This window comes from Rhinolophus hipposideros (genome assembly GCF_964194185.1).
Source record: "Rhinolophus hipposideros genome assembly, chromosome: 11".
Taxonomy (NCBI): domain Eukaryota; kingdom Metazoa; phylum Chordata; class Mammalia; order Chiroptera; family Rhinolophidae; genus Rhinolophus; species Rhinolophus hipposideros.
This window is the reverse complement of record NC_138057.1, coordinates 81,357,237-81,497,587: the sequence shown is the minus strand read 5'-3', so window position 1 is coordinate 81,497,587 and position 140,351 is coordinate 81,357,237. Positions and strand designations below refer to the sequence as shown.

At 61.7% G+C, this 140,351-nt stretch overlaps 1 protein-coding gene across 2 annotated transcripts; it reads right to left on the bottom strand.

The window, feature by feature from the left end:
• Positions 1-30,254: 30,254 nt before the first annotated feature.
• RXRA (retinoid X receptor alpha) lies at positions 30,255-126,617 on the bottom strand. 2 transcript variants are annotated; one of them, XM_081066870.1, is made up of 10 exons: positions 126,516-126,617; positions 57,499-57,764; positions 51,804-51,954; positions 51,217-51,396; positions 42,366-42,535; positions 39,674-39,803; positions 38,784-38,916; positions 36,376-36,467; positions 35,772-35,877; positions 30,255-34,154 (listed from the first exon to the last, which is right to left on the bottom strand). In XM_081066870.1, exons 1-10 carry the CDS (start codon positions 126,541-126,543, stop codon positions 34,007-34,009), a joined length of 1,404 nt encoding a protein of 467 aa, XP_080922996.1. In that variant the 5' UTR covers positions 126,544-126,617; the 3' UTR covers positions 30,255-34,006. The 2 variants fall into 2 exon arrangements, with proteins under 2 accessions (XP_080922996.1, XP_080922997.1); XM_081066871.1 differs by lacking the exons at positions 57,499-57,764; positions 126,516-126,617 and adding an exon at positions 52,367-52,475.
• Between the last annotated feature and the right edge of the window lie 13,734 nt (positions 126,618-140,351).

The following is a 140,351-nucleotide window of genomic DNA, read 5'->3' as shown; positions in this document are numbered from 1 at the left end:
GGACTTTTGAAAGCTCCACTAGCAAGAGACATTACCACCCACCTAGGGAGCCAGAACTTTTAAACGTGTTCACCCCAGAAAGGACAACCTGGGCTAGAGAGAGGTGGGTCACTCAGGGCCCCGGTAGGAGGCAGATGGTGAAACCCCAGGGTCCAAATGAGACTTCAAGGAAGGAGCGGCTGCAGAGGGAAGCCTTTGCAGCCCCAGATCTGCCAGAGCAAAAGGCAGAAAATGTCACCACCAGACCTGAGAGTTTAGAGTTACAGAAGAGGGCCCTCCTGACACGAGCTGTAACCCTACAAGGCAGCCAGGCAGGGGACAGGAGAAACAACTGCCACCTCTCTCTCTCCCTCCCTTTGATCTGCTGCTGGCCCTCCCCCCCCATCTGCCAAACCCAATGGGTGGTCCCTAGAGTCAGCTTACCAGCCATGAGGCAGGACAGGGAAGGGAGGAGGATGGATCTGGGGGCCAAAAGGAGAATAGGCAGGTCTGAGGGCAAGTGCCTCATTGTGGAGCACAAGTTTGAATGACCCGCAACTTTCCTCTCCTCCTAGAACCCATGCCCTCAGGTCAGCCCCTCGCCTGAGTGTGGGGGGAGGGGGCCCGTGAGTTGCTTTTCACGTCTCTTCCATGGTCAGGTCACATAAGACTGTAGTGTCACTTTCCTAAGCCTCTCTGGCCAGATTTGCTGAAGCAAGTGGCCGTGTTGGGGAGGCCCACGTGACAACCAGTCGAGGTGGCCTATGGAGCTGACCAGCTGGGCACTGAGAGTGGCCTGAGCCACACAGGCCCTTGGTCACAACCACAGGAGCTGAGTTCTGCCAACAACCGCATGAGCTTGAAAGTGGCTCCTGCCCCAGTCGGGCCTCCAGATGAGACCCCAGACTTAGCCAGCACCTTGGTGGCAGCTCCTGAGGACCTGAGCATACGACCCAGCTAGGCCGTGCCCAGACTCCTGACCCACAGGAACTGTGAGACTGTAAATGTATGTCGTTCTAAGTCACTAAGAGGGTGGGAACATTGCCGGCTACCTCCAGCTAAGTAGCCCGTCATGTGCTACCTGGAAGTGGGGGCTGTCATCACAAACACCTTGAACTGTGGGAGCAGCTTTGGAACTGGGCAGTGGACAGAGGCTGGAAGGATTTGGGGGAGCTTGGTGGAGACAGCTAAATTGCTTCGAATAGACTGTTAGTGAAAATCTGAACTTTAGGCTCACTTCCTTTGCGGACTTAGAAGGAAATGAAATGTTCCTGGAGGAAGGGGGGCTGGTTATGGAGGAGCAGGAATTTCAGAGAAAGTGTCACTTGCTGTTATGCGGGAAGCAGCACTTGTAAGTGATGACCTTGGTGATTTCACTGAAGGGATTGCCAGGCAAAGTGTGGGGAGCCCTATTGGGTTTCCTCTTGCTGCTTAGAACATACAGAAGGAAAGAGATAAATTGGGTGAATAACTAGTAAACAAAAGGCACCAGAACTTCATGATTTTTGAAAATTCTAAGCCTCTCTCAATGGCAAATTGGGCTAAAATTCAGAAATGGCTTCTGAGCATAGTCATGAAAGCATGTCTAGAGAAAAACACCGAGTGTGATTGCACAATCCTTGGCTGAAATTCAGAAAAATCTGAATGACCACGTTGCAGCGTACCAGTACTGTTTCAACATTAGAGAGCACGGTGGCTCCCGTGACCCGCTGAGAGGCGAGGGCACAGACTCATGCCCCTTTCCTAAGCCATCTGAGATGTGGCTCAGGAGGGATGACACTGTCCTTTTCTTGGCCTGAGTTCCCAGATTCTCACCAGAAACTTCCCAAGCTCCGTTCTCTGTCAGCTACCATTGGAGGGGGCGTCGTTCTATTTGCTCAGTTAAAGCCACCCACCATCACACGCGACATTATCATGCTAAGCGTTTGGGTGCCTGGACCCTGTCTTAGGCTGCTCAGCTGCCACAGCGAAATGCCACCGACTAGGTGGCTTAAACAACAGAAGTTTATTTCCCACAATTCTGGAGGCTGGATGCCAAGATCATGATTCCAACCAATTTGGTTTCTGGTGAGAGCTCTCTTCCTGCCTTGTAGCTGGATGGCCACCTTTTCCCTGTGTCCTCACATGGCAGGAAGGGAGGGATGGAGGGAGAGTGGAAGGAAAGGAGAACGAGAGGGAAGGATGGAGGGAGGGAGGGAGAGAGAGAACTCTCATCTTTCCTCACAAAGACACTAATTCTATAGGAATAAGGTCATATTCTTATGACTTCATAAAGGTCCTATCTCCAAATATAGTCACATTGGGGGCTGAGGGGGGCTGCACAAACCTTCAGTCTATAACAGACCCCCATAGCCATCTGCAAAGGACATACCTGTCCCTCCACCATGGACAAGGGCACCTACCTTGGACTTCTCTGCTTCCTTTGACAATAAACAGTGTTGTCAAAATGCGTTCCATCGAACACCAGTGTGCACGCAAAAGTAACAAGTGTTTTGAGAAGAAAGGATTCCACAGCAAAATAGGTTTGGGATGATGGGGTTAAACCGAGGGAGACGGGCCTCTCTGAGGAGTTACCCGGCGTGACATTTGGCCTGGAGAGGGGCACCAGCATCCAGCCACGGGTCATTCTCTTTGGATGGATGGCTAAGTGACCTCTGGCCAAGGTACCACGTGGCCACTTGCCCTGCTGAGTCCAGCCACTGAATACGGACACACTGTCCCCAAGGTGAGTCACAGCATTGTGAGGAGACCCACCTATGCCAGCAGACAGATGAGCCCCAAGGCAGCAGTGACCTGGGTCACCACCAGCGTCTTCCACCAACTCGCAGACACTTCCTGCAGCCAGTTCCTGCCTCAGTCACAGTTTATTGCTGCTGTATAAATTGCCTGAAAGGTCACTCCTCCTGCCAACCCACAAGCAAACTAAAACAAGAAGCTTTTCCTCCCTTTGAATGTCTGAAAGGGCGTCCAAGGACTGTTAGCTATACCCACTCCCTGCTGACACCCCTCACTCCAGGCAGCCAGGCTAGTGAGCAGAGCCCAAGGAAGGACCCTTAATCTCCCCGGTGTCAGACAGGACCCCTCCTGGGGTCACCATGCTCATTCAATCTCCTCTCACCAGCTTCTTCCGCAAGCCCCTGCCCCTGGGGACTTAGCAGAGAATCGGAGCCCTGTCAGGAGGGGGACGACCCCACAGAAAGCACATGAGGACGACCACGCCATTCAATTCACTCATTCAGCACTGTCCTGGGAAATAATCAGAACCCGGCGCATAGCTGGTGCTCAAATCAGATGCCCAGAAATGTCTATGGTGGCAGCCTCGGATACCACCCCCGCCCGCACGGAGCTGCCAGCGCCCCAGGAAGAGGGGCAATGAAGAACAAGTGAGCCCAGGACGCCGTGAGCCTGGCCTACCTCCACTTCCGTCGCCGCCAGCCAGCTGGGTCTCTGTGCACTCACCTGGGTTTCAGCAGCTGTGAGGTGGGGGAGCACACCTTTCAGAGCGCCGCAGACCCTCAGCCGCCCAGGTCTCTGTACAGCCTGCGCTGGGCGCAGACCCTCCATCGGGAGCCCTGCAGCCTGGCTGGCTGCGGGGAGCCATCAGCACTCCGCCTCCGCCGTCATCTCCTTCAGGTGCTGGCGTCTTGCGGGCCGGCAAGGCCTTACAGCAACACCTGCAGCCACTTTCTCCCCCTGCTCTGCGGTGTGGCTTCCTCGTACACACCTGACCACCAACGCCAGCTCCCATCTGCTTCCAGGACACTCAGCCTGAGACAGTGGTTCCAGGTGGTCTGAGAAGGCAGGCCGTAGGTCGACTCCATGCCTGCTGAACAGTGAGGGGCCCTCAGTGACAACGCAATTGTTGCAACTTTACCCAGAAGAACTGGGAGGGGTGCAGCAGGAAGAGACAAAGGAGCAGCTGTGGGGACCGAGGACGGGATGGTTCCTGCGAAGCCCACTGATGAGTGAGCTAGAGAAAGACAAGGAACACGTGAGGGGCAGGAGCAGGCAGTGGGAACAGGTGTGAAAGCCCAGAGGCCTGCAGGGAGGTGGGGATGGAGAGCGCCCAGGACCACGCTGTGGTCCTAGATGGTCAGAGTGGCTGCGCACCACAGGCAGCCAGACGTCCCACAGGCAGGCCTGCTGGGCCCAGGCTGGGGGCCTGGCTGGGAGGAACCGGACCTGCCACACCTGGATGGGCTACCTGGAGACTCTCACTACCAGCTCCTCTGAGCCTTCTGAGCCAATAGACGGCGTCGACCCAGCCCTGAGACCTCACCTGCGAGAAGCGGCATGTGCAGGACGTGGGGCTACACCCAGAGTTAAGTCACATCACTGCCTGGTTGCCAAGTGGGGACAGTACTCACGGAGCAGAGAAGGAGGCAGCAAGTGCCAGGAGAGACAGGGGTGCATGTGGGCTCGAGTATGAGGGGGCAGGAGCAAGTGGCCATGTCCCCGCGTCACCTAGGAAAGAGGTGCTCTGCAGAGCTGCAGGGTTTGTACTGGCTGGTGGGACAAAGCCACGGGACCCTCTGCAGTGAGAAGACACTCCCACAGGCTGGGTCCCTGGTAGAGACTGAGGGCCTGGCCACAGACGGGGCACTCTGCAGGGTCGCGTGCCCTGGGACAATCCTGAGAGCATCATCCTGGGAGCCCCCTCCCTTGGCCGTCTGCCTGGAGTTCCCACACGACCAGCTGACCAGCTAGAGGAAGAGAAAAGCCCAGCTGGGTGCCCAGTGGGCAGACTCGGTGTTGCGCGGGGTCTCTGCTCCCGCTCCCCACATAAGAACGCAGGACAAGGTGAGGCCAAAAAGGAACACCCACGGAGCCATAAGTAGGGGAGTCAGACCTCTATATTCTCACCGGTGGCATCTGCCTCTCTGCAATCCGCTCTTGCTAGCCCCCATTTTCTGCTAGTGTAGCCACGGCAGTTATATTAGTGGCCAATAGCTCACTGGTTACAGATGACGGCCAACTAGCCACAGCTGATGGCCATCTGATCACAGCTGATGGTCGTTTACTACCTGAGCCAGCACCTTTCTATGTGAGGCCAAGAGCCTGGAAACTGCTCTCTGGGGCTGTCCCCACACTTGGTTTGTGGGTGCAAAGTGAAGAAGGATTCACCTCAGGGGCAGTAGGAAACCCTGTCCCCCCCCCCAGCCTGTCCTACCCACCCCCTGGCCCTCCACCACTGAGCCCGAGGGGTCAGACCTCAGTGGCCCACACAGCTCCTTTCCTGACCTTTTAGGAAAGCAACAAAAGCTCAGGGATTCCGCGGGAGACCTGGCTTGAATTTTCCCCAGATACTGAATAAAAAGAAGTATTTCCATTTCCCTTGAAAGGACTTTCAAAAACTGCACTAGAGGCACTTTTAATCCATGTCACAACTGCTGTAAAACCTAATTGCAGCAAATTTTGTCCACCTGGTTTCTATATTTCCTAAACAAAACTTCACAAAAGACCTAAAATTCCTCCCCATTCCAAAGTGTGCTCTGGAGCACATTTACAAGGGTGGGTGAGTCAAACGGGGGGCGGAGGCTGGAGAGAGAAGAGGAGAGCGGGAGGGAGGGGGTGGGTGGAGGGAGATGGAGGGGAGGGGGAGAGCACCCACATGTCTGATTTAAGAGTCTCTAAGCTGATTGCATCAGAGCCACCCTGCTCCTGACTCCTGGCTTCAGGGATCAGCCGAGTTTTGCCAAGAGCGGTGGGTACTTTGGGTCTTCAAGGGCCAGGCGCTGAAGTTCGCTGGGCCACCCTCCCCACGCTCGGGCTCCCACAGGCTGAGTCAGTTGTGGTGGAAGGGGACCGGTCGTCCTGGCCACAGCTCACCCTAGATCTGCTGATGGCAGGGCTGCTGGGCACGGCCTGTCCCAGGGTTGACACCCGAGAAGTGGGGCTGGAGGCGGTGGAATGTGCATGCTGCTCCTCTACCTGGCAGAGCGCTGGCCCCACCGGTTCCTGCGGCCTGGTGCCAGATCCTTCCCACCAGGGCCAGGCCATCAAGCTCTGGGCATCCTGGAGACACCACCATCTCTGGGTGGGCAGGAGAACGGCAGCTGTGGCAGCAACGTGTCCCATGACAGAGCATTTGCTAAGCGCCCATCTCATAGGCAGGAAAACTGAGGCTCAGGCACAGACAGTCACTTGCTCAGGGCTGCACAGCTGAGACGTGGCCAAGCGAGGACCCACACCCTCACCTGCCTACCACCAAAGCCTGTGCCTTCACCCACACATCTTGTCTACACCCATCTCGCTGCCCCAGCAGCTCTCGGTCACACATATGGGTAAACTGAGGCCTGGAGGGGAAGCAACCAGGCAGCGCTGGTGCAGGTGAGTCCGGGCAGAATCGGGCACGGCTTGTGTGGTGGGGAGAAGGAAAAAGGAAGGCTCCCAGCTCAGCCTCAGCCCCAAAGGAAGGGGGCATGCAGGAGCACCTCCCATCCCAGGGCCCGCCTCCCCTCGCACAGACCCCACCTCCCTGGGAAGCCGCCCAGAAAAGGGGGACGAAAAGTTCATTTCCTCAGCCAGCCTGGAGCAGGGCAGGAGTGTGGGCAGCACCCGCGTGGCAGTTGCCAGGAACCCGCATTGCTGCAGCCTCACCCCCAGCGGGGTCCCAAAGGGGGGATTCTTCTGGGACGTGCGGCTCCAGCCTCACTGCTGGCCCCCCCCCATCCTTCCCTCTGTGCCCTTCTCAAACGCAGCCCCTCTTTTGCTCCCTCTCCCATCCCACAGGGTGGGCCCCGCACATCTTTCCCACATCCCCCCCACCCACACCCTGGGCCAGGCCCTCCCTCGGGGCCAAATTCCGCAGCTCCATATGCTATGCCTGCCCTGGCACCCACTGGCACACAGCTGAGAACGAAACATACATCTCTGCTTTGGGGTTCAGTGAGGAGAGTAAGTAAACAAGCAGAGGAGAGCCTCCCCAGCCGAGGAAGGAAGACCCAGGGAGGAGACGTGAGAGCAGGTTAGGGTGGGTCCTCCTGAACGGACCAGAGGAGGCCCCGCCCAGAAGTGGACACCAGACCCTGGGGAAGGGCTCCAGGCAGAGGGCGGGGGCGAGTGCCAAGGCCCCAGGGCGGGAGTGTGCTCCTGGCTGTGACAGAGGCTAGGAGAGGCCAGGAGGCCACGGGAGGGCACAAGGAGGGTGAGGTCACCCTGACGGGTCACTGCCTTTCGCCCTCCTCTTGTCCTGATGGGGGCAGACACCTGCCGCCTGGGAGGAAATCCGTGAGCCCTGCCACTGCACATGCCATCTGCTCCCAAACACGCACTGCGGGCCAGCTGTGCCTGCTTCTGTGGGGTCAGGCGCTCAGGCCAGGCACCTGTGTGGGCCTCCCTCCATCTATTGCTGTTCTCACACCGCAAACGTGAGCTGCTCCGGGATCCCACGATGATGGGGCACCCAGAGATGGCCCCGGGCAGCTACAAAGGCCTCCTTGCAGGGCCACACATTGGGGCAGCTCTGGCAGGGGAAGCCTGAAAAGCAGGTGTTTGGAGGGGCGGGTGGGGGTCAGGTGCTGCGGGGGGTCGGCAGGGCTCGCCTCATCCCGAGGGCAGTGACAGGAGCATTAATGGGGCACTCAGGGCCGCTGTCTACCACCCCCCACCCCACCCCGACCACAAAGCACCAGCCACCCAGGTATCCTGGTGCATTGCCCAAAGGACGTACAGAAGTCACACAGCTGCATGGGTGGGGGCTGGGTTCAGCCCCCAGGTACTGAATGCCTGTGAGCTCACAACAACCCAAAGCTTGGGGCACAGCCACCCAATGGGGAGTCCCCCACCCCAGTCACACAGCTCCCAGGCGGTCCGCTGGGCTCAGCCATGTCCCTGGCTGCAAAGCTGGGTGTCAGCTCCACTCTGTGCTCCAGGTGGAGAATGAGCCGTGTCAGCTCCTGATTTTTCCAAGATGAAAGCAAGTCAGCAGAGTCCGAGGATCACAAAGATTGCCCCGCAAAGAGCCTGGCCCCAGTACCCCTCGGCCTCACCGGAACAGAGACAGAGACTCACCATGGGTGTGAGGGCCGGCTTCCGAGCTGGGCAGTTGCCCTCACTCCCGCAGAGACGTCGGCCTCTCTGATGTCCACGGGCACGTCACCAGGCCTGCTGGCCTCCAGGCTGGCTGGCCAGGACTCTTCCCTCCCACAGCAGGTCCAGGTGAAGGCGCCTGGAGTCCCACCTGGGCAGCTCCAAGATGCAGGGGGAGCCTGCTCTGCTCCAGAGCCCTCTGAGGGTCGGGTGTGAAGACGCCCAGAGAAAACGTTGCTCAGTCCCAGACTTAACCAGCATGAACTGGGCATGGTAGTAGAGGAGATGGAATCCGAATTGTCCTTGAGTCAACACCACAGCAGCTCCATGTGTTTGTGGGGATGAGCAGGAGGGGAAGGAAGTCAGACCCCAAACATACGGAGTACGGCTGGACCCTGTCGACAGGGCTGAGCTCGGCCTGGGCTGTGGGACCACGCTCCCTCCTCCTGGGCTCCCCCTGAACCTCGGCCCGGTTCCTTCCTGCCTGGGGCAGTGTTCACTCATCCCCTCACCCCCCACCACGAGAGAAAGGTGACACTTGGGTCTCAGGCCTCGGTTCACTCCCCTGTGCCCGGCCATGAGCCTCCAGATGGCTCCTCCAAACCTGAGGCCCAGGCGCTACCTGCGACAGGATTCCCCCAGCCCAGCTCCGGCCTCTCCACACCCTGAGCTGCCCAGGACCAGGCCCCTGCTTAGGTGGACTCCTCTGCCCTCTAGTGTCAGCACCTTCAGGACCACCCTGGGGGTCAGCCAGGCAGCAGGAGGCCCCGGCTTGAGAGAGAGAGAGAGAAAGGGCCTTGTGATGCCACGCAGGGGTTCTGAGCAGCCACGAAGGACAGAGGAGGAAGGCTAGGACCCCAGAGGGGTCTCAGCCCCAGTCCACAGACCCGAGCTCCAGAGGCTGGAGCTTGGGTCGTGCTCTGTAGTTTTCCTCTTGAAATTCTCACTAATTCTTGAAAAAGGAGCCCTACGTTTCCATTTTGCACTAGGCCCCACATATTCTGCAGCCCGTCCAGCTTTCACACTGCAAGGCTAAAATCAGCCATGCCCTACCCGGCCTTGGCTGCCCATCTGTGAAGTGGGTTTATGCCCAGTTCCCAGGGTGGTCTGGGAAGATGCAGGACACAGAGAACAGGGTTGGGGGAAAGGGACTGGGGAAAGGGGAGGAGAAAGGGAGAGAGGCAGGGCAAGGGCAAGCTAGGTCTGCAATCTCTTTTCAGTGGACGTCCCCTCATCCCTTCCCCCTGGTGCCCCACCCTCACCCAAGGAGTGGGAGGCCTCGGCCTGAATCCTGTGGAAAAGAAGTGGCTCCACATTTTCCGAGATGTTTTAAACATTGTTTTGGCAACGCAGCGCCTCCTCCACAGCCAGTCATCTTGACATAGAACAAGTCTGGCCCGGGCCCCGCCCCCTCCTCTCTGGCCAGCTTGGGCTCCCAGCTGCAGCCTGCTCCCACTTTCCCAGCCTTGCCCCTCCCAGCTGCCCAACACACCAGGCAGAAAGGCCAGCCTGCCCCATTCAGATGGCCTCCTTTTAGGGCCAAAGCACACCTCCTGATGAGTTGGTTTCTCCTAAATAACACTGTTGCTTCAGTGTGGCTGGTTTCGTACCCCATGCAGATTTCCTGAGCCAGGAAGTCCGTAAGCAAGCCTCTGTCCCTGTAAAGGGACAGAAACTGAGGTCCAGAGCGGGAGGGGCTTGCCTGGACCTCAGAGCATGTGGCCAGGCTGGGGCAGGTGGGCTGTGGGTGCTGGCCTGGGGAGCATAGCACAGGCGTCAGCCCCAAGGGCTCTCCAAGAGTCACCTGCCCGTCTGTGAATGAGAACGATAGGATGAGCCAAACACAAAGGACCTCACGGTACCTGAACTAGCTGGCCCAGAGCCTGACACGTAGAGGGCAACAAAATCCAGCAAGAGAAGACCAAGGGCCATAGGCCACCCCAGGGCTCAACTCCGCTTCTTGCCCCCCATCTCAGCTCCCCTGCAGGGCCCTGGGCCATCATCTTGACTCAGGGGGGCCAGCACCAGGTGACCTCACCTACCAGCTCCAGACCTGGAATGGGTACGTGAGCCGAGGCTAGCAGGCCCATTGGGACTGAAGCTAGAGACGTAAGTCAGGGGTGGGCCAGCCAAGTGAGCGGAACAGAACCAAGTGACAGGGGAAGCAGTGGCAGGACACGGGTCTGTAAGATGGCCCATCAGGGGCCCAGACACTGATGCCCTCCCCACACGCTGGCCCTAGGGGGTATTAGGTCCCCACACGTGCAAGATAGAGCTAGGAAGCCCATGATGGATGGGGCCCATGTGCCCTCCTGCTGCGGTATCCCCTGCCTCTCCCCGAGGCGTGCAGAGCGTCACGAGCCCTTCCCAAGTTCCGTACAAGGACTCAGATTTCCTGCAGTGGGATGTCTGGGGGCCACGGCCGCCAGCCTGGAACTAACAGGCCACCGCGGCCCCAAACTGGCTGGGCCAAAGCCTAGGAGAGAGTCCAGCACTGGCGTTGGACTGGAGAGTCCAGCACTCTATAGGCCACAACTGTGAAAATGGGTCTCACTTATCTTCCCCTGGCCCACTGGCCAGTCCAGAGCTGCTTCCCCTCCCCTCCCCCAACTCCACCATCACGAGGCCTGAAACGCGTCTGAGCTATGGACCCAGCGTCCCCTCAGACGTCCACTGGATATCTACACTGGCCACGCCTGGGGACACAGAGGGAGGCAGGCCCACTGGAAGCCCCGAGGAGGCCGTGGCCCAGGGGTAGAAGCAGACTCCTGCACTGCAACTCCAAGGGGTGGGCCTGGGGAATGGGAGGGGGACAAGGGAGTGCAAGGCAAAATCGCTGGGAGGGCTGAGGGCTTCCCTGGCAGGCTGGAGTCAGGGGAGGGGACACCAGCTTGACCCATGCTTAAAAGCAGCCTTCAGGCTGGGACCCTGCCTTTACCTGCATGTTTTTGGCAGAGGGGTGAACAATCAGAATGGTAACCTCGCCATGGGGTAGAGGACCGCAGGGCAGCCAGGACCCTGCAGGACACGTGGAGGTGGCCGTGGGGATGGGAAGGAACGGGCAGGACAGAGGCAGTCTCCCCAGACCCCCTTCCACAGGGAGCCTGGAGCTCAGGGCGCCTGCACCTTCCACAGTGGAGATCAGGTACCACGTTGGCCCCAAGTGTGAACCTTCTGATCTCCTTTTAAAACATTTTTAATAAAAAGAAGCATTGAGTAACGGGGAAGAAGGTTGTTGCTATGGCAACGCTTGGGACAGACTCCAGACCAGTGTCCTGCACAAATATGGAACCTTCTGGAACATGGGGCAGGGCTGGGGGAACACGCCCAGGTCCTGATGCCAGATGGCCCAGGACAACCAGTGGCCGCCCTGTCACAGCCACCAGCATCTCCCCATTTCACCTACTATTTAAACCTCCTGCCAGGCTGGGCGTTTTATTGACGAGGCGTTTTGTTGGCTGGCATTTTATTACTGAGTTGTTTTAGGGTTTATGTTTTTTCCCTTGCTCCAGCAAAATTGATGCCCTCGCTCTTCAGGCTGTCATCTGTCTTCAGGCAGAAAAATGCATCAAGGGAGCTCTGTTAAGTGTCTGGTTTGTCTCCATGTGAGGAGGCAGCAGGAGTTGGGCCGTAATAAAAAGGCAGAAAATGCAGGGGAAACCCAGGAGTTTGTGGTGAGCTATGTGGCTCATAAACCACGCGGCCTTGGGAGTGCAGAGCTGGCTGCGGAGTTCCAGGCATGGCAAAGCCCCTGTCTCTTGCCCCCCAGCCCTGCTCCATTTCAAAGGTGCCACCCTCACTCTCTCCCTCCTCCATATCCAGGCGCTGACGTCCTTCCAGCCAAGCCACGCATGGTGCCCCGGCAACACGGCAACAAGCCCGTCTGTGTTCCTGGTTTTGCCCTCCCTGGACATAACCACTGATCACGGCCTGCCACTGGGGAGTGGGTGCCCCTTCTCTGCCTCGGTCCCCTCCCTTGTTCTTCTCCAGCTCCTTCTACAGCCCCACAGCCTTGCATGGCCCTCCAAAGGCAGAAGCCGAGAGCACAGACATGGCACGCAGCCTGGCTCTAAGCCCAGCTGCCATTGTAACAACCCCACTGCACGGGCTTGGCTCCTGGCCAGGTACTGCACAGAAACCTTCATGCAGCTTCCCAGTGGCCAGAGAAAGGGGTCTCATTTATTATCCCCATTTCACAGATGAGGAAACTGAGGCTGGGGAGCTCACTGACATGCCCAAGGCCACGCAGCCAGGGCTGGAACACACACCCCTCTTGCTGGACACCACCACACTGCAACACCACCCCCAAAACCACAAACCACGCAGGCCCTCTGGGGAGGGCTCAGTTGGCAAGTAGCCCCAGCTGAAGACAAGCTAGGAGGCCTGGGCCCCAGTTCAGTTCCAACACTGCTGAACCCATCCTGCACATCGTTCTCTGGGGTTGCCTGGGAAGGAGACAGGTGAGGGAGGAAATGGACCACAGGACAGTGGCCACAAAAGCCATCCTGGAGAAGGGCCACTGGTGGGACCCAGCTGAGACAGGGCTTGGTGACGGTGCCTTCTGGAAAGAGTGGCAGAGAACCTGACCAAACTCACCATCACAACTTCAGGTCAATAAGTCATGTCTCTTCCGACATGAGTCTTCAGGTGACCTAAACGCCCGACAAGGTTCTAGGTAATGTAAGGTGTAAAAGGTGCCTGCTACCTGACCCAGCAACTGCGCTTGTAAAAATCCAGCCTCTATAGGGCTCCCAGCCTCTCTATCTACCAGGCACTGGGCCGGAGGCTTACATCTACCACCCCCTTACATACTTCCAGTCACCCAGTGAGACCAGTGCTGTTATGGTCCCATTTCACAGAAGGGAAACTGAGGCTCAGAGTGATGGGCAACTTGCTCAATGTTGTGCAGGTTGTGGGTGGCATAGCTGGGAGTCACACCAGGCCTGCCTACCTACAAAGCCTGGCAGCCTCTCTGGGCCCACACACCTGGCCCCCGCTCTCTCCTCAATCAGCACAACCAGCACTTATGGGGGGCCCTCCATGAATTGGGCCTTGTGCCTGGTATTGCCCTGGCTCTCCAGAGAGATGAGACTTCTGTTCACAAGAATGTAGAAGACATGAAGGTCAGACTGTCATCCACATGCTGAGCCCAGCAGAATCCACAGGAGGAAGAAGCGCAGGCAAGCAGGGCTGGGTCAGGAGGGCTTCCTGAAGGAGGGCACGGGGTAAGAAATGGTCACAGAGCTCCCCTGTGGAAGCCCCAGGGCCATGTTGCCAAGACCACTTGGCGATAATGCACTCTGGGTCTTTCCTAGCCTGTACCCACGCCCAAGCAGCAGGCTGCCCATCCAGGCTGGCGCGCTGCTCCCACAATGCTACAGAGAGGAGAAAGGAGGCGAGGACCCAAGCTGAGTCGCCGACCACTGCTCTTCCAAGTAACACTGAGCCACGGCCCCATGGCTCCAGCTCCTCTGTCAGCGCACGTTCTTGGGCCCTTGGGGTGCCTGCATTTCAGCCAGCTTAGTCCCCTGGGTGGATGGCGCTTTCAAGGGGCTCCAGGGTTTCCGCCTAATCCTGTCATAGCCAGGGTCCCCAGTGGAGAACGGGCCCGGGAGTGCCACACAATGCAGTCAGTGCCGCCCCACCAGGGTCTGGAGGCGGCCCTCAAAGTGGCCGCTCCTGAATTCAACAGTATCAGCAAACACCCAAAGGACCTGCCACTTTCGTGCCCCTTTCCTGCGGTATCCAGGGGGCGACCCCTCCCCTTGGCCCCCTTGAAGAGTTAATGGAGGACTCGGGTTTGTCCCCTTACAGCCAGATCCTTGACACTGGTTGTCCCATCACACCCCAAAGTGAGATGCAGACAATAGGAAACCACGGGCTCGGAGGACAGGCACTTGCTGGGGGCTGACCCAGCCCAGAACCCAACTGTCTGACCCCGGCCTGGGCGCCTGCCCCCCCCCCCCCAGGCCGTGGAAAGCCAGGCGAAGACAACCAGCCAGGGACAGCCGTGACCAAGGCCCCGCAGGCAGGGGGAGGGGCCCAAGAGCTCCCTGCTAAGCGGGAGCCAGCGGCTACTTTCCACGGAAAAAATCTCTTCAGACCCCCCAGAGGCCGGGAGGCCCCAGCCCATGACTCAAGGCTCTGCCGCCGCCACTGAATCGCTTCCCAGACAGACAGCCTCTGTCCCCCGCCCGTCCCATCGTCGGGGCCAGTCACAGGAAGGGCCCACTCCAGGCTGAGCCCCACTGCCAGACACCCCTAGCAGGCCCCTGGGCCCTGTGCCCTGCGCCCGGGCAGTGGAGGCCCAATGGGCCCAGGTCACATGTCCTAAGGGACTCAACTCCCACCTGCGAAGTGGGAAGGACAGCTGGGGGTGGCTTCTGGTTGGGCCCTAAGGAGCCACAGGAGGTTTGCTCCAAGCAGGCTCAGCCCGGATGTGCTCCCGAGCTCCTGAGGGCGAGGCCTTGCTTTCAGGCCTGACACCAATCAGCGGCTGGTCGATGTGACTCTGCGTCCCTTCAGGCAGATGCCCGCTCGTCCTGCTTTGTCACGGGGTGGGGGTGGGGGTCGGTCTCTGCTAAGTTTTATTTCAAGAAATATTTCTGGATGAAACATGGAGGTGACACTAGGCTGGGTCACTTGTGCAGACCCCTGGCTGTGACGTCCTCGGAGATGGCGGGCTGTGCCCCAATGGCTTTACAAGTGGCAGGCAAAGCACTTCCTGCCGTGGTGGCCCCTGGCTGGGGCAGGAGGGGTCTGAGGAGGGTCCACACACGAGGCCATGGTGACCTTGGCCCAGAAGCCTGGCCTCCGTCCACATAGAGAGTCCCTGGAATCTTGGGGACAGGAAGTGACCTCCTTTTCTGTGTAGCGAGGACCACATCAGCTCCTGTTATGTTCCTAGACCCCTGGCTCAGGGACACACCCTCTGGAGATCCAGGCGGGAGGTGCCAGGACAAGCAGGCTCTTGACCCAGGAACCAGAACCTTCCCAGGGCAGGACGGACAGAGGTAGACTGCCCTCCTCCCTCCCGCGGTGGCCAGGAACTGGGGACACCAGGAGGGACACAGCCAGCCCCATGCTGCAGGGCAGACTGGAAAGTGCTGGAGCTGTGCCACACTGAACGTGGGGAGTCCCGCAGGCTGAGCCACCCCAGCATGCCCCGGGGCCCCGCCCAGACCTGGGAGTCCCCCTCCATGACAAAGGCATGGAGGGGAGGGCAGAACAGGCTCAGAGGAGCCAGGGTGGTTCCCTGGAGCCATGTGCTCACAGCCGTGGGGTAGATAGGAGCTACACTTGCGGGAGGAGCCTGTGGAGCCCTCTCCTGCCTCCCCCGGAGGGGCAGCCCCACCCCCTGGGTCAGGCCTGGCGTGTGAGACCAGACGACCCAGTAAGTCCAAAGCAAGGGACCCCGTTCTGCTCACTTCTGCCTGCCTCCTTCCGGGAAAGACCCCATGCTTCGTCAGCTGGCGTGGTCCAAGGGCCAGGGGCCGGCCTGGGACCTATTTCGTGTTGTGTATGTCACAAAACCATCGCGAGCTTCATATTTTCCCACTGACGTCACCCAGCATGCTTTGAATCTGAAGTGACTGCGAAACCCTCAGAGGCATAATTGCAGTTGTCTTTGCAAAGTGAAATCAGATGGTTTTTCCAAACCTCCCCCCAACCCCTGCCTCCTCCCCTGCTCCCTCTCTTTTTTTTATTATGTTCCTTGGACCACATCCAGATGTGTCCTAAAACAACAACCCTCCAAAAATTTACAAAAAGAGAGCGAGAGCACACAGCTTCCTGCCTGTTGGGGTGGAAGTGGCGACGTGGCAGGGCGGGGGTGGCCAGCCACGTCTGCAGGCCGGGGAAGGCGTCAGGCTCCAGCCAGATACAAGAACACTGCCACCCGCATGCCCCAGCTCTGGACACAGGGAGGACATGGCCACGAGGCCACAGCCTCTCCCCCTGGCTGCCGGAGCCCCAGCTGGAGCTGTGGGCCAAGCGGAGGCCGTGGCTGGGGAAGGGCAGGGCAAAGCACCGAGACCTAGCCTTGGGCTCAGACTGACCTGGGTGCGACTCCCAGCTCTGCTGCTCACACACATGCGGCCGACCATGGGGAAGCCACGTCTCCACACGGAGCCCCCGCTTCCACAGCAATATAAGTGGTGTTGGGAGCTTTAATTAACGCGGCTTCTGTGCACTGCTGGCGCCTGGGAGTGCCTCACCTAGACCCACTCCCCGGGAAGCAGGTGTGGCAGCGGACAGGAGGGCAGGAGAAGGGGCATCGGAGCCTTGAAGGAGACGCAGGTTTCCCCCGACAGACAGGGGAGACACTTGGAGCAACGGCCTGGATGCCGACCAGACCCCCAGCCGGGCCCGAGGCAGCTGTGGTGGGGCCGGCACATGAGGGCCCCTGAGAGGCGGCAAGGTGGGGCCAGGCCTCCTGGACTCTCCTGGGCACCTCCCAAGCCTTGGGGAGAACAACATGCAGGTGTCGCCTGAGCCAGAGGTAGAAGAAAGATTCAGATGCTGCTTTTGGAAGTCCCGCACAGCCCCCCTCTCAGCCCCCAGCACCCCACCTTCTCAGACGACACATCCTGTCTGCCTCCCTAGCGGCACATGCCCCCGCCAGAGAGGCTCCCCAACCTGGAACTGTTTGCTGGTCCCTGGGGACTCTGGGTTGCCAGGTGAATGCCTGGTGGGCAGGTCTAGGAAGGTGGACAGGTGGAGAGAGGCGTCAAAGACCCAGGGAGGCCTCAGTAAAATGTCAACAGGGTGTGAAAACATACTGCAGGGGCCTCCTGGAAACAGGACTGCTGGCTGTGTACTGTGGCAGAAACGGAACTGACAGTTTGCCCCCGTTCCTGACTTCAGGACCCATCAACAGGGACATAGACACTGCAGTTCCAGGGTCCCCACAACCACCCTCAGGTTCGAGTCTTGGCTGGAAGGCCTCACGGGACACGGCCAAGGCCTTACACTCACAGTTACAGTTTATTACAGCGAAAGATACAGATTCACGTCAGCACATGGAATGGGCACATGGGGCAGGCTCCAGGAGAGGCCAGGCTCCAGCTTCTGGCTTTCCCCTCCCAGGGCAGTGGTGTGGCGGCACTTAATTCTCCTAGAACGATGTGTGACAACATGCGTGGGGCGTTGCCAACTCCAGAAGCCCACCCGAGCTTTGGTGCCCAGGTTCTCCCTGGGTGTTGGTGACATAGACAGGCTGACCACCCACGAGGCTGGCCTTAGTCTCCAGCCTCTCCAGAGGTGGGGCTGATACCGTGTGGCCCCGGGTCTCCCCCCAAATGCATCCTTAGCGGAGACTCTGGCTTGGCCCCAGGCCCCAGGTAACAAAGACACTGTATCAGGCCGGACGTCCCAGGGGCTCAGAGGTTCCCTCCCAGGTCTGCTGAATTAACCCTTCACTCCCACTGGGCACCCAGTTGGGAGGCTGCAGGCCCGAATGCGCCCAGGTGGAGGAGGGAGGGGAAGAAAAGTGTGAGGCAAGGATGTCACTGACATTCCCTCTGTCTTAGGCGATGGGATGGCAGCCGGGTAGCCGTCCGGGACCAGCCTGTCGTGGAGCCCAGATCCAAACCCCCTTCTCATGCTTCAGCGCCCTCTCCTTCTGCCGACTGCTCTGCCTCTTTCATATCAGTGAGCTGGGCCGCACCCGGGTGACCGTGACACGGGACCCGGGTTGGCTGTTATGGCGCCGCTCCCTCCTGGTCACTGCAGGGTTTCTTTCTTTAACACCAGGTGGATTGGGGACTTCGACACAAGAGCCCTTCACGGTAGACCCTACTGGACCCCCATCAAACCCTCCCAGGATCCCCGAGAAGGACAAGACCCACCGTCAGTCGTAGAACACGCAGTAAAGGTCTGTACAGGGCGGAAGGCCTGAGGCTCAGATTCCAGACAACAGAGGAGGCAGATTTGGGGGGGAGACCTTCTTGCTGCCCACCCCCACCACCCAGAACCACAGAACAATCCCCCGAAGGGAAAGCTGGCACTCCCAGAGTGCGGCAAGGATTCTCCTGGCTCAGAGCTGTCCCAGCCCTCGGTCACCCCCACAATGATGTGGGTTTAATCTTTTGATTCTTTGTTGAAACATTTTGGAAGATTCATGCCTAAAGGTTTTTAAGAATGTGGTGGATTTCCAGGCCGGTCCCTGGGGAGAGACATCAGTACAGAGACATCTGAGCCTGCAAAGCAGCCTCGCCTGTGGTCACACAGCAGCAGGAGAGATTTCAGTTAGACCTAAGGAAGACCACACAAGTGGAAACCAGCAACCATGCCTGGGTACAGACAAGTTTCAGGACTCCCACCTGCATCTCCTCCCTGTAAGACATATGCAAAGGTTCTGAAAGGTTCACAGACATGCACAATGGCCTCATAAAACAGCAGTAGGACCAGGCAATTCCGTCCAATGGCCTGGACAACACAATTCAAGATTTATGCCCCACCTGTCAGGAGCTGAATCCCTATACCTCAGTGCTTGTAACTAGGACATGAGGAAAACATCGGCCCTGGCCCAGGGCCAGGAACAAGAGGATTTAAACCAGTGGTGCCTCAGGAGCCCCTGGGGGGAGGTCACTGACGGACTTTAATTTCTTTAGACCATCCTTGATCCATGAGCCCTATCTGGGGTACCAGGAATGAAATTAGAAAATCTTCTTTTGCCTTTTCTGTACCCAAAGAACTTCTATTCATCCTTCAGTGCCCAGTTCAAATGCCACCTCCTCTGGGAAGCTTTCCCGCCCAGCCCCTTCCCCCACTGGCTGCTCCTTCCTCTGTGCTCCCACAGCACCTTGAATGTGACCTGGCTCTGAAAGCCCCTCCCTTTCCTGCTCCGTGTTTCCTTCTCCTGGCACAGATCAGCCTGCAGCCCCATGAGAATTTTCTAGACTTTCACTGTCCAATGCACCAGCCACTGGCCACATGTGGCTTTTAAGAGCTTGAAATGTGGCTTGCACAATTGGACAGTTCTGTATGAAATACATACCCAATCTCCAAGACTTAGTACCCAAAACATGAATGCACAATAGTCCATTAATAATTTTATATTGCTTGCATGTTGGAATAATAATAGTTTGATATATTGGGTTTAATAAACTATATTATTAAAATTCACGTGGTTGTCAATGTGGCTACTAGAAAAAATTTAATCACGTATATGGCCCACATGACATTTGTATGGGACTGCCTCTGTGCTATCTCTGCTCTCTCCAGAGCCAGTACAGGGCCTGGACCACGGGGGTTTCCAGGCAGCATTTGCTGAATGAATGAGTGAGAGTGAATGAATGAATGAATGAATGAATGGGTGTTCAGGGCCCAACGCCATCACCTTTGCCCCGAGCCTTTAACTCAACCCCTGGTGACTGTCCTGTCAAAACCCAGACTACGTGTGACAATTACTGCACCACAGCTCCCTCCTCTGGGGTCTACACCCAATCCACATGTCATGTGCTCAGCCCACTGAATGCCTGGCCCTGGGTTGGGGTCTCAGGGACCCCGAGGAGAAGACAGGGAGCTCCGGCCAATGAGGAGCTACAGGGTTTGTAAGCACACTCCTGACCAAGTGGGCAGGTACACGGACACAGCGGGTGGGGGGCTGGCCTTCCCAGGGTGGGGGTCCACACGGCTGAGGAGGAGGGAAGAAGGGGGAGCAGGAGGCAGTGGCAAGGAGACAGAGAGAGCGGACCCTGCTGAGCAGGAAGAAATGTCCACGAAGTGTTGGTAGGAGGCAGAGTCATTGAAGGGGGTTGAGAGGAGGCAGCTGGAACCATCAGATGTCCGGAGGCGCTAAGCAGGGAGGACCTCCCCACCCTTACTTACCCGGCCCTGCCGCCCCACCTCACTGCCCGCCTCCCTGTCTCCCCTTCTCACACCCGCTGTGCCGGCTCCTGGCATGTCCCTAACTGTCCTGTCTGAGCCGGGAAGGTTCCCTGGAGGAACCTGGGGACAGGCGGGGGGTCACGTTAGGCAGGGTCCAAAGTAGTCAAAATTCATAATGTCTTCACCCCTATCAAGGTCAGGTGGCAGAGGGCACCCCGTCGGACCTCGCCAGGGGCAACCGGGGCCAATGACCCAGACACCCACTCCCCTGCCCCTGCTCCCGTGTTCCGCGTCCCCGTCTCCCCTCGGCATCAGGAGCACCCTCTCTGCCCACCCTTCCAACCCCGGTGTGATGGTCAGCTGGGAGGGGCCGCGAGGGCTCTGGGCAACGAGGCCCATCACGGGGCTTCTTGCCTTCGCCCTGGCTCTGAAAGCCCCTCCCTTTTCTGCGCCGAGTGTCAGAGCAGGATGTGGGGAAGACACGCATCGGAGGACAAGGAGGACCCCCGAGCCCAGGTGAAATCAGAGATGCTGGACTGAGGCCCCTGGCTACTTCCACCGTCCGCTCGGCCTCCTGGGCAGCGGCTGGACCCAGACTCGGCACAGAGCGGAGGGGCGGCCCCTGCCCATCACTCCAGCGGCGGCGGTGAGCGGCCGCGGGGCGAGGGAGGGCTGGGGCGGTTACCAGGGAGACGGCAGGGCTTAGCCAATCACCGGGGGCCGCCGGGCAAGGCGGGGATGCGCTCAGCGGGGCGATGCTGCCCTCTGGTGTCCAAAGGCGGTGCGACAGGCCGGTGCCCGGCGGCCGTCCTGCCGGTATTTTCTGTCCAGAGCCCGGTGGAGGCGGCCGGTGAGGCCTTCCCCTCATTTTAGGTGCATTAAAAATACCCAGGTAGGCCTGGGCTTCTCTGGAGAAGAAGACTTAATGCCCTCAGGTGTGGCGAGTTTGACAACCATCCCGTCCTCCAAGGAGGTTACTTCTTGTTGGAGGCTCTCATCGGCTGCCCCACAGTCAAGGAAAGGCGTTTGCAGGAAATAGAGTCACGAAATGCCTCTTTCCTTAAACCTGACTTAATTCAATGTTATAATCTACAGTTCCGTGCACAAATATAGGCTTTATTGAACTTGTTCGATGCACTGGTTATTTTGGCGTTATAAACCCCGAAGTTGCAAAACTGAGGACATCTCAGCTTGAAATAGTTAGAGAGCGCCACCCACTGTCGACCTAGAGAATTGCAACCCAGCCTGTCTAACCCTTCAAACCGAAGACGGGCAGCCCCTGCCTGAGTGGGGGCTGGAGGGCAGGCACGGGTGTCCAGGGACTGGCGGGACTTCTAAAGCCCTAAAAAGTTTGGATGTGGCCGATAGAAAGAAACCGTCACAGTCAGAGGGATGACCAAGTGGAGTTGGCCGGCTCGGGACCTTTCAGCCGGCTGCCCTGGCACACCCTCCTATTTAACTGACACTTTGAAGCTTGCAGAGAGAGCACAGTTATGGTTCTATCGGGCTGGCAAGTGCACAGGCCCCACTCTCCTAAGCTGTGCAAAGCCTACCGGGCAGGGCAGCTGTCTGCTGTGCCCAGACAAGGCCCCAGAGTCCTCTCAACACCACAGCCCCTGCCACCCAGTGCAACGGGCAGACAGCTGGCACTTGAGAGGAACAGCTGGGAACAGCCCCTCGGTCCACGCTCTACCTGTTTCTAACTCACTAGTTATTGTTTTGTACATGGTTTGTACATAGCTATTGTTTTGTACTAGTTACTGTTTTGTACATGGGTTTCTGCTCATTACAGAGTCACTTAGTTGTTGTACCCAAAGTTCACTGCATTGCTACCTGCAACTTCCTGGACCCTTTTCTAGCCCCCTCGGCCCTAGCAACCTCAGGGCCCTCCAGAAACGCTCATATCGTGGCCCACACCGGGGCAGTCTCCACGTTGCTCACCCCGCGACCCTGCAGCCCAGGTGAGCCCACCTGCCACTCCACCTCCAGCCCTGTGACATTCTGCTCCACAACTGGATAGACCTGCGAGCACTGGGGAGTGAGTCTCCATCCCAGAAGTCAGGTTTGGCTGGAGTCTCAATTGTCATGAATTCCACACACACCACATCACTGTCCCCGGCTAGACCTCGCTTCTCCCCAGGCACCCAGAGAAAGGACCTTCACAGAAAAGGCCACTGAAGCTACAAAGCCAGGTCCCTGGAAGTTCTCTCATCCTTTGTGAAGCAGAGCTGGCGCTTGCGGAAGCAGGAGGTGGGGGGAGGAAGGGGCAGTGGCTTGTGAGCTCAGCTCAGCTCAGCACCTTGAGGAAGAAGCTAGGATCAGCCCATTTCACAGATGCGGAAAGTGAGGCTCACTTGGCAATCAGATAGGGGAACTGATACAAGACTCGAGCGGTCTTGTATCCACCCAAGGGGCTGGAAAAGGCCTACAACCAGGATCTGGGGCTGCCACCACCAGCAGGGTCCTGAGTCCCCCTGTCTCCCAGCTGCCACCTGAGACACTGTGACAGAAGCTCTGCAGAACCCATGTTGTCACAGTCCACACGGGAACTCTAATCTCCCCTCCCAGGACTGCCCGAGTCTAACCCCTGACAAATGAGAAAACTTCAGAAAACCCTGCGTCTCGACTGAGAAACTGTCCTCCTTCAGGCCCTCTGTCCCTGGAGCTCTCCAAACCAGGTCTTGTGACCTAGAACTTGCGGCGTGTTTTATGGGAGCGCTGGAGTCCCATCCACAGAGGGGTAACATATGGGGTGGCTCCTGGCCCCCTCGCAATCCCTGCTTTGATCACAAACACAAGCACTAGGCCTGGAAGCCAGGTGGGCACTGACTGTGACAGGGGGCCCAGCAGCCCCACCCATCTCCAAAGTGCCCAGGCTGCTCCTGTGTGGCTGCTCTTGGGGGCCTTTCGGACTGAAATACAAAAGCTGAACTATGGAACGCAAACTTGCTGTAATACTGAGGCTCGGCTCCTGACAGGTGAACGCAGGAGACGCTGAGGCCGAAAAGGAACACCCACGGAGCCATGGATAGGGGGTTCATACCACTGTATTCTCGCTGGCACCCGGTCGAGACACAGGAAGCAGGAGCCACACCATCTGCACCATCCATGCTTGCTAACGTAGCCACGGCAGATACAAAACAATAGTGGCTGATGGACAACTAGTTCCAGCTGATGGACAACTGCTTCCAGCTGATGGCCATCTAATAACCCAGCCAGACCTTTTCCACGTGAGGCCGAGAGCCTGAAAACTGCTCTCCTGGCCCTTTCCCAACACTTACCAAAGCGGTTCTGTGATTAGGGTCATACCCATCCCCAAACAGCTTTAACTCCTGGGGAAACTGAGGCTTCTGATGCTAACCTTAGAGGGAGGGGGGCAGAGGGGCAGAGGGAGGTAGAGAGCGAGGAGAGCCAGTCAGCCTGGGGGGTCACCTCTTCAGGCCCCCTCCCGTGACCAGACCCCCACCCCCCACTGTCCCACGTCCCATCGTCGCTCTCTCTCTCCCCCTGAATATGGGTATTAATAAAGGTTGGATGTGGAATCTCTTGGGAAAAGTTAAGTCTTTAGTCACAACAACTGCAGTATCTCATGTGGTCTTCAGTAAATAGTTGGTTTCTATAAGTAAGCACTTAGGCAACAGTTTGTGACATTTTTCATGTAAACATGCTGCTTTAATTTTCTAAATAAACCTTTCTGGAGATAGTTTCAGATTTACCAGAGTTGGAAAGCTAGCAGGGTCCTCCTGGACCCCACCCCATTTCCCCAGGGCTAACGACCCCATTAGTGTAGTGCTTTTGTTGTATGTTATGAGACATGTCCATACTTCATTCGGATTTTCATTGCTTTTTACCTAATGCCCTTTTTCCTGTCCCAGGACCCCATCCGGGACCCCACATGACAGTCATCATGTCTCCTTGGGCTCCTCTGGGCTGAGACAGTTTCTCAGACATTCCATATTTTTGCCAGTCCTGAGGCCTGGCCAGGTGTAGAATGTCCCTCCGTTGGGATTTGTCTGGTGTGTTCCTCATGGTCTGACGGGGGTGGGTTGGGGGACGCCCTTCTCAGCACACCATGTCAAGGGCATACGCTATCACCGTCACTCGGCTCTGCTGGCGTTGACCTTGATTGCTGGCTAAGGCGTGTTGGCAGGTTTCTGTCTTCCCTGTGAAGTTCCTCTTACCTGGCCCTTCGGATACCGTCCTGCTCACAAGGTAACCGCCGAGCCCTGGGCCTGAGCGGCGTGCGGCGTCAGGCTCCCCCTCCTGAGGGCGCAGTGTCTACGCACAACCTTTGGAATTCCTCAGCGCGGGGTACTGGTCTCTTCTCCATTTGTTTATCTGTTCAGTGAGTTATTTATATGAATATGGACTCGCAAACATTTATGTTGTTCTTTGAGTTATAATGCAGTACGCCTTGATTTATTTTGTTCCAGCTCCGATTGTTCCAGCTTCGGGTTGATTGCATCCTGTGTCCCTTTGAAGTCCCCATTGTCAGGCTTCTGTTGTTCTTTACTTTCCCTTTCTAGTGCTGCAAGGAGCTCCCGGCTCACCGTGCGCCTTTCCTGCCCCAACCCGGGAATCAGCCGTTTCCCCAAGGAGCCCTGCCCCACTGACTGGAGATGGCGTTAGAGACCATGTCTGTGTGCTGGTGTGCCCGTCGCTCCTGGGGCGTCATCGCTTCTAGACCCTCTCAGCCAGGACACTGTGCCCATGCCCTAAGCTGTGCACACGTACCGACAGACACTTCTATTGCCAGCCACCGTATGAAGTTGAGCATGAGTTCACACTGATGCCCCTATCTCTGACCCGTCACACGGATCATCCTAGCTTCCATCCACTGATTTGTCACTCCCCTCCAACGGTGACACGCCTGGCTGCCACTGTACTTCGTTGTTCAGTTCCAGGGGGTGGCAGCACCCCAGCTGTGAACCCCCCCAGTCCCAGGGAAACAGCTTTACAGGCTACAGTGCAGTCTTACCCTCATTTTTACAAACCTGAAGCTACTGCGTCAGCACCTCTTTCCTCCACCCCTTCGGTGAGGTTGTCTCAGACATTTGTGATACAGGCAGATTGTTTGGTCACAGTCCTCACTCCAGCCAAGGATTCTCCCAGCATCCTAAGGAATCTTTTCAATTTGCCGACAGCAAGGCGCACTTCTGTGCTGTCACGTTCTGTGGGCTCTGACAAGTGCATAGTGACACATATCCATCATGACAGTATCCGACAGCTTTCATTGCCCTTCAAAACTCCTGTTTTCCTCCTGCTGCACCTTCCTGCTCTGGGACCCCAGGCAACCACGAGTCTGCTCCATCTCTACAATTCTGCCTTTTCCAGAAAGTCCTAGCAATGGAAGTGTGTAGCCTTTTTTCTTTCTTAGGCTTCTTTCACTTAAGCAGTATGGCTTCACGATTCATCCAGGTCTTTTCATGGCTTGACAGCTCGTTTCTTTTTATTTCCAAGAATATCCCACTGTTCGGATGGACTGCTGTCTGTTTATCCATTCACCCACCAAAAGGCATCTTGGCTGCGCCAAGGCATCTTGGTTTTGACAATTATGAATAAAGCTGCTGTAAATATCTGCATGCAGGTTGAGGGTGGACATATGTTTTTACATCAGTTGCATAAACACCTGGGAACACAGTTGCAGGACAATGTCTAGCCTTATTTTAAAAATAAAACAAAACAAAAACAAAAAACGGCAGAATGGCTCTCCAAGGTGTCCGGAGACCCAGCCCTCTGTGAGGTAGCCTCGCCCCTTCCCAAGCTCTCAGTAGCCTTGGGGGTCTAAAGAGCCCCTGCCTGTCCCTTACCCCACCACAGGTGTCTCCAATGGGCTGCTCCAGCTGGCACCTGGGGCCCCACATGTCCCTCTCGGCGGCTTGGACTCTGAGCAGGCGGCCAGGCGGGCTCACACCTACCCCTTAGACTGCTGTGAGGTGTTTGCCCTTCTCCTCATGCCCCCAAAGGTTGTGAGCCCCTCAGAGGTAGTCATTGGGTCCAGCTCTTTTCCGGACTGCTGCCTAGAATCTGGGTCCTGCTGCTTTAGCTGACCCCAAGCAGTCATCACCTCTCCCAGCCTCGGACTCTCACCTGAGCAATGGGCTGGTCACCTTTGGTGAGGTTACTACTCTCCACTCTGAGCCTTCACAGCTCACGCTCACTACAGTTCTCACCTGTCCGTTGATAGGAAACTGAAGCAGGAGAGGTAAGTGTTTTGCCCACCAGGGGTTGGCCCCTGGCCCTGGCTTTCCGACCTCCTGCATGGCCCGGGCCAGGCATTGGCAGCTGCTGGTGTGGACTGGCAGGAGAATGGAGGCCCCAGAGACCTGCTGCCAGTCCCAGCCCCAGGGCAAGGCAGTCAGGGCGGGCACCACCCAATGCAGCCATTCCAGCCTCTCCGGGCTATGGCCTGGACTCTCCAGAAAGCTCCCAACTGCCCTCTGCCTTGTTCACACTGAAACCAATGGTGGCCCCACAGGCAGAAGCAGATTTTCTCAGCCCCACTGTGTGCCGGGCACCATGCTTCAGGGGCTCCACAGCCAGCTCTGTGGGTTCGGCCAGGGCCACCAGGGGTCAAGACAGGCCTGAAGCTCAGAGTCAGGGACAGCTGTGCCCAGGCCACACTGCGGAGAGTGGGGGGAGGAGGAGTGTGGGGTGGAGATATAGGTGCTCGTGGATATTTGCCCTGCCGTGTCCTCCTCTCCCACTTTCCTGTTCTAGTAGGGTAGCCAGGCCCTCCTCAAGGCAGGGCCTGCGCATGAAAAATTTGTCCAGTGAAGGAAGGAAGGAAGGAAGGAAGGAAGGAAGGAAGGAAGGAAGGAAGGAAGGAAGGAAGGAAGGGAAGGAAGGAGTCCCCTCTCCACACAATTCCCAAACACCCTCACTCACATGCAGCTCTGACCTGCCCATGGAGTTTCACCTCCACAATGGTGCCCATCCTTCCTGGTCCCGCTTCCTGACGCCACACTCCGGGTCCCAGGCCTGGAACCCAGGCCTCAGGTGGACCCCCGGCCGAATCTCCACGGCGCTGGCCCCCACCCCTTGCCCAGATCCCTCTGATGGGCCTCTTTCCACCCAAATAAAGCAGAAGTGGTGACTTCAGAGCTTTTTCTGGGTAATCTCGGCCTTTGCACACCTTCGTCACAACAGCCCCGGGACATGGGACTCCAGTGCTCATTGTGGGGACGGGAGACTGGGGCCTAGAGAGGGCAGGGCCCGCTCACCTCCTGCCCCCGGGCTGAGTGCACAGCAGGACCGCACAGCCGCTCCAGGCACCTTCATGAAGCACGGGTGCCTGCTGCAGCCCAGGCCTAATTTAATTGGCTGGGGGCAATCTGGACGTCAGGGTCCCGTAAACCTCTGGCGATTCTAATGTGCAGGAAGTCGGGACCCCTGCAGGGACTGTCCCCCTGTAAAGGGACAGGAAGGCACGGGAAGGGACCGGAGGGATCGGGTGGGCTTTGCTTCAGTCTGGCCCGCAGGGGGCAGTGCCGCCTCACACCTGGGGCTCGCGGCCCTGCAGCTTGTCTGAGGGTCTGAGGGACCCAGTGCAACTCGATAGCCCGGGGTTTCTGGGGGGGGCGGGCGGAGAAGGGGGAGAGCGGGTGTCCGTCATCACCCAGGGGGTGGGGGCTGGTCTGGTCCTGCCTCTGGGCCCCATCTCCTCCCAGGGGGTCTGCACAGGGCCCCTGCCAGCCACCGCGGGGTTCTCTCTGAGCACCGAGGTAGGAGACTGTGCAGCAGGAGGGAAGTGGAAACAAGATTACACGGCCAGTCCACGCTGACTCTGAGTCCCAGAGGTCAGCAGCCCGATGCTCCCCAGGTACAGAAGGGATGGGAACGGCCGCTCCCCTCGAAGTCCGCGCTGGGCCACCAGGGGTATGGCTGGGACCCTGCCACGCAGGCAGGGCACTAGGGAAGCGGCCTCTCCCGTCCTGGCCGGGATCGGTCCTGACCACCGCTGGGAAGGTCCTAAGCTTGGGGACAATGGGACCATTTGGGCATCAGGGGGCTGCGAACTGAAATGCTCACGTGGGACCCCCTTCCCTGACTCCCTCCATGCTCCAGCCCCTTCCTGCCTGAGGTCCCCACGACTTCCTCAACCACCTCCACTGGGTTCCTGTTCCTCTGGGTGCTGCCACCCTTGGGCCCAGCCATGGCACATGCTTTTCTGTCCTTTGCGTCCTCTGTCCTTTGCGTCCCAGGGCCTCTCTCCAGGATGCCCCCCATTTCCCTTCCTTCCATCACTGCCAGCCCGACGGCAGGGCCAGCCCTTTCCTGGCACCGGGCTCCCTGCAGTCTGAACAGAGGCTGGTATACAGAGGCGCTCAGCAACTTCTCCAAAGCCCCCTGCCCCACCCTCGCCTCTCAGGTTACAAGTCCCAAGCCCTGCTGGCTGGCTCGACTGTCACCACCTGATCTCCTTGGTGATAAACTTATCAAGCCCAGTATCTCTGGTCCAGGGGGAGCGTCCTGGGCAGGTGTCGCCATGGCAACTGGAGGCAGCAGGGAGGCCCAAGGCCAGGTTGCCATGCAAGGCCCAGGGGCAGCCTAGAGTGTTTGCTCGATTGGTGGGGACTCAGCAGCACGGTCCCTGGGGGGTTGCCAGGGGCCCCTTAACCAAGGATGTTAGAGCCCTGCCTCGGCCTCACTCACCACCTCTCTGGCTCCTTTGCTCCCCCTCCCCCAGGTAAGCACACCGCCCCAGATGTACTTCCTGGAGCCTGTGCCCTGGAGAATGTTTGGAGGACCCTGGTCTCCGGTACAAATGGCCCCCACAGAGGTCATCTTGGTCACTGCCCTGCTCTGGCTGGGGCCACCCCTAACCATCCCTCCGATAGCTCAGGACTCACCCAGGGCCCTTCCAAGTGGCTCATTGGGAAGATACGGGTCTGCCCTCCCAGAGCCAAGGCTGGGACCTCCAAGAACCCTCCTGTTTCGGTCCTCCTGAGACCTCGCAGCCACTTCTTGTCCTGCAGCTGTCAGAGTCTGCTCTCAGCAAAGAACTCTCACCCCAGAGGACCCTCTGTGCCCAGGAATCCACCTGAGGTCTCCCCACTGGGCTCCCATTCATTCTCTGAGGAACAGTGCATTCAGCAGAGGGTTTGGGAATGTGGGAGGCAGGACCAAGCTCTCAACCGGCAGGCAAGCCCCCCAATTCTCCATGCCCACGGCTGATACATGTTTCCCAGAGGCCAGCAGGGGCTGTACTGTGGGGAGAGGCCGGCGATGCCACAGGAGCTCCCGCGGCCCCGTGGCTCCTGCGCCCACCCCAGTCCAGGAGGTCAGGCCGGGCTCTGGTGGGCGAGGCAGGGCCCTGAACCAGGAAGGGCGCACCCTGAAGGGCCTGGGTATCAGCCGAGGGTCTCAAACAAAGGCGGATGTTTCCCATACTTCCCGAGTCCCGCACCCACCATTCAGCCATGGCTGGAGATCCACAGCGGCTAAGAGGTTGTGTGCAGCCACCCCCCAAACACACCTGGGAAGGGGGCGAATGTGGCTGAGGGTGTCCCGACTCCGCCTCGGGAGGCCGCTCAGGCCTGCCTTCTACTTCCCAAGCTCCTCTGCCCCTACTGCTCCCCGAACCATCCAGTCCTCCTCCCTGGGGCTGACCAGTGCCCCACGCAGCGTGGGTGTTGTGAGTGCACGTGGGTGTGTCATGCACGGGAATGTGGATGTGTATGGCTGCTGTGTGTGTGTGTATTTGTGTGCGATTGTGTGGGAGGTGAGGGTGTGTGCCCATGTACGTGAGACTGTATGCACACATGTTGAGTGTGTGTGTGTGAGAGAGCATGTTTGGGTGGGGGGACATCAGCGGAGCCCCCCCTTTGATGCGGTTGTAAGGTTCACCCCCTCCCGCCCGGGAGCGGCCCTCACCCTCTGCCTGGCTCTCAGCTCCAGGGTGCCCACCGGACACAGGTGCAGGAAGGTTCGGGCCCAGCCCCTGGACCGCGCGGAGACAAAGGCACTTATCACAGGACAGAGCAGATGGATGTCATTCCCTTGGTTATTAGCGGGGCAGTTCAATGACGTCCTTCACTTGGGGCTGTGTCAGCCTCCTGCCAGCTCCAGCCATTGTGGACGCAGGGCAGGGCTGCCGGCCACATGAGGGCTCTACCAGTGCCCACAGATGTTGAGGGGTCCTCAGGAGACCACTGGACCAGCCCCAGACCCCAGAGAGAGGCTCTCGGCAGAGCTGTGTGGCAGAGCAGTGGCTGAGGGCGGCCCTGTCTGGGGTCCCCTGCACTAGACTGACCACCACTGCCAATTGGGTGACAGCTGAGGCACCTTGTGTGGACCCAGCCCAGGTCAGGTTGAGGGCAGCAGGCTGTCTCTGGGGCCCCAGAAGCTCCAAGAAGCCCCCTTGTGCGGCTGAGCTCCAGACCCAAACAGGAAACACCACCAGAACAGACAAGAACTGAAGGATGATGTATTTTTAAACGCTCATATTTTGTTTCTCCTCTCACGTTTTCCTTTGCTTTCCCACAATTTGAATACCATTGTCCGTCAACCCCGGCACCTGTGGCCCATGGTGTAGAGAACAATCGCGGAGGGAAGTGATTTCACAGTCGCAGGGGCCGCTGGCAGCGGGTGAACAGAGCGAGGCCGTTGAAATTACTCGAAAGGGGAAGAAAACCCTTGAAAGTTTCAGGCCCCCGGGGAACATCTCTGTGCAGCAGGGTCACAACGCCTGTGTGCCGTGTCACCAGGACCCCGCTCTCTGCTGTCTCACGTCCCCACGTGTCACTGAGAACGCTTTCACCTCAACCTCTAGAAGCAGAAACAGAACCAGCCCCCACCCTCTCGCGGTATCATCCAAGCATACATGAGGGATAAAATTACATTTGTACAAAAATAGATTTTTTTTTTTTTTTTACCTTTCCCAATGCTTTAGACATTTTCTCTTATCTTTACTCTCTCTATTTGTCATCCTCTGAAGTGTTAGCTACGCGTCCCGGCTAAGGCATGGCTAAGGATTGGGAACTGCGAAAGCTGTTTGCTCCAAAGCATCTTAAAATAGATGCATTTCCTCGCGTTGAGATATTCATTCGAACCCGGATTTCACCAAAGGAAGGGTCCTTATGTACTTGCTTACATGAAGCAAATTGATAGGAAAACAGAAAAAAATAGTCTTGATTAAAAATAAACACAAAACGCTGGGAACTGCTGTTCGTGTGCTGTCCACAGCGTGTAGCTCTGTGCAGTTTCCGTTCAGCACGTACATTTCACACCCACACACCTGCGTGGCCGGGACCACGCCATGTGCCCGAATTCCATGATGGGGACAACATCAGCTGATTACCCACCGGCTGCATGTTCCGGCCAGGCGCTCCAAGGGCCCCACAGAGAAGGGAGCCCCAGCCTGGCCTCCAGCCCGCCAGCCCGAATCCACTGGGAACGCTGAGACTTGGAAAACCCAGAGTGAGGGGTCGTCGTCCCTGGAGACTGCATGCTTCCAGGTGACGAGCGGCTGCCAAGGGGCCATCTCGCTGACTGTCGCAGGCCGGCCAGCGTCCACGGGTGGGGGTGCAAGCCAGAGCCCGGCTTTGCCAACACTTTCCAAACACAGCCTGTGGTCATCTTCGCTCCTCAGCCACGGGAGCCCCGGGTAGATATCAGAGTGCGGAGGTGACACGGCTGAGGAAACTGCTGGGGGCACCAGCAGACCTGGGGCCCAGGAGGTGTCGGGCGGGCTGAGGCAGGGACGGGCACGGGCGGCTAACAAGCTGATGTTAGTGCTATCTTTAGAAAATTAAAGATTGTCCCACCAAAATAATAATAATAATTACAACAAAATCACCTTAATTGAACCAGATTGGTAATACTACTAAAGATCTGGTTAAATAAAAACTCTATCTTTCTACTGAGTAATGTGCCATTTCCCCACATATCACTTTTCCAAACAAACAGCACTGCAAGTATGATAATGACGACAGCAGACTGATGAGAAGGGGAAGGGCGGCTGGCTCCCAGGAGCTAAGACGCTGCGGTGCAGGGGGCGCTGAGCAGGCCAGAGGGGCCGGACTCCTGGCTTCGGGAGGTGGTGGCCTGGAGGCCTCAGTGTTTAAAGCCTGCCAGCCAGGGCCGTGATGGTGACATTCTCAAGAAGCCAAGCCCCCAACAACGGGCCCCCATCCTGGGTTTTCTCCACTGGAGCCACCCACATTCCCAAGGGGCCCAGGGGCCCAGGAGGGGCTGGGCTACACGATGGGCCGTGTGTGGCTGCAGAAGGCACCAGGATTTTGGGGTGTGGGGCAGTTTAACATTCCCACTACTGGGAGGACCCCGAAAGGGTGTACCTTGAGAGTGCCTGCATCACTGCCTGTCACAACCATGACCCCAAAGGCTGCCGAAACTTTCGGGGAGAGTCTGGGCGGAGGGACAGCTGGGCAGGCCCTGGCACGCCGCAGCCCGTGCACAAAGTGTCCATGTGGCGGGGCGGCCAGCCAAAGAGGGTATGTGTGCAGCCTTCTAGCCTCCACTCAGGTACCGCACGCTCAGCTCAGGCAGGGGACTCTGGGAGGCAGAGCATGGACACCGTCTTCCCCCTGAGGCCTGCAGGCCTGCCTCTCCCTGCCCAGCCCCAGGGGCGTCTGAGGAAACCCCTGCCCAGGGTACCCCTGCACCATCTGGGGAAACAGACTTTGGGGAAGGCAGTGCCCCCCCACACACACACCCCGCCCAGCATGCCCTCGGGCTGAGCAGACAGAACCCCTCCCCACATCCCGCAACACCCCATCATCCCTATTCAGGCCCCCATTACTGATAAATGCTGGTGGGTTCCTGGGGTGTGAGGCGTGAAAATGGAAAGTACTCAGACCAAAAGGAGGGCTTACAATGCAAAAAGGCCAGTCCATCCTGAGACACCCCATACCCCCTAGGTTGGATCAAAATGCTACAGAAGTGGGTGCTAGGCTGAACGGGGTGCCCCCAACCAGAGCAGGTGTTAGACGGAGCTCCATTCTCAGACAACAGCCTGGCTGGCTATTTCCAAGAGGGGCAAGCTCCAGGCCCTCAATGGCTTCTCATCCCACGAGTCTTCTAGACAGAACAGAGAGCCAGGGAAGGGGGTCTTTCTATGGAGATCCAGGCTGTAGCGCCACCTGCCCCTCCCCGCCGGCCTTCTGTGCCCACAAGTCCCTCTGGCTCTCGACGCCTCCTGCCTCCCTCCACATGTGCCCAGAGACTGAGACTCTCTGGGAAAGCAGCCCTCCTCCCCTCCCATCCCTGTGGATCTCCCCGGGGGCCACCACTACCCAGGAGAGGTCAGCAGAGCCCACCTGGCATGGCCAGCACTTCCGGGAAGGCCGAGACCAGGAGGTGAGCCCTCTGGGAAGCAGGGCTAGCCTCAGCCCTCCTCCTAGACTGAAAGAGAAGATATGGGGCTGAGAAAATGCCAGGCACTGCAGTCCAGTGACCCTGGGTTGGACGAGACCCCATGGGGAACGAAGCTGAAAGGAAGACGGTGCACAGAGAAAACTGAGGTGCGGGGGGTAACCCCAGCCCCTGCAGCCTTGAGGCCGCCCCAAAACCCTGCACAGAGGTCAGCTCCTGTTCTGACTGGCTCGGGGGCAAAATCGCAGGTCATCTTTGGAAAAAGGGTCTGTTCACCCTTCTCTGTGAGGGAAGGGAAGCCAGCCGGCCCCCGAGCCGCTTGTCTTCCTAGGGAGCAGATGGGTTTTTTCACAACGAAACACCAGCCCCCCACCAGTCCCCTCCTCCTGACCATGGGTGGAGCCGGGCTGGCCGGGCACTGGCACTAACAAGAGGCAAAGGGGGTCACTCCCAACAGGAGATCCGCACGGGAGATTGGAAAAACAGCGACAACAGTGACCCACACAAAGCCGCCCTTCCTGCCTGCCATAGCTCCAGGAACCGGGGCCTGAGACCCCGCGAGCCGCCCTGAGCTCCCCTAGGAGAGCCTGATGGGCCTGGCTGGGGTCACACCAGTCCTTGCCACTTCAGCTGCTGCCCTGGGAAAGCCACTGCCCGGCAGGGTCCAAAAACAAGTAGTATGAAAATAACGAGGGTGGCAACATATCTCTTAGGCTTAGCAGTGACAGGCTGAGCCCCAAAGTCCAAACAGGCCAGGCAGAGAAGGGGCAGGGACGGGGCTGGCTGAGGAGAGCATCCGGCGGCCAGGCGGGGCGGCCAGGCTGCGGGCCTAAGTCATTTGGTGTGGAGCTTCCAGCATCTCCATGAGGAAGGTGTCGATGGGCGTGTCCCCAATGAGCTTGAAGAAAAAGAGGTGCTCCAGGCACTTGAGGCCGATGGACCGCAGAGCTGGGAGACGCAGCAGCAGCTTGGCAAACCTGCGGGAGAGCGGGCATGAGTGGGCCGTGCCACCCTTCTCCCCAGCGCCTGGCTACCTCCTGGGGATGCGACCGATTCTCACGTCCGATCTCCTCAAACCTGCTGACACCTGCCCAGCTGAGCCTTGGAGGGAAAAAGGTCCCCTCAGGCAGCAGAAGCAGAGCAGGGCAGCGCCTGACGGCAGGAGAACACAGGGTGGGCACGAGGACCCCAAAAGAAGACCCACAGGGTGAAGACCTGGGACGAAGGGCCAGTGGGCAGACAGCGCCAGGCTGGGGCAGGCTGAATAGGGCTTTGTGGGAAAGTTAAAATAGATGGGCCTTCTCCAAGGGCAAAAGGGAACCACGGCAGGATTTTATGCAGGGGAGAGAGCTGCAGAGGAGCAGGCCCCTTCTCAAAGCATCGGCACCCCCATGCCCTGTGCCAGCTGCACCCCTTCCCCAGAAATAGGTCTACTGGAGCTGGGCCCTGAGCACAGGACACCCCTTCAGGCCCTGCCCACCCTTTGGGGAGTTTCTTCGGAGGACCCCGGGTGGGGGAGGAGAGGGGAAAATGATTGGTGGGCTCTTGGAGGAGAAACGTGCCATGTGGGGACTCGGCCAGATGTCCCTCCAGAAATGTCTGCATCTGCCCCAAGCCCCCCTCTACCACATGCTGCCCGGGTCTCTCTACAGAGACCCTCGGGGGGGCTGCAGGGCTGTGGGACCTCATTAATTATTAACAATGTCTGTATTTCAGGAGCAAAAGCCCTGTGGTTGGCTGCCGCATGACCCGTATTTTCTAGGCAAAAACGCAGCCTCGCGCCTGGAGTGGAGCCAGAGAGCGAGCTGTTTTCTGCTGAGCTAGCGAGATGGCTGAGGCGGGGAGCCAGGAAAAACAAGCAGGCCTGCTTCTCTGTCCCGTCCTCTGTCCTCCATCCGGGAAGTTTCACTTTAAACCAAACCAGATGAGGGCTGAGCAGCGATCCGACAGTTAACCATGTGTGTGCCAGCTGGTGGGCAGGGAGAGGGGCTCCTGCTCTCCTTGCCACCCCCCCGCCCTCCACCCAGGAGATGCCCTTCTGGAGGGAGAGGGTAGAATCAAGACAACAGCCTTGGAAAGCCATGAAGCCACTGACAACTCCCTTTGTCCTGGACACCTACTGTGCTCCCAGCACTGTGGACCCAGAGATGAAATGATCCCAGCCCTTCTGGGGCCCAGTCAGGTGGGCAGGAGAGGCAAGCTGGACACTGGGACCACGGCCATCTGTCCACTCTGCAGACTTTTCACAAAGCACCTACTACGTGCTGGCATCTGTCCTTGCCAGGGCTGAGCACCCCAAGGCCCTGCCTCTAGTGAGTCCCTTGGGAGTGGGTGAAAGCACAGCCTTCCTTATATCATCTACAAAGCACCTACTGTGTGATGGCGCTGGGCCACGTGTTTGGTGGGGCTAAGGAAAGTGCGTGACAGCGTGTGTGCCCTGGGGCCCTGAGAGCACCCCATCCTCGCTCAGGACATGCCAGGTGCTCCAGGAGGGGCGCCACTTGAGCTACTTTCACACGAAAGTAGCTAAAGGGCTAGAGGCAGTCTGCCCGGGGCAGGGGCCTGGACGCGAGGCCTCGGGGGCCAGCACTCACCTTCCTGGCTGCTCGGGGTACTTGTGTTTGCAGTAGGCCTCCAGGGACGCATACACCTTCTCCCGCAGCGCCTCCACCTCGGCCGGGTTCGAGAGCCCCTTGGAGTCTGTGAAGAAGGGGCAGCTGGTCAGAGCCCGTCACCCAGGAAGCTGCCTGGGGACCTGGGCACTCAGGTTAGCTCCCCACAGCCCCTGGCTAGGCCGAGGCCGCAGCTCCTAGAAGGTCCCCTCCTATGCAGCACCCAAGATGGGGCACAGGCTGGTCCCATGGTACCCAGGGCAGGTCTGCCCCTCATTAACACCGCCTGGATTGTCCAGGCTCCAGACCCTTGGCACTGGAAGCTCATGGGGAGTCCGGTGCAAAGTGTTGCTGTGCTTTGGACAGCAGAGCCCAAAAGCCCCACAGAGGCCTCACCAGACCACTAAGGTCAAGCATGGCTCACGGAGCCCCGAGGCGTGCAGGGCCCACTGTGGGACCCTCAAAGGGCCAGGAGAAGGCGGCACAGCCATTCCCCACTGTAAACAGGAGACACCTCCAGGCGGCCGTGCGCCCTGAGCGGGGCGGGAGGACGAGCCCTGTGCAGACCACTGGGCGCAGGCCGTACCGGGGTTGAAGAGGACGATGGCACGCAGGCAGCCCAGCTCTGTCTTATCCATGTGCATGTCCCTCATCTTGGACACCAGCTCCGTCAGCACCCTGCAGAGGAAGCAGGCGAGTCACAAGGCCCACAGCAAATTGCACCCCTCGCCAGGGCCCCCCAGAAATACCCACAGGTCTCAGGGAGCCCAGTGTGACGCCACACGGTCCCTGAGAGGGCAAGGCCAAACAGGGGCTGCCAAGACAGGTCCAACATCTGCCACACACCAGGGTGGGCTCTCTCCTCTGCCTGGAGAGGGTCTGTATGTGGAATTTTATTCTGGGACCCTGCAGACTACGGAGGGGCCTCGTGACAGCCAAGCCAAGGTGAGCCAGGGGCCTGGAATCGGGGCCAAGTCCCTGCCCCTGGACACTCAGCAGCAGACCAACGGGACAGCCTGAGGCACAGCCCTCGGGTTCCAGTCCCAACCACTCCCCTCAGTCCACGGGAGAGCCGTTCCCCAGGACGTGGCCTTCCCAGGTCCTGCCCGGCCACCAGAGGGGGCTATGTTCTACTTCTTGTCACCAGCCATTTACTTCCAAGAGGGAAAGCAACCCATGGGTCCTTGTCAGAGCAGACAGCCCTCCCTGGAGCCCCCTGCGCGTGGCAGCCTCCTGGACCCCCTGGACTATTTACAGCAACCCACGTGGCCTGAGATCCCCAAACCCATTTGCCCACCCACCAGCCCAAAATTTGACAAAGTGGCAAGTGATAGGGAGGTCGGGCCCCAGGTTAGCAAAGGAAGGCGGCCCAGGTGAGGCCTGGACAGTCCCCTTGAGGAGCCCAGGCTTCTCCCTGTGAGCCAAGGGGAGCCCCCGAGGTTCTGCAAGCTGGGGAGGGACGTACTTGCAGCCTGAGAAAAGATTCACGTGGCCGAGAGGACGGGGTGGGAGGGGACGGGCTCAGACGTCACTCGACCTCTGGGCCATCTGCTCGTGGGCAGAGGGCGGACTGCAGAGAGGTGGGGCAGAGAACCGTTCACGTGAAGGGCAAGGAAAAACTGGGCCTCTCCACAGCTGTTCTGGGACCCAGGGGACAGAACCCGCGGCCTCCAGAACTGTCACCTCTCTAGGTGCTGGACCACAGAGCTGTCAGCTGGGGGCATGGCTGGGGCTGCAATGTTGAAGCAGATGCCAGAGGGGCGCACGTTCTAAAGCAGGGATGTCCACACTACGGCTCGCAATCCATTGTTAATTGGCCCGCAGCAAATTCCAAAAATATGTTTAGTGTACTTAAATAAACCAGGTGAGGCAATACGTACTTCACCTCGAGAGAGTAGCCCGGCTGTGTGTGTATTCCACTGCATATGACCCTTGGTGAAAAACGCTGAAAACAGTTTGGTCACCCCTGCTCTAAAGGCTGCATCTGTGGGTGACAAATGCTGCACCTACCGCCCCCTTTGGTGGCACCATGGTACATCAGCCTGTGAAAGGCCCTGAGCAGTCTTGCAGCACAGACATGCACTGTTTAAGCCAGGCTGCCTGCGGTCCGTGGCCACAAAGCCCTTTTGCACTTGGCACATACCAGGGAGCTCAGGGGCCTGCTCCTGCGTCCTAGCTGAACCAGCCCACAGCACGTTTCCTGCAATTATTCCTCCCTGCCTGTGGGTAAGTGGGGGACTGTCCATCTCCAGGGCTCCCACACTCAGGGGCTTGCCGTGGACCCTTCCCCATGGCCTGCCCCTTCTCATTCACAACTCTTGTGCTGTAGCCCCCCACCCAAGGGACCTGTGACACCCCTCTCAGCCTGCCCACTCCAGCTGGCTGAAGCGATAGCCGGGTCCCAGGAGGCCCAGGCCTGCCGCGGGCCCTCTGGGCTTGGAGGAGCCAGCAGAGACAAGGACGGACAGCTGCTGTCCAGCTCGCCTGGGGACGTGCAAGTGGGCTGGGTTCCTGGAGCAACCTGAATGGAGACAGGCCACCAGCCTTGGGCGTGGGCCTGCTGTGCGACCAGTGCTGCCCTCGGCGGAGGGGGGTGCAGAGATCGGGAAGGTGCTGCGAGTGGCACAGCCAGGCACAGGTGGCCACCCCAGGCACACGTGGGCTGTGACGCTCCCCAGCCACAGCCCCTGAGAGTCTACAACGCAGCGAAGCGCATTCCTTTTACAAGGTCAAAAAGGACACGGTATAACCGGATCCACGACATAAGCCAATGGTGCTTTTTAAAGAGTGCAGCCTTCCTTCCCCTAGGCAGGAGTTTAAGAAAAGACGTGGAGGGAAATAAACTCAAATGTTAGTGGCTGCCGAGTATCCCTGGATGCTGGACTTCGAAGGGTTCGTCTTTGTCCTTTGGCTTTTCTCTACTTCCCGCATTTATAACCTTCACAAACAGGCAAACACTAAGCCCGACATGAATGTGGCTGAGGGCCACCCCACCTGTCAAAGATGGCGCCCACACCTGCGCTGTGGGCGCTGTTCCGGTGGACGTGGAGCCCGGTGGCGAGAAGGATCCCATCCTTCACGGCTATGGACCGGTGTGAGAAGGAGGCGATGAGCAGCTCGTTCCAGCCTGGTGGGGGGACACACGGTCACTCGGCGGTCCCTAGCCAGAGTTCCCACAGTACGTTCCATGGCACGCCATCCCCACGAAATGCTCCACAGGAAAGAGGTTCTCAGCACCTCTTTCTGCCACAGAGCACGCAACATAGCGAAGGCCCTGAGAAGTCCCGCACAGAACAGCTCTGGCTGTTTAACCCAGGCATTCCCACACTCGTGGGCCCAGGGAACGCTCCTTCTGCAAGTGCAGGAGGCTTGTGCCACTGCGCGCACAGGTGCGCTCCCACAATTCTCCGGGACGTCCACGGACAGCCAGTGTGGTCCTGAGAGCAAACTCAAGAGACCAACGTGTGCAACGTGGAACAGCACAAAATAGCAAATCACTCCACTGAAACAAGTTGTGTTAGAGCCGCAGACCAACTCGACACTCTCGTTCTCGGAGCACAGACAAACCAGGGGAGGCATCAAAGGGTTAGGAAAAGGGCTAGAGTGTTTTACTGACTCCTTTAAGTGGGATAACATGAAGCCATCTTCAATAAGAGCAGTCATTTTCATAGCCACCACTCCCGAGCACGTGGAAGGTTCTGGCTTCGTGGCTGACAGTAGCTCATGGATCATCCCATCTAATCCTGACTACACGCCTACACAGCAAGAATGAGCCCCCTTGGACCAGCGGGGACACAGGCCCAGGGAGCGGCAGGGCCCTGGCACACAGTGAGTCAGTGTGACTCTTCGATGACCCACCAGTCCCGCCAGCCCCGGCCACTCACCTGCCCTCAGCAGGATGACCTGGTCGTCCAGGGGCAGCTCAGAGAAATGCGGGATCCGCTTGGCCCACTCTACGAGGGTGAAGAGCTGCTTGTCCGCCGCTTGGCAAATGTTGGTGACAGGGTCATTGGGCTAGGTGAGGGAGGGGGCACCACAATGAGTACCACGTGGACAGCCCAGACCAGGCCCTGCTCTGCCCAGGGGGAGCTGAATAACAGCCCCCAAAGACTCCCACGTCCGAATCCCCAGAACCTGTGACTAGGTGACCTCACGCGGCCAAAGGGACTTGGCAGAGCTGACCGAGTTAGCGACCTTGAGACGGGAGACGACCCTGGATGGAGCGGTGGGCCCCGTGGCATCACAAGGTCCCTACTAGGGGGAGCAGGAGGTCAGAGTCAGAGAGAAGGCGTGAGGACGGAGCAGAGGTCGGAGGAGAGAAGACACTGCAGCCTCGAAGCTGGAGGAAGGGGCCACGAGCCAAAGGGCGTGGAGGCCTCCAGCCCTGGGAAAGGCCCGGAAGGGGTGCTCCCCCGGGAGGAAGCAGCCCTGCTGACACCCAGACTTTACCCCGTGGGGCTGATGTCCAGAAGAGTGAGGTACTACATCTGGGTTGTTTTAAGCACTCAGTTCGTGGGCATGACAGCAGCCACAGGAAGGTCATCCACCCCGTGACCCATTTAGTCCCACCGCAGGGGGCTGGTGCCCTGTGCCACAGACAAGGAAGCCGGCACGTGGGCTGGGTGCTGGGACGGTAGTGTACTCCGGCGGGCACGGTGGCCCAGCCACTGGGCGGTCCTGGCTGCTCCTGTGCTGTCTTCCTACCAGAGGCAAAGGTGGGACACAGACAGAATGGCAACAGAGGCCCTTCCGGAAACTTCTAGCCAGAAGGGGACTGTCCAGTGACCGGTGCTCCTCATGGAAGAAAGGCCTTGGAAAGCGTCCCTGACAGAAACTCTCTGCCCATAAGCAACGCGCAGTCTAAACACTCCAGGCTGCACGAAGGGCCGGCTGAGGGCTCTCCCAGGTGGACACACAGCTCACATGTCTGCTGTGCCTCTGGGACGGGTGAAGACAGGACATGGGGGCTGCAGCTGCGGGTGACTGGTGTGCCCTGCACAGGAGGTAAGGGCTGGAGGGGGCTCCCCTGTGCGGAGGAGCTGGGAGGGGCTCCGGCCCTCCCTGCTCCATCACGCTGTGTGGCCTCTAGTAAACACTCAACTGCTCTGAGCTTTGATTCTCACTCAAACAAATGGGCCTCATCCGACAGCAAATGTTCAATGAGCTCCCACCCTGTGCCTGAGCAGGAAGGACAGTTGCTGTCCTTGGAGATGATAGTAGGACTGCCCTCCTCCGGCAGAGGCTCAAGGCTCCCCCGGGCTAGAGAGGTACCAGCTGCCATGCGTGATGCTGCGTGAGTTGCCCCTCCTGGGCCATCGCAGGGAAGGGGCCTAAGGAGCCGTCCAGAGGCGGACCCACGCCAACCCACAGGAAGCTGCATGCAGCATTAGGTCAGACGCCAGACGGCAGTGCTCTTTGTGGAACCACGGGGCCACCCGGTGGAGGCCCCCACCCCACCGGCCACCTGCCTTTGCAGCCTCAACTACCTCGCCTGCTCTGAAACCAAGGAGAGCAAATGCCACGCTTGCTATTTCTAAATAATGTCCTTACTTGACAAAATTAGACGCTGGCAACCCTTGGCCGATCTCCTGATTTTTCTTCTGGAGTTTCTGCTCAATCATGAAACCCTCCCATCTGGCGCCCTTCCCCTCGCCGGGACAGAGGAGGTGAGCCCAGCACCTCCAGGGCCCAAGGTTTCGTGACTGGGAGTCCTATCAGAGCACAGGAAGCAGGGCTGGCCTGGCACCCAGCCATCGGGGCCTCAGCCTGCGGCAGTCTTGTGGGCATATCAGAGGGGACCCCACACTCTTAAACTTGGGGTGAGGGTCATCTCAAGCAGCCACCCTCAGGTCAGGGCCGTTGTCCTTGCCAGAGCTGGGCAGCGAGGAGCAGCGAGGACGCCAGCCCAGCCTCACGGCGAGGAGGGGGCCTTCAGTCACCACACACACTGACATGAGATCACCACATGCTAAGGGCCGTGAGGGGAGATCAGGGCTCTGAGCCCACCTACCGGGCCAGGCCCACTTGGGCAGGGGCACAGCAGGCCCTAGGGGAAAGGGGCTCCCTGAGCAAGTGACACCTTAGCCAAGACTGAAGCCTGCAGAGGAAGCAGCAGGAGGAGCATGTGCCAGGCCCTGGGGTTGGGGTGTGGACACGCAGGGTCCACTGTGAGCCGGGCGAGAATGGAGGGAGAGGTGCCAGGGTGACCTCAGAGGCAGCCTGGACAGGCTGTACGGGGCCGGCCACAGGGCTCTGGTCCCAGCCCAGAAACCACGTGGGAGACACACGTCAAGTCCAGACACGATGCTACTGGCAAGCCCGGGGCAGATACAGGACCCCTGACACCCAGCTGGACCAGGGGCCAGAGACAACACGCAGCATGACAATAAGGACAAAGTCCTGGCTTTGAGTCAAGGAATCACAACGTCCCCCACCCACGGACGGGGCACGACTGCACACCCACCTCCTCAGCAGGGCTCCCAACAGCTGGGGTCTCCCACGGGGGGCGCTCACCAGGGCCAACAGTCCCCAGAATAACAGTTCTCAGGGGAGGCCACGTGGGCGGGGTGCACTCACCGAGTTGGGGTTCAGCCCCATGTTCGCCTCCACGTACGTCTCGGTCTTGGGCTCGACAGCCAGCTCGGCCTCCAGAATCTTCTCCACCGGCATGTCCTCGTTGGCGCTGCTCGTGGACTCCACCTCGTTCTCGTTCCGGTCCTTGCCCCGCTGCCTCTCCTCCTGCACGGCTGCCATGTGGGGAGGTGGCGGGTCAGCCCGCAGCTCCCCCGGCAGCCCCTCCTCTGACAGGGGCCAAGCGCTGCCCACAACACCAGTGTCCCTGCCAGGGCCAGCCGATGGTGACCTCGCCTCTGTCCCAAGCCTGACCTCTCAGTGGCTGTGCGTTCTGAGAATACAGAGCATGCCTGCCTCTCATTAATTTATTCAACTAATGTTCACACCAGGTCCCACCTAGGCTAGGCATAGGCCAGGGAAGATGGGGCCCGGCTCTAGTGAAGCTGATGGTTCAGCACGGATCCCAAGATGGAGAGGGAAGGGCTTTGATGGGCTATGGACTCAGGCAAAGCCAGGAAGGCTTCCCAGAAGAAGGGGCAATGACACTAAAGGAGCAGGAAAAACAGGAATAACAGTGCAAACAAAGGAGGTGGCATGTGCGAAGGCCCAGAGCCAGAGCACAGATGCTCGACCTGGGGGCGGCGGGGGGGGGGGGGGGGCACAGCAGGATGGAGGACTAAGCAAATGGGTGAATCGGGGTGGCCGGGATTCTGGGAGCCCAGGAAGAGAAGCTGATGAGAGGAAGCAGACATGGATGGGTTCACTTCAACTCTGTCCCCAAGGAGACCCATGTGGGAGGAGGGCCAAGGAGGCCAGGGCACCCCATGCTGGGTGTTCACAGACCTCAGACTTCCCAAAAGGGGCTGGGACCTCCTGAGGTCGCCCAGCAGGTCTAATCAACAGTGAACCAGAGGCAGGTCAGGAAGCCCACCTGGAGCACCCGAGGGGGGTCCCACGTCCGCACCCCTCCTCGCTGATGGGGGCACCAAGGACCCTGGACGCAGGAGGAGTGGGGGAGTCGGCAGAGGGGAGAAGCCATGGCTGCGGCCTGGTGTGGGGCTGGAGGGGCTGCCTGCACGGCACCAGTAGAGCCTGAACTAACTGTGTCAGGGCTGCGTCTCCTGGGTCGTGCTCTGCTGGGCCAGAGAAGCTGTCCCGATGCCCCCCACCAAGTATCCAGGGCACCACGGCCTCCTCAGGGCCGGGTCCTCAGCCCCCACACCCCAGACAAGGCCCCGCAGGGTCCCTGGGGACTCCACAAGAGTGGGCATTCGGGCGAGGCAACTTGCAGAGCGCTGCATGGAAACTTCTGTGCACAGGCCCATTCCACTGGGGGGAGGGGCCTAGAAACAGCCCCCAGCCCCCCGCTAGAGCTGCAGACCCCTGGGAGGAGCAGGACAGTCCACAAGGCTCCTAGTAGGACATGGAGATCTTCCTGAGCTGGGAGAGCCCCCCAGGCCAGACCTGGGTCCCCCCACAGCACCCCAGAGGCATGGCGGCTCGCTCTCTGCAGGAAATACCAGGGCTGTTAAGAACTGGGAGCTGCTGGCCCTCACGACATGGAAGAGACCCTGACTTCCAGCCTTGCCCTCCAGGACAGACCTCACTGGGCCACACTGCAACGGGGTGAGGGGGAGGGAAAAGCCCCTGGCCCACCCTGCTCGGCCCAGGCCATGTGGCAGCCACCCCGGTCATCCCCCTGGTGACCATGCTGCCCCCTGGGTGCATGTGAGAGGCCCTGGTAAGTGGCCTGCTCCTTGGGGACCCCAGGGACGGACATGCAGGAAGCCAAATCTGCAGCCCCCACTCCCACTCTCACCCAGGAGCACGCTCAGCTCGGCTGACACCGACAGCTACAGGCGCTGGCACACGACCCGGCCTCCCGCCAGCCCTGGCGGTGGGTGCTCAGCGAGGGGGCTCAGGCCTCCCGAGGATGCCCACCAGGCCAGCCAGAGGCTCCCTCCCTCCACCCAGACCCAAGCCCACCTGGCTCTCCTTCTATTTCGGACTCACCCCAGGTTTCCCACCCCACAGCAGCTCCGAGCCGCAGCCCGGCAGCGTTCTCCTCACACCCCCTCCTCATTCCTGGTCCCATGCACAGCACAGTGGCTTCCAGAGGGCGAGAAGGTGCCGGCCCTCAGGGGGCTCCCAAGCACTACTGCTCCCTGGGCCTCAGACGGGCTCATCCTCCCCCAGGACATCTCTGTGGGGCAGACACAGTCCCTCATTCTTTCAGACACTGGCTGTCATGGGATCACCACTGCGCCTCCAGACCCACGCCTTGCCCTGGCTCCAAGGGCCTGAGCTTGGGGCAGCCTCATCAGGCCCCTTCCCCCTTGGTTTCTGGAAGGGTTTGGCCAATGCAAGGAACCAGCTGGAGAGAGGAGGGTGGGAGGAGGCAGGGGGTGCCATGGCTCTGGTGCCCACCCTGCCCCACCACGGTTCTCCACAGCCACGTCCTCCTGAAGGGCGCTGACCCCAGTGAACAGCCCTCCCCCAGGCTCTCCACGCCCACGTCCCCTCACTCCTCCAGGCCTGGGGTCGAGGGCTCCCTGCTGGTGCTGGGGGCTCCCCACATCAGCGTCACTCCCATCACACCACCCACAGTGCTGTTACAGTCCCCACAACACCTCTCCACCACCCCGAGCCGAGTACTTCTTGCCGGGCCCCCACCGACGGCCATTCAGAGATGCCAGGCCCATCTGTGCCCGTCTGGTACCTCAGGGCTCTCTGAGGACAGGCCCTGCACCCTCCCTGTGGGGACACATGGCTAGTTAGAGCTGCCCCCATACCAGGGGCTGCGCTCTCCAACACCCAACGGACTGATTCGAGCGAGGAACTTTCCATCCACATGGTGAGACTCAAGGTCGGGCTGCACCACACCAGCTGGGCCAGGGAGCCAGGCAGGAGGACTCGAGTCCAAGTTTTTGCAAGTCTGGCAATTCTGGAAAATCTGACAGCAGGTGGGGGCTAGGTAGGGAGCACAGGCTGGCAGCAGAGGGCAAGGCGCCACCAGGGTTGTGGGTGCCAGCTGGGCTGCAGGACTCCCCAGTCAGGCTTCCCAACGCCTCCATCTGGGGGTGCTGGGTCACCCTCTGTCACAGTGGACAGGGTCACAGGCCAGCAGAACCCACCAGCAGGAAGCAGCTACACAGACGGGCCAACACCAGGGTGACAGGGACCCAGAGCCCAGGTGGGGCCGTGTCCCCGAGACCTTAGGATGGGGTCTCCAGGGTCAGTCCCCTGGGCAGAGCCAGGACACTGCTGAGACGCACGTGGTTTAGCTCCACCACCTCATTTTACCAGGGAGGGAAACTGAGGCCCAGACAGCCCAAGGCGCATGGCTGAGCTCTCAGGACCGTGGGCAGCTTAGTGGCAAGCTCTGAGTCAGACAGCCCCAGGTGCCCAGACCCTGCTCTGCCTCCGACAGCGGTGCGGCCCCCGGCCAGTCCCCAGCCACCGTGCTCCAGCTGCCTCAGCCCTAGAACGGGAGTGACAGCACCGGCCTTAGGCTGGGTCCACGAAGAGGTGCCCTACAGATGCTCGCAGCTTTGTCACCGCGCCTCCCGCTCCCATGCTCCCCAGTGTGGCCCGGTTATGGGCATTTCCTCCCTCTCCACAGACAGTCCCTGGGCGCAGGGAGCCTGAGCTCACCGAGGGTGGCCCTGGGGGTGGCAGCAGCACCCGGGTGGGCAGGAGAGGGTTCCTCACACCTGCCTCCTCTGGGGCGGCCAAGAATTAATTAGCGGAGGCTTTGCAAAAGCACTTTGAAGCCGCCAAGGGCCCGGCAGCTCTGAGCAGTGTCATTATAAATATTATGGTTTTATTTATAGACGGCGGAGGGGGCAGGAGAGAACCGGGATTTATGCTCTGCCAGCTCCATCACCTTCTAGATGAAGTTATGTTTGACTTACATTCTGCTGGCGCCGGGAAGCCTCAGACAGGAGGCGTCTGGGAAGACAGGCCCTCGTTACCATCCAGCCCTGAGTGTGCCGGGCACAGGAAGCTGGGGATCCCCACGAAGCCCGGCCCTCCCCCCACCAGCAGCCAAACACATGCCCTGGAAGGGGATTCAACTCCCAACACAACCAGGGTCCCCACGATCACAAGACCCACTGACGCAAGGAGGAGCAGCAGCTCTTCAGCCAGAGTACGCCAATCCTGATGCTGCCACCCCAGGGCCACCCCTCTAGGCTCCCAGGGCCCAGCAGGAAGCGGGGAGGTGGGATGAGGTGCCCACAGTTGGTGGGAGCCCTGGCCCTGCTGACTCTTCTGCTTGGGGCACTGCTGTGGCTGGGACCTTCCTCTGTCCCTTATATGGCCCAAGGGGGAAGGCAAGACTGAATTTCACCAAAAGCCTCTGGCCCAACCACCTCTTCTAGAGGCCAGGGCAACTGAGACCAGGAGAAGAGGCGCCCTGACAAAGGCCACACAGCAAGTTACGGTCCCCCTAGCTCAGAGGATGTGCCCTTCCTCCCCTTAAGGCATGCAATCTAAGGCAAGGCGAATGGTCACATGACGCCCACGGCCGCGTGCACAGAGGCCGTCTGTGGTCACTGCTGTCCAACCCCTCCAACAGCCAGGCACAGCGGCGCCACCACCTGCCACAATCCTCCCAACAAGCCCGGGGTGGGGGAACCTCCACTGACCCCACTGTGCACATGAGGAAACAGGCCCGAGGGGCAGTCACTTGCCAGAGGGGACAGGGCGAAATCAGCCAGGGCTCCTTCTCACAGTAGAAATGTGTGGAGCCACACGTGCGTGTGTGTGTACGCGCGCACACACACACACACACACACCAGACACTGCCGTTTCCGTACCCCAGTCCTTCAGAGTCAGGAGACGGGCACAGGAAGCAAAGGAGGCAGGAAGGAAACGGGGAGAGGCCTTCCTGGAGGAGGAAGCAGAGAGGTGGGGGCAGCAGGATGGCCCCCTCCAGCCTGGGCCAGTGTCGCCCGCGGTGGGGGCCAGGTCTCCCCATCAGGCTGGGAACCCCAAAGCACAGGGCCTGCCTCCCCCATCAGACCAGAAGCACCTGCACGCCCCAAGCCCTGCCACCACACGCTCCGGCAGACAGGCCCGGGCAGCCCGGTGCAGGGCTGGCCTGAGCGGCATTTCCCACCTGGGCCTCTGCCCCCCCGCCGCCTCCCCCCGGAATGCTGCGGAACGAGTCCCTGGTGGCTGCTCGTGTGCGCAGGCCCCACCACTGCCCTACAGCAGATGCTATCTGCCTGCAGCACCCCTCACTGGTCCAAGGGGGTGGGGTCCCGTCAGCCCTGAGCCGCCCCTCCCACCACTGCCTGGGTGCCAGCCTCGGTTTCCTCACCTGTAACAGGTGTGATCGCAGCCTCTTCACTGCCAGTCAGCATAGCTGCCCACCCAGGGCTGGCACTGAGGGCTCGGGCTGGCCCTGGGCGCCTACGGCTCACAGCCTATGCTCCTGGCCAAGAGTGTCCTGAGCTGCCACACTGACCCTACTCATGTGGCCTGTGCCACCCCTGCCAGGGCGTGGGTCCTCCTTGTAGTGGTCTGCCCAGGACAGCAAAGGAGAGGAGCTCTCTCAGGACCACTTCCAGGGGAGAGGGGGCAGTGCCCAGCAGCCAGTTGTAGGCTGCACGGCAGGTGTGAGGGCAGGGGTACATGCCCGCCAACCCCTCTGTGCCACTCATCCTGGGAGACCATGGAGGTTCCTGGAGGGACGGCACTGAGGCCACACGGGGCCCCCGCAGGCACCAGGAAACACGACAGGGTGCCACCTCACTGGGGAGTCACATGCCCAGGACAGAGCCCACTTGGTGCAAGGCCCTGCCCCTCCTTGAGACCCACCCTCAGGCTCTCAGGGTCACACAGAGCCACCTCCACGGCCCGCGAGGCCGTTTCATGTTGCGTTTGGGGCACGTTCATGACATGAATCCAGCAGGAAGTAAAGGAGAGGTGGTCCTGGTGGAACAGGCATTTATCTAATGGCCAGGAATTCAGGCCTCAGGGCCCATCTACCTCCGGAATGTGCCTGAAGCACCCGACTGTCCCATTAAAACTGAGTGTGGCGACAAGAGGTATGCAGCCCCCACCTCATGCACTGGCCCTGAGACGCCCCTAGTGCCCCATCTCTCTATGTATGTGGTGTGGGGACAGCATCACAGCAGCATGGGAGCGTGACACAATGTATGGAGACCGGGCGAGTCCCCAGTCAGGTTCTGTACACAGCAGGCGCCCCTAAGAGCCTCTAGGGACAGGCCCCAGTCATCGGTGGGTGTCAGGAGAGGGCCCGACAGGGGACTCCAGGTCTCCCCAGCCCTGACTCTGAAGCTCCACTGGGATGAGATGGGGCAGTGCCCACTGTCCCCTGAGCCTTGAGGGGACAGGAAGCTGGAATCTGATGACATGAGGCTCACAGGTGGACAGACTGAGGGGGCCGTAGGAAGGGGTCAGTGTCCACTGGACAGTCCCAGGAACCTGCGGAAGGTCATTCTCTGGGGCCTGAGTGTTCCCTGAGTGTTCCCCCTCTGCTGACATTCTCGGCCTGTGCACATGCTGTTCCCTCCGGCTGGGCACGCGGTATACCCAACAGCTTCCCATTCTTCAGGTGTCAGCCTGGCCATCTCCTGCCCACCAAAGCTTGCCTGATGCTCAAGATTGGGGCAGGTGCCTCCTCTGGGTGCCCACGGCACCCTGCACCCTCCCTAAGTCGGCACTGGTCACACCGGAGGTGGGGGTGCTGCCTGGCCGTGATGTCACTTTCCACGGATGGGTGCGCACAGCTCACTGCTGTCTGCCCAGCGCCCAGTGTGGTGTCCAGCGCCAGGAGTGGTGAGCCCAGTGAGTCAGCAATCTTGGGCACTAATCCAAGGTTGCCCGGTGCTGCAGTCCTCCAGGGAGCCGTGAGCCTGGAGCTGCATGCCAGGGTCCCCACTCTCCTGCCGGCACACTGGCACCCAGACCTTTGGCCAGGCTCCATACCCATCCACTGCCTACCACACACTTGCCCCCGACCCAAGTTTCCATCCTTCAGAAACAATACTGCACTCACCACCTCCAGCAAGCCTTCCCTGACTACCCAGCACCCAGGGGCAGTAGAGCCGGGCACATGCTTCCTCGGCTCTCTCGCTAGCCTGCAGGAATGAGGTCTGCACTGGGAGCCTGAGGCCCAGGTTCCAGCCCCGGGTGTGACCTTGGACACGCCTGGACCTGCACTAGGAAGGGTGGGCCAAGCACTGTATGACCCCCTCTGGGGGCCCACGGCCCCGCTGCCCCTCGCTGGGAGTGGTGCCAGCTGCAGGAAATGGGGCTGCCAAGAGCCCCCACCCACATCACCTTGCTCTGCTCACCCGTGTGACCGCAGGAAGGATATCCTGCAGGACCCCGTGGCCCTACAGAGGTTTCAGTTTCTGAACAAGAACAATCAGGGCTGAGGAGGCGCAAAAAAAAAAAAAAAAGAAAAGAAAAGAAAAGAAACGGGATGGGATGAAAGCTGCAGCCTCCACAAGAGGACAGTCCTTAGTGATGAGTCACCAGCAGGGGACCGAGTGAGGAGCCGGTAGGAAGGAGATGGACACCCAGCAGCCACGTGTGGGCCACAGGAGCAGCCGTGGTGGAGTGACCTTCTTTCTACCCGACCCCACCCCACCCCTGACAAATGCTGTCAGGAAAATGGGCTCACGCATCCAAGGCCCAGAGGCCAGCAGCTTGAGCCCCACGGCTCCCAGGGTCTGGCCGTTGCAGAGCACGTCCAGCAGCTTTGCAGCAGGAACAGAGCACAGTTCGTCCCCAGCACCCAGTAGACTCAGGAGTTCCCTGCCCCCCCACGTCTCATCAGCACGTCCTCACCACGGCCTCCTGGACACGGCCCCAGGGCTCCCAGCACGCCGGCCTCAGCTCCTTCCTGCCCCGACCTGCCACCTCCAGCATCAGCCCCCACTGTGCTTCTCTACCTGGCTCCCAGAGTCACTCCCTGGGCACAGCACTCCACAGCTGTGAAGGGGGTTTGAGCAAGGCCTGTCCCCAGCGGGACCGACGCTGTCTCTTCTGTGCCCCTGGAGCCCGGCATATAGCAGGCGCTCAGTGGGGTCTGCTGAGTGAGATCACTGCCCACAGGGACGCACCGCCCCGAGCAGAGCAGCCGACTCTGGAGGGAGGGGTGCCCGTCACCAGAGGTCTGCAAGGGAGCCGGCGCTGCTGGAAAGCGCCAAGCTGCCCGGTGCTGCAGTCCTCCAGGGAGTCCTCCCTGTGTCAGGGAGCACCGAGGAGGCCCGCCCGCCCGCGGCCCACCTTCCCGCCCCGCGCCCGCCCCGCGCCCGCCCCGCGCCCGCCCGCGCCCGCCCGCGGCCCACCTTCCCGCTTCACGCCCGCCCGCGCCCGCCCCGCGCCCGCCCCGCGCCCGCCCGCGGCCCACCTTCCCGCCCCGCGCCCGCCCCGCGCCCGCCCGCGGCCCACCTTCCCGCTTCACGCCCGCCCCGCGCCCGCCCGCGCCCGCCCGCGGCCCACCTTCCCGCTTCACGCCCGCCCCGCGCCCGCCCGCGCCCGCCCGCGGCCCACCTTCCCGCCCCGCGCCCGCCCCGCGCCCGCCCCGCGCCCGCCCGCACCCGCCCGCGGCCCACCTTCCCGCCCCGCGCCCGCCCCGCGCCCGCCCGCGGCCCACCTTCCCGCCCCGCGCCCGCCCCGCGCCCGCCCGCGCCCGCCCGCGGCCCACCTTCCCGCCCCGCGCCCGCCCCGCGCCCGCCCCGCGCCCGCCCCGCGCCCGCCCCGCGCCCGCCCGCGGCCCACCTTCCCGCTTCACGCCCACCCGCGCCCGCCCCGCGCCCGCCTTCCCGCTTCACGCCCGCCCCGCGCCCGCCCGCGCCCGCCCGCGGCCCACCTTCCCGCTTCATGCCCATGGCCAGGCACTTCTGGTAGCGGCAGTACTGGCAGCGGTTCCGCTGGCGCTTGTCGATCAGGCAGTCCTTGTTGTCCCGGCAGGTGTAGGTCAGGTCCTTCCGCACCGTCCGCTTGAAGAAGCCCTTGCAGCCCTCACAGCTGTACACGCCGTAGTGCTTGCCTGCGGCGGGCAGGGGCCCTGAGCGCCTGCACCCACCCAGCCCCGCAGGCCCCTGCGCTCTCCACGCCTGAGCCGGCGGCCCCAGAGCGGACAGCTGTTCTGGCCCGGGGACTGTCGGGGTTCAGAGGTTGATGCAAGGGGCCCTGTGCCCAGAGGGAGGACAGCCTGTGCTGCCCTGTGTCATCGCTGCCCCCAGCAGCTGCCTCCTCTGCAGGAGCCCCAGGACCACCTGCCCACGGTGGTGCCCCCCACTTCCTGTCTCCCTGATGTGAGAACCCCAGAAGTCCATGTGAAACGCCCTCGGAGCTCTGAACACCGCTGGCTGGCCTGGCCAGCTCGTGCCCCCCGGCCCCCCGGCCCCCAGCACCCCGGCCCCCAGCACCCCGCCCGAGGGCCCTGCGGCCTACCTGAGGAGCGGTCCCCACAGATGGCACAGATGTGCTTGGTGAAGGACGCCATGTTCCCTGAGGGGTGGGCCGGGACTTTGAGGACGCCATTGAGGCCCAGCGGGGGCTTGATGTCCTCGCTGCTGCTGACGGGGTTCATGGGCGAGTTGAGCTGAGGAAGGGATACAGGGCTCAGCCCTGGCACGTCCCCCCAGGATGTCCCCCCAACATCCCTGTGCTGAGGAAGGTGCTGCCACACCCCCACTTCACAGACAGGGAAACCGAGGCTCAGAGAAGGAGCCTGCCCAAGTCCAGGCCACACAGCTGGGGAGCAGCAGGGCTGAGCCCGGCTGAGCACGGGCTGGACACCTCGCCCCGGCTTGCTCAGCCAGGCTGGCCGAGACCGTCCTGCCCTCAGGGCTCCCGCTTCCCAGGGTCGACCCCAGGCCTCAGAAGGAGGACCCCGCAAAGCCCCTGCTCAGGTCTAAGTGAGAACCGCCTGCATTACTGGGCGCTCCCTGACAGGACAGCGTGAGCCCCATGACCCTCCCGGTGAGGCAGGCGCTTCGGGGACCCCAACCTACAGATGGGCACGGAGACCTGTTCAGAGAGGAGGGGGGAGAGCTGGGGGCCACACTGCCCAGGCCTGGGGGGCAGGGCGGAGCTCTGATCACGTGACCCAAGGAGAGCGGAGATGGAGACCCCCCTTGGGAACCCGCTGGCAGGGACGCCATCGCCTGCCCGCCCTGCCCATGGCCGCCTGCCGCCAGCCGGAGGAAGCGTGGGAAACTCACCCGTCCCCCTGGCAACAGCGGCCACGGCTAGAATGACACAGCAGTTTTGGTTCCGCTGTGTCCACCCCAGCTCTCCCGTCAGCGCTAAGGGCCCAGAGGTGCTTCCCGCTGCATCCCGCAAGCCAGCCTGTCTCCTCCAGGCACCAGGACCCCAGCTGGGCAGCCCCCAGCACCCCCACTTCTGCAAACCCCTGACAAAGGCGGAAATCGGGTGGAGCAGCTGTCTCTGGGGGTGGGCAGCAGCCACTGCGATGGCCCCTGGTAGCCCCGGGCCCCTCCTGCACACAGGAACCTCACCCCTTTCCTTCCCCATGGCCCCCAACTCCCATCCTCCTTTCTCACGGGACAGGAAGAGCTTGGTGCTCAAAGCACAGAGCAGAAACTGCCCCAAATCAGTTTCACAGGCCCCCGCGCCAGGGTGATTCTCCCAGGCCTGGCCGCTCCAGGCCCTTCCTCCATCCAGGTGGGACGATTAGCCTCCTCAGGACTCAGGTGGGCTGCAGGGAGGCCAGGAGGCCAGCTCCAACTGCTTGGCAATCCGAGATGCCCCGTGCAGGTGTCAGGGGCGTTTCCCAGACAAGAGGGAAGGAAGGAAGGGGCTAAGGGAAGGCGTGGACTGTGTGCTAAGAGTGCCTCCCACGCCTGGAAAACCCCACAGGGAGTGCTGCTCCCCCATTTCCCAGATGCAGAGACGGAGACTCAGGGAGTCAAGAGCTGGCCGAGCAGTGGTGTGAGCTCGGGCCTCTCGGTGACCACTCAGGTGATCCCGCGTGCTGCAGAAGGGAAACCAAGGCCCCAGAGAGTGGGCTGGCCCAGAGCTCCCCCACCCCATTCCCATCCTTGCACTGCGCAGAGCCCGCTGGCACAGAGGGGAGGAGGAGGGAAGGGTTCTGCCTCCTCCCTTCACTGTGACTTAGGGGAAGTTCTCTCATCACTCTGAGCCTCAGGTTCCTCGTGCACCAAACGGGGTGACACAAGTGCCAGGTCTGAGGGCTGATGCTGGGCTCTCGTGGGCAGCCTGACAGACCAGGCGTAGAGCACAGCACTCAGCAGGGCCTTGGGAGCGATACCACCAGCTGGGCCTGGGACGCGGAAGGCGGGCGTCCCAGGCAGAGGGGCCACCCACACAAACATTTGGAGGTGGGGAAAGCAAAGGACTGTTTGGAGAAGGCCAAGAAACGGGTGCAGCAGAGGGTGAGGGGACAGCAGCAGGGGACGAGGGCGGGTCCCCTGGGGCCCCACTGTGGGGAGCCACTGAGGAGCCCTCTCCTGGGCTGCAGCCTTCCCCACAGGAGACCAGCCACAAGCCCATGAGGCTGGATCTGCCTGGCGGCCCCCGTAACAATAACAAATGCATTTATTTCCTCTTTCCATGGTTTCCCAAACCACGCTGGGTGGGAAGGGGGCCACCTGCCCAGCGCCCCACGTGCAGGCCCTTGGGAGTGTGGCCTGCCCTAGGTAAACTGGGGCAGGGCTGCAGCACTGAGGAGAGCTGTCCAGGGTCCCAGCAGGCAGGACAACAGAGAGGTTTGTCACGGTCAGTGCCATGGCCACACTGGCTCCCAGGCCGCGCTCCACATCCCTGCCTCCCAGGCTCTGGCTACCCCTGGTACAGCAGTCGCCAGAGCTGGGGAGCCCTCGGAGACACACTGCCCCAGAGGGAGATGAAGGCGGGAGTGCCCGCTCTCCACAGGCCCCGAGTCACCCACGTTGCTTCTCTGCCTCAAGAGGTGGACAGTCCCACATGGCCACAAGGGCAAGGCAGCTCGGGCCGGAGGGTCATCCTTCCCCATCTCAGTTTCAAGCTGCCAAGCCTTAGCTGGGTTCACAGATCCCAGGACAGAGCACAGAGCAGCCTTGGGCTTCGTTCTGCCACACACGCTCCCTTCCCCCAGTGGGCTCCACAGCCCCCCACCTAAGGGGATGCTGCCTTCCTGCATTGCACCCCGTCTCCTAGGACACCCAGGGCACCAACAGCCCCTTGCTGGAGCCTGATGACTCCACAGCGTAGCCAGGGTGGGGACCCCATTTCCCCTTTCATATCCTCAGCGTTTATTTCAGTTCCTGCTGCAGCCTATGGGATTTACTAATAACCACCAGCCTCACCAACGCCTCACCCAGGTCTCCAGCCTGTCTGCTGTCCCTCTCTCCACACCCAGCACGCCCTTCCTTCCCCAGCCCATGGCGGCCCCCCACCACCAGCCCACATGGGGGAGGCCCTCACCCACGTCAGAACTGGGATGGGAGGCCCCAAGCCGCCGAGCACCAAGAGCAGGCCTCCATCTGCCCACCAAGGCAGGGGCAGAGCCTCGGAAGTGCCCTCAGCTTCATGCGGACACCTGGTGGACGCCTCATGGCCGAAGTCACAGCCAAGAAGCAGGCAGGGCCGACTGCCCCCCTGGGCTGGGACAGGCCCGACAACAGGGAGGCTTTGCTGGGCTGACAAGGCCTGGGTACTAGGAGGCCCTCGCGTGCCAGGTGCTGTGGGCAAGCTCTGAGCCGTGGTGGGAACACTCCCTGGGCCCTGTGCAGACTGAGTCCCCAGACAAGAGAGACATGGGGCAGCTGGGTGCCCAGACCCTCATGTGCCCTGCAGGGCGGGCTCCAGTGGGGTGGACTCGGGCCGCCCGGGGCTGTGGGCTCAGCACAGTGCTCGGCACAGCGCCACATGCTCCCCGACAGCAGCAGAAGTCAGAGGAACTCTGGCTCTGGCCACCGTGACTTCGCAGCTGTGCTTTTGGGGGTGTGGGTGGGGGCACATGTCCCCCTTGAACTCCACCACACTCCCGTGAACATGGGGAACCCCAGGTTTCCAAGATAAACTGATGAAGCCCGGAAGCTGAGCTCAGCTCCCAGGGAAGGAGCGATGGGAGGCAGGGGTGAAGCAGGGGGCAGGGGAACCAGGCCAGAGGCCGAGCACAGGGCTCAGACCATGGCAAAACCGAGTGCAGCCCAACCACCTACAGACAGACAGACGGACGGCTGACCAGCAGGACATTAGCGCTCCCCACTCACCTCCCAGGCCTGACTCCTGCCGTGATCCCCTCACCAACCTCAAGGGACCTGGGGCCCCATCGCTCACAAGCAACTTGGATTCCACAAGCACCTACTACGAGCCAGGCACCTGGCTGTGTGCACAGAACTACAGAGAACAGAATGGAGGCGGCCCCCAACCCCCACCTCCACCCCGTACCACCCCATCCCTGCCCCCAGGCGGGCTAACAGTGTTGGGGGCACCAGGCGGCCCAAGGTCAGGGGGCATCCCCGCCACCCTCGGGTGGGCCCAGCCCCTGCACAACCCCACTGCAGACCCTCACGCCCAGGCCCCCACTGTGCGCGAGCCCTCGGTGTGTCCAGGGCAGTCGGCGGGCCTGTGACCAGCAAGGAGCCGTGTGGGGCTCTGAGAGCCAGCAGGTGCCCACCTCTGTCCAGGTTCCCAGTCCAGCTGCCCTTTCGCTGCAGTGCCGTGCAGCCAGCAAGAATGGGGGCGGGGCGGCTATACTAAAAATAACACGGCCGGGCCCAGGAAGGCGGCTGGGCCTCCCTCCTGCCAACACCTCAGGCCTCTGCCTGCTTGTGGAAGGCCAGGGGACACGAAGGGGGCATGGGGAGCCCTGCACTGAGGCCCAAGGTGCTAGCCCTCTGCACCTAGCTCCCAGGTGAAGAGGGGCTGACAAGGTCGCCCTGCCGAAGTCATGGAGATTCTCCACCAAGGCCAGACGGGCAGTGGGCGAGCTCCAGACCTCAATGGTGCCCCAGTCCTCCTGGGCCAGGAGTAGGGGGGCTGTCCTGGAGGTGGTGTGTCTCCACGGGCAGCAGGGGGCTTGAGACACAGGACACACAGCTGTCGTGATCAGCTATGTGGCTTTAGGTAGGGCAGCCACACTTCAAGTCCTGAGGCCCCATGGAAATGGCACACCGAAACACCACACGGGACCCTCACCTACCGAGGCACGAACAGCTGAACCTGGACTTGGACAGTGAGAGCGGGAAGGGAGCCCGCCTATTTCAGGAAGGACAGCTGGAGCCCCAGCGAGAGGGAGTGCCGCTGGGGCTCAGGCAGGTCCCCTGGCCAGCCAGCAAGAAACCCGCCAAGAACCACAGCGGGAGGGGACGCCCGGCTGAGCTCCGTGGCCCCTCAGGCCCAGGAATCTGAGGAACTCAGGACAGCTCTGCAGGGGTTTGGACGAGAGGTGTCCAGGGGAGGTTGAGGCAGGCCTCCAGGCCTCCAGAGCAAGAAGTGGACCGAGCCAGGCCCTTCCCGGCACCAGCCGCTTCCTGATCCGACAGAGCCCCAAGCCAGACTGTCCCACAGAGGTATCTGAGCGACACGTGGACGTAGCAGACGGCACCAAGTCGGGCAGCAGAGAGGAGGCCACGTGGGGCCCAGGCCGGGGCACTGAAGCCACCTGGTGTGGGTACGCGTGGAGACCAGCAGAGGAAGGGCCCAGGCCCGAGGAGGGGCAAGCGAGGCGATGAGGGGGCAGCTGAGAGGACACAGGGTTTAAGCACAGGAACCCTACCGAGCTCCACGCGCCCACAGGGAGGGGGCCACGATGGAGTGGAGACACAGCTGGGAGGAAGCTCGGCTGATGACCTTGAGGGTCACGGGCTCAGAAGTCAGCCAGACCCGGGCTCAAACCTAGGCCCAGGCCGCCTCTCCGAGGCTCGGTTTCCCGGAGGTAAAGGGCGGCCATGACAGCACCTGCCTCCCAGAGTCCACGTGGTGGTGCAGACAGGCGCAGGTGAAGCCCAGGCCCCGCCCCCAGCCCAGGCCCCACCCCTGCCCAGGCCCCGCCCCCAGCCCAGGCTCCACCCCTGCCCAGGCTCCACCCCAGCCCAGGCCCCGCCCCCAGCCCAGGCTCCACCCCTGCCCAGGCCCCGCCCCCAGCCCAGGCCCCGCCCCCAGCCCCAGAACTTACCTGGGGGCTGCTGGTGCCGAAGCCCAGGGTGGGTGTGGTGGGCACGGACATGGAGTGGGGGCCCATGGGGGAGCTGATGACCGAGAAGGGCGGGCCCATGCCATTGATGGGGGAGCTCAGGGTGCTGATGGGAGAGTGCAGCTGTCCTGGGGAGCCCAGCGAAGAGCCGATACCGGGCCCCAAGGAGGGGTGCAGCGAGGGGGCAGCCATGGAGCCGCGTCCCGTGGGGGAGTTGAGGGATGAGGAGGTCACCTGGGTGGAGAAGTCTGCAAGACACGAGCCCACAGAAGGGTGGTCAGGAATCCACAGGCTGGCCTGCTACCCTCAGGCCACAGACACCACAGGGGGCCACCGAGCCAGGGAAAGCCGGCCCTGGGCAACGCCCCGGGTGCCCCCATCCCAGTGGCTCACTGACAGAAATTCAGTGGACACAGGACAAGGCCAGGATGTCCAGAGCACCCCTCCCAGGCACCCCCCACCCCCACTCCCCATCCCTGCTTTAGGACTCAGGCGGGACCCCAGGCAGACGCAGGAAAAGCAGGCTGACAGCTGCCGTCAAAATGCTCTAAGATACCTCTCTGAGCAAGGAGGCCAGACAGCTGCTGCTCGAACCCCCAACACCCCAGACCTGCCGAGCCTGAATGCCCCGTAGCCAGGAGGGGTCAGCCCCTCCGCCCATGTACTCAGGGGATCAAAGTGAAGGTCTGGGAAAAATCCTAAAAACATGAAGCCTCATGTTTTCAGAACATCACTATGTGGCAGAACCAACCCACATCCCCAGTGTAGATTACTGCCTGGAGAGAGGAGGCAGGCAGGTGCACTGCTATCACCCCATTTCACAGCTGGGGAACCGAGGCCTTGTGTCCTAACAGCGGCCCTGGCAGGGCACGACCGGCACCAGGAGGCTGGCTCACTCCCGAGTCTGTGGCCTTAACTGCCGGCCACACTGCCTGGCCGTGCTCAGGTGCCCCAGCAGCAGTGGCCAAAGCACCTCTGAGTCCTGGGGCCCCGAAGAGGTGCGGTCTTCCTGTGTGCCCAGGCCTGGAGGCAAGCAGCTGGGGCAGGGAGCTTCCAGGTGGGCCTGGTGGAGGGGCCCAGCTATGTGCCAGGCATGGGGTCGGGCAGCCTGCAGAGGCTGTGGGGAGAGGCTGGGACCTCCCACACACAGCCTTTCATCTCAAGGATTTCAAAGCCCAAACAAGGGCTCATTCAGCCTCCTCACCCCACCCCGAGGGCTCAGCAAGCAGAAGCACCCCCAGCAGAGAGGTCCTCAGGTAGTGAGTCCAGTGCCCAGGGGCCTGTGCAGGCTGGAACAGGAACCGGAACTGGAGAAGCCCAAACAAGGCAGCTGGAGCACAGCAGGGCGCCCTGGGCAAGCCATGCCCCTCTCTGGGCTGCAGCCTTCCCATCTGCAAAGGGTCTCTCCAGCCCTTGCCACCCGGCCTGCAGCGGTCACACCTGCTTCTGAGAAGTCCCGTGGAGCCATGAGCACAGTGGAGTGGCCTCCGTCCACGCACACCCCAGGTCAGGGCACACACCTGGCTGCAGCCCTCCACAGCCATGCAACCACTCAATGGCTCCAGGACAAGTATGCCTCCCTCCACCTCAGGGCCGCTGTTCTGGGCGGTCCCTGAGTGCCAGGCCCAGGGCAGGAAGAAGTCCTGTGTGTGTGCGCCTCGTCCCCAAGTCCTCTCATCAACACTGGTGGCCTGTGCAAACTGAGTCTTGGGGGACACGCACCATCATGCTTCAGGACACCACTACCACCCAGGCAGAGTCGGGACTCGGAGCAGATGGGATTCCAGCCAAAGCCCAAGATCTTATCAGGACCTCCGAAGCTGTCCAGAGCGGCACTGGGCACCCGCGGGGCGGGGTGGGCCCACACAACACAGGGGGCTCTCTCACCCCTGCCGGACCCCCTCCTCCAGCTCCCGTCCTGCAGCCCCTCGCTTCACTTCCCCTCTGAGGGAGGAAAGGGACCTGGAATTCCACTTTCAAGCTACAGGGTGAGGGGCCTGCCTGCCATCTGACCCCACCAACAAGCCACATCTGATCCCCTTGAAACTCTCACCATCACAGTATTGGGAACAAACCACTTCACTGAACTTAGAAACAAAAGCTTAAGGTGTTCCAGAACCGGATGGCAGTGGCACTTATGGGCAATGATCGGTACTGCAAATCAGCCTGATTTCGTCTCTCCACTCCCCAGACCACGTGTGGACACTGCGTGCCCAGAGGTCTCTGCTAGGGCTGACGGAAGCAGACCGGAAGGAAAAGGGGCCCGAGACGGCTGCCTAAGTGCATCCGTGAAGCACCTCCATCTCCTTGGTCTCACTGAATTCTTGTGACCCTGTCCACCCACCTATGACAGACAGGGAAACTGAGGCACAGGGAAGGCACACTCCCAGAAATCTACAGCTATCCCTAGGCTGGGGAACCCCCATTATTTCCACCGGGCCAGTGCTGGGACACCTAGAGTGTCCACCTCACCAGGCTTTCAACCACCCCCTGGACGAGGAACCCTGAACCAGCTCCATCTCTGACCAAGCCTCGGTTTCTGGTCTGCACAGGCAGGCCGGCAGGACTCAGGCCAGGGCTGACTAGTGCAAGACTGGCACACCCCTTTCACATGGTCCGAAGCACTCTGCTGATTTCAACGTACAAGAGGAAGGAAAGCAAGATGAATGCCCCCAAATCCGTTTTGTGGACATCTCCGCCAGAGCCCAAACCGAGAGGGGCAAAGGCAACCGCTGGGGGTCCCTGGGAGGAGGCTGGACCTGGAGATGGGGGTCCCAACCGCAGGAGTGAGTCCGGAAGCCTAGGGGAGCTGCCCACCTTTCTTCCCAGCCTCTGGGATTGAGATGGACCAGGCAGAAGTCACTCCTGCATTCTGGCAGCTGCCCCACCTCCACTCTGCCCCTGGGAATCCTGGGGAGACTGGAGGTCTCTGAAGTACAGGATGGCACTGGGGGTTCTTTGGGAGTCTCTCTGAGGGGCCTCTGCTACTGGCTGGCCACACCTGACAGGGAGTGGTCCTGCCTGGGGAAGGGGGGACTTCCTGGTCACACAGCTACAGGGGCTGGGCCCCAGCTGCCTGGTTGTTTGTTTGTTTGCTGCTCCTGGGCAGGAAGGGGAGGGAGAGGCAGGAGAAAGCTTGGCCGGAAAGAGGGAGGGAGGGAGGCCAGGAGGGAGGAAGGTGGCCTGTCTGACTGCCAGCTGCCAGGCTACACCTCAAAGCTCCCCCAGCTCCCCAGCACCCAGCACAAGTCAGAACCATGAGGAGGGGGAGCCAATGAGATGGAGGGGAAACTGCGTGGAAGAGAAAAGATGGGTGCAAGGAGGGACTCCAGGAGAAAGGGGGGACAGCGGGGAAAGAGCCTCCAGCCTCTGGGTGCAGCCCATCCCCCAAATATGACGGGAACCTGCTTCCTCAGGCATGCCCCCTTCCTCCACATCAGCGTCAAGTGCAACAATTGCTCCAAACCGGCCGCGACTATGAGCCCCTCCGCCCCCCCCAGTCCTGAGGGTGTGGCCACCCTGCCAGACCCTGCCTTGCATGACCCCCACTGTCCGCAGGCCCCCACATGGGCGCTTCCTGTTTACACAGACCGCCCATGGCAGACACTTTCCCAGAGCCTGGGTGACAATGGGCTGCGGTGTTTTCTGGAGTCTTCTGGAGAGAGACACTCTCTGGTCAGGAAGGGAACGTTAGAAAGAAAAGGCAAAGATGTCCAAAACCCTGTGCTGCAGGGGGAGGCCTTGCGTGCACCGCTCCACGGGCTGCAGGCTGTCTTTTCTGGGCCATTTATCGGTCCCCACCCACTGATAAGCAAGAGCTGTGATAAGGCATTATTCTTAAGTCATACATTGGACTTATGAGGCCTTGTCACCACCACACACTTATCTGATCCTCAGCTCAGTGGAGCTGGCTTGGCCAGGCAGCCAGGCTCAGAGCCCCAACCCAACCCTGGGCCAGCTGACACACAGCCCTTCCTACCCAAGGGGATGCAGAGGGGCCAACTGCCGAATCTGGGCCCCTCAGAAACTGGGCCTCACCGGGCCTCAAACCCCAGCTCCTCACGCCCCTTATGTCCACCGTGCCCACTTCGAGACCATCAGCAATCAGTGGGACTCTGAGGAAGGAGGCAGAGGCTGGGAACTCACAGGGACTTCTAGAAAGAGACAGGCCCAGTCCCAGCAGAGGGGATGCCCTTGGCAGCCCTGACACAGACCTCACAAGGCTGCCGGGTTCAGTCCAGGAAGGCTGCATGGAAGGGGTGATGGACAGATTTCTCTTGGCACAAAAAGTACTTCAGGCCACAAAACTGACTCCAAAATGCAAACACCTGGAGGCAGAAATGGAAGCTGTGGAGCAGAGATGGAAGAGCCTGGAATGGTCAGCACGCCGAGTAGCTCCCTGGGCCTCAGAGTGTGACCGTGAAAGTTACATTTAGTAAATAAAGTTAAAATAAAGAACGTTCTCATGGTGACTGACAATGGCACGGCTGCTTGAGGTGGTGAGTTCCCCGTCGTAGTTGTATGCGAGCAGAAACTACACCACCAGTGGGGGATGGCTGAGCTGGTCGCCCCGGAGGTCCCTTTAAGAGGGAAGGGACACCCCCAGTGACCAAAATTCCTGAGCTGCATAGGCTCCCTCCAGAATGCCCACAAGGAGCCTGTTGGGCCCAACAGCAAGAAGCTGGGGAACCCCCACCAACACCTTTCCGGCCTCTGCCTGGCAGGAGGGGAAGGCGGGGAGGTAGCAGGAAATGCCAGCCCCACACAGCCAAGGGTGGGGGCAAGCCCTGGACCCAGCCCCTCCCAGGCAAGCAGGGAACCCCCAGTTCTTGGAAAGGGGATCTCAGGGCTCCCCTGGCCCCCTCTGAATTTGCAAGACTGATCAGGGCAGGGTCTGAGCAGACCACAGGTGGGGCCAAAGGCAGACCACAGGTCCTGCTGGGCAGAAGAGGGCACAGGCTCATGTGCGCAGGGACCCCAGCGCAGGGACGGACAGGAGTCCAAATACAGGAGCAGGGGAGGGTACTCATGGGGCTGGAATGGGACGGGCTTCAAGGAGGGGCATGAAGGAGGTAGGAAAGGGGGTGTCTGGGAGGGGGAGGGGCGCCAAGGGGTAAGGAAGACCCCCGCAGTGAGCCAGCACCCAACAAGGACAGGCTCTGAGCACAAGCGTCCATTCCCCCAAGCCCTGCAACTCGGTGCTCTGCCTGGGGACCTCCCCAGAACCGAAACCCTGCAGTGGGGAGCTTCCCGGGACGCCCACCTCCAGCCCCCACCTTCCGGAAGGACTGCTTCCCCAGCAGCCACGGAAGGGAGAAGTGGCAGCCTGGTGGAGACTGCGGTGGGACCACGGGCGCGTCGGGGTTTGCTGGAAGCTGAGGTGGTTGGAGCGGGAGGGGGAGACAGCAAGCTCCACTGGCCCCTGCAGGGTGAGGGGCCTTCGGGAACTGCGGCAGGGTGAGCAGACGTGCCCCCGACACAGGAGGTGCTGGCCCTGGTGAGAATGGGCTCCTGCCCACTCTTGGGACCCCAAGTCCCATGCCTCCCTGGCCTGTGTCCCCTTCTGTAAGTGGCTATGCCAACAGCAGAGGCTGCTGACAGGGACCCTTGCAGGGTGGGCTCCCAGCACCTGCTGTGTGCCTGTTTCCAACCTCCCTGGAGAGCGTGGACCAAGCCAGGGGCCTGTCACCTCCACCTCCAGGGAACATGACAGACCCACTGCCTCCAGCGAAGTGTCAGTTTACAACTCAGGGGGCTCGAGCTGAAACTTTAGCTGCTCTGGGGTCACCGTGCCCTTTGCCCAACCAATGGCCCCAGCCCCAAATCCCAGCCCCTGCTGAGGACACAGGTCAGCTGGGCCCCCATGGTGATCAGGAGAAACCCCAGCCCACCTCCGCCCCGCCCCCCCAGCAGCCTGGGGCCCTCCAGTAAGGCCAGATCGCAGCACCTCAGGCAGCCAGCCTCAGGGGTCCCTACAGAGAGGCCCCCAACTGGCCAGAAGGGACCAAGGCCCCTCGCTCTGCCAGGCCCAGCAAATCTGTCAGCCGGCCGGCAGGAGCCAGAACTCAGGTCCCGCTCCACATGGGAGCATGGGGTGGCCCAGCCCTGACCAGGCCCCAAAGGAGAGAAGAGGAGGGGTGCAGTGAACCACGACAGGCATTCCCTTCACCCTGTGCCCCCACCAGCCCACAGGCACCCCCAGGAAGTGGCTCTAAGGGCTTTGAGCCCCTGGTCATCCAACAAGGGCTTCCCTCTCCACAGGCCCACGCAGACCCTCAACTGGTCTCTTCAAAGTAGTGCTTCCTAGCACTGCCCACCTGGCACAGACGGGGCTGCCCAGGGCGCAGGAGAAAAGGGGGAAGGAGGAGGTAGGCTCTGAAGGCCAAGGGACAGGCGGGGTGCTCTCCTGAGTGAGGGACGGACACCGTTACCACGCCAGCCCTGTCACACGGCGTCCAGTGGCCGGAGTACAGATGCAGCAGACAGAGTCTCCGCCCGGGGCTTGGGAAGGGAAGGGACAGGCGCCCCGAGAGCCCCCGGGGGGCTGCGCCAGCTCAGGGTCCTGGATTCCGCCTCTGTGAGCTCAGGTCGCTCACAAGACCTCAGCGACTCAGAAATGCCAAATCCACCTTTACGGTCGCCAACCCTGCCCAAACCAAGGAGAGCAGGGTCTCAGCTCCCAGCCCCCCCCCCCCCCGGAGCAGCCATGCGGCTGGACTCTCTCTCCTTGAAAGCGACTCTTAGCCCTCTGCCCCACTAGCCAGGGAGGCCTCAATGGCAGGGACCGCGCCAGCTCCCCTCAGAAACCACCTCAGCCCCCAAGAGGGGCTTAGGGGCTGGCTCAGAGCAGGAGCCTGGGAAACGCAGGGAAGCGAGGGGGCATGAAATGAAGGCACAGGGCCTGGGGCCTCTGGTCCCTGACGCGGGAGGGCACGCAGCAGTGGGCACAGCTGACCAGGTAGCTGCACCACCCCCACTGGGCAGCAGGTACAAAGGCAGGGCAGGATCTTCAGCCCAAATCTGCCCGGCCCCATGACCCACAGGGGTGTGAGGTCAGGAATGGTCACTCACGTAGCTCGACCTCCAGCCGGGAGGCACGAACGCAAAGCCCTTCAGTCCTCATCGACCTCTAACTCCCCAGGGTACGGGGCACAGCCCTTGCAATGCCCTTTACGGAGACAGACCCCATCAAGAGCCAAGGGATCTAAGCAGGGAAACCACTCTTCACAATACAGCTCAGGGTAGGACAATGTCTGCACCGGATCCAGTGAGCGCTCGATGACAAGCGCGTCTGTGTCATCACCATATTCACCACCATCATCACCTTCACCATCACCACCATCACCACCATCACCATCCTCACCACTGAGCAACCCCTTGCCTTGTCCCACTGCACAGACAAAAGGATGAAGCCCTGGGAAGCTGATGGTGACGCTACATGGATTCGGCAAAAGGACCGTGTGTGGAGGTTCTGCTGGCTGTCCCAAGCAGCCCAGGGCTGGTGACAGGTGGGGAGGAACAGGAAGTGGTGCTCAGGCCAGCAGCCACCTCACCCAGCCCACTGACACAACCTGGGGTACTGTGGTTGGTCCCGGTGGCAGCAGGTGTAGCTGGAACCCAGACACTGTGGGGGAAGGGGGGAGCACAGCCAGGAGGAAGGGGTGGCCAGCCTTCCAGCGCCTGGGCCTGGATGGTGTTCGCCAAAGAGCTGAGGAGTGACGGCACCAACGCACACGGGCAGTAGGGCCAGGGTCTCTGCAGGAGGCCACCCACCACGCCCACTCTCCAGAAGCCCACGGGCCACAGGGGCTGTGGTCACAGCCTCCTTCACACCAGGCCCAGCTACCATCAACTAAAGGCACCTGCAGACCTTCCCTTCCCCTCAATTCTCGCAGTGGGCACTGTGGTAACCCACCAACGGGCAGCAGCCCAACAGATGCCGTGGCAGGCGCTACCTGGGGGTCCCTGGGTGCTGAGCTGCACACTCTCCCTGGGGGTGCTCTCCAAGCAGCACGGTACAGATGAGGGACCTCCTCTGAAGCTGGGTGCGTTCCCCAGCCCTTCACAGCTTAGAGAAACGTGCTGGGGAAGGGGCTTGGGGGTCAGGGACACACACTGACCAGACGACCAGACTCCCGCCAAAGCCCTACTCCTCAGGCCCAGTTCCCTGGCTGTGTCATGCCCCTCTTCACCAGGGCACCCTGTGTGCGCCTGGGTGCTATGGGGAAAAGACTCCCAAGGGCCACTCACATCTTCAGGATAACGGGGATCGGGGTCTGCTGCACAGACACCTCAAACACGGGCTCAGGAACCACCATCTCCCCACCTTCCCCTCCTTCTTCCCCGTGACTCCAGGGCCCCCAGACCTTGGGGTAGGGTCAGTTTTTCAGGAGAAGCCAGATGACCGCAGGCAGAGGAGCAGCATGCAGTCCTGGGGTCAGGGGCAACGTCAGAACTGGCAGTGACCGGGCGGTAGCTATGGACTCAGGGACCCATCCCGGAGTGCTCGGCCCAGGGCCGGTTCTCACTCTGGTTTCCAGCCCTCCGCCGGGCAGAAACCTCCCAGGATGCCTACCGTCGGGGTGCGAGCCCCCAAATGAGAGGAAGGCCAGTCCTTACAGGACCGCTCCAAGGCGTCTGACTTTACCAAGAGGCACCCTCCCACTCCACAGGCAGCCGGGGAACGATGAGGACTCACGTGGCCTCGCTGATGGGGCCATTCACCCATCCCAAGGACCCAGAGGTGAGGGTGACCCCGGCCAGCCAGCACCAAGGAGGAATTCAGGAGAGCGGTGACCGGCAGTGGCCCTTGCAGCTGGTTTCCAGAAAGAAGCCCCCAGGGGGGTGGGGAAGGGGCTGCTGGATGAAGGCCGACACAGGCACAGCCATCCAGAAAGATGCCCAGGGGCTGGTTTCCAGCCCTGCGGCCAGACATCCTGCAGGCCCCCCCACTCTGATGAGCTGCCCGGACAGTGTGGCCACGCCTCCTGCTCAGGAGCATAACAGCAGCTGCGGGGCCGGGGTGCAGGGGGCAGCAGTCACCCCTCACGCTTTGGGGATCCCTGGGGAGGAGGCACAGGTACAGAAAGGGGGTGACAAAGGACGGGACACAGCGCAGCAGGGAGCCAGCCGAGGTAAGAGTGTGACGCTGTACCCAGGGGCCTGCCCGTGCGGTGGGGGCTGTGACAAGTCCCCAAGGGCAGAGGCCCCGTAAGGCAAAGGCGGTCTAAGCAGCAGCACCTGTGACACACCCACACCGTCCACACTGTGCCGGGTCCGTTATGGGAGTTCCGTCCCATCCTTACGGGGGAAAGGCGCTCACAGATAGAGAGGCGGTTTCTAAGCCAGAACAAGAGCCCCTCAGCCAGGAGCAGGCCTGGCTTTCTGCCCCTGGTGCACCCAACAAACGTCACCCTTCCAAACCCTCCCCCGCCGGCCAGGGTGGCTGGGTACAGAGTTCCAAGCAGACACCCGGTGCCCAGCAGCGAAGCCCACCGTGGAGACGGACGGGAGCGCAGGGAGCTGGCAGCACGCTCACCTCTCCAAGGCCAGGCAGGGGCTCCTGGGCGAAGCGACCTCCCCTCCAGGTAGTCCCCCTGAACTGTCCCCAGCACCTCCTGGGAGCCTACCCAGACTGTGGAGGAGGGTGAGCGGGGAGGGGGGAATTCCTGGTGAAACCCCGCCTGTTCCACGGCAGCCTGGGGGGCAAGGGGGCCCCAAGACTGCGGGCTGGCTGAGACGGTTTCTCTTCAACAGGAAAAGAAATGATTCTTGTTTCATTTTGAGCCGTGTTGCTCTCGCTGGCTCAAAGGCCCGCCACCTCCCGCGGCTCTGTCGTGGAATGCGCGTGCTTTCCACCCCCTCGGGCTGTTTTTCTCTCTAACTTTCAATGCATCCCCCATAGGCTCCTGGAACACGCTGGCAGACATTTGGGCGGAAGCTCACCCACACCCCAGCCACCTGTGCTGGAGTTGGGGGGCCCCAAGACCCGCGGCCAGCAAGTCAGAGCATTCTGGAATGGCCAGGGAGAGGGGACACTCCGGGGGAGCTCCTCTGGACCCGGCAGGGCTGGCTGCTTCTGGGGACGTCCCCGAGTCCTTCCACCGCCCTCCGAGCATGGCCATGGGATGCTGGTCGCCTCCAGGGCGTGGTCACCCAGGGCCACGCGGTGGGGGGGGCAGGGCCCAGACGGGAGTCCCTGGAGGGCAGAGCATGTGCCCAGCTCCCGAGGGGCTCACAGAGGGCTCTCCAAGCCTCCCGCTGCCACGGGCGTGAGCCCCGGCCCACACAGCCCCTCGCAGAGGCTCACCCACGCGCACTGACTCAGCCAGTGGCACCAGTCTGGTGCCCATTATGTGCGGGGGCCCCACTGGTGGGGCCTCTGTAGACCGGAGACAGGGCCTCACTCATGAGACAGACTGAGAACGGGACATCCGCCCGTGGGAGCGGGGCTTCCCCATGACCACTGCATGGGCGCCTCCCCTCGGCAGGGTGGCAGCTGCCCTCCCTCCCCACCTGCCCAGCCCCGCTGCACCCTGAACCACCTCTTCAAAGCTCAACCTCCGCGTGTCACAGCCCGGCCTTGCTGCCAGCTCCGCCAGCTCTTCCCTGCTCTGGGGAGACCTCCCCGCCACCAGAGCAGCTTCTGGGGCCTGCACCGCTGAGCCTCTCGCTGCCCTTCCCTGCTGGGCCGGCTCAGGACGGGCCGTCTGCTGACGGGGCGGATTCCACCCTGCACTGGGGAGAGGCCCAGGGGGCTGGGGGGCGGCCGTCAAGCACAGACCCGAGGACCTCCACCCATCCGCACAAAGCATCCAATGACTCCCCCAGATCTCCAACCTAAGGCCTCACCCCTGACACACCTGGGGGTGGCAGCCTCCAGGCAGCCGTGGAGAGGGAACCCCTCGCACCCGCCACCGGCACTTCCGGGATGCTGAGGCGGCAGAGGGAATGAGCCGCTGACCCTGCAGATAAGAGGGCGGGCAGGGGTCAGACAGTGTCCGTGTCCTGCAGGCCCCGGCCCCAAGAACCTGGGATGCTGGCACCTAGCCTGGCCGCCCAGCCCACAGGGTCCCCAGGCAGAAGGGGGGATGGACAGACTAACAGAGAGCCCAGGAGCGCCCATGTCAGCCTGGATGACCACGGTCTCCATCCACACAGCACTGCCCCCGCCAGCTGGGAACGCCTCACAGCCCCCTTTGCACAGGTGAGAGCCGCAAGTGGCCACAGCCAGCTTAGCATGCCCTCCCCATGGCTGTCCCCAATGTCGTTCACTTGGAAGGATGGCCACTGTCCATTCAATCATCAAGAGAACCTCCACGGCTCCCCATGACACCCCCAAACTCCAAAGCCCATGATCCATCCCAGAGACCAAGCCAGGCCCCCGCCCCCCCCCCAACACGCCTGTCCTCTTTGCTCTGGCCACCCGGGGCCTCCCTGTGCAGTCCTTGCCCCAGCACCCCTTCCTGGCCCTCTCGACCTCACCAATGTCCACTTCTCCAGATCCCACAAGCGACCCCCAGGGGTGACCATGGCCAGGGCCGAGGTGGGGGAGGGGACCTGGGGAAAGCTCGCTTCCACGAGCTGTGAACACCTACATTTTTGAATGCCTGGGGGGCAGGGCTGGGGGCCAGCCACGTGACCAACATGCACCCCACTGGCAGGGCCACATCGAGGAATCGGGGGCCCAGACCCCTGCCCTGGGGTGGGGGCAGCACAGAGGCCAGGGGGAACAAGGCAGGCAGGCAGCAGCCCCCAGCTCGCACAGCCTCCTGAGAGACAGGAGGGCCCTCAGCATCTGACGGGGGGAGTGGGGACCCAGAATCACACCTCCAAGGCTTCAAATCTATCCCAGTCCCCAGCCCCGTAGAGAGAATGGGTCCCTCCAGAGAGCACACAGCACACCAGTCGCCTGTGGAACCATTAGCACCTGGCCCCATGAGCACTGGGCTGTCACCTGGATCAGCTGTCACCTGGATCAGCTTTCACCTGGGTCGACAGAGAAAGGACAGCAAAGCACAACTCCTGTCTACCGAGCGCAGCCTCCGCACTCGTCCAGAGCCAGGTGCCGGGTGACCCCAGAAATCAGTAAGAACCCCAAATGCTCTCGAAACAGCTGCTGCCGACCCCAGGAGCCAAAGGCTTCCACGTATGTGACTCATAGGAGACGGCTTTGCTCACAGCCCATGACTCAACCGTACACACAACACTAACAGAGAGTGACCTGGAAAGAGCTCCAAGTGGCAGCAGCAGACGCCAAGCAGCAGGGGACAAGGGAACAAGCCCGAAAGTCCAAATCCAGCAGCCCGGTGCACAGTCTGGGCACAGAACCCCCACGTTCCACACTCTTGTCCTACACAGGCCAGAGCAGCGTTCCCAGGTCACCTGCAGGGGAGGCGCTCAGCATGCCGGCTGGACACTCAGGATGCCTGGCCCGGTCACCAATGCCTGTGAGGACCCCTACCCCGCCCCCTCCGACACACACACACACACACACAGCAATGTCTAACAGCCTAGTATGTTTCCTATATAAAAGCAATTTTATATGATTGTAAACCTGTCACGTCAAGACGCTGGCCTGGAAAATTCTCTTTCTGCACCCATTTTACAGATCAAGAAACCAAAGCCAAGAGCTGAGGAGGCCTGCCAGGGTCACGTGTAGTGGGGAGACAAGGGTCCGTGGGCAGTTCTCACCCTTGAGGAAGAGCTGCCAAAGGGATGGGGGCCCAAATCCCCAACACCTCCAAACAGGGAGACAGCGCCCCGATTCCAACCACGTGCCCAGGAGTTCTTTGCTGCAGGACAGGCATTCAGGAAACCCAGACCTGGAGCAGGACGCACGGTCACTCATCCGGAACAGCTGAGCAAGGAGGCGGGAACCAAGCCAAGAAGCCCAGGGCTTCTTCCCCCTGCCAGGGCTGGCCCAGGACAGAGAGCAGGGCCGCACACCCTGGGTGCCTGTCCCGCAATTCCTGCCAGAGCGCAACACAGGAGAGGCTTGTAAAGGGCATGGAAAGGGCAAAGCCCTGTCAAGACAGCACATGCCCAGCTGGTATTCTCTTCTTTCAGGTTCCAGCTCCAAAACCAAGTGGTTCCCAGAGACTGGCCGGTACAACCTCGCAGGGCGTCCACCACTGTCCACACGGCGCCAAAGAGGCCAGGCCAGGGCCCCTCCACAGAGATGCAAGCCAGGAGACTACAAATGAAGAGCTAACCACTCACAAATTGTACGTGGATTTTAAAAGGCGTGAAAGAGCAAGGGATCCAAGCTCCCACCTGGCCGGCCAGGTCTTGTTTGAGTCCCTCCCTTAAACCGCTGTGTGGCCCTGGGAAAGCCACTTCACATCTCTGAGCCTCAGTTTCCCCCAGAACCAGGGAATGGGAGAGTGCGTCCTCCTAGGGACAGCCGTGAAGGCAAGTGAGTGTTCCACATGGGCCCTGGCACACAGTGAGTACTGAAGAAACCAAACGGAGGGGAAACGGAACGTGTGGCCGGGGTGGACAAGGACGAGTGCCCGGCAGACGGCGCGGGCCTCCCCTCAGCACAACAGGGTTAGCCTGGGACCCGCTGGGACTCCGGGTCTAGCCCACCCTCCCCCTCCCACACACACTGCCCCATGGATTCGGGGCGGGGACCCAGGGCCAAGCCGACTCTGGGCTGTCCATCCGTCCATCTGTCCCAGGCCGACTCCAGGAAACCCAGGCCTCACACAGCTGCCCAGCAGGTGCTTGACAAGGGACAGGAGTTGTCCCTTGGACCCAGGATGATAGCCGGGTCCACTGCTTCCCTCCAGCTAGGCAAGGCCCCACTGATCCCAGCCTCAGTTTCCACATCTGTAAAAGGGACTGAGCTGGACCTGAAGGGGCCCTACCCAGAGCGTCAGGGCAAGGAGACAGAAGAGCCAGCCACTCTCCCCTCCCCAAGCAGAACCTGCTGGCCCGGATACCCAGAGCGGGCCAGAGCCCAGTGGTCCTGGCCTCAGGCTGTGGACAAGAATCAGGACACGGGCGAGACGTCCGCGGCACAGCTGCGCTCCTAGCGCACGCTCAACAGCGGTGACCTGGCATTAGGAGGGCACGCTCCGTGGAGACGTCCAGCACCCCGCACCTGGCCCCCTAGGCACACCTGCCATGAACGCCATACCCCGTAGGCAAGACACTGGCCCCCTCCCGGGCCATGCCACCCCCGGTGCCCACCAAACCTGGCCCTCACCTGCAAGCCACCTACGGTCCCCAGGCCGCCAGGCCAGGCCACCTCCCGAAAGAGAGGCCAGGAGGTGCAGCCTCATGGTGACTGCAGGTGACAGGTCCCACCACGGGGATGGCCCCATGAGCCCCCGGCCCACCGGCTCGGGGTCCCGAAGGCTCCGGCGACGCAGCATGGCAACTCGGAGCGGAGGAGGGAAGGAGGGAAGGAGGCCAGGACTGCCAGTGTCTCCGCGGAGCAGCTGGGAGCCCGTCGGGAGCAAGTGGCGCTCGTGCTGCCCAGCGCCTCAGTTCCTCTTTCCCAGGGCCCGCCCGGCCCCCCACCCTCACCCAGACACCTGTGACCACAGGCGGCTCCCATTGGCCGAAGCCAAGGACTTCTTAGAAGAGGACAGGGACCCCGGCTCGTTTCCTCAATCTGAGACACGCCAGGCCCGGCCGGAACACAGAGCAGCAGAGGGAGCAGCAGCGGCCGGGGACCTGGGCACACGACAAGAACAAGCCCTGGACGGCCAGCAAATCTGAGTTCAAATCTGCTCCATCGCTGGCCAGCTTCCTGGCTGTGGGCAAGTCAGTGTCACAGCTGAGCCCCCGTTTCATCTGTGTCTTGGCATGAAGGTGCGGCGGTGGAGCACACCCCCTGATAATGCCAGCCAGGCCCCAGGAAGGCTCAATCAGCCGGATGCTCTGTGCTAGTCTCCACCTGGCCTAGGCTAGGGTGGCAGCCCTGGAGACGCCCACGTGGCACTCCTAGTGGCCACGTGCCCTCACCCACCCTCTGGTCCCCACCATGCCGTCCTGCCTGCTCCATGTGCACCGAGCCCTGAGCAGCGAGGGCCCTGCAGGAGGGACAGCAAAGGTACAGCCCAGAGGCGGGAGCCCAGGACAGGAGAGGGGTCACCAGGCCTAGCAGGAAAGAGGGCAGGGTGGGCTAGACCCCCACAGCCAGGCAAGCAGAGCCCGGGCAGGACCGGATGGGCTACAGGCGGGGGTCTACAGGAAGCGCGGAGGGAAGGAGGCCTTTGTGGCTCCTGGCAGCCCTCCAGCCACACAACGAGGTCATTCTTCCAGGGCACAGAATGCCTTTTGTGGCCCATCAGCCCATGGCCCAGCCCAGGGCTGACGGTGGCAGCCGGGCCACAGAGACGGTGGGGGCTACAGCACACAGACTTTAGCCCCACGGGTCCCTGGCAGGCCAGTGAGGGATCTCAGCGCCCCCGCCAGGAGGTCCATGGCTGCCCTGTGGGGCTGCGGGGGCGAGGCTGCCCGGGGACTCCGAGTGCTCACTGTCCACACACACCTGCTGCCCACCGCCGGCACTGGGGCTGGGCCACCGCAGTTTCCACTTGAGCACGTGGAAACCCCGCTGCAGGCGGCCAGCCCGGCAGCAGCCCTGCCTGGGTCTCTCCTGCAGCCCCCAAACCCCAGGCCACTCCAGCACACCCCACACCTGTCCACCAGTCCACTCCCACTACGTTCTCCACCTGGAACCCAGCTTGCTGTGGGAGCCTCCCACCCCATCTGCCCTGCTCACAAGGGTCCACGCTCACCAGAACCCACTAAGTGTGGGATTTAAGGATGAGGAGGAAAGCCCCCAGAGGTCACAACGCAGAATGGAGGGGTCTGGAACCCGGCTCTGGACTGGGGAGATGGCATGTCGTTGCCGGCATTATGGGCTTGGGCTCTGTGCCAGGCGTAAGTATTATCTCCATAATAACGACACAGACCACCTGTGTGGTGGCCTGATTCTAGCAAGGACCCGGGCCAGACGGCCCCTCCCCCGTGTTGGCCAGGATCCCTCACTCACTGCTCCTCCCAGCTGCCTGCTGGTCTGGTTCAGGGCCCAGGACCACACCTGGGTAAGCTCACTGGATGGACGGGGCACGGCGCAGTCGTGCCTGGAGCGAGGATCTCCGCCCAGCCTACCTCATCCTCGCCCAGCTCGAGTAGAAGGCTTTATTCCAAGAGGCAACTCAGCGGCGGCTGGTGGTCAGCCGTGACCCCCAGGTCCCGCTCAGCCGCCCGAGGGCCTGGCCAGTCAGCCCAGGCACGGCAGGGAGGTTCCTCTGAAAACCTCTTGGCCCTCGCCCCACTGAATCAGCTCATTGGTGCCCAACAAGCCTCATCACTTGAAAGCTGTCTTTAGCAACCAGGGAGAAAAAGTGCTCCGAGCCTCCCCACCTGCCTTCAGCCCCACGGGTGGCAGGCAAGGTCCGGAAATGCAGGGGCCCGCTCAGAGCCAACACAGCAGGGCCAGTGCTGGGCCCAGGCCACGTCCTGACCTACCTACAACGAGCGCCCTCTTGGCCCCAGGCCCCTCCACACCACCCCACCCCGATAGTCCTCCATCAGCTCGTCCCACCCCATGACTCGTCAGATGCCAAGACCCACCCTCTGCACCTTCTTCTCTGCCCCCATCCCCACCTGCCTGCCAGGGACCAGGGGGGCTGAAGAGTAAGGCCAGGTGACCAGGTGTGGGGCCTGGACCACCGGCTGAGTGACCTCAGGGGCAGCATGGTCTGAGGCCACCGCACCAACGGCCCACATGTGTGCTAACTGGGGAGGCAGGCCTCTCCCAGCACTGGGTACTGAGAAGGCGGACCTCCACCATCCCGGCCTCCGTGCACACACACAAGCCACGTCACGTGGGTCACGCAGCCTGAGTCCTCGCTGGGCATGGCCAGGTGCCTCTGGGCCCCTCAAGGTCTCACCCACCGGGCCCCACCCTGGGCAGGCACAGCCAAGCACCGAGAATATGCCAGGAGCTGAGCAGAATCGCAGGCAACATGTACTACCTCTGGCTACGCAGCAAAGCAGGGGGGGCTGCCCAGTGAGGGCAGGACCAGCTCCGATCAGCTCATGCAAACAACCAGCACCCCTTCTCAACCAGCATTCAGTGACATGATACGTCGCTGGCTTGAAGTTGGCTGTGACGGGAGTGTTGACACCATGGCAAGTGGAAAACACACAGATCGGGGCAGAGAGCCCCACACCCCTGCCCCCACCAGCCATGGGACTGCACACTCAGCTTCCCCCCACGTAACTGGAAGGGGTTAGTGGGTGACGAACGGTCCCTCTCCTTCCCCACAGCACCCCCCAATCCCACAGACCTACTGCTCCTTCCAAGCCCAGGGGCCCTTCTTGTCCAGTGCCCTGCCTCTGGCCCACCTCACCAGTCCACAACATCCGAGATGGCAGCCCGGGGTCCCCGCTGGGGGGTGGGCAGGGCTTCTGCTGCCCCCACTGGCCTCTCTATGCCACCAGCTGTCCTGGACCTGCCCGGGCCCCTAGCTCCTGGCCCACAGGAAGCCCTCGGCCCCGCCTCGGCCCTGCTGGCTTTCCCAGGCCTCACACTGCCCATCAAGGTGGCCAGCGCCCCTGGAGCCCAGTCAAAAGCAAACACACACACACACACCATCCAAACCTCAGCTTCCTTCCTCCGCACGCGGCCGGCCGGCAGTGAGAAGAGCAGCGGGGGCGAGGATGTGGGCGGGAGGCGCCAGCCCCAGGACGGGCACGCCAGCCCCCAGTGCTGCCCCTTGGCTCAGCCAGCTGCCCCCTCCCGTCGTTCACAGCGAGGCAGGGTGCGGGGAGGGCAGCACATAGACCAAGAGCCCCCACTGGGGCCAGCCCATATTCCTGGGGAGGAGGAGAGAGGGGGCTGGGGGGGTCTCTCTGACAGCTACACCTGACAGCAGATACCTGGGGACTGCTTTTGAGTCCACTAAGCAGGGCCCACCTGGGAGGACCATTGAGTTCCTCCTGGGGACCCCAGACCCTGGAGTGTCCACGGGGACAGGGTCGGCCTCTTCACAAGCACTCACTGTCCAGGACTGAGGTATCACCCTCACTTCTAGTCGCTGGACGGGCAGAGGACCCCCGGGAGGTTGGGGCTAACCCCCCCACAGCCCCAACTAGGGCTCTGAAGCCACGCCCAGACAGCAGGCTCCACCCCCCCCCAAGACAGCTAACCGCTAACTTGGCAAAACCTTGAATTAGCCCAAGGCTCTCACTCAAACGCTCCCACCAAGGCCAGCCCACCTGCCTCCCCGTGGCCATGGCTGTGGTGTGGGGGGATTCTGCCCCACGCAGGCCTCTGTGTCCAGCCCTGCCCAGCCCCCCGCCCTCTCCAGCCGATGTGGCCACTGAGCCCCTCAGCGCCAGCCCTCGCCATCAGAGGAGGCAGTCATTCCCTCTGGGGTTTCCTACCAAGAACACTTCTTCCAGGAAGCCCTCCCTGCCCCTGCCAGACGGGGTGTGAAGGTCTGGACCATACCCCAGGCCTGAAAGACCCCTCAGAGCAAGCAGCCTCCACTGTGTAGCTTAAGTCCGAACCCACCAATGCAGACTACGGGCTCTGCAAGCAGGCAGCTCATCCCTGGGCCCCAGCCCTCAGCCCTGGCCCTCTGGTCACCCATTCCCAGCCACACTGTCTCTTCAAAGCCTCTGCAGCCCGACCTGCTCTAGCACCTGCCACCTCCTCCAGGACCTCTGTGACCAGCCCAGCCCACACACTGTCCTTCCTCACAGCGGTGCCCACACTGGCCCTCCAAGGTCCAGAAGCTTTCCCTTGAAGAGCTTTGCCCGGGGCACAGACCTGGCAGGAGGTGGCTGGCTTGGACCCCGGCTGTCTGACTCTGCCCTGCACAGGCCTGCACTACTTCCCACGGTGGGACACACAGCCCCCAGCCCCTCCTGGGGATCTGTCGTCTCTGAGGCAGGGTGAGCATGGGGTGCTGACCCTCACAGTAGGAGATGGGGCTGCTGCTCACCTTAGGACCTCGCAGCTCTAAGCCCTCTGGCCCCAGGACTGGTGGCCCTGGAGCCCTGCGCAGACCCTTCATGTGGCATTCGGATGCGCAGCCCCAGGTGCCAGGGGTCTGCAGGAGATGCTCGCTGAGACTCGATCACCAGGCCCTGGGCCAGGAGCCTTGCAGTACAGGCACAGGAGGGCCCGCTCCAGGCTGGCCTGGACGCACAGCGAGGCAGCTGCAGGGGGCCATCCGCTCATCCCTGCTGCTCCCTGGACACCCAGGGACATCGACCCAGAGGCCTGGGTTCCGATTCCAGCTGCCTTCCCACCCCCTCGCCTCCCCTCCCAGTGAGTTTTTCTTCTGCTTGAAAGGTAAAGCATGCTGACCAACCGGGGCAGCGTCTGCTCCTTGGAAAGCACTGACCCGGGAGGCCCCAGCCTCCTCAGGCTGGTCCCATAGCACAGCCTGGCGGGAGGCAGAGTCTCAGAGGGCTGGCCCCATCCCAGCTTTTCCAGGAGGCCTCGGGCAGACCCCCCACCCTTCTCCCCCGCGGGTTCCCATGCCAGGCCAGCGACATGTCTCGGCACGCAGCCGGGCCCTTGCCGCCCCCGCTCCCAGGATCGGCATGACTCACGGGGCCGGCACGCCACCTCTAGCCCCACCGCGGGCGGCTACCCTGAACACACACACCTGTCCAGACTTGATGGCAGCGGACGGCGGGACGGGCCTGGGAACGAGGTGTCCCCAGCGCTGTGGGGCAGCCAGGCACAGCACCACAGAGGGGCTCCAGGGAGAGACCCAGGAAGGCCACGCTTGGCCGGGGGCCCAGGAAATGCAGCCCCCATAGGGCTGGAGCCCCATCCCGAAGGCCCCAGGGACCCAGAGGTGAGCCGTGGGGAATGAGCCTATAAGCCCAGACCCACCCAACTCCTCTGGGTGTCACGCAGCCCAGCGGCCAGCATGCTGACCAATCGGGGAGAGAGCCAGGCCCAGACTGCTGGCACTGCCCATGTGAGGCTGAGCTCCACTTAGGGGGCTGGGCAGGTCAAGGCCAGTCCCCTACAGGCCATAGGCCTCTGGGTCTTGGGCTCTGGCCGAGGTCACTCGGAGAAGTCCACGTCAAGGAGGAGCTTGGCCAGAGCCTGACTTCTGCTCAGCCCAGCCCAAAGTCTCAGCTGTCAATCGGCTGTGTCTGGTCACCTCCCAAGAACTAGGGGGGCCAAGAAGGGGCAACAGACAGGAAAGCATGGCCCCGCCAGTAGTCAGGGGAGTGTAGGAAACGCCTTCAGGGGACAATCACACCTTGGCTCAAAGGGCCAGAGCAGACCTGTCACAGAAGGGCCACCAGGCCACCATGTCACCACTCTGACCACAGGCCCCAGATGCAGTCCCCACAGACAGCAGAGAACAAGGCAAGCCCTGTCCCAGGAGCCCCCAGGAGCCCCCAATGCTGTGTGTCCACCTGGGGACAGCCTGTGCTCCTCCCTCCACTGCACCCCTACTCCACATAGGTCATCAGCTCCCTCAGCAGCAGGGGGCAGACCCAGGCCCCCACCTCAGGGACCCCAGAAGAAGTGAGAGAGCCTGGAGGGCAGGGGCCTCACCTAGTGCAGGTGAACGGGGGGTGGGGGGGGCTCTAAAGGAGAAACAAAGGCAAAGGAACCAGGAGGAGGGCTGCAGGGACAGGCAACAGCATGCACAGGTGTGGTGTGGGGGGCAGTGAGGCGGGGGCCCAGGAGTTAGGGTTAGGGTTAGGGTCAGGGTCAGGGTCAGGGTCAGGGTCAGGGTCAGGGTTAGGGTCAGGGTTAGGGTAAGGAGCCGTGACAGCAGGAGAGTGACCCGACAGTAACCGAGTTCACTGACTGACAGCGCAGGCCCCGCCCCACCCCACCCCCTGGAGGGAAGGCAAGCGGCTGGTGGCCCCACCCGAGGACAGAAGCAGGCCTCTCTTCCTGGCACAGGATGGAGCGGGACAATCTGAGTCGAGGAAACAAAACAAAGTCACAGCCCAGGGTGGCCTGGCTCTGGCCAGGGTCCTGGGCAGGGTCCTGTGTGCAGCCATCACACAGCAATGCCCACGGTGGCCTGGCACCCTCGGGCATCCCCAGGAGCCCAGGGCCTCGCCTGCACTCTCTGCCCCTCCCTCACCTTGCCCAGAAGTGGCCACTGCCAGCTTCCCGCTCCGGGCACCCCTAGTCCCTAGTCAGCGTACAGGCGCTCAGCGCCCCTGGCACTGCCATCCACCCACCGTCCAGGACCACGGCGCCTCCCCCCACAGGAGGTAGCCAGGTGCCTCCGGGCCCCACCCAGCCCCAAGCTGGCCCTGCCACCCCGCATTTCCTCAGCCCCTCGGGGGCTGACAGACCAGTGGCCTCACTCAGCACCCCATCAAGTCCGCGACATCCCCACCCCCCAGACCTGAGGGGAGCGGGACACAAGTTGGTCTGGGCAGCAGGAATCTGGGACTGATTGACACACACACACACACACACACACACACACACACACGGAATTGTCAAAAGAAATCAGAAAAACCATTTTAAATCTCTGTAACAGGGCATTCCTCCTGCCCCCAAATATCCAACACGGGGGAGATGGCACGTGTGGGCAGGGCTGAGATCCCAACTCCACCCGAGGCGCTAGATGCCTGGGCCTTTGTCGCGCCACGACGCAATCAGGGGGGTCGGGCTCCCCAAGTTTAACAATCGGATGCAAAGGGCTGAGCCCAGGGGGTATAACCCGGACCCTGGGATAGCAGATACCCCCAAATGAGCCCCGGTGGGAGAGCAGCATGGCTGAGTCCTGCCGCCAAGGCCCACGACCCATGACACCCACCTACACTGAACATGACAAACATCAGCGTGCTGCCTCCTCACAGGACAAGCAAAGGGGACGGACAGCCACACGGGGGCGGGGGGGAACGGGGGGGCTGTAGGACGACCAGCATCACGAGCAGGTTCCAAGGGTCCAAGAGGAGACAAGCCCACAGGGCCACAGATGCCAGGCCAGGCGCCCTGGGCTGACGGGCCGAGCCGGGCCACGGAGCTGAGCGCGGGCCAAGTGGACTGTGAGCGTGCGGCACCCCAAGCAGGGCAGCTCGGGGACGGGGACCCCACCCCTCTGGGCCTCAACCCCATGGCCCCGGTGTGAGCAGGGGCCGGACTGGGGTTCGGTGGGGTTCTCCAGGCACCCCACCCACCTGAACCTGCCCCTTAGGCCCACCTACTCCCTGGCCAGGTGGCCAAGAGGACAAGTCATGACCCCTGTGCTGGGGGACAGCACAGGGTGACACAGGACGGTCCAGCTCAGACCCTCAATGACCAGACGACCAGGCTGAGAGCAGTAACTGCCAACGCTGCCTCGGGGCCTCTGGGAATGAAGGGCGGGCCCCCTAGTACCACAGCTCGGAGGCAGAGAGTTGGGGTTCTGCTCCTTACCGGGTCCCAGAAGCTTGGTAAGTCTGGTTAGGCTGTCGGCCCCAGGGCAGCCTCTGACTAGGCTCCCCCCACAGCCAAGGCCGCAGGGCCACCAGGACCTACCAGCTCAGGTCAGGAACAGCGGCAAGGAGCCTGCCTGGGACAGAGGAGCAGTGTGGGGCCTGGACCCCAGACCCGTGAGCCCGGAGGCCAGCCCGCCCGCCTGGCCCCTGCACCCACCCCCTGCAGACCTCCACAGGGCCAGGAACCCAGGGCTCTTTCCTCCCTCAGACCCGGCTGCCCCCATGCCCCAGGCTCCTCAGTGCCCAGATCCCTGGTTGGTCTCAGATGCAGGGAGCCAGGTGGACCCCTCCCCCAAGCTCCTGCATCTACAGATGGGAAAAAGGTGCCTGCCCGATGCCCCCCATTCCCCCTGCAAATGGCAGTGGGGAGGGGCACTGTCCCCGTGCACAGGACCCTGCACCAGGCAGCCCGGAACACGCATTTCGTCCAGCTTTTCCAAACACCCACAAGCGTCACTTTTTACAGAAGGGGAAAGTGAGGCTCAGAGACATAAAGTTCAACCTGCCCAAGGCCACACGGCTGTTAGGGGCAGGCCAGACCATGAGCCCAAGGCTGCCTGGGCACAGGTACGGGGAGGGAGAGGGAGGCTCCGTGGGGGGAGGTGAGGGGACCGGGGCTGACCACAGGGGGACGGAGACCACTTAGAAGGGGTAGCAGAGACAAACAGACATGGGCACACATGCCCTCCTTGGGGCCCAGCAGCCCCCAGAATCCCCTTGGGCTCGTGGGCACTTCTGGAGGGGGGAGGGCTGTGAACGGTGCAGGAACCTGGATCCTGGTCCAAAGTCTCCGAAAACACTCAGTTCCCCCCTCCGCCGGCCACAAGAAGGCTGAGCCAGTCCCACCAAGAGGCCAACTTCTTCCTCCCCCAAAAGAAGCGGGGGGGGGGGGTGTCCCTCCTTCCTACTGGAGATCCCAACTTTGATAGAAACTGAAAATCTGTATTTCGCTTTGTCCAAAAAATAGTGACGCACAGAGGTGTGCAGCACGACCAGGACGTGGGGAAGGAAAGAGGCCACAGGCCGCCAGTGCTCACCTCGGGGAGGGGACACGGTGGCTGGCTCTCACTTTCTTTGTTTGGCTTTGGTAACAGAGTTGCAGGGTGGTTGATTTTTTCTTTTTTTCATTTTGGGGGTGTGGGAGTTACAGAATCTCAGCATCGCCCTGACCAGCCTCTTGCACCAACTCCCACAGAAAGCTCGCGCCAAGCCAAATGCAGACTTCATTTTCTCCAAAACCCGACCCACCCAGAGACCCTGAAACCTTCTCCCAACGTGAGCTGGAAGGGGCGCCAGGAGGGCCGGGAGCCTGTCCTCAGCTGTAAGACGAGCCGGCTGACCCAGCAGCCCATCTGCATGGTCCTGGGCTGACCCTGATGTGAACCGGGTTTGCTCTGGGCCAGGGCCCGCCTGGAGCCTCAGCCGGCAGCCTAGAACCAGCTTTCCCACAGCATCCGCAGGGCAGCACCACCCTGGAGCTCCAGAAAGGCTGAGGCTCACCACGGGCCCCCCCACAAAGCTCATCCGTCTTCCAGACCCCAAACAAGCCAACCCAGCACCCTGAAGCCACTGCAACTCTGGAGGCAAGAAGATTTCCAGGGGTGCCCAGGCCACCACGGCCACAGCAGCCACGCCTGCCCTCGGCCTCGCCTGCCCTCCCACACTGCCCGTGCTCTCCAGGCCGGCCCACTCCCCAGCCGCAGCCCTGGGAACCAGGTCATTTCCGGGAAGGCACCAGCTCTCTTGCCTCTAGATTTGGACAGGCTGTTTCCAGTGCCAGAAACTCCCTCCACTCATCTCCTGGCTCTTCCAACCCAGTTTAAACATCTCCTCCTGGAAGTCCTCTGACCCTCCCAGACAGGGTAGGGGTCTCTTCTACTACATACCGTCCGAGAGCACGCATCACGCCACAGGTGGCCCCAGCCCCCCCGTCGCAGGCTGCCAAGCTCTGGGGGCCCCGAGGGGAAGAGCCACGACTCGGCTCTCGGGGGCCGGACACACAGCCGGTGCCCAATAAAGCTTACTACATGGATGGATGGATGGGTGGGTGTGGGGCGGGGAGCTAGGAATGGTCCCACACAAACTACAGGACTCACCACGGTCCTTAAGAACCAGCCAAGGCAGCACCAAGTTTCTCAGAGACCCCAAGGCTGACACGTGAGTGACCAAAGCAGGTCAATCAGCCTGTCTGAGCCTGGATGCCTCTTCTGCAGAGATGTCACATACAAAGGACGTGGGTAGCGGCAAGGGGACGTGGACGAATGGCCGCGAAGGTGGCCTTTCCTCGTCTGTCCCCGCACATGGTGAACACAGGTGGTGAGCTGCAGGTGGCCCACAGCCAGCCGCAGACCTGCGTTCTAGTCCTGGCTGTACAAGCCACGGCCGGGCAGGGCCACAGGCACCTGACTCAACCCCACGGGGTCTAAGTGTCCTCATCCTCAGGAAGGGGACAGTGCCCTGGGCTTCAGCGCCCACTGCCCCCTGCACTAGGAACGGGAGGATAAGCAAGGCCAGGCTCCTGCCCAGTCCAGAGTCAGACTTTTCCAGGAGCCCAACGGGTCCTGTCTATCAGTGATGCGGCAAGAGGGGGCGGGGCGGAAGGCACCCTGTTCAGGTACAGATATCAAGGAGGGCTTCCTGTAGGAGGCACCCCTCACCTCCCTCCAGCTACTGCACAGCACATTCCTGCACACCCCTAAACAGATCCCTGGGCTCTCTCTCTGCATATCTGGATGACAGATGGGAGAGACGTACACACAGGCCCACCCTGAGGACGAGTACCCCAGCCCGACCCCAGGGAGGGCAGCAGGCAGGCACAGGGGACCCTTAGCCAGAGAAGGCACTGAGCACAATGCCTGGTGCAAGGCAGGTGCTGAAGCAGGCAACAGCCACGGCTCCTGGCGCACAGCTGGTACTCAGTAAGAACAGCGCCACTGCGAGGGTCACCATCCTTCTTCCCTTACTGTTACCCCAGCCCAGTGAAGGTGCTAAGTGCCGCTGGCTAGAACCCACATCGTGCTTCCCACCAGACCAGGAAACTTCCGCCTTACCAGAGTACCGGTCTCCCGACGCCCCTCTCACAGGCCCCTGGCTCAGCTGCCTCACTGTGGCCCAGGCCCAGCCCCTCACCCTCTCTGGGCGTCTCTTCCTCATCCACAAGAGCCTGTCTCCAGGGCCCCTCCCCTGCTGACAGGCAACAGGCAGACGCCTGCGACAGTCAGGCGTGACCACAAGTTCCTAGAACCCCGAGGATGTGGCTAGGGTCTGCAACAGCCCTCACTGGGGCAGGCAATCCTGAGTCCCTCTCCTGCCCTCACGCAGCCGGCCGGATTCTGAGAGCATCCCGCACCAGCTCCACGCCTGGGCCGGCCGAGTCCCCGTGGGGAACAGAGAGCCCCAGCTACTTGGCTGAAGGTGCACAGCTCAGAATGGCAGAGCCAGGCTGCACCTCCAAGGAGCACTTTCCCTCTGCCCATCTCCTCCAGTCTGGCCCAGCAGAATCCCGGAGAATGGCCGCCAGTGTCCAGCAACCTGGACGCTGACTCCCCGCCTCCAGCAGGTCACTCCGGTTTCCTCCTCTACACACTCAGCATTAGGACACCCACCAGGGAGGTGACGGGGAGGGTGGCACGACCCTCTGAAGTCACGTGCTTGGAGCACAGTGGAGGATCAATGGCTGTGCGGCCATTGTGACCACTGTCCTCTCACCGGCAGGGCAGTCCAGGCACCAGGCCCCGTGCCAGCTGAAAAAAGAGGGACGCCACCTGGTACTGCCTAACACCCCCACTTCCCACGGTCTCCTCAATGGGGGCGTCAGCCCAGTCAGGGGCCAACATCCATAGACGGGGCTGTCCCGTGGAGGGCATGGGGGACTGGGACCCTGGGCCACCAGCCTGGCGAGTGCCCACCGGGCTGCAGAGTCCTTGGCTGAGGGCAGCACCATCCAAGGCCTGGGTTCAAATCCCAGTCTCCACGCCAAAGCCACCTGACCTCCCTAAAATGGGAGGGTCAGAAGGATCATGTGGGCCTGGAATAATGTCACTTTGCCCTAACGTCACGATCTCTGCCAGCGCCCTGGGCAGCAGTGGGGGAGCCAACGAGGAGCCAGGCACCCCGAGAAGGAGGCCCAGGCTGGGCCTGGCACCCATGATCCTGACACGCAGTCCTGTGACAGGCTGGCAGGATATTGGGAAACCCACAGCACTTATTTCAACACCGCCGGCCACATCACCGCCTGCTTTCCACACCCAGCAGCACTGGGAAAGGGCCACTGCCATGTGTCTGCCCACCCCACTGCCTGGCCACGGGAGGGACAGTCCAGCCTCAGGCTGGAGCTCAGGCCCAGGCTCCCATCTCCACCCCCCACCCCCGGGACTTGCAAGACAAGGGTGGAGCCACTTCAAAGGTGCAAAGCCACGCCCACAGCCTGCTTCCCACACCCCTGGGCCAGGCTGCAGGCCAGTGAACGGGGTACCAGGCTGAAAATGGGCCACCGGGCTCTGCTCCAAGCCTGCGAGCAGAGATCATGACACCATGATGAGTGCTCTGTGGACCAGCCAGGGGGGAAGCGGGGGGAGCACATTCAGAAAGAGCAAGTGCCCCTGAAGCCTGCCTTCCCGGCAGTACCAAGTGCCCCAGTGCCCAGGGCGCCCTGGCTCGCGGGGCTGTCCCACTGTCCACACAGAGCCGGTCGGGCTCAGCAAGCACACACCCTGCTTCAGTCCGGCCAAGCCCGGGGCCTGCATGCCCTGGCACAGTCGTAAGTGAAAACAAAAGTGTGGTGGGGACAGCAGCCACCCCTCAAGAGCACCCTGTGCTTCAGGGTAACGGCCCCGCTAAGCACTCACAGCAGCCCCAGCCCACAGAGGAGGAAACTGAGGCCCAGTGAGGGCAAGGGACTTGCCCAAGGCCACAGCTGGAAGAGCGGGCTAGTAGGGAGCCCACTGGGCCAGCAGGAGGAAGAGCCTCAGTTGGGAAGGGGGTCTGAAGGGCGTGGTAAGGTCATGGCTAGTGGTAAATCCCTTACCCTGTGACCCTTGGGAGACATCTGGAACAAGCTGGCGGAGGGGACGCTGCACTGGCCACAGGCCACCACCTCCCCAGGGACTACAGCATCTCCTCCCCTCAGCCAGCACGGGCCAAGCAGCGTCCTCTCCTAGGACACACGGCCCGGTGGTATCCACGGCGTCCACCCTCCATGGCTTGAGCTCCGTTGTGGGCCAGGCCCTGGGTTCTGCCACTGCCCAGGGCCCCACCACACAGGGTCCGGCACAATGCCCAGCCGACTCTGAGGGACAGCTCGGGGGTGACAGGGAAAGGTAACGGGCCGTCACAGCACAATGGGCTGTGAAATCCCAAAATGCTCTGCAAAGCCAGGCCACACCAGCAGACGGAATTTCCAATGAGGGATGACCATGCGTCCTTCATCAGATGTGGACTAGGGCCTTCTCACGTCCGGCACAGCTCTAGATGTGGGGACATGGCAGAGAACCCACTAGGGAGACAGCGAGTGAACCAGGACAGAAATAAGAGAGGTAACTGGGGGTCGCCAGACGGGGAGGCCCGGTGAGACACAGTGACCGAGGAAGGAATACAGCGGGCCTGGGGCACCTCACCAGAGGGCTGGGAGAGCAGCACCTGTTCTTCTCCAAAGGGGCCACACACTGGGTCTGCTGAGCCAACGCGGGCACCGGGCACGGGGGAGCCAGAGCGGACAGCGGGCTGGGCTGCATACCTGGGTATGCCCTCGTTTACCTGGAAGAGGCTTCTCCAGGGACAGGCCCATGCTGTTAACCTCGTAGAGGAAGGGAGTGTCCGAGTGAGAATGAAGTGATAAAAGGCTGCTGTCCCAGGCTGAGGGCACTGGGCTTTCTCAAGCTCAGGACCCCTGGGCTCAAGTTGAGGAAGCCCCTTGCCCTCGCCCCTCAGACAGTCGAAAAGTCCCAGGTCCCCTCTCTGGGCAGCCGGGCCTGAAGCACAGCCGTACAGACTGGCGCCTCCAAAGCGGGGGAGTCGGCCTTCTAACGAACCACACCGTGTTTGTTTAATAACAAATGACCCTGAGCAGGCAGGGAGTGTCTTATCAGCACGGATCTCCAGCAAGGCCGATGCCATCGCCTGATGTCAGGGAGCCGCTGGGAACTATTAGCTTAATTAGCAGTTCCTGCAGGGTCAGCACAAAACTGCTGGTTGAGCGGCCCAGGAACCAGCGTGACTCCCAGAGACGGCTGGGCAGGTCCCTGGGTGACGAGGGCCTTGTGAGGGACAGGAACCCAAAGGTGCGAACAAGGTGCCACAAGACAGCACAGGCGGCACCCCTGGCAGCTCTCCACATGCGGGGGTTAAGGACGTCTCCGTGCCCCTGGGGGTGTGCCTGTACTCCCATGTGTCCACTGCACAGGTGGGCAAGTCGAGGCCTGGGACGTAATAACCAAGGTGGACGTCACAGGCTGAGGCAACAGAAGCCACCACAAGCTCCTCAAGCAGCCCTAAGCCTGGCAAGGGGCTAAGAGCCTGTGGGGCTCACATCCCAGCTCGAGGTGGCTGGTTCCTTGACTGCTCTGTGCCACCGGCCCACAGAGGCCCAAGACCTGGCCAGGGTGGCAGGGGTCAGTTCTTGGTCCCGGGGCACTGCATGGCCTTGGATAAGGAATCCACCCTCTGGGCCCCATGGACAGTCAGTCCCTTTGGCCCTTCACACCCTGACAGCACGCTCCAGGTGCAGCTTCTGGAAGCAGGAAGACCAGCCAGCCCCACCTAGCGAGTGGTGCATGAGCCAGGGGTGGGGGACCTGCCCTCCAAGGCCAGGCTCAGCCACATTGGCCCCAGCCTCGTCCTGCCCGAGGGAGCTCAGGGCCGGAGCAGCTCAGCTGGCGCTGGGGAGGGGGCCGCTTCCGCTCCCCCTGGGAGCCCCCGCTGCAGCCAGGCCCTCTGCCGCCGACACCCTGGGGTAACTCGTTCCAGATGTGGCCTGAGGAAGACAGGAGCAGCCCTGCATCCTGCTGAGGAAGCTGGAACGGGCCTGAGATAATGTGGAATTCCTGAACCAGGAGGGGCGGCGAGCACAGAGGAGAGGCCACTCCCCTCCCCTGCCTGCGCCAGAGACCACCCAGGCAGCACCAATGCTGGAGACACCCCAGGACCACAGTGCCCCACTCCCGGCCTCCCTGCTGGGGCCCTGGCGTCTGTGAGCCTCCGACTCCCATCTGCCTGGGCCCAACACCTCTTCCGAGGCTGCTGCTGCAGCACCAGAGCCGGGTGGAGAGAGGCTGTCCCAGTGTCTACCCCAGCACCCCAGACAGGAAGGGGTGAAAGCAGGCGCCTGACAAAATCCTACAATCTTCGGGCTCCAGCCAAGACAGAAGTACACTCCTAGAGGTCGCTCACCTGACCCCTGCCCCCCACCTCTCAGGCCACCCATGAGCTCAGGGGAGGGCTGGCCTTCATCACTGCACCCAGACCCCAGTTCTATCCCCACCTAAAACTAAACACCTTTACCAGATGCTGCAGGACTGTCCCCCCTCGCAGGGTGACCTTGGACAGGGCACCACCCTCTCCAGCCTCAGTTTCCTCATCTGTGACAGGGAGGTGGGTGGGAGAGGAGGCGGATTGGAGATCCCCATCTATTATGTTCAACAAGCTAGGGTTCCAAGCCAGGGCCCACACTCCCAATTGGTAGGGTCTCCCAATCCGCCAAAGCCAGTGGCCCAGCTCGGCCCGGGGCAAACCCCATGTCACCACAGGCAGCGCTGGGCTTAGCACACCTTCCCCAAACTCCCAGAGCCCCCACGGCTGCTGCCCCTGTGCCCCTGTCTGGCAGAGCCGAAATGGGAGGTGGCGTCCGGGCCGGGGGCTGCTCCATCTCTATCCACACCTCCACCAGGAAGCCCCCCAGAGGGTCTGGAGTGGGCCACGGCTAGGAGGGCAGGGCAGGGCCCCAACTGGAATTTTGACCGGCCCTGTCTGAGCCTCAGTTCCCACAGCTATAAACTGTCCTCTTGGGCTATTGGGACATGTAAAGAGACCGTGCCTATGACAGGTAGGTGCTCAGAGGGGCTACTGTCCTCACTGTCGCAAAGACACCAACCCCAGGCCGTCCCCGGAGCCTCTCGGCGGGTTCAGTTGGCCTGTCCTCACCAGGGGGGCACCTCACAACACGCAGGGGCTCCCGTGCTCACGGAGGGTGTTCGCTGGACCCTCCGCCCTGCCCGCACGCACAAGCTCCCGCCCCACGGCTATGGCTCCTGGACTTGAACATGCGGACTCCTCAGGCAAGACATTTAGACCTCGGACACTCGGCTCAGCTGAAGGCGTCTTAATTCAGCTTGAGATTAGGAGAGAAAGACCCTTCACATCACCATGGTGGAAGAGTCTAGAGAAGTGGGCTGGAGGAGGGGCACAGGGAAGAGGACCCAGAGGGGCGGTGGGTGCCTTCCCAGCTCCCACACCCCGTGCACAAACCGCCATCTTTCTCAGGATGGTTCGTTTTTCTAGTTAAAAAGTTCTCCATTAAGGCTTTTTCCCAAAAACATTGCCAAAATAAGCGGAGATGACAAAATGTCAGGAGCCCAAGGTTTCCACAAAAAGCGACATAACAGCATTTGCCCAGAATCACTCAGCTAGCCTGCCCAGCAGCCCCCACAGGCCGGTGCCCTGCCCGCACCCCCGCCGGCACTGGAAAGCGGCCACATGCTTGCACTGTGAGGAGGGGTGGCGTGGGTAGGGCCTCCTCCGAGGGCTGAGCTCTGGGGAGGGACGGTGCCACTATGCTGTTAGCAACTGGCACAGCACAAACACTGGGCTCCTGGCGGTGTCTGCACGACCGCCACTTTACACGACCCTCTGCCCACGTGCACCGTGTTGGTAGGGGCTTCCTAGAAGATGGTGCTGGCAAGTCACAGAAACTGCGCAGAGGCAGACAGCCCCATGGTGGCAGGTGCCCCGGCAGGGGTGAGGGCTGAGGAGCGGGGCCTAGGCACCCAGCAGAGTGGCCTGTGGGGTCCACGCCAGGCCCATTAGGGCTGCATGCTTAGATGGGAAATCAGCAGACTGTGAAATTAGCTGCTCCTCTAAACGGACACCTTCCACCTCTCCCCTCCTGGCAGGGAAGGGGGTGTGTACCGGGTCTGTGCCTCTGGGACCCATGGCTCAGCTCCCCAGGGGAGGGGCACCCCCAAAGCAGTCCTGTCACCAACGGGCTGTGCGGGGACAGAGCAATGAAGTGTACTGCCCAGTCGGCTGCAGTCATTACGCGGGTTACATCCATCAGCAGACACAATGACCCCCAGAGGGTCCCCGTCTGCAGGCAGAGCCCCCTGGGAGGCCCAAGGTACCACCTCAGAGGGCTGGGAAAACGGGGTGGGAGAAAGGGGCACCAGCTCAGCTCTCATTCACAACAGCGAGGAAGGGCGCCAGACTGGGGCTGGGAGTGGCAGGACAGTGGACGCTTCAGGCAGGGAGAAAAGTGGCCTGGGAGCTAGGCAGGGAGCAGCTCAGGCATGAGGCAGCAGGCAGGGCCTCTGACCAGGGAGAGGCCCCCTCCTCGCTCTGAGCCCTACCAGCCTGGCTCGGCCACCAGCCCCAGCCACTCGAGGGTACCCAGAAAATGGTAGTGGACTCAGCTCCAACACAGACCCTGAGCCCTTCAGGGCCTCCTTCGGGGCCTCCTATCTCTCCTGCTCAGAGGAAATGACCGCAAGTGCCTCATGGCCAGCCCGGCGCCTGGCACGGCGGGACCACTCAGGAAGCCGTGGGCCCAACAAGGGCAGAGAAGACAGCCCCAGTCCTGGAGGTGGCCCGGCGACCACAGAATGCCACCACTGACTCGCTCCGCACATCCTGCAGAGCAGCCTGCTGACACCAGGCTGAGTGCTGGACCCTCACTGGATGCAGTGGTGTGGGGGGAGACAGGCCTTGGACACAACAAGCCACCAAAACAGGGACCTTGGGGCAGGAGGGAGAAACGTGGAGGGCTCCAGGAGCCCCCAATGGGGACCCCAACTCAGGCAAGGAGCCCAGGAGATGCCCCCAGTGGTCCAGGTGGTGACCTCTGACCTGAGACGTGACGTGAGCAAGAGCCCCCTCCCCGGGGACGGGGCGTATCCAGGCAGGGAGGACGGCCAGTGCGGAGCTGCAGCACGCTGCATGGCTCTACCCCAGCTGGTGGGTCGGGTGTTAGCCCAGGGGTGACAGGGACCCTCTAACGGCAAAAGCAGGGCATGCCAGGAGCCTTGTCCCCTCCCAACCCACATCAGCAGTGGGACAAAGGCCAGGAAAAGCAGTGCGAGCCAGGGGCAAGCTCAGGGCTGGGAGAGGGCCAGAGTGGGGGCTCCTCCTGCCAGCCGGCGGCCCTGCCAAGCGGGACGGCCGTACCTCAGGGGCGTCCCCATGGCAGCTGAGGCTAGGGGAACACTCTGGCTCCCTAGGGCACTCGCTACAGACTGGCAGGGGAATCCCCTACCCAGGTCAGACCAGAAGGAGGCCCAAGGTGCTCAGACCTTGAGCTCTTGTTCCAGAACCTTCCGCCACCACCTGGTCACTCGCCGCAGGCCTGCTCCCAAACGAGGAACCTCTGGAGTCCCTCCGATTTTAATCAGAGCCATTACTCGCTTGCTCGGCAATTAAGACACAAATTACAGAAGGAGAAAGCTCATTACCAACAAATGGCAGCATGGCCGCTGACGCACTCGAGTCCCTGATGAATCGTTGGAGGCCGTGAGTCTGCGAGAGCTGCAACACCTCAATGCCCACGGCCTCATTTGTCACCCGTACCTGCCGCGACCACTGGCCCAGCCCCAGCTGGCCACCACGCCCACCCCTCCCCACCCCACCCCCGGCCTGGACCTGGGCTGGAGAGAGCAGGAGGCAACTGTGAGCTGGGTGCATAAGAGCTGAATAGGTCCTCAAACCAGCCTCTGCACACAGTAGGCCCTCAGCCCACACTGGGTCAAGCACCGGGTCAGGGCGGGGAGCAGGCAAGGCCCACATGGGGGCGGCCTCCCTGCCTCAAGGGAGGCCTCAGGTTCCCCCTGTGAGATGAGAACATTGAACAGGAGCTCCAAGCTTCCCCTGGCTCTGAGACCTGACCCAGAGAAAGTTCTGGAATCAGTTGATCAACAAATTAGCAAAAGGGTCACAACATTAATTTGATGAGTCACACAGCAGGGCACCAATGGGAAAGTCAAGTCTGACACCAAAAGGCCCGCTCTCTGCTACCAGGCAACATCCAAGCAGTGGAGGAGAGGAAGCCGCACTGGGGAGACGCAAGCCTGAGCCAGGCACACTGTGGGGGTTCCCCTAGAAGAGACACCTTGAAAAGCTGCCAGGCCTCCTGGGTTCCAGACCAGGGGAAAGGCAGGGCTCACCTGGGCTCTGACAGGCACTGGGGATGGGACCTGGTCCTAGCCCAGGACCCTTCCCCAGCCTCCCCTGCCACCGACAGGCAGTGCGCGGGGCCCAGCCTTCCTAGACCCCACCTCGGCCCCATGTGTCCACCCGCCAGCGCAATGGAGCTCCCAGGCTTTGGCCACAGGTCTTAGGTGGGGCTGTTCCCTCCAGGAGGTTCCAGCCAGAACTGCTCCCTCGGCGCCCCAGACCCCCAGCTCAGCCCTCACAGAGGGCAGGCCCTGCGGCCAAAGCCTCTCCCTGGTGGGGGCCTGAGATGGTTCCTGCATTTCTAATAAGCTTTTACCACGTCTCAGAGCAGCGAGCCACTGTGGGGCAGCATTTAGACAGGGCCACTGGACGAGAAGCCCACACCCACACGTCCCCACCCCCGGGCCTCTGGAAAAGGAAACCGGTCAGGGAGGCCACACAGCCGGGCACGGTGGAGGCCGGGTTCGAACCCTGGACATCCGACTCCCACGGTGTGCAAGGCCATGGGGCAAATCCACGCCTCCCTGTCACAGCACGATCCTGTGACCAGCAGCGGTAGAAGCCGGAGAGGAACACCTGCTTCCTGCCACCTCTGCCCCACCCCCAGGACAAGCATAGTGACAGCCTGTCACCACTCAGGAGGTGGCCAGACATCAGCCCAGCACCCCAAGGCCCCAGTCAAGGCCACAGGGTAGCTGACAAGTGAGCCCAGCCCAGGGGCCCTGGAGGGCCCCAGGGAGAAAGCAGGGACTGCCGGTAAAGGCCTGGGGGCTCCCACCACCTCCGCCTCCTGAGGGTACAATGGCCATGGGGAAACCAGCCTGGACCATCCAGCTGAGAGCGCACTCAGCAACAGGAATTGTATCACTGCTCCACGGCCCTGCCTGCTTCTGCACCCCCTCCCCAGCCCCAGGACCCCAAGTATCTGCAGACCCTTCCACCTGCCCCTCTGTGGTGTGACAAGGAGCCTCAGCTCTGTGTGAGCCCCCTCCCCACACAGGCCAGACCCATGCAGAGCCCCCGGCCCCAGGCTGCCCTGCCCAGCTGGACAGACAGCCTAAGCCGGCCCATGAGGGAAGTGGACAGGAAGCGGTCTGGGCACCCAAGGCTGGCAATCCCCAGCCGCAGGGGGGAGGGGGTGACGCAGGAGGGGGTGGGTGACGCAGGAGGGGCAGCCTGATGCCCACCCCTACCAGGGCTCAGCTATGTCTTGTTCAGGACCCCAGGGCCACACGTACCCACCAGCCCTCTCCCAGGATTCGGGCCACAAATGATCACTGGGTTTTTCATTATTTATTCAGCAGAGGGGTCTTTCTTTACCAATCTTCAGGAAAATTCAATCCAGGCCCACTAACACCGGCACCCTCCAGACAGACAAAGCCAACCTCTGTCTGGAGACCTGTGTCTGGGGAGAAGGCTCCAGCCAGCCATCAGAGAACAGGAAAAGTTGCACGGAATTTGGGGCTGGGGGCCTGGGAGTGGCGGGAAGGGGACCTGGGGCAGGGAGGGCCAGCAGCACCAGAGAAGGAAGCCGGATGAGCAGGAGGGGCGGTGCTCCGGAGGGGAGGGGTGGTGGGCGGCACACCCCTAGCCATAGTTATCACAAGGCGCCCCAAAACGTTAGCGGCCCAGGGGCAGCCCCTCCCAGCTCACCAGGCTCTGCTCCGCCTCAGTGTCCACTGCTGGGCCTCATCTGCCCCAGCTGCAGTGTGATCAGTGGCTTTCCAATCCAGCTCTAAGGCACCCTGAGGTGGAACAGGGCACCCCCGGAGCCCCTGCCCAACAGGAACCCTGGCTTTTCCCTACAGATGCCTGGGAGAGCTCTCCAAAGCATGTGTGCACCCCAGTACTCTGCCAGCCTTGCCCAGCCCCCCACCCTCTGGCTACAGACCGGTGTTTCCTCCTGGGCCTCACCCCACCTTCTCCTATACCCAGGAGGTGCTCAGCAAATGCTCCCTGAACTGAAGGGGCCCCAGTGGCGGGACTGGGGGGTCACTAGGCTTAATGAGAAAGCCCTGCCACGTGGAGGTGTGAGCCCCTTGGCCAATTCCAGCTTGGCCCACGGGGCCTCCACCTGCACCTCTTCTGTCCTACTCCTTACTGAGCCCCCGCCCCTTCCCATGAGCCCTCTGCCCCTGTGCATGGCACGCTTTCACACGCAGGCCGGGCTCAGACCTGCCAGCATTCCCAAGGCCGCCACCGCTGCCTCATGGAGACCCCAGCCCTGGCCCAGGCCTGCCCCAGGAACGGCTTGTCTCTGGCAGGGCTCAGCAGCCCTGCCTGGTCCTGCTGACAACGAGAGCCAGGAGAGGCAGGGTAGGGAGCGCCTGGGGGAAGTGCTGCTCTGCTGGAACAGCACCCCAAACAGAAGCCTGGAAAGACTGATTCCTGGATTCATGGAGAATTTTCTGGAACTGGAGCTTGCTTCCCATACACAATGTTTCCACCGCTCCCACAGGGTCAAGTCCAGACCCCACAACACAGCCTCTGAGGCCTGCCCAGCCTCGGCTCTTGACTTCCCCAACCGAACTCAGAACTCCTCTCTCATCTCCGGGCCTTTGCATATGCTGTTCCCCCATCTGTTCCCTTGTCTGGACCTACAGGTTCTCACCTCCTCCAGGAAGCCTTCTCTCAAGCTCTACTCCATCCCAGGCTGATGGAGACCCTTTCACCCTGGATTGTAGTTGCCCACGTCTGGCCCCTCACCTCAACTGTATACCCCGTGCTCGCACCCCTGCCTGAAACTGGCCGCTGACAGCCTGAGTGGCCTCCTGGCCCGCTCCTGGCTCACCCGGCCAAGACTCCGCAGCTCGGCTGGGCAGAACGTGGCTGTCTGAGCTGTGACCTGGGAGAGGAGCTGACAGTGGCTCTCTCACCGGCCGAGGGCTGGGTGCCTAATGGTGACCCTAGCGGACAGCAACCATTGTGAGGGAGACGGCCCCGGTGCACAGGCAAGCAGGGTCTGTCCATGAAAACACACGTGGGTGGCACACCTCACTCCAGAAGTGCCCCAGAGCGTCAGGAGGAGACAGCCCACTTCCCTGCGTTTCCAGGGCCCTGTGGACAACGGCGGAATCCCCAGGCCTTCGCTGAGTGGCCCAGGCCACACTCGGTATTTCCCTCCTCTCCTGTGCTGTCACTTCTCCCTGCTGACCTCGAGTCTGCTACAAACCGCCCCGGCGGTCTTGTCCTATGATGAAATAGGTCAAAGGTTGCCAGGCAAAACCAATTAATGAACTTTTGAAGAAACCATGATTTACAGTTTCTAATGATTTATACAATTTTCTAAGAACAGAGACTCTGACCGGAGTCTTTTCTGCTTACTTCTGGCTTGTATTTATGTTCCAGAAGGTTCCGGCTAACAGAAATTTGACTTCTGGTTGGGTAAGCCATTCCCTACCTAAATGTGCTCAGGACTGTATTCGCCACGGCTGACCCCCCGGCCAAGGCTGGGTGGAGGCTCACTGGAGCCTCAGAAACTCCCACCCTCCCCGCTGACAGCCGTGGGGGCCTGCAACTCCCCGTGTGAACAATCCCGAAGACAGACAGACCTCTTTCACCCACCCCCTAACGGCAGATGAGGAAACTGAGGCCCAGGAAGTGCCTGACATCACACTGCTACAGGAGAGGGGCCAAGGAGCGCTGGCTCTAGGCACGCGAAGCCCCCTTTGCCCGGGACGCGGGGAGGCTCACGGGGAGGCTCACGGGGAGCGGGCAGACGCTGCCGCTGCCCGCTCCCGGTCCTGTGGCAGGTGAACTCCAGCCAGGTTTCTCCTTGGGGAGAAGGCCCTCCACCCGGGAACCAAACCCGTCCGACTGCCCCAGACTCTCAGCGCCTGGCGACTATCTGCCCCATCGCATTTCTCAACCCAGCACCCAGCAAGCGATTGCGACAGGCAGTGGAGACAGATAAGGAGGCTTGGGTGTGGGCTGGGTGGGGCTGGGGGTGGGTTTTTGTTTTGTTTTGTTTTGTTTCCGCCCCCGCTGTGCAGTCTCTGCTCCCAGCCCTGCATGAGGCTGGGTACTGGGGCTCTGGGCCACCCACAGGGCTGCTGGGCTGGGAGGGGCGCAGGTGAGAGACCCTCTGTCACAGGATGGGGGCTGAGCAGGCCACCAAGCAGGGTGAGGAAGGCACGGCGTGTGCACGCGTGCGCGCACACACACACACCTGAGAAAGCCGCCCTTTCCCAACTACAAGGGTACACACGCCACCAGCCAAGCTGTCACCTTCCCTTCCAGCAGACCATGATGAGCAAGTCCACCCTTCCCCGTCTGAGGCCCAAGGTGTCTGGTTCAAGAGCCAATGAACAGGACCTTCACCATGTGGCTGGCACGCAGGGCTCTCAAGACCAGGGCCTGCACCTGGGGGTGAGGGAGACACCCTGGGGGGTGGGGCATGGACTCCCCAGCCAGGGGCTGAGCGTCCTTACCTGCAGGGCCGTGTGGCCCAGCCCAAGGCCAGGCACAGGGACCCCAGGCCCTATTGCCACACTCTGCATGTGCGCCAGGTGTGAGCCAGACAACTTTCTCCACCTTACAAAAACCTAACAAGGCAGACTTTCCTCTCCCCATTTCACTGATGAGGAGATCGAGGCTGGGAGTCATTACATAACTTACCCATCGCTCCTGGCTCCCCAGTGGGAGTCACCCACAAAAGCCTGAGATAGTCAGTCCCTCTTCTCCTTGGGACCAGCTTGCCCAGCCCCACAGGGCCGGGAGCTGGGAAGTCGGGCGAAGGTAGGGCAACTTCCTAAGAAGTCCTCGCCCTGTGCCAGCCCGCCAGGGGTGGCAGGGAAAGGAACAAAAGCCAGCAGGGGTCATGCTTTCCGGGTCATGGGGGAAGGAGGCCTGAGCCAGGCTCCCTAAGGAGAGCTCTGGATGGGCCTCTCTGGCTCCCGTGGGAGCACAGCCCTGTCTGTCTGTGTGGGGGTGTCGAGGCCTGGCAGCCATCCCAGGGGGCAGGCTGCCCCCCAAACCTGGCCGTAGTCAAACCTCCCCCACTCCAGAGTGGTGTGACACCTGGGAGCAGACCAGCCTCCTCAAAACCTTTGCTCCCCTGGGACCAGGGTGCCACGAAGCTTTCCAAAAAATGCAGACTCCAGGGCAGGGCAGAGCCTGGAGCCCCGGGAGGAATTTCCCTGCACAGCTGCAGGTTGCACAACAGGCCAGGTCCCTACCTGCCTCAGCAGTGTCGCAAGGACCTGCCGACCTTCCAGACAGAAGAACACTGTGAGGGTGGGGGCTGAGGCCCGGGGCTCCCCAACCTCTGGGCACTCGGCCCTGGCCACAGAGGGCGCTTTGAAAACCTCTCTGCCAACAGTCACTATCCTAGCCCTCCTCTTGGGGTCTGCTGTCCCCCTAATTCTGGGCTGCTGCCCTTCCCGCCCCAATCCACCCCAGAGATGAAGCCCTAGCGAGCGAGCGTTAACCAACACTGACAAACAGCAAGTCCCAGGGCTGGCTGCTCACCGCCCCAGCTCTCGATCGAGAAACTGAGGCCAGGGTTGCGGGGTGCTGCCCAAAGCCTCCCCAACCCACACCGGGCTGGGCGGCTTTCCGCTGTCTGCACTCAGTGAATAGGGCTCCCTGTACCTCCAAGTCGGACTGGCCGCCTGGCCTGGCTGGGGGCTCAGACGCCCTGGCTCTCCATGCACTGCTCCCGTTTATCCTGGGAACCACAGCACAGACCCCAGGACGGGGGGCCTGCATTTCCCCCAGGTGAGGACGGACCTGGGGGAGAAAGAAGCAGAGACACAAGCTCAACAGCAGAGGTCCCTCATGCTCTAGGGGGTGCCCAATGCTGGGCAGGCAGAGGGGAGCCGGGCAGAGAGGGGGGCTTGGGATAGCCAGGCCCCAGCCCCACACTGAACCCCAAAGGCCAAGCCGGGCAGAGGGCAGAGGGACACATGCTCTTCTGGAATCACGGGTCCTAGGCACTTCTACAACAGAAACCCCGGTCACGCAGCCCCCTGAAAACAGGGGCGCCAGTTTCTGGGGGTCATTCTAGTCCAAACACCCCAGAACTCTGGGGCAGGCTCCCCAACAGCCACCCGAACCTTTCCAGTGGCTTCTCAGCCCCTATGTCACCAGCCCCGGGAAGCCCAGCAGCGTCGTCAGGCCATCAGGGGAAGTCGGAGTGCACAGGTGTGTGGCATGGGAGCCACAGGTTGGGGACTCAGACAACTATGGCCTGAGCGCATGGAGGCCTGGGACACGGGACGGAGGTCTTCCCAGGTCTGAGACCTTGAGCAACGACACAGCTCCCGAAGACTTAAGTCCCACAGGAAGCCACACACACAGACACACATACACGCACGTGCGCGGAAGTGGAGCCTGGGGAAGCCCCGCTACCCCCGCCCCCGAACGCCAGACCCACATGATCTGAGCCCGTGGGTGCCAGCCTGACTGCATGTTAGAATGTCCCGGGAGCCGTGAGAAGCCCCAGGACCCAGGCACTGTCCCCAAGGCTGCTGTCTAACTGGTCTGGGGGGGTGCGGCCCAGCTCCAGGACTTCTGAGAGCACACTGTCGATCCTGATGGTGACCAGGGGGAGAACCACTGACCAGGTCAGTGCAAAGCCACAGCTAAGTCGGGTGGATTCCTCCAGCCCCGCATGTGTCAGGCCCTGCAGCCTTCTCACGCCAGACTGTTCAAGGAAGGAAGAGGCGGCACAACCAGTGGCGGCAGCCTTTGCCTGAAGATTCTGCAGCAGCTGTGATGAAAATGGACACAGCCTCGTTATTCAGCTCTTGGTGCAAGAGCTCGATTTGATGAGCTAAGGACAACTGCAGACGCAGGATGGCGGAGCACACCCCTCCTCCTGCCCCAGGCTCTCCCCGGCACCCATCACCAATCCATCACAGCACCCTTTCCCACCACGGCCTCAGACCTCACTGCTGAGCCAAAGGCAGCCAGTCAATCAGGACAGTCACGAGGGCTGGCACAGGCCTCTGCTTTTCCAGGCATGGACCGAACGGGTATTTTACGGAGGCGAGAGCCGCTATGGTCTGAGTCCTGCCCCCTTTCTCCAGGGGGCCTGCTGGCCTCTGCTCCCGGAAGCAGCACATCTGGTCACCCCAACCCCATTCCCACCAGCAGCTTCGGGACACCTCCCCCAGCACGGTGGCAGACGTGCGTAGAGCTGTCCCCAAGTCTTGCCATCATCAGCAAGAGGTCAGGAAGCTCAGGTCACCAAACAGGTGCACCCAGCCCTGTAAATGAATCACGTTCCACAGGCACCAGGAGGGTTCAGAGAGAAGGACCCCTCCTTTCCCGAGGCCTGACATCACCACGCTCAGGGCCCCTCGCCCCCTCCTGCCTGGGGAGGGGGCAGACTCCCTGCTGACCTGGAGAAGGAGGGTGTGTCCGGGCCACCACCTTCAGGTTGGGAGGGTCCAGCTGGACACACTGGGGACACACAGGTTCTGAGAAGCAGACAGTGAATCATTTTGTGAAGTCAAAACTCTTCTGAAAACGAGTGAAGGTTTGCTTGAGGCAAGGAGTGCCTGTGGCCAGGCCACATGAAGGGAGACTGGGCAAACATGCACAGACGTGGGGCGTACATACCCCTGTGTGTGTGCGTGCACGTGCACACGTGCACGCACACACACGGCCCAGGCCACCTCCTGCACACTGGCCCCAGGCTTCTCACAACTGCAAGCCGTCAGAAATTCCACCTTCTGGGATGTTTATGAGCGTGACTCCAGCAGCCCTTTAAATCCATTTAAGAAAATAAACACGCCTCCTCCCCAGCGGGGCCAGTTAAACCCAGCGTTGGCTCTTGTTTCCTCAGACCCCAGAGCCCCCTGGTATGGGCCTGCCCCTCCCGGCCCCCTCCTTCCAGTGCCAGCAAGTTCCCTGAACCCCAACCTGAAGGACATTGAGACGGCCCTGGGTGGCTCGTTTTCCCAACCCACATGCCCAGGGGCCCCGCCTGACAACATGGCTGGAACCACTGTGCTGAACAAGCAAAGCTGAGAAGGCCGACCAGGCAGGAAGTGCTCTCCTGCCTTTCTGCACGGGTACCCGTGCCCACCCAGGAAGTGTGGGCGAGCCCCCACAGAGAGAGAAAAGAAAGGGAGAAGAACCAGACCAAGGACTCGCTGCCTCATGCCAACCACCCCAAAACGCCCAGGGGCGGCAAGCTGAGCCATCGACGCCCCCAAAGCAAGGCCCCTGCTGTCCCAGATGACGGCAGTCGGCGAGCAGGACCCTCTGACACTCCGACAGGTTGTGCACCTGGACGTTCGAGCTGACGTGGAGCTGCTGCCCCCCGCCCCCCGCACACGGCCCCTCAGTCGATCCCACGGCACCCACACACCACAGCTCTGTCCCCTGGGGCAGTGATGCCGGCACACCGTGAAGCTGCAAGACGTGGCCAGGACACACTGCCCCCAGCGCCCGGCCCGGCAGCAGCCGGGGATCGGCTGTGGCCCCGCCAAAGGAAAACAAGAGGCCCAGCAGGAGAGTGGCTGGAGGCTGGGTGGTCCAGGCACTTAGCGTCGCACGGTCTGCTGCTTGGCGAGCGGCCACTTCTGCCCACTGCTGGGCAGGGGCATGGTGGGAGGAACCAGGCAGGGCTTCCAAGCCCTGTGTCGCCTGTCTGGGGCCTGGAGTGGGGATCCTGCACCCTCCCCGGTGTCCACGACGCACCCGGGAGCCCTGGCGCAGCTGTTCCGATCCCTGAGGGGCCCCAGGGAGCAGCCACCAGACCTGGCTGGATGCCACCACCTCCCTGTCCCTCCCACCGCAGCCCAGCACACTCGTCCAGGGTTTCCAACACAGCCATCTGGAGTGGCACTGTCCATCCAGGTCCAGGCTCCCCCGTGGCCTGGGAGAGCTGGTTTCTGTTCACCTGCCCCTCTGTGTCACCAGGCGCCCGTCACACACCTGGACAGCGCCAAAGCCCACCGTGGCCCTTGGACCAGGACCCCCATCCCTCCTCCCTGGAGCCCAGAACACCATCCCCTGGCTGCAACAAGCCCTGAGGGCCCTTCACACATCACTCCTGGGGCCCTCACTGTCCCCAGCTGCCTGGGTGACCTCATTCCCTCCCGTGGGGCAGTCAGGACTCCTACTCCCCATGCATTGGGCTGTACAAACGTGGCAGCTCCGCTGACCAACAGGAAGCCAACCTCAGCCACCCAGGCTCTCCCCATCCTGACTCACGTACGTGCACACACACACACACACACACCAGACTCTCCCAACCCTACACACATACACAAACCAGAATGACCCCCCCCCACGCCAGCCACACGCACCTCTCGCCACGGCCTCCGTGTGGCCTCCTCAAATCTCTCCATGGCCCCCGCACGCCCACTCTGACAACCCTACTGTGCACCATCCACCTCTCATTTTGGATGGTTAGAAATTCACTCAAGGCAACAGACTGCTTGTTACATCTCGGCCTTAATTACAGAGGGCAGCAGGACGACATTTTAAACAGCAATGTCATTTTCTAATTGACACAGCTCCATTATCAAGAAAAATACTCAAACGTGCCTGAAAGGGAGCCGGTGCCCCTCCTCCACCCTCGGGGGGGGGGGGCGGCTCAGCTTCAATTTTTAATTTGCTGATAAAATATTCACGGGCCAGGGAGGGGATCGCGTTTCCTGAGGTGTAGATCCCACCTCTCCAGGGGCTCCCCGAGCCGGTTAGACACCACTTGGGGTGATGAAGTCAGGGCACTCTGGAGAACAGGGCCCACGGGCAAGGGTTAGACACCCCCCACCCCACAGCCGGTACCCTGCTCCCCCGGACCGTGGCTCTTCCCTCCCCTGGACCCCTGCAGTGGACACATCACACACCCCACTGTTGGGGGTGGGGGCCCCAGGGGGTGATTCCCTGGAGGGGGACGCTGTGGCCCAAGGTCACGAGTGACGTCCCCTCGGGTCTCCTGGCCCCAGTCCTGCCATGTCTGAACCTCTAGTGCCAGTCTGACCCCCTCCAGGAGAGCCAGGCCCACCCACGGCACAGTAGTCCCTGAGCAAACACAAGAGGGCCCAGCCCCTAATACCAACACTTTCTCCAGTCAGGCATGTATATACCCTGAGGCCACAACCGCTTCTTGTAAAGGCTGAGTCGCTGCCCCCACTTTACAGGAGAAAACACTGAGGCAGAAGAGAAGGAAGAATCCTCCCATGGGGGCCCTTCCTCCCTGGGCGCCTGCCCACCCACAGGGCAAGGGCATGGCCAGGGGAGACAGGCGGGTGGCACTCGGCCTCTGACAGTGACAGCACAGCTCCTTGACCTCTCAGAGCCCCAGGTGCTGATGTCACCCAAGGTCCAGATGAGGACATGGAGACACTCAGGGGAGACACTTAAATGGCAGTGGGAGCCGGGGACCCTCAGCTCCCTGGAATGCACGCCCCTGGGAGGAAAGCACCCACCTGCCCCAGCCCGCCTCCCTCTCACACCCGCCTCTGAGCAGAAGCTAAAACCGTCCCCAGTGGGCAGCGCCGGGTGGGGGCAGGACTCCCATCGAGGAGCAGGAGAGGCGGCTGGAGCGGCCACCACTGCAGAGAGGCAGGCGCAGAGAGCAGGACCCCCTCGGCAGGTTCCTGGGATTTCCGGTGCAAACACACATGGTGAGCGGGGCCAGAGGGCACGGCTGCAGCTCCGACACAGCCCTTCCTGTGGCTTCGGATGGGTGCCTGCTGTGCCCACCAAGGAGGAAGACATTGGACAGAAGCTGTGGGCTTCGTCCCAATACACACGCGCGCGCACACGGTAAGAGGCCCTCCACAGGCGCGCCAGGGGAACCTCCAGCCACCCACACCCCACCGAGGCGGTTCTGTGCCACCAGCCATGAGACGAGGACAGGCACCCCCCCAAAATGAGGAAACTGAGGCTCAGAGAGGCACCGCTGGCAGGGGCGAGGGCACGGCCCCACGTCTCTAATGCCAATGTACCCTCCCCGCAGGCTTGCTGAGGCCCGCCCCTCCCCCGGCCAGGCTGCGGCCCTGGAAGGCTTCCACGCATCCTGCCGAGTGAGCCAGACACTGCCCAGCTGCCCAGCCGGCCTGGACAGGTCATTCAATCAAAGTGCACGCTCGGCACGCCATCCCGATGCCGCTGGGCAGATGTGCCCGCCTGGCCATCTGGTGGGCCCGCCCTTCCTGACCTGGGCTGTGTGGGCTCTGGACAGAGGCAGGAGTCAGGGGTCCAGAAAATGGGGCAGGGGGCCCAGTGGTGCCGGGGACTTCCAGGCAGCAGGAGCTGACCTGGCTGGAAGGAGAGGACAGCGTTAAACGCACAGGGATGGCGTGTGCTGGTGCCACTCCCGTCACAGCAGCCTACCCGGCCCCTGCCTGCCCTCCGAGCCAGCCCCGCACACCCTCCTCTGAGCAGCCTTCCTGAGTGGGCGATGCCCAAGGCTCGGCCCTGGGGGACCGAGGGCTCACACCCCAGATACACACTCAGTGAACCCAACCACACGCACAGTCAAGGCAGCCCCAGGGGACTAAAGACCTCCGTCCCCATGCGCCAAGGCAGCAGGCCCACTGGGGCCCAGCCCAGCGCGGGGTCACCAGACGTCCCTGTCCTGCCCATGCTCATGTGGACACTGCCCCCCACACTAACGCTCCCTGCACGTAAGGACTTTCAGAGACCGTGAGGCCCCCGGCCCCAGCCTGACCGCCAGCCACCACCAGCCAGCGCAGCAGCTTTGCCCCACAGGACCTCTGGGACCTCAAACCTCTCGTGCACACTGGCACCCTCGCAGCCACAGGGCGGGGCCCACCTCCCACCCCCACAAGGCCTACCGACACCCAGCCCACCCAAGCGGGCTGCTTCACCCACTCTCAGCCGCCAGCCCCTCATCCAGAGCCCTGGAAGGCCTGTCCCTGTCCACTCCCTCCTGCTCGGTCTGCAGATGTTCTCCCTCCCCACCCAGGCCAAGTCGCCCCTGCCCACTGCTGCCATGCGTGTGACCGCTGACCATGCATGGGGGTCCAGGGACAAAGCCTGGGGTGGCTGGGGGAGGGGGGTTCCCATGTCCCTGATGTGGGGAGGCAGTGGCTCGAGGCTCGGCTGAGGCAGGGAGCTGGGGTCTGCAGGCCTACTAGAACCCTCTCCTGGGAGCCTCCACCTGGGCCCTCGTGAAGCCGGGCAGTGCTCAGGGGACCCCCACGCCCGAGGCCAGGGACAGTGCAGGTCCCTGCCCGGGGGGCGGGGACTGGCCAGGCTTCACCTACCTCCTTGGCAAGCGCCCTCCCTTCACTGCTTACAACAGAACTGGGTCTCCGACACGCCTCTGTGCACGCTGGCATGACTCCGCAGCTCCCACTCACAGCAGGCAGAGCTGGTGTCGGGGAAAGACCCTGCAGAAGCCTGGAGGCCGGCCCGGGGCCTGTCCCCGTTCCCAAGACTGGAGGCCTGTGTTTCAGCACCACCCTCAGAACTCCGCTCTCACTCGGGGGCTGTGACAGCCCCAGGACCCAGCCACCCCCACCCCGCCCCAGGGTCTAGCCTCCCGGAGGCACCCTGACGGGCACCCCATGCCTGACAACAGGCACATCAGCTGGCCTGACAGCGCCCCAGGACCCCAGGACAGGGCACCCGAGCCACCCTCAGAGAGGAAGGTGACAACCACAGGAGGGTCACACAGCAGCTGAACTCGGCCAAGACCAGATCCAGCCCCCGAACCAGCTCAACAGTTTGCGGCTCCCGCAGCCATGGCCAAGCTGACCTGTAAGGGACCTTCCCGCACAGTCTGGCGCCCTTCAGAGGCTCCCTGGGAGCTCGCTGCAGCTGCCGTGTGGCCATCCCGCCCAGACGCATGCTCCCCACACCAGTCAACGCCGCTCCGACGCCCGCTGCTCTGTCCTCGCCCTCAAGCCCCAGTCATACTGACAACCTGCCGCACCTAGAACATTCCCGCTCCGACCACAGACCCCACAGGCTCAAGTCTCCCTCCAAGACGAGGTGTCAGTGTCCCCTGCACGGCCTCACCCCCCCAACTGCTCACCCAGGCTCTGCACTTTTGCCCCAACCCCGCCCAACACATGACCCAGGCCCACAGTCACCCTGAGCTCCCACACCTGGCCTGTCAGATGTGGCTCTAACTGCAGCCCAGCTCACCCTCTCCTCCCATCCCAGCTGTGGCCGCCACCTCCTTGGGGTCTCAGGACCCAGCCCCCACCCCTGCGCCTATTGTCACCAGTGGCCTGTGGCTCCCACACCCCACACCGCTGTCAGGTCCAGCCCGCACCCCCCACCCTCACTGCACCCCACGTGGCTCTGCCTCCGGCCAGCCCCAACACCTGTCCCACCTGTGTGGGACCCTCACAGCCGAGCTCACGACCACCTCAAGGCCTTGGCACATAATGCCTTCTCAGCCAGATGTTCTTCCTCCACATCCCTGCCTGGCAACCCCTCATCCTACAACCTCCCCTCAAATGTCACCCCTACATACCTGGGACGTGACCATCGTCACCTCAGGCCCCAGGCCGCCAGGATCCTCCAGGCTGGGTGTGCAGGGGTCAGAGGGGCACCGGCTCTGACCAGCCAGGACACACAAGGCTCCTCCCAGGCGCCCTCCTCAGCCGACACCCCAGCACTCCAGCTCCCCGTCGCTAGGCAGGGGTCGCAATGTCTGCCCCTCGCTGCCTGGTCCCCTGGGCTGACGGACACACCGGCCTCCACTCGGGGGCGTGGAGACAAAGGCAGGCTGACCCGGGAGCCCACAATTAATCTCGGTCAACACCACGCAGGGTGGGTCGTCCTCCACCCTGCAATTTACATTTTTATTAAATCACCCAGGAAAATTAGAAACATTATTACTTCCCTCAGTCTTTAACCCTTTCTCTGCCCTGCACTGCACGCAGCTACCCCATGCTGTCCGTCTGAGGATGAGGTCCAGACTCCCAACCCATCCCCACCTGGCCTGTCACCTCCAGTGACCACCTAGGGCCCTCCCCACAACCCAGGTCCCCCCACCCATGGCCCAGGATGTGCAGCCAGGGGGTAGTGCCACCCCAAATCCTTTCCCAGTGGCCTTGAGTCAAGGAGAGCTCCTCCCCTCTCCAGCCTCAGTTTCCCCTTCTATAAAACGGAACAGTCGGGAGCTGATGGGGCCTCAGCCATGCCCCAGCTGTCACTCCTCCACCCACCACTGTTCCAACTCAGCCTCCACAAGCACCTGGAGCCCCCCGAGAGTTCTCACCACTCAGAGCCCAGCAATACTGCAAAGGGACCATCCCCCAAGGGTGACACCTTGCCTTTACCCCTCCTGCAGGGGTGGGAGGAGACAGCAGGGAGGCACACCGCAAAATGGGGGCTAGGTGCACAGGGGAGACCCCCAGCACCCACCTATGTCCCTCCCTTACCCACTGTGCTGATGACCTGGGGACCGCCAGGGTACAGGGCAGGCCCTGCAGTCCCTTGGGAACGGGCGGCCCCAGAGTGCATGCCTAGCAGGGGACAGACAGGAGCCCCACCAACAAACCACTTGCAGAACATGTGGAGCCTCAGAAGGGACGAGCAGGCTGAGGTGGCCGAGGGTGACAGTGGAGGTGAGGCCACAGCAGCCAGGGGTCCTGGGGGTGACACCCAAGTGAGACTGGAAGGAGCAGCCCAGCAGTCACAGGGTGATATGGGAAGGGCATACAGGGAAGGGAACAGCACATGCAAAGGCCATGAGCTGGGGAAGGGCTGGGGATATTCGAGCAACAGCAAGCTGACCAGTTCAGCTGGTCCCCCACGAGCAGGGATGAGCGCCAGGTCTGGGGTTGGGACTTCACCCCAAGGACCGTAGCAGCGTGGGAGGGATCGAAAGGAGGATGGCATGATCGGGATAAAGTGAGCGCTGCAAGGAGACCCTCATGGTGCCTGATGGCACGTGGCTCCAGGCTGCCAGCCACACCCCCACAGGCCCCAACCCTAGGAGCTGCCACCTCTCTATAGGGAAGGTGGGGAAAAGACAGCATCAGAGAAGTATGCCCAAGTGGCAGCATCAAGGAGGGCTTCCCGTAGGAGCGGGCACCTGGGCACAGCACGCAAAGTGGGCAGATACGGCAGCGCTGCCACTGTCCCCCCTTGCAGCACCCGCTCATGCTTATCTGTTGACCCAGATTTAGTCATGAATGAACCAGGCGGAGAGTCGAGACTCTAATTACTTTTCACTTTCCCTCGTCATGCATTATGCACTGACTGTGTGTGGGGGGGGTGGGGTGGAGGAAAAGCACGCAGCACAATTAATTTCAGCTTCGATTGTTCGTTCCCGCTTCACTCTCCCCACTGGGGAAGAGCCTTTTTTAGCTCCATGTTTCACAAACACCTTAAGGGATCAAGCAGCTGATGGTGGCAGGCGTTGCTGGCACCGTGGATGGGTGGGTGAAGTCTCAGCCGCTGTCAGACACCGAAGACCCAGTAGGGAGGGCCAGACGAGGAACACAGTGTCAGAGGGACAGAAATATGTGCCCGCGAGACCCAGGCCCACGGCTGTGGTCCCTGCTTGCTGGAGGCCACTGACACCGGACTGAGGCTTCACAATCCAGACTCCAAACCCCGGGCCAGTCAGCCACCTCCATGCTGGCCCCAGGATTGGCTGCAAGGGCCATGAACCTACTATGTGCCCCCACTGCTTACTGCCAAGAGGACACAAAAACCTCATCTCCAGATTCAGCCCAAACTTGTACCCTCCTCCCCAGCAGCCCTATTTCAAGGAGCCAGACACGGCCTCAGGCTGTGCAAACATCAGCTCCCTTATTCCCACTTGACAGGTGAGAAGACTGAGACCCTTGCCCAAGGCCCACTACTACCAGGCACTCACAACCTCTAGGGCACGTCCAGTTCCATTTCCTCCACTGTCCACAGTCCAGGCAGAGGGGCCACTGCATGCTGGCAGGGCAGCTGGAGCCTGGGAGGCCAAAGGGCCCAAGCTTTCCAGCAGCTCCAGCAACAGGCCCTGTGAATGCCAACCCCAGCTCTCAGCCAGACACCTCAGCCCTGGCCACCTGGCCACACAGCCCAGAGTCCCAGGAGGCAGGCCCCAGCTGGGTGATTGTCACTGCTCCCTCTATCCCCCCAACCCCACATGCACTGTCTGTTGGGCCCAGCACTGAGGCTGGTGAGGGCTCTGAGTTCTGTCCTGCCGCTACCACCAGGGTAAAGAGACAGAGGCACTGCAGTCCTGGGGCGGAAGGGACCTAACCCAGGGGAGCTTCCTGGAGGAGGCTGCTTATACATGGACACCTGACAAGCAAATGAAGGGCAGCGTGTGCAGGATCCAGAGGCAGGTCCTGAGGACTGAGGGGCATCTGGGGTGGCAGCAGGAGGGGTGAGGGTGGGGGCAGCAGTGAGAACTTCATCCTGCAGGTACTGGGGAACCACAGAGGGTGGTGCACAGGGGAGAGAGCAGTCCAACAGCGGGGCCCCAGGAAGAGTGGGAGCAGGGTGCCCAGGAGCCCAGAGCCCCAACCTCCTGCTGGGAACCCAGAGAAGGAACCGAGGCTCCACTTCCCACCTTCTTCACAAGAAAACTCTGGACCGTGCAGCAGGCATCCCCGGGTCAGGGTTTCCGCCGAGAAACCTCCGCTTTCCCCACCATGCAGCTGCTGAATCAGGAGAACAGGGGGCGGGCCCAAATCACGGCCCCTTCCTGCGGCACAGGCACGAGGCCAGGCCTGCTGCTCCCCAGTCCCCACTGAGCGCCTACTGCGTGCCAGGCTAGACCTGAGCTGAGAGCACCAGCCCCTCCCTGGCCCGCGCCCCCTCCTCAGGACCATAAGCCACAGTATCCTCACTCTTCAACATTGGAAGAGACCCCCTTGGGGCTGAGGAAACTGAGGCCCGAGGCAGGACAGGGTAGACTTGTCCATATTTGGCCGGATCCCCTCCTGGATCACGGAGCAGGTGTGGGATGGCAGGGACACAGAGGGCAGGGACACAGGCCCTGGAATCAGGCTGCAGGCACCAAGAAGAGCGGGCGTGAGGCAAGCACACCGGGCAGAGGGAGCAAACGCTCAGGGAGGCACCACATGGCACACCCCCAAGGGGAGACTGCCAAGCCTAGGGGGAGGGATGACCAGGCGTGCCCACCCCACCTTATGCCCAGGAGCATCACACGCAGGAGGGCAGGAGGGCAAGAGGGCGCCAGGACATCACATGTGCTGACCAAGCCCCTGCCCCCACCCCCACCCAACTTCGGGGAGGAAATGCTCTTTCCCACAGTTACGAAAGATCCTCTTTGCTTGAAGGAAGAAGGCGAGCCCAGAGTCACACCATTCCACGGCTCAGTGCCACACGTGCTGGGGTTGGGAGGTGGGTCCCTGAGGCCTGGGGTCCGCAACAGAGCCCCCCCGCCAGGGAGCCAGCTCTCAGACACACCGTCTACCTGGGACACCAAGCAGGGAAAGGTGGCTGGGACCTAACCCCCAAATCCGCGTCAAAGCAGCACTGGCTGGTGGGTGTCACTTCCTGGCCTGGGAAATCCTTGTGCCCCCAGATGGTTCTGGAACCAGCTACCCCTGAAACTCCCTTCCCAGGGCAACACTTCCTCCCAGGGGAGCAGGCTCTAGGCCAGGACATTCACAACCTCCCCACATTCTCCGGCACGCTGAGGTTCCCCACATTCCAGGCACCACAGAGTGCGGACGGGCAATCCCTCACGGGCACGCTGGCACACAAGCAAAAACTCCTCTCGCCACCCTCAGATGAGAACCCCGAGGTTCAGGGGGCGCCCAGCTACAGCTCTTCTCCACCCCTGGGCAAGAACTAAAGGTTTGGCCCTGCTTATGTCCACCCTCATGGACACCCGAGAAGCAAGTGCCTTCACCCCACTTCACAGATGTGCTGCCCAGGCTTGGAGAGGAGACATACTGCCCCAAGTCACCCACTGGCAAATGGCTGAGTGTGGACCTGAACTGGACCTGTGAGTCCTGCCACCCTGGCACTCTGGGCCACTCAGCCCTAAGCCGGCTCTGAGGAGGAACTCTCCTCCGGGAGACAAATGCCTCTGCCTGTGCCACCTTGGTCGCAAGGGCGGGCGGGGCGGGTGGAAATCCCATAATCTCCGGGGCCTCTCCAAGGAGGAGGTGCCCCCCACCTGCCTGGGCCACGGGATTTGGTTTCCTGGCCTCTAACTGAGGGATTACCGACAACCCTGGCACCACACGTCATGCACGCCGGGCACCTCCGTGACCTCACCACCCACGTCAGTCACCCCGGAGAAAAGGCCATCCTGGCAGGACGAGGGCTCCTGGCTGCAGCACGGAGCGAGCCAGGGCGGGCAGGGCCAGGAGGGAGGCCGGGCAGGTTCCCCCCAGCACGCTCCTCTCTCCCTTCGTGCCACATCCCATAAGCCCCCCAAGATGCGCCCGGGCACAGCCACATCAGCTCTGGAGGCCACACCCGGCACCCTGCAGGAGCAGGGTTCCATGGGCCGCGCCTGGGAGCCCACCTAGCACCTGCAGGGTGACAGGGTGCCGGGTACCAGTGGGGCTCAGCAGGACAGGGACCAGGTCACCTGACCGCCTGGAGTCTGCCGTTACCACCAACAGATGGAGGAGAGACAGGCACAGAGCAGGCACCTCCCGGAGCAGAAGCAGGATGGGGCTGGGCCCCAGCGACCTCACTGCCTTTGTGCCGCCCCATCCTGCCTCAGTCGCCTCAGCAGCCCTTCCTAACCGACGGAGCCCTCAGGTGCCAGCAGCACACCTGGGGCCCGTCCGAGCTCTGAAAGGCCGGCACCCGGCATGCAGGTGAGCCGGTCCCCAACATCAGGGCCAGGTGGCCTCCTCTTCTGACCCCACAGCGGATCCTGGGTGAACCCAGCGCCTGTGCCGTAAACCGTAATGGTCTGCCTGTGCTGCCCGGGTCCTCCCCCACTGAAGACCTGCAACGGGCAGCTCAGTGCAGGGCCCCAAGCTCGGGCTCTGGGGCCCAGCGCCCTGTGGGACCGCGGCAGCGGGCCCCAGCTCCCTGCACCTCAGAATACAGGGACAGGGTGTGGCACTCGCCGCCGCACACGTGGTCCTGAGGATCTGCTCGGCCTCTCTGAGCCTCGTCCTCATCTGTAAAGGGAGCGCAGTGGGCCTGGCACAGGCTGGCACCTGGGCACGTGGTGGCCCACAGCTCGCCAGCCCTCCACCCGAAACCCCAACCCCGCTCAAGCCTGGGCACCTTGGTGGGCCTGGCACTTCCCCCCGTGGGATCTCACAGTTCAGGACGCCCACCATCAAATGCCCACGGGGAATCACGCGGGCCCCTCACCCCAGGCGGGACGTGAGGTGAGTGACGTGGGTGGTGACGTCACAGAGGTGGCCAGCGTGCATGCAGGTGAGGTGCCAGGGTTGTGGGTAATCCCTCGATTAGGGGCCAGGGGAGACGCCCCTCCACCCTGGGCTGTCCGCGTGCCCCATAGCCAGCAGCACCCACCATGTGAAGACCCCAGCTGGCCAGACGCACCAACAGCCCCCCACCCGAAGGGTGGGTTTCACTGACCCCACAGCAAGGCCAGTCCCTCAGTGAGTGAGACCAGGGCCCGCAGTAGACACGGTCTGAACAAGGTCGTGCCCAACGCTGCCCTCACCGCACCCTGGCCAGTCCGGCTGGAGGCAGGAATATACTCATATGTGTTTACCTGCACGTCTACAGCCCACCCCCCAGTGCATACGCCCACGCTCTCACCCTTTCTCCTCTGTCATGACCACCCCAAACCTCAACCTCCAGCTGAGAACCAGGGGAGGGGTGTGAGGAAACTGAGTCATGCACCAAGGCACACCAACTGCCACCCCAGGGGTTGAGAAAGGACCACCCCACAGAACTACCCAGCCAGGAGTGAGCTCCCCGTCACCAGGTGTATGCAAGCCAAGCAGCCGGGTCCCCCCCACCAGGGGTCACACACACACTCGCCTTCTTGGAGGGCTCCGGCCTGAGCCAGGAAGCCGGGTGGAGACTGGAAGGCGGGGGCCTATCTAACCAGAGTTGCTAAAAAGAGCCAACGGGGAAGTAAAAATAGGAAATAAAAATAAAATTGCTCCAGCCGCCCTGGTTGTTTGTGTAGGAAACAAGGCATCTCTCCGGGCGGGCTCAGCTCAGCCCCTCCCAGATGAGGAATGTCTCCCCCTCCCCCCAAATGTCCAGCTGCCACCAGGACTTCAGCCTCACACCCAGGGCCCAGGGCAGGACTTGCCGCAAAGAGAAATTGCAGAACCGGGTTTGCATGCCAGCTCTGCCACCCACCAGCCCCAAGACCTCGGACAAGGAGCTGAGCCTCGTATCTGTGCCTTAGCTTCCTTATCAGCAACAAGGTGCAGACCCACCTGGTACAAAGGGAGGGCAAGGGCAGCACCACAGCCCCCCACCACAGCAGGGGTGCCCCACCTGGGCCTGCCACACACTTCCCTCTGCCAGGTTTCCCTGGCAGCTCCTCCCCAGTGGCAGGCTCACTCTGCCCCAAGGTGGGCAGTCAGGAGAGAACACAACACACTAGAGGGAGAGACCGAGCCTGGCTCTCAGCTCAGACCTCAATTTCCTCAACTACACAATTAGAGGAAGCCTTCCTTCCTATCCTTTCCCGTTGGGCCTGTCCAGGCTTGGCACGAGGCTTGTTCTCACTAAAGTGTGCATGACTGACCCTGGGTACAGAACTCCACAGAAGAGAGTGGCCTGGTCCTGGAGCTGGGCACGGGAGGGCCGTGTGGGCCAGGGCACAGCCCGTGCCCCCAGTCGCCCGTGCTTCCATCCTTGGGACTCAGTGGATTCTGCACGACGGCTGTATTCAGTGAGGGACCTGCTGGGTCGCTGCTCGTCAATTGCTTGAGTCTGCCTAGAGCACCTGCTGAAAAGCACTCTGAGGGCTGCGGACGACTGGCGATGCCTGCCCCCGTCTAGGCCTGGGGCCGTGGGACGCGTAGCCCCCGTGGCCTACTTCAGAGTGCCCCTCCTCACTCCAGAAGCCCCGTCAGTCCCACCGCCTGTTCTGATGTTCGCTGCCCCCTTTGCCACTCCCTGGGGACTGGGCAGGGTCTGGGTGTAACATCACTGGTCTGACCCCACGCTGTCAGCCCCAAACCACCCTCCCCACAAGAGCCGGAGTTCTTTCTGGAAAACCCTCTGCACTCGGCCGTCTCCATTCTCTGGCCCTCAGGAGAAAACCCCAGTCCCTCCCACAGACCACCGCCCCCCAGCTGCATGCTCTTCTGACGCCACCGGGCTGACCTGCCTCTACCTTCCTGCACGCAGACGCGGCTGAGGCTGGTTCCGTTGCCGCGCTTTCCCCTCGGCCAGGGCTCCCGCTCCTCAGGGCACGAGCCCATCTGCCCCGGATGTGCCTGTACGTGCCCAGGGCACACTGGCTCACACACCCCTCCACACTCACAGGCTCACACACACATGCTCCGACTGGACCCCAGGCACACAAGGGACCCTGCCCAGTCCCTTCGCTCCGTAAGGTCTGGCTCCAAGTCCCCAAGGAGGGTCTGGGCAGGACAGGGACCCTGAGGCTGGGGCCAGAGAGGAAAGAAGGGTGCAGGGGACAACACGCCCACCACGTGATGCTGCCCTCCAGTCCGCAGAGCCTCTGAGCTGGCAGAGCACAGGTGGAGGTCCCGTGAGTGGGACAGAGGCTAAGACAGCACACCCGGGGCCCCGCCCCTTAGCCCCCAGGTCCTGGGGCCAAGCCAAGAGCAGGAATTGCAGCGGCCCACCCGACACAAACACGTGGGCTGGTGACCCAGATCCCGCCTCGAGGTCCAGGTCCAGGCCAGCGTGGGCCGCCAAGCACCCAGCTCAGAGTCCAGACAGACAGGCAGTGGACAGTCACCTCCTTGTTCTCAGAAACCGAGAGGGACACAGAGTCAACAGGGGAGTGAAGTCGGGGGGGGGGGGGCATCTCCAGAGCCCTGGAGGGATCTCCTCATTCTGGGGTCCCCCAAGGCCCCAGGTCCGCACAAGGCCTGCTTACCCCCCCCAGCGGTCATCGGCCTGCTCCTGCCCCTCACCCACGGGGCTGGGCAGAGCGCAGGGCCTGGCCTCAGTGCACGGCTGCAGTGATGGCCAAGGGGGGATACTGGCTGCCCCCTCTGATAACAAGCTCCGCAGCTTATCAGCCACATCCAGGGCCAGCGTGGCTCTAGGAGTCGTCCCCTCCGCCCGCCATCAGCCAGCCACGAGCGCATCCCCAATGCCCAACGCGGGAGACACAATAACGTCCACAAACAGATAAGTTTCAGCGCTGGGCTGCGGGCAGGGAGGCCGCCCACAGCCAGACTGCCCGCTGCGGCTGGGCAGACACCGCGACGAACACACCTCTCCCACGAACTGCGGCCAGCGACGGCACCCAGCGCCGTGACCCACCTCGTGACCTGGGACTGGGAGGGCCCGCACGAGCTGAGCCAGAGGGACGGGCAGGCCACCTGGGCTGAGGGCTGGTCACCCTGGAACCAGAGCTGCCTGCGTTGGCAGCCACACCCTGACACGAGGAGGCGCTCTCATCACCAAGGCCTTTCTTTTTAAACTCCCAGCCCACGCTAGCCATGGGGAGCCAGGCCGGGGCCGTGTCCACACAGCTGCCCACCCTTCCAGGCTGAGGAGAGAGGCCAGAGGTCCATGGACAGCACCGGCTGACTGGCCTGGGGCCTGGCCCGGGGGGAGTTGAGCAGCAGGGACACGTGGCAGCAGGTCTGTGGGCACCCAGGCCCGCCCACACTTGGCTGCAGCGTCTCCGGTAACCCTCAGGCGTCCTAGGGTGCAGGGACTGTCATGAGCCCCATTCACAGATGTGGAACCTGAGCTGGCGCCCAGACGACGCCATGTCAGCCCAGAGCACAGGTTCAGGGCGGCCCAACTGCCTGGGTCCAGGCAGCACTGGCCCAGGACGCGCCTCCCGCTTCTGAGTGCCCAGGCCAGCCCTCTGGCCACCCCAGTGCCAGGCGAGGGGCAGCCCATGACCTCACACACACCACACCCGCTGCATCCCGGCCACAGCAGAAGGGTAACCTGTCTCACGACAACGGCCAAACATCCTTTCAATAGGTCGTCAGAGGGCAGAGACCCTGGGCTGGGGGGAGAGGGCAGGGCGGGAATAAGCCCGGCACCCATCACCCCCTCCTCCTCAGGGGGGACTGGGGGCACCGCCCTGCCGCTGGCTTCTTCCTGGCCCTTAGAGCTCTTCTGGCTGCCGCTCTATGGCCACAGACCCACCAGCATGTGAGAGCAAGGCCAGCTGACCCCCCCAGGAAAAGCGTCCTGAGAAATGAAAGTGGAAGCTGAGGGGGGGGTCCCGCCTCGGAAGCCTGGCTCAAACCCCCCCTCATCCAGGCAGCCTGCAAGGACCCCTCTCAGGGGGCCCTGCACCGGCCGGCTCCTCCTCGGCTCTCCGGGTCCACCCTCCGGTGACCTCGTCCCACTGCCAGGCTTTCCTGCCACCTGCAGGACGGCACCGCACCGCCCAGGCCTCGCCCCCACACTCCCCGCGCACACACTGCCCACCCGAGCTCTCCCAGTGGGTGTCACAGCACGGCCCACACCCAAGACCTAATCATCCCCCAGACCTGCTCACTCTGCGGTTTGCCTCGCTCAGTAAAAGGCACACGTCCCCCCAGGTACTCAGGCCCAAAGAGTGGGACCACTTCACCCGGTTACCCTCCCCCACCCTGCCCTCCAGCCCCCACTTATCACACAGCAGCACAGCCTCCTCCCAAGCACAGGCCAGACACCCCCTCCCGGGCCCAGGACCCTCCAATGGCTCCACACCCATGGGGCCAGAAGATCCGGAACATTCTCGCCCTCTGAGTCCATCTCTACCTCCCCCCTCACTGGCTGGGCTCCAGCCACACAGGCAGATTCAAGGAGCTCTGCCCAGAAGGCCTCTGACAAAACAAGCTTACACCCAGGTCTGAAGATGCAAAGCTGACTTCTCCCAGAGAACTCCTATTCATCCTTCATGACCCAATTCACAGGGCCCAACCCACGGAACACCAGGGCAACGTGCTGTCACTGCTTCTGTGCCCCCTCTGCTTCCAGACACCCTCACGCCATTGCCTCCCCCAGACCGGGCGCAGGAGTAACTCCCACCAGTCAACTTCAGCTCCACACGCACCGTGGGTGACCTGCCCAGACACACTTTACAGAGAGATAAGAAACCCGGTCCAAGGGGACACTCTGTCAAGTGGCAGGGCTGGCGTCCATCCCAGTCCATCTGACCCCAAGCACCACTCACCCCTTGGAGGCTGGGCCTCGCTCAACTCTGCCTCCCCAGCAGCCCGCAGGAGCCAGACATCTGTGGACAGACAGCCGGTCAGATGGACAGATGGATGGATGGACAGCTGGCAGGTGGGAGGTTTGCTCTGAAATCTTGAGCAGGCCTTGACCCCCCCACACCCACCCAATGGCCAAGTTTCAACACAGTGCTTAGCGGCAGAGAAAGGAGCCAGGACCCAACATGGGACTCAGGGTGCCCCACTCCGCACCTGGGTACCGAGGCCAAGGAAACCAGGTTCTGTCCAGCAGCACGTGGCAGGTGCGTCTAAAGCAAGCAGAGCTGAGGGTGGGAGCTCACCCCTTGGGCAGAAACACACGAGGTCCCAGCCTTGGCCTCAGGCTCCCTGAGGGCTCCCAGGGCCCCCAGGGCCCCCAGCACCAAGCTCGGGCCCAGCATATCCCCTTGGGCAGCAGCCGAGCCATCGTCCCAGGAATCAGCACCCGGCTAGACACGCAGCAGGACGTCCCTCCCTTTAAAGTCGGGCTGGACCCCCAGAAGGAGGATGATTGAAACCATGATGATAATTTTAAAAGTCAACTCTGCAAGGGGTGGGCTTACCCCCACGACATTTCTGAAGTGGAGGATACGGGGGAGAGTCTGTAGAGAGCACGGACTCGTCCAACAGACGTGGGGCTGGCACAGCGCCTGGCACTGTGGGCTCAGCAAACGAGACCTACAACCAACCGCACTGCCGAGCAGGGGCTGTGGTCCCAGAGCCGCACGCCGGACGGACGGACGGACGAGTGGTGGCGGCCAGGGTCGGGGTGGGAGGGGCAGCACACGGCAGTGCCCAGCCCCCACCTCTAACTGGCTCCAACATCCTTCCTTCCATTTTACAAATGAGGAAACCGAGATAAAGAGGGAGGAAGTCACAAAGTTCATGTGGTAGAGCGGGAATGGAATGGGCAGGAGCCCTGAGCATGCCACCCCCTTGGTCCATCAGCTGCGGGGGTCAGCCTCTTGTGGGGGAGCTTCCCGGGGTCCCAGCCTCAGGGGAGGCAGACCGGCAGACTGGTGCCCCGACCTTGTGCCCAGGGAGACACAAGAGGGAGGAGGGAAGGCCCTGCCCCCTCCCCGCTGACCCTGCCCCTCGGCCAGCACTGCCCTGCCCCAGCCATGGCCCACCTCAGCACGCCTGAGCCCAGAGTGGCCTGGCAGCCAGTGCCTAAGGCCCCACCTTCCACCCTCCTCCCGACCTTGATCCTGGGCAGAAAGTCCAGGAGCAGGGGTGGGGCGGGGGCGGCTCCACCACCTCCCCTGGACTCTGGCCCCAATCAGAGCTGTTTTCCTCAGTGCCGGCAAGGAGAGGGTGAAGGGCCATCAGACAGCCCAGCGCACACAGGAGATTCCTGGGCAAATGATACCTAGGACTGCTCACGGGAGAGGGGCAGGGGCCGTGGCAGCGGATGGACCACGGGATGTGGGGACACACAGGGTGGGGAGGAGGCCCGACAATGGCACTCACGCCGCCAGGAGCCAGAGATCCAAGCTGGCGCAACCACTCGTGGGGGGCCAGAGCGGGTCCTGCTCCAGACCAGGACAGTCCAGGGCCTGGGAAGCAGAGGGGACATGAAGCCAGCAGGGGACTGGCTCAGAGGGGGCACGGTGGCAGCCAGGCCCACTCCCAGCTCCACCTCCTCCCGGGGTTAATTATTCCCAGAGCAGCTGACCACACCCCCACGCTCACAGGGTTCCTCCCCAGCAGACCTGCCACCCAGCCAGCCAGCGGCAGGCAAGAGCCTGGCCATGCAGTCGGCACTTCTGGAATCCTCCAGGGAGGACCGCTACCCAGAGCCACACGGACAGCCCCTCTCCACACCCAGAACTCCCTGCGAAGGGTCCACCCATGCTCCAACGACTGCCTTCCCACAGTCCACCCAACAAACTGCTATTCATACCTTAAAGCTCACCTGCACCATCACCTCCCCTCTGCAGCCGCCCGGACTCCCCAGGCAGGGCACAGGTGAGGCACATGAGGCCCACACAGGGGAATGTGCTGGCCCAGGACCACACAGCCCTCAACCCGGAGCTGCCACTCATCACACAGGGTAACCTCTTTCACCATCAAGTTTTAACACAAGAAAGCCAGGGAGGAGAGTGAGTGGTGTGGCAGGAGAGGCCACAAGCCACGAGACACTGAGCAGAGGCCTGGCCTCCAGCCCGGGGTGGGGGGCCATGGGGGGTCATGGACAGTTCCAGTAGGCAAGGTCAGAGCCCAAGGGGAGAGGGGCTGGCCTGCCTTGGGTGGTGGCCAGCATGACCCCACTGTCCCCTGCTCAACCCAGCCCCAATTCGTGAGGTTCACTGTTTCCCCATTACATGCTGCTCAGCCCCGAAGTGTCTCTCCCAACACTCCTCGTTCAAAACCAGAATTGGCCAACTGGAGTGACCACGCTCCCCACCATAGCCACCTCGGCGCGCATGGCCTCCTAGCCCCCCAGGGTCCCAGCCAGGCCCTGCCCCCCTCAAATGGGGAGATAAGACAGCCATTTCCTGAGGACCTGGTCCCCAGCTGTGCCATCCCACCCAGACAGCCACCCAGCTCAGGGGAACCAGGCCAAGGCACCAGGAGGGAAGGGCAGAAGCCTCTGGCAGCCAGAGGGCCCCAGGGAAACTGAGGCCCAGAGAGGAGGGACATGCCGGGCTGCAGCGACCCCGGTTAGGGAGCAGACCTGCGTAACCGCCCAGGCCCCAGAATGCACCCCTGCTGAGAGCAGGGAAAGAGGGCTCAGGGGAACCCCCCCCCCCCCCCCCCCCGGGCTCAGCACAACAAACCTCTCCCAGGAGCAACAGCGAAAGCCTCTGCTGAAGGCACCCTAAAACCACTCTGGACGAAGCTGGTCTCTGGGTGCATGGTAGGCGCTGACTGTCTCAAGGAAGGACCCCATCGAGGCTCGGCCCCCAGAGTTGAATTTCCGGGTCCTCACCAGCCAGGGCACCCTAGGCACATCATTCAACCGTCCCGAGTCTGTAGCCCTCATCCCCAAAACGTGGCAAGACAGCCCCCCACCTCATGGGCCTGTCCACGTAGACAGGTGACCTCAGGACAGCTGAGCACAGGGCCACCACGGCTGCCACCATTGACCAACGCTGCCCAACGGCCGGCCATGCCTCTCAGGGACAAACAGACAACAAGGCAGGCGCTGTGGACATGAGGCCTGAGTTTGCAGGAGAGCAGGGGCTGGGCCGGCCGCCAGCCCCCACCAGGGCCCTGGGCTCCTCCTCTATAGCACAGGGATGGAGCTGCCGCCGGTGGACGGTCAGTGTGGGGTCTTCTCCATCCCACGCCTCAATCAGACACACGTGCTGGGGGCTGCAGGGCTGCACTCGCCCCGGCCGGGCCCTGCCCTCAGGAAGCCTCGGAAACAAGAGGAGGCGAGGCGGGCGGCCAGCACGTCCCGGGCACACGCTGGCCAACGCCTGCTCTCCCAGGTCGGCCCTGAGCCTCCACGTACCCACAGGGAAATGGCAAGGCAAGTAAGGCAGGGCCAGCCGACCTGACAGTGGGGCTTGGACCCAGGCAGTTCGGCACCGAGTCCAAAACTGTGCCCAGTGCCCTGCACTCTCTACCGTGTGGGAACAGCGGCCGTAGGTTTCCGGAAGAACATGGCTTTGGAGCTGATCCCACAGGCAGACGAAGAGGGGAAGGGGAGCAGGCGTCCCAGGCAGAGGCACAGGGCCAGCCAGGCGCACAGGTGCCAGAAGGCTTTGGACACGGCGGCATTGCAGCACCTGGGCTGTCACTGCCTGACCTCTGCCCGGGGCGAGTGCGGACACTTAAGCTAAATTGGTCAATTATGGGATACTTAGATCCCTCCGGGGGCTGCCCAGCCTCCCTGGTTCAGGCGGCAGCACCAGGAAACCTGTTGAATCAGTAACCTCATTACAGCCCGGGGCCCGGGTGTGGCCGGCTCTGAACTCCTCGGGGCTTATCCAAGACCCACGGAGCCTATACACACACAGTCTGGCCCCCGCCCAAGTCACTCTCCCCTCCCTCCCCTCAGCACTGCATGCTCCAGACTCAGCACAGCGGCCGCCACTCTACAGAGACCCGTCACCACCAGCCCTGTGCCCAGGACAGTCAGGGAAACTAAGGCACAGCTGGAAACCACTGTTGCTCCAAGGAGTCCAGAGACATGCAGGGAGGCCAGGGCCAGGCTCGGGTCAGCCCAGAAACCGAGCGAGGGCTCCCCTTTGCCTGCCGGGCCCCAGATGACAGAGCTCGAGGCTACGTGCCTCAGGAACTCAGAGCCAAGGGCCAGTCGAGGACCCCAAGGGCCCGCCTACATCCCATCCCCCAGCCCCAAGGCCCGTTCCCACCATAGCCCTCGGGTCCTGCCCTGACCCTAGCAGGCTCAGCTGCTCTGCCCTCCGTGGACAGCCTGTCCCCCCAACTTCATCCTGTGCTCTGGGTCTGGCATGTCCTTCCCAGGCCTGGGCCGCCGGCCCATTCCAGCACTTTTCCCAGAGACCCCAGGCCCCCTCACTCGTGCCGCTAGCTCACAGGCCCTAGGATGTCTCCATCAACATGGGGGTGGGAGACACATGGGGTAGAGAGCACCTCCCCAGGGACAGGCCAAGGGCCCAAAGGCCAGGAAGAGAGCTGGGGCTCAGGGGTGAGGGGGGGTCCTCTCAGCCCCATGCTCAGGGGTGGTGGGCATCTGCAGCCCAACAAAGCTGCCCAGTCTGATCCCCAAGATGCCACTCGGAGTCCCCCGTCCCCAGCTCTGGCTGCTCTGCTGAGGGCAAGGGGAAAGAGGCCACTCACAGGGGCCCCTGCTGTCAGGCTCCAAGCCCACCTAGGACCTGCCTCCTTCCAGCGCCGGCCTGCCTCCAGCCCCCCTTCTGCACAGAGCTGGAGGCCCAACCCAACCATCTACACCACCCGGCCACGGCCACCCCGGACCCCGGACCCCCACACACCCGACCTGGCTCCAGGGCCCCACCTAGAAACTGGGTCTGTCCGCACATTGCAGCCTCCCCCAGCTCCTGCCACATGGGCCTCTGGGCCTTTGTCCACCCGGAGTTACCCTCCCCCACCACCTGTCGCAACCGTCTCTCCTTCAGAGCCCACACCAGAGCAGCTACAACAGGAGACCTTCCCCAGCCGTCCACTCGTCACACGTGTCTCCGCAGGACGGCAGGAGCAGGCCAGCACCCGGCAGGTGTGCCCTCGGCACCTGTGGAATGAATCCAGCCAGCAGACCTGGGTCCTTCTAAGGAAGAGGCTGTCGAGACTGTTAGGATCGGCAGGGAAAGCTGAGCATGTACAGGTGTGTCCGTGTGTAGATACATGCATGTTCACACGTGTGTTCACGTGCATTCGTGCATACATGTCCGTGCATTCCACGTGTACATGTGTATGTGCATGTGTACATGTGCGCATGCGTGGGCATGCATTCGTGTGCATATGCATTTGTGTGTGCGCATGTGTGTTGGGGGTGGAGACTACAGAGGTAACCAAGACCCCACCCTGCCCTGGGGACCCAGTGTGGCCGTCCTTGCCCAGCCCCCCTCCACCAGGTTCCTCAGGAATGTGCTACCAGACAGCTCTGCCCTGACAGGGAGAGCAGGTGAGAGCCGGCCGCCAGGCCACCGGGGTCCCCAGGCTGTGCCCCTGGCTGCCGTCCTAACCCAGGCGTTCCAGCCCACTGACAACCCACCCCTGCCCCACCTCAGCCCAGGACAACTGTGGATAAGGATCAAGGGTCTCCAGTCCCCAGAAGGCCTTCAATGGGTGAAAGGGAGAGAACGGACAGAGTGAAGCTTCATCCATCTACCAAATCCCACAGGATAAAACACTCGCTCACCCAAGGGCCTGAGACCCACAACGGGGCCCCCAGGGAGCCAGGCCGGGGCGCAAACCCGGACCCCAGCAGGCGAGCGGCTTCAGAAGATGCTCCCTGAGGATCAGGAGGGCTGGGGGAGCGGTGCCCCCACGCCAGGGACGGGTTCTGCTCGGCTAGTGCTCAGGCCCCGCCAGACTGGGAAATCACCTTGCTGAGGAAAAGCAGGCAGAGCCACGCAAAGACGCTGCATCAGCACCACGGCCGTGACAGGCCTCACCCAGGCCTCCGTTTCCCCATCTGCTCACAGGGGCCATCTCTGCGAAACCTCCACGCGTCCCAGGTGTATAGCACGTGCCCATGGATGGAGCCATCGGCACCCTTGAAGGGGCAGTGCAGGGCCCTGAACAAGCTGGGACACACTTAGAAAAACAGGACAGGCAGGAACCACGGAGATCCATCTGGATGAGGTGACAAGGAAATCAGGCCCTGAGCGGCGACCTTGTTCACCCACTGCGCTCACACCGGGCGTGGGGACACAGGGACACAGAGACATGGGGAGACAGAATCACAAGGGCATGGAGTCATGGGGATATGGGGACACAGATTCACAGGGACACAGACACACAGGGTCACAGGGACACGTGAAAAACAGCAGCGGGCAGAGCTGCAGGTAGGGCCTGGCTGCAGAGGCGAGCACAGTGCAGCCAGAGACGGCTGAGTGAGAGTGTGAGCACGTGTGCCGTGTGCACACACCCAGGCCCTGCACGGCCTGGGCCAGTGTGATGTGGCTGCTTTCTGCTCCATTTCACGCGCGTTCAGCTGCTGAGCTAGACAATCGCTTTGTAACTCTAGGGTGCAATTTCCCTGTCTGGGAGGCGCCGGGGCACAACTCAGAACAGCTCGTGCAGGCTCAGCGGGTGCAAACGAGTCCCGGGCCCCATCCCCTCCTGCAGGCCTCGAGGAGTCCGTGCAGTGGGGTCCCAGCAGGGCGAGGGCGCCCAGACCAGGAAAGGACGCAGGCAGCCCTCTTTTCCTGAATCTGCTCGAGCACTTGATGGCACCAGCCATCGCCCCTGCGTCGGAGTCATGTTTTGGTCCCACACTCAGACCTGGGCCACACCCTGACCCAGACAAGAGGCAGAGATAGACACGCCCCTACAACCCGCCCGCTGCCCAATACGTGCGTCCATTTTGCAGATGGAGAGCTGAGGCTGAGAGGCCGAGGGGCAGGCCACACACAGGCAGCAAGCATGGAGGACCAGACCACGAGCCCAGCAACAGGACACAGCCCTGGGGCAGGAAGGTGCAGCTCCTGGGGTCCTCCCAGGGATGGCCATGTCATTCCAGGAAAAGTGGGGGGGGAGCAAGTGACAAAGGGACCTGAATAGAAGGGAGAAGAAGAGAGTGCAGCTTTTAAAATGTAAATGTTGTAGGCAGGGGAGGGGAGAGGAGGGAAGGGATGAGCCCTCTCACCGACCCTTCCTAGCATCCCTGAAATCGACCTGCTCTGCCTCGGGAAGGTCTGGAAGGTGATTCCCAGATGACACCAGCCCCACCAGCCACAGTCCAGACACCCAGGCTCCTGAGGACCCAAACCCCTGGCCCCACCAATGCCCAGTTCCCGTGGAAATAAGCCAATTAATGAGCCCCCTCAAGGCCCTGGCCACAAAAGGCGACTGCACACGACAAACTTGGAGTCGGTAGAGAAGGAAGGAGGGCAGGTCTTGGCTTGTGAAGCCTCGACACCATGACGGTGGCCCAGAGTGAGCCAGCTCAGTGGCCTCTGCTCTGTGCCCCACGGAGAGCAGCTGAACCGGGCCCAGCAGCTGGGACGGAGCGCTCTTCTCCGAAAGGGCGGACCTTGCTCACCACTCTCGAGGCCACGGCCCTGGAGCATGCCAGCTGTGGAAAGAGCCCACACAACGCAAAAACATGAAACTCCACAGGCGGCTTCCACTGGCTCTGGGCAGGCTTTCAAGTCTCTCTCTCTCTCTCTCTCTCTCTCTCTCTCTCTCTCTCTCTCTCACACACACACACACACACTCATTCACTCACTCACTCACCTCAGGGCCCCTCCCCTGGTGCCAGAGCCCCAGGAGTGCACACTCAGCCCCAGTCAGACGGGGCCCACCCCCGAGCACCCATTCTATGCCCACACAGTAATTCTACAACTACCCCACCTCCAGGCCTTCTTTCCCAGGAGAAGAAACGAAGACCACAAACAGAAAGCATCCCAGAGCCACAAAGGGGGCCAAGGGAAAGCAGGCAGAGGGCCTCCTGGAGGAGGTGCCGCTCCCCTCGGCCCTGAAGGACAAGTACAGCTGGAAGAGCTGGTGGAGCTGGGAGCAGGGCTGCTCGCTCAACTCTGCCTAATCCTGGCTCAGAGCCGCCCGGCCCTCCCTCCTTGGCCTGTCCTGGGGGCCCCCAGCTCGTCCCACCCATGTTGTGCAGAGGGAATCCGGGCTGCACACTGGGCCCAGACACGACAGCCAGGCCCGGGCAAAGAGGCAGGCTGGCAAGGCCACAGCCACGGTCAGGCCACACGTGAGGGCTGTTTTTCTCACCCTGACACTTCTCCATGCACAAACAGAGCCCCCTCCGGAGTTTACCAAAACAAACGCCCCAACAGTGAGCAGTGCCCAGGAGACAGAACTGCCTGGGCAGGCAGACTCCAGCCCGGCCTCCCAGCCCAGACTCCAGCCCGGCCTCCCAGCCCAGACTCCAGCCCGGCCTCCCCGGAGTCATGTGATCCTGTTATTTCGAGAGGCCCTGGAACATGCTCTATTTTGGGTCCCGAAGGCTCTGATTTTACCAGAAGCCCCTCACCAGGGTTCTAAGCTCTCCCAGGTCCCAAAGAACCCCCCCAGGGGGTGGACAGTAGGCCTATCATTCTGCTACTGGCCACCCACCCCTCCCCGGGCAAACGGGCCACTAGCTGCCAAGGAGGTGGGGGGGGGGGGAGTCTGGTATGGTCTGAGACCTCTGGACTTCTTTTGCAGGCTCAGCTGTCTAGTCCCACTGGCCAGGCTGATGGCAGCACAGGCTTTGCCCCCTAACGGGTGCGTGGGCACTGGCGAGCACTGGGCAACAAGGGCCGGAAGCAAGGGCTGCCTCAGGCGAGTCTCTCGGCCTTCAGATCTGTGCCTGGAACTCATCCCTGCCCTCACTGGGTAGCTCAGAAGGCAGCAGCTGGAGGCTCTGGGCGGGTGAGGGAGAGGTCCCAGGCCCAGCAAGCCCTGTGGCACTGGGCACTGAGAGGAAGAAGCCCTCTCTGCCTGAGGCCCCAAAAGGGGCCAGACAGCTAAAAGGGACGGTACAGCCTTCTCAGAGCTCCAGCCCTGGCCTGGACTGCCAGCCAGGCCCTGGACAAGCAGGGCCTTCTGACACTCACCCCCCACGGGGAATTAGGCTGTGTTGACAAAAGGGCTTAGGCAAGTAGCCGCTTAAATGGACCTTCACCTCCACTGGACTTCAGAGCTGGTCACAAGCTTAGAAAAAATAAAATGTAATGAGAGCCCAGGCCTCTCTGCTCAGGCCTGGGACTTGCAGGCTGCCTGGGAGGCCACTCGTGTCGGGGAGAAGCCCCCAGCCTCCTTGCAGTAGAGGGGTGCACCCATCCAGGTTCCTGCGGCAGTGGCTGGGAGGCAGCTCTCCTCTTCAGGGAGACGCTGGCACAGCCACCCTGGGTCCTGGGCCCCCCATGTGCCAACTCCCAGGATGTCAGGGACACGGGTCTGTCCTGCTCCCGGTACCCAGCAGGGAGAGGTAGGAGGGAGGACAAGACAGAGCTGAGCATTCTTGTTCCAGAAGAGATCCTATGGGAGAGCCCAGTTTTATGTGTCTGTGCACATGCACGCACAAGTGTGCAAAGCTTTAATGTCGGCCCACACAGGAGCCTGCCAGCCCCATACGAGGCCCGGCAGCAGTAAGTCACAAACAACTCAGCTTTCTTCCCTGCTCCACACGGTCAGGCACACCACGGACTGGTGGGCTGAATCCCAAACCCACCGCTTTGCAGCCTGGGGCCTCAGCCTTTCCTAGTCAGTTTTCTTATCTGCAAAATGGCATGAGTGCCCACTCCTGGGGCTTCGGGAGGACCAAGCGCCTGCCAAGGTTTTCATCACATAGTCAGGGAGGGAGTCTTAGATTTGACAAACTTGGAACCTTACCCCAGGCACCCTGCAGCACACCCTCTGTGAGTGCCTGGTGCTCATTCCCTGGCCCTGACTTCTGGGGCGCACCAGCTCCCAATCTCACCAAGGTCCTTGCAGCCCTGCTGGGTTCTGACCACCAACCGGGTAGCCAACATGCACCCCAGGCTTCGGGGGCAGGGGTGGGGGGGGAGACTGGCCGTTGGGGTTTCATTCAGTATCAGCTGTTTTAATTTCCATTCAGGACAAATCCTTCACCCAGCCTGACAGCCTGGCTGCCGTCCCCACCACCAAATTAATATCCCTGCCGGTGCTCATTTATAAAGTCTCCCCACGCCCTCCCCCTTGCCTGCCTCTCACCGCCTCCCAAACCCTCGGGAGGGCACGGGCTGGGGGGCGCCTGGCCAGGCCCCGTCCTCCTCCTCGGTGGGTGCTGGCCAGGAGTTGGAGCGCAGTCCAAGGCAAGAAAGACACGGGGCGGGATGGCAGGGGGAGGACAGGAAAGCTGACCCTCCGTGCCTCTGGGGTCCCCCCCAAGTGTAGGGCGGGCGCCGCAGCACGACCCGAGGGCAGCCCGCCTGCGCCGGGGCGAAGGCCCCCAGTTCTGGGAGGGGGCCTTCGTGGGCTTGCCGTTCCCGGTCCTCTGGCCCCGCGGTGGCCGGGCCCAGCGCGCCCGGGCCGCTCCGGGGAGGAGGGTCCCGTGCGCTCCAGCCGGCGGCCTTCTGGACTCGGCGGCCGGGGGCTGCGAGCGCACAAGTTGCTCCGCCCGCCCGGCCCGGTCGCTGCGCCGCCGGCTGGAGCCGGGCGCCGGGGCCGCGGGGCGCCGCCAGGCCACCGGGCAGCCAGCCCCGTCCCGCCGCCCTCCCGCTCCGCGACCCCGGGGGCGGCGCGCGCGGGGAAAAGTTGCCGGGCCCCCGCCCCGGGCACAGCGCCCCGACCCCGCGGAGGCCGGGCGGGGGGCGCCCCGCGCGCTCCAGGAACGCGCCCCCGCCCGCCGCCCGCCGGCCCGCGAGCACTCACCGAGCGGCAGGAAATGTTTGGTGTCCATGTCGGCGGCGGCTCGGCGAGCGCGGCGGCCCCCGGCGCGGCCGGCCGAGCCCGGGCGGCGGGAGCCGGCGGCGGCGGGGCGGCGGCGGCGCGCGGAGGCCGCGGCGCGGCGAGTTGTTGCAAAAGTCGCCCAACAATGTAAACTACTTGAGCTGCGCGCCGCCGCCGCGCGCCCGCGCCCGCGCCCCCGCCGCGCGCGCCCGCGCCCCGCTCCGACCGCGGCGGCGCCGGCGGGGGGGCGGCGGGGGGCCCGCGACGGGCGCGGACTCGGCGCAGCGCCGCCGCCCCACCCGGCGCTCCCGCCCCTCCCGCGGCTCGCGCGCGCGCCCGGCCCCGCCCCCCCCGCGCGCGCCCGCGGCCGGCCCGCCCGCCCGCCGAGTTGTGAGCGAGCCAGCGCGGGGCAAACTTGCAAGTTGGCCTCCGCCAGGGGTTCCCGGGAGCCGCGCGGGGGCGGCGGGGCGGGGGCGGGGCGCGGGCGGCAGCAGAATTCCCTCCCCGGCCTGCCAAAAAGAAGAGAAAGCCACCGGGGCGGTGGAAGAGAGCGGTGCGGCCAGCCCGACGCCGCAGGGCCATTGTCTGCGCGGCCACACAAAGCGGCCGGCCGCGCCGACTCCGGCCCCGCACGGCCCGCGGCCGACAGTAGGGAAACTGAGGCCCGGGTTGCCAAGCCCTGACGCGGGAGCACGGGCTTGGCTCCGCCGCGAGGCGTCTGTTTTCTGGGGCCCACCCCCAGGCAGTCCCCTGCTTCATGCGTGGGGGGAAGCATAGGCCAAGGGCACCTTAGCCCCACCCCCACTGACGGACCCACGGGCAGAAGGGTGGGGGGACGGGGTGCTCACGCTTCCGCTGTAAGGCTGACCCCCACTTTGGGACCCCGCTTGAAAGGCACCAGGCTGGGAGGAGCTGCTGAGAGTTGGGCACTGACTTTGTGGCCGGTGGCTATTTTTATGCCTTGGGTAGTTCTTCGCCTTGACTTTCATATTCAGGATTTGTTTGTATAAAAACGAAAGGAAGCCGCCTGCCCTGGACAGCTTGGGCGGCTGGAGTTGGGGTTGGGTGTGAGTTACCTGCGTGGGGCCAAGCACGAGGCACACCGGGCTCCCCTGCGCAGGGCTGGCCCAGGGCAGGCGCCTCCCCTCACCACCCACCACGAGCTTGCTGCCCTCTAGACCCACCTTCCCTGCAGACCCATGCTCAGTGGGGGAGTGGGGGCCGGGGCAGAGGGCCTCACCTAAGGCACGTAGGCTGCACGTGCCGGTCCTAGGGCCATGGGCGGGCTGATGGAAAGGGAGTTGAATGAGGGTAGGTGGCCCCCACGACTGCCCAGAGACAGCCACAGCCCTCCACGAGAGAGGGAGTCCTGCCTGGCGCACCACTGCCCCCTGTGTAACCATGGGTAAGGCTTGGCTTCCTCTCTGCTTCACTTTCCCCTCTGTGAAATGGAGTAACAGGATCCACTTCCCGCCTCCCACTGGATAGTCGAGCTGGATCCCACAAGAGCTTGACCTGTCCTCGGGGGAGGTATTCATTCCACTTGGGGTAGGAGCACCTGGCGGTGCTGTGGGGGCTAGCACTCGTCAGGGAGCCTTCCCCCAACACAACCACAGGCCACGGCCCGGCCCGGGATTGTCCTGCCCTGATTTCTGCTTGATCCGTGCTCCCTTCCTCTGCTCTAGAAAACCTCCTCGTTGGCTCCTGGGCCCCCTGCCCACCTGCCCCCACACACACAAACCTTGTCCTGCCCCCACCCTTCCCCCTTCTGCCCTAGCCTGTTTAACTAGGGTCCTCATCCACTGTCATCACAACAAACCCACTCCCCACTCCCCAAGGCACACCAACCCACTTCTAACACTGACTTCCTCCTGCCAGGGCTGGGGGCCGGCAAGCACCCCCAGAAAGTGCTGAGAAGGAGCAGACCCAGGCGCTGACACATGTGGGGCATGTGCCATATGCCAGCCCCAGTTCTCAGTCCTGTGTCCATCGCCCCTGGTGTGCCGTTGGCCATGGAACAAACAGTGACCCCTCCTCCCAGCCTGCACCAGACTGGTCCATTTGCTAGAGAAGTAGAGGCCATGTGCCCTTTTCATGTGGGGACCCCACTGGGTGCAAGTAACCAGGAGGAGAAGCCCCTCCAGGACCATGGTGCCCTGTCCTTTGCTTGTCACCCGACTAACCTGTGAGCAGCGAGCACTACTAACCCACCTAACTGGGAAGACAGGTAGGCTGGCAGAAATGACATGATGGCATGTCACAGCATTGAGGATGAAGCCAGCATTTGAACCCAGAGTCCATCCTTGAAACCTCTGGGCCACCAAGGGTGTGAGCCGGTGACCAGCAGTGCAGGGCTGCTTTCTGCTACCTCCTTTGCCAGCCCATTCACGTTCCGCACTGGGTCTCAACACAGGTGAGGAGAGAGGAAAACATGAATGATCCCGGTTTTCCAAAGCCATGGATCATTCATTCATTCACCAAACAACTGCTGAGTCTGTGCTCAGGCTGGGTGCTCAGGTGGAAGTGTGATCCCAGATAGACAGTATGGGCCAGATCCCAGCTGTGCCTCTCACCAGCTGTGTGGCCCAGCGGGTCACTTTCCTCCCTGTGCCTCAGTTTCCTCATCTGTAAAATAGGGAGAGCCATACCTTCCTCACTGAGTCACTGAGATGACTAAATGAGATAACAGAGTCTGGAAGGGAGTAGGAGTTCAGTAAATGTTAGTTACTATGATTATTACTATTATTATGACATGATGGATTTGGCTTTCTGGGAGTACCCCGCCCCCCGCCTTGCCCAGAGGGCAGATGAGACAGGCCCACGAAGAACTGTCATTGAAGCAGAGAGTGATGGGCAGACAGGAAGTATTAAGGACGGTAAGGGGAGGGCAAGGCCACGTCCAGCCAGGGGATGTAGGTAGCTTCTGGGCATGGCTGGTTCTTGAGTTGGATTTTGAAGGCAGGAGGTTTCTGTCGGGTAGAGGCAAGGGTGAGGGCACTCCAGGCAGAAAGGCAGGCATGAGCAGTGGCCTGGAGGTGGGAGGCACCCAGCACAGTGAGAGAACAGCGAGAGGCCCGCTCAGCAAGCATGTCGGAACACGCCAGGCGCTTGTGGGAAAGCTGGTCCTCCTGGAGGCCTCCAACGCTGGGCTCAAGCCTCTGAAGTCACCTCCGACAGTGGGCAGCCTGGCACCCTGGGCTCCCTGCCCATCCCCCACCACACCCTTGCCACAGAAAACTTGAGACCTTTTGGAACTGTTGGCGTCTGGAGACAGGGAGCCCCACATAGACAAATTTCCACTTGGGCTCCCCACCCCAGGGAAGGCACAAGGGCTCAGGGTTGCCAAGGGTGCAAGAGGGGCTCTCTGTTCCTGAGACCTGAGAAGGCGTCACCCAGCCCCTGCGTCTCCCCTGGAGACCACGTGGACAGTAGAACGAACACGGGCCCGGAGCCATAGAGACCTGGCTGAAATCCAGCCTCAGTGCCTACAAATGCTGAACTGCTCTCAGCCTGGCCTCTTTCACCTGTGGGGGTGGCAGGGCACAGGGGTGCTTGGGGAGCGGGGCAGGCCTGCTGGGAGTCAGAAGGGGAGCTGGCTGCAGGAGTGGCACACACACACACACACACACACACACACACACACACACACACAGAGGCTCCTGGATGGAAAATGTGCGTACTGCTTGTTACGGCTATTTTTCACTCTCCCCTCAAGCAGGGGCTCTTTGGTGCAAATGATCCCACATGACACCACCCAGGACAGTGGCAGTCGGTTTGGAGTGGCCAGGTCCAAGCTAACCATGGAAAAAAACGCCCCCAGCCTTCCTGCCATGCGCTTCTGCAGCCAAAAATATTTTTATAGTAATATCCATCTATTTACAACCTGGGATCTGAGAGGGTTTTGTTTTTTGTTTGGGGCTTTTTTTCCCCCTGAAGGATGCTTTTTAAGGTACTTGGGTTTATTCCGCATGCCTGTCTCCACTCAGTCTTGTAAACAGTCTCTGGAATCGCTGGTGAATAATATTTTTAAAGGCTGGTGTCTGCCGGCCTGAGGCTCCTGGGGCAGGCATCTGGGCAGATGTTCCCAGCAGCCTCTGCAACACCCAGGCGCACCTCAGCAGCTACTGGTTCCCTGCCCCCAAAGAGGGTCCATGTGACCCTGAGCTGGTGACCAGCGGACCTCACAGAGGTTTGGGGCCTTTGTCCCCAACAAGCGTGGCAGGGGCTTAGGTGCTCTCAGCCTAATCTCATGGGCAAGTGGCCTGTCTCTGTTCCTAAGCACACTGGCTCAGAGGTCACTTTCTCACCACTACTGTGGCTCCTTTGGGGGTGATACTTTCTGATGATGATGATGGGCTGGGAGGTGGGGATAAAGCTCAGAGAGCAAGGGCTCACCCGAGATCACACAGGAGGGCTGGAAGGAGTGACCCCAAGTCGTGTCCTGTCCCTCCATGGGTCTGGAGGAACATGGGAAAGGCGCTGGGCCACACTTGGCCTCCAGGCTGTTCTGCTTAGTAGAGACAAAGAGGAAGGATGGCAGGGAAGGGGGAGGGGAAGAGGGGAAGTAGGAGAAAGGTCAGGTACCATGTGAATCAGAGCCTCCGAAGGCAGGCAGCTTACCTCCCTCATGAGGTGAGAGCCTAGTCCCCAAACTCCAGGGAGCTGCTGGTGGTTTGGGCAGACCAATCAGGTGAGCCAGGCCTAAGGGGATGGGGCTGGTTTGTGGAGAAAGACCTGGACTGCAGGGCAGCTCCAGGCAAAAGCCTGTGGGTTCCCTCCAGGGACCTCCAAAGAGCCGCTTCTGCCAAACCCCAAGGCCACCTGAAAAAAGTCACAGATGTCTGGGTGGAGGGGGAAGGACCGGCAGCCCGCAAGGCTAGAAAGTGCTGGGGTGGTCCCGGGAGTTCCAAGTCAGGAGGGGTGGGCACGTTGTCCCCCAGGGGCTTCTTGGTGCCAGGTATGGCAGGGACCGTCCCCTCTAAAGCCACCCCAGCCTTGCAGACTCCTGTTTCCCCATTTCACAGATGGAGACACCGAGGCTGAGAGGAGCAGTGACTGACTCCAACACCGAGATCACCGCAGCGGAGGTTCACAGTCAGAACCCGCAGGGCAGCTCGGGACAACCACCAGCCTTGGACTCCCGCCTTCAGTGAACTGCTCCACCTCCCTGCTTCTCAGGGTGTGTGTGGGGTCAGCTGGGCCGGAGGTGCCAGGTAAGACCAGAGTCCGGAGAGAAGGGACAGACAGTAGACTTGAAAAACTGGGTACCAGGAGGGGTATGCCATAGCCTGGCTCAGCCACCAAGTCTCATTTGGCCCTCTCTGAACCTCAGTCTCTTCTTCTATAAGATGGGAGAAGAGAGCCAGCTAACCGTGGAGCCATTTGGGCACAGAATAGGAATATATCAACAGGGAAATCGATGTTACCGCCTCACTACAGCTGAGGAGGAAGGCTATGGCCGACAATGTTCTCCTAGTGTGAGGCTCCCAGCCTCGGCCTGGCTCTGAATATGGCACGCCCCTTCCTGGCCCCTCTCCACCAGGCCCCTCTCCAGACACCACCCATCAAGCAAGAAGAGAATGTGTTTTATCGGAGGCATTTATTATCGACAATTGCTCCATCCATCTCCCTCTATACACATATATATACGTAAGAGGGGGTAAATATGCAGGGAGAGCCACCGTGCCCAGTCTTGCTGATGGAGTCACTTGCCCCCATAAAGATAACGGGAAATGATTCATAATATTTATTTGACAGACATGATATGAACCGTAATAGCCTGTTGGGATTAAAAATATCCGTACGTCTCTGTCATCCACCAATGTGGTTTAAATATTATATATGTGGCCACTGCGGCGATGGGGAGATGGGAGCGGTTATTGATGGCGGCCATAAAGCGAGTCGTTTGCACTGAAGGATGGGAGAAGTACCCGAGGACTTTGCCTAATGCTGCCTGGAGCTTGCATCAAAAGAAACCGTGCTTAAAACTGTGGCTTCCCCATCTGCAGACAGCCAGCAAGCAGGGCACAGACTACCCAGGACACGCTATTCTGCAGCCCTCGCGTCCGAGGAGCGCCTGGTCTGGCTCTGGGCTGCAGCTCCGGGCCCCACGAAGCTGCCGTCCCCACAGAGGAGGTCCCAGAAGGCCCAGGCCCCACCCTGTGTGGCTGAAGACCCCTGACCATCAGCCTGTGCCCAGCCTCCCTCCACCTGGTGTAGAGCAGAATGCCTTGCCCGCCCACCCACCTGTCCCTGTCCAGTCACTCCCAGCTTTAAAACCCTTTCATGCTCCCCACTGCCCTCCAGATAAAGTCCAAACTCCTAAGAAAGCCCACCAAGCCCTCTCTCGCTCCCTCCCCTGAGTCACCTCCCTCTTTCAGGCACCCAGCCCTTCCCACAAGACCCTTCCAGGCCAGCACGGCCAGACTGCTGTTCTGGACCCCCATCCACACCTGTCCATTCCACATTCTACTCGAAGGCCCAGCTCCAGTGGACCCTGTCCGCAGCTTGCTACCGCCCCCTGTCCCCAGCCTGGCTGAGGCTTCTGTCCCTCTGTTTCCTTGATATTCCCACTGGCCCGCAAGCTTACCGAGGCCACGGGTCAGGGGTCACAGGCTTCCCACTTCCCCCCTGGGCACATGATGGGAGCTCCAAAGTGTTCACTAAAGGAGAGGGCCAGGAGGGATAGCACTTTCAAGGGCCTGGGTCCTGCCTCTATAGCAATGTCTCCCCTCCAAGCCCTGGGATGGACTGTCAGGCTCCCTCGTTATGTCTCAGTTCTTCTGTACTCAGAAAAACATCCTACCCCCCCCAGGCCTCAGTTTACCTATCAGTACAGTCAGCCTTTGGCTGCAGGGGTCGAGGCCCCTTGAAAACCTGGGCATTTACCCATGAGGAAGCCTTTTAGGGTTTGCTTTGGGAAGGGCCCAGAGTCTTGCACTGAGAAAAAGGCCAGCGGGGGGGGTTAAGGCCCTTCCACCATAACCCCACCTCACCCCACCCCACCTGGGTCGCACCCCGAGAGCCTCCAGCCCCCAGGCCCAGAGCTCTTTTCAGCGGAAACCTAGTCCCCAGGCTGATGAATTACCAGCTCATGGTGACAATTGGCCTTTGTTTCTCCTACTAACGAGGGTCCCCAAAGACTGCTTCTGAGCTAAGGCACTGCCTGGAAGGGAAGGGCTGTCCTGGAAATCAGGTCACCCAGGAGGAGAGCCCAGAGCCACCTGCCTACGGCCCCAGCTCCCCTCTTCTCCGAGGAGCGGAGCCATGACACTCACAGGCAGGACAGACAGACAGGAAGGTGAGCATCAGGCCAGAGCAGCGCTAATGAGCCAAAGGAGACAGCATGCATTTCCTAAGCCGTAGGCGTGGACCTGTACTTCCTCCCTTTGGGGGAGACCCTCTTCCTCCTGGGGCTCCTCCGACCAGTGTTGCCAGCCTCCTGCCTTGTAGTCGTGCTGGCATGTTGGGGTCGGGGGGTGGCGGGTGCCAGGCACCTCCACCAATAACTACCCACTGTTGACATGGCTACCCATTGGGTCCTCCCTCGGGCAGCGGCCCCTGCATTTCAGGCTCCCTCTGCCTAACCCACAGAGCCCAACACAGGCCTGCATGAAGTGGGTGCTCCCGGACGGGGCTCGCTGCCCTCACCTGGCCCCGCTCTGGCAACCTCGGCCTTCAGCTCCTCCCCAGGATATGAGCACCAGGGTCCCCACCTGCCCAGGGGGATGGAAACCCAAGAGGTCACGGGTCTCACCTACAGCCTGGATAGCTGCCTGGGACCAGTGGGCTTCAAGCAGGCTTAGCCACAAGGCCCTTTCCTCAAATGCCCCTGGTGTGGCGAGGCAGGTGTAAGACGCGGGAGGCCCTGGCTGAGGCCCCCTGGGGGCCCCGGAGCCTGCCCACTGCGCCAACCTCTGAGGGGCTAGCCGGACACCACAGTCACTGACACTGAGTCAGGAGTGACTGGGGTGTCAGGCCCATGTCCCCTCCCTCTGGCAGTGAAGCCCCAGGGCTTAGGAACCACTGGGGGCTGTGCGTGTTGGGAAAGGAAGTCACCCCCTCGCCATCACCTCAGTGGTGCCAGCAGTGATGGGGGATGGACCTGCCCTGTCCCCCAGGAGTGACTGTCCCCACTTTTTTCAGCGCGGCTGCTGTCTGAAGTGTGTTTGTCAGGGGATGTCTAATTGTTGAGAAAAAGTGCGTTTGTCTTGCTTGATGTTTTCCGGGCTAATCACACCTAAGTGTCCACGATAAATCCAGGCCAGGTGGCAGGAGCGGGAGTTCTGCGCTCTGAGGGGTCCGACGGACCTGACGCAAGGCCCTTCTCCGACAATGGGTGAGGCCTGGGGCTCAGTTTCCGCTTCTGCTGTGGGGGCGAGTGACAGGACCGGCCCTGTGGGGCTCAAGTGTGGGTAGAATGAGACAACGTCTGCAAAGCGGCCGGCCCAGGCCTGCCCTGAACAGCACAAATAATGGCACAGTTAATAGGATTACCAGGCCGGCTGGGGTGCATTTGGTCGGGGCACATCTCAGGCCTGTCGCCCACTGAGGCGCTCAGCCGAGAGGCCGGAGTTTCGTGACAGGCGAACTCGCCCAGGCCAGGCTCAGCATTGCCAGCTGAAGACAATTGGCAGAAATTTCCCGCTGGTCCTGGGGTTTATATGCTGGTCCCCGATCTTCCAGGAGCCATGGCCTTTTGGGGAAAACGGTTCTGTTTTAGTGAAATCCACCCATGGATGGGGAGACAGGCAGGTGGCTTGGACCCTGGGAGCTGAGGGGGTTCTTCCTCGCGAGCTGTGTTCTGCTGGTTCGGCCCCCAGATCTAAGCTCTGAGGAAGCACTGTGCTTGGCAAGGCAGGAGGGCCTCCCAGCGGACTCTCAGGCCACTCAGAGCTGACTGGGGAGGGCACAGGTTCCTGCTGTCTTGGGGTGGCCACAGGGACAGCAGCGGAGAGGTGAGCACTCACCTTGCCACTGCACAGCAAACCGCCACTGGGCAGAGGAGATGAGCCAAGTGCACCTGGGGTCCCGGCTGTCCCACGCCCGTGACCGGGCCGCTCCGAGAAGATGGCTATCCAGGCTGGCTCCAGGAGCTCCTAGCTCATGATCCCCAGCTGCTGGACCTCTCAGCTCACCAGCTCGGAGAAGCATGGCCGACAAGAACAGCACACACTGATACTGGCCGGTGTTGCTTCTGGGGTGCAGGCTCAGCGGGGTGCCCCAGTCATGCAGCCTGTCTGCTGGCTGGCCATGGGGAAGGCCTGTCCTCTCTCCCAACCTCAGTTTCTTCCTCTATTAAAATAAGCTGCCCCCCCCCCCACACACACACACTGGTTTGTAATGTAATCCAGGACTCTCTCCTAGGGGTGCCCTGGTTACCAGCAGCCCTCGGGACCCGGAGCAGAACAAGAACCGTGCCTGAATCTCAGCCAGTCACGCCCCCATCAGCGAAGGTTCCTGAGGAAACAGATGAAGATTCAGTGATGACGGGGTTCAATGAGGCCCAGCGACAGCTGGAAATGTGGGGAACGGCTCGACGGCCATTGATGGATCAGCCTCCAATAAAGTACACGCGCGTAATAAAAGTAGTATACTGCCAAGAGAGGAAAAGCCGTTTAAATTATATACAGAAGGAGTCCGATTATAAATGCACACACACAAAAATCGGGAAGAAATCCCACCCCCCATCCCCTGTTTGTTAACAGTGGTGAGTTCTGGTGATTGAGCTGGGGGAGCGTTCCACACCCTACTTGGTCACGTTTTTTGTTTTCTATGGTGAGACTTTATTATTTTTATAATCAGAAAAAAGTAGAGTTCACAAAGACCTGTGTGAAATGCATCTGTAACCTGACTGGGGTGCCTGCAGCCAAGCCCAGCTCAGGTCCTGTCTCCCTGGCTCAGAAGCCCCCGGCCCACCCCACCCCCGTGCCCCCCAGGTGACAGTGTCATGGGCCCTGGAAGTCAGTGGTCATGTCTCTGGAGCCTTCTCCTCTCCTCTCTAAGCACCCTCTGCCCTGCCCCCACATCGTCCTGGTCCTGGGGGGCTCCCGGCCCCCACCATCCAGACACCCTCACCTGGGCAGGCTCTGTCCCACCAGTATCATTCAGGAGCTATCCCGTGTCGACTTTGTACCCACAAGAATACGCTCACCTTCCCTCAGTCTGCCGCCAGGATATTTATCTGATCTGCCCACCTTGTCACTGGGCCAAGAGAGATTAATAATACACTTAATTTCACAAGCACAGAAGGTTGCATCTAAACGGCCAAAATATTTGGACCACAGCACGACAAGTGAGCTCATCTTAGTGGTTTTAAAGGCTGACGCAGAAGCCACTTGGCTTTTGTTCCCGGCTGTCTCTTGCCAACAAGCTGAATGGCTGGGCGCATCCAAAGAGTTGTGAGCTGCTGGACGGTGCCCTGGACCCTAGCGTCCTCAGCAAATGCCCCCGTCCCTCAGCAGGGCCTCCTCAGAGCGAGCAGTGGAGGGTCTGGGGCAGGGGGACGCAGAGAGGGGAACACGGCACCGTCCAGGCCCCCCCTCTTCTGTCCATCTCCAGATGACCAAGGTGGACGACATTCACAGAGCAGAGCCGGGACAGATAGCAAGACCAAGAGAAAAAGGAGATGAGGGATCGGGGACACTTAGGGGGTTCTGGGTCCCGCTAACCAGGTGTTGGGGCACAGTGCTCAGGAGGGGTCTGGAGGTGGGGCCACGTCAGGCCAGGAGACATGGGAGGGCAAAGATGGGGAGGTCAGACCTCAGGTGGATGGGTGGGGTGGGGGCACCCGTAGGGAGTGGAGGACACGAGCACTCAGGGTGCTCAGTGGGGAGCAGTGGTCCTTACCCCAAAGGTCATCGTGGCCCAGGTTTGGAAGGACGTTGGTCGCCCAGCTAAAGCATTGTTGAAAGGGGAGAAAGGAGCCCCTGGGAGGGTCTGAGTCCAGAGGGACCTGCCACCAGGTGACAGTAGGCTGGGGTGCTGCTGTTCACTGAGCACTTGCACCCCCCTTCATTGTCATGCGGAGACAGATGGTACCATCAGCTCCATTTTGCAGGGGGAAGCTGGCTTCAGTACGCCAGGTGACTTCACATCATAGCTCTGCTAGGGCTCAGCTGGGAGCCGCTTCCACGAGGACGGCAAAGCTGGTGTAAGCTGGCTGGTGGGGGGAGGGTGGTGAGGGACACTGCTGTGCACACCCACCCCAACTCCACCCAGCCAGCCAGCTGCTGGGCCTTGCTGCCCTGCACCCAAGAAGAGCCTGTGGCCTCACTCTGCCCAGACGGCTTGCCCAGGACTAATGAGAAAGCTCTCCCAGGCCAGACTCAAGATGCCCCCTAAACCACCCTAAATCTCCTGGAGGTTTTCTCCACCCCCGTCCCCCAGGGTCAGCCCATCTGCAGGGCCTCCCAGGCCTTCCAACCCTCAGAAGCTTCCAGCAGACCCGGGGCCCTCCCTTGGACGCCCTGTTGGTCCAGGGAGCTGAAGGGGATGAGCGCCTCTGGGACCTGCCACCTCTGACGGGCTAAGCTCTTCATCAGGCCGCTGCCCCAGGAGCTGCTTTGTCTGGGAGCCACTGGACACAAGGAGCGGAGCAAAGGGCTAACAGGATTGCTTGGCCCTGTCACTCCTCCTTTACCCCCTTTGGTGTCTGAAGAGGGATTAGTGCCAGTGCTCCTCCCTCCTCCCTCCCTCCCCTCTCCTCCCTCGTCCTTCCTTCCACCCTCTTCCCTCCGCCTTCCTCCCTCCCTTCTCCCTTTTGCCCTCCAATGTCCTCCCTGCCCAGACCAGCAGCCTGAGCTGCTCCCCTCCACCTGCATTTCACAGTCAAGCTCATGGCTAAGCCTGGTGTCAGGCCTCTCTGAGCGGGACCAGCGGGACACGCGGCCAGCTCTCCTATGAGCCAGGCAGCCCTCTGCTCCAGTGTCGGGGGGCCCATGGGGTGGGGGTGCAGGGAAAGAATCTGCTGCATTAGATGCCCGCCCGCCAGCTCACACACCTGTGGGGCCCAGGTGCGCACCTTGGTTCCCCGCCTCTGTTTCTTCCCCCCTGAAGTGAGCGTCCCAGCACCTTCCCAGGCCATTGGAAGCGTCAGAGTGCAGTGTGCAGTGTGTCAGGCACATAGTAGGTGCACAGCACTTACTAGGTGTCATCACTGTGAGCGGCCCAGCGGTGCCGACAGAGGCTGCTAACTCTTACAGCCTCGTGTCCGTATAATGGCCACTGTCAGCATCTCCAACAAGGCCATGGCCGGCCTCCACTGGCCAGGGTGACATCTGCCGGGCCCTTTCACCTTCTCCCCCAAACACAGGACCCAAAGGGTGAGACCTGTGAGTCTGACTGACCCATCGCCCCCAGGGCACTCCAAGCCAGGCCAGAGGGGTCTGTGGCTTGGCTATGGGGCCTGGCAGACCTGGGCTCAGCCTGGCTCCACCACCTTCTGGCTGTGGTCCTGGGCAAGCCACTTCTCGGAGCCTCAGTTTTCTCACCTGTGAAGTGGGCAGCAGTAGTAGCAACCCCCCCCCCCCAGTGTGGTTGTAGTGGCACAGTGGCCACTCAGAGCAAACACTCAATACATTTGCTTCACAAAAAATAAAACTGAACTGTGGGAATAATAAGAGAAAACTCCAAGAGACACCCCAAATTGCCGGCGTGGCTGAGGAAAGGGCCGGCTCCTCTCCCATGAGCAGTATGCCAGCCACATGTCTGAGCCCACCCCACGGGCTGGCCGGCCGTCTTTGCTGGGGTCTTCGCAGGGGGAGATGCTCCTTCTGGGGCATGACTCCAGCCAGTGCTTCTGGCGAGAACAAGAGGACGCAGCACCAGTTCTTCATCAGACCCCCCCCGCCCCGCCCATCAGCAGAGCCTGGCAGGAGACAGTGCCAGGCTGTGTGGTCAGCATGGCGATCCCTGGAGGCTGCCTGGGTGGCACCCTCCAGCATATCCTGTCCTCCAGGGCTGTCTTCCCATTGAGCGGACATCCTCAGGACCAGCGGTGCTGCCCCACCAGGGCCTCGGGTAGCCCTTGGCTCACCGTGAGCTGGGCTCTTTCCAGACTCCTACACAACCTCTCTGGGGCTTTTTACAGCCCTGGGAGCATCAGCTTCAAAACACGCCTGCTTTCCCCCATGCTGAGAAGTCGGAGGGCTGACTTGCTCTTCGTCTAACGTGGAACCCAGTGCAGGGCAAGGCCCAGGCAGGGGGCTTAGGTCTGTGACGCCAAGCCAAGCAGCCACCGGGAGACGTGTGTGCACCCGGGACGTGGCCGAGAAGCAGAAGCATCCAGACCTGCTGTTCCAGCTGGCTGTTATTGCACACGGCCCCCACATTTCGTCGCTCACAGTAGCCACTTTAGTATATTCACGATTGTGTGGTTGGGAATCCCATCAGGGACCCCACCGGGTGACCCGTCTGCTCCACGTGGCTTAGCTGGGCTCACGTGGTGGTCTTCAGCCAAGAGCCAAGGGGGTCTGGAGAGTCTAGGATGGTTTTTCTCACAAGTCTGGCCACTCGGCAGCGTGATTAGAGGTTGAGGACTGTCACCCAGGTTGCCTACACATGGCCTCTCCAGCATGGGGCTTCTGGGGTGTTTGCACATTGTATGTTATGGCTCAGGGCTCCCCGACGGTCCTAAGAGGCCTGGGGGTTGGTGCTGCTGCAGGACTCCATCTGAACTAGATTTGGAAGTCATGTAGCTTCACTTTCACTGTGTTCCACTGGCCAAGCTAGCTGCAGAGCAGCCCAGACGTAAGGGGAGAGGAGTTAGACCCCACCTCTCAGTGTGGGAGGGAGCGCTTTGGAAGGCTCTTTCCTTGT

Excerpts from the sequence above, each read along its gene's own strand:
- RXRA (XM_081066870.1), bottom strand. The coding sequence starts at position 126,543 with ATGGACACCAAACATTTCCTGCCGCTCG. Across the intron at positions 51,397-51,803 it reads CTGTGGGGACCGCTCCTCAG|GCAAGCACTACGGCGTGTAC; the intron begins GTAGGCCGCAGG and ends TGCCCGCCGCAG. Across the intron at positions 36,468-38,783 it reads GTGGGCGCCATCTTTGACAG|GGTGCTGACGGAGCTGGTGT; the intron begins GTGGGGTGGCCC and ends CTTCCTCTGCAG.